This window comes from Saccostrea cucullata, unplaced genomic scaffold (assembly GCF_032062105.1).
Source record: "Saccostrea cucullata isolate Sc308-1 unplaced genomic scaffold, CSIRO_AGI_Scuc_v1 ctg1883, whole genome shotgun sequence".
Lineage (NCBI taxonomy): Eukaryota > Metazoa > Mollusca > Bivalvia > Ostreida > Ostreidae > Saccostrea > Saccostrea cuccullata.
In genome coordinates, this window is record NW_026920232.1 from 23,013 (window position 1) to 167,191 (window position 144,179).

General features: G+C 33.2%; 8 protein-coding genes and 2 long non-coding RNA genes across 11 annotated transcripts in view; 7 read left to right on the forward strand and 3 right to left on the reverse strand.

Annotated features, from left to right (window-relative positions):
• The first annotated feature begins 2,118 nt into the window (after positions 1-2,118).
• On the forward strand, positions 2,119-18,814 carry LOC134245498 (glutathione hydrolase 1 proenzyme-like). The gene is made up of 13 exons (XM_062727782.1): positions 2,119-2,242; positions 6,939-7,017; positions 8,565-8,849; positions 9,187-9,312; positions 9,550-9,647; positions 11,014-11,206; positions 11,924-12,084; positions 12,309-12,458; positions 12,606-12,760; positions 12,985-13,172; positions 16,156-16,396; positions 16,872-16,985; positions 18,319-18,814. Exons 2-13 carry the CDS (start codon positions 7,013-7,015, stop codon positions 18,466-18,468), a joined length of 1,866 nt encoding a protein of 621 aa, XP_062583766.1. The 5' UTR covers positions 2,119-2,242; positions 6,939-7,012; the 3' UTR covers positions 18,469-18,814.
• A 10,763-nt stretch (positions 18,815-29,577) lies between these two features.
• Positions 29,578-37,022, forward strand: LOC134245425 (ficolin-2-like). The gene is made up of 5 exons (XM_062727708.1): positions 29,578-30,181; positions 31,056-31,189; positions 31,651-31,747; positions 35,754-35,918; positions 36,785-37,022. The coding sequence occupies exons 1-5, from the start codon at positions 29,683-29,685 to the stop codon at positions 37,012-37,014; spliced, it is 1,125 nt and encodes a 374-aa protein (XP_062583692.1). The 5' UTR covers positions 29,578-29,682; the 3' UTR covers positions 37,015-37,022.
• Positions 37,023-43,708: 6,686 nt separating this feature from the next.
• Positions 43,709-45,439, reverse strand: LOC134245437 (uncharacterized). The gene is made up of 2 exons (XM_062727718.1): positions 45,408-45,439; positions 43,709-44,762 (listed from the first exon to the last, which is right to left on the reverse strand). Exons 1-2 carry the CDS (start codon positions 45,437-45,439, stop codon positions 43,709-43,711), a joined length of 1,086 nt encoding a protein of 361 aa, XP_062583702.1.
• Positions 45,440-47,969: 2,530 nt separating this feature from the next.
• LOC134245447 (uncharacterized) lies at positions 47,970-72,798 on the forward strand. Its single transcript, XM_062727728.1, has 7 exons — positions 47,970-48,574; positions 49,295-49,432; positions 49,722-49,856; positions 55,084-55,217; positions 55,688-55,784; positions 69,053-69,217; positions 72,569-72,798. The coding sequence occupies exons 1-7, from the start codon at positions 47,995-47,997 to the stop codon at positions 72,796-72,798; spliced, it is 1,479 nt and encodes a 492-aa protein (XP_062583712.1). The 5' UTR covers positions 47,970-47,994.
• A 2,918-nt stretch (positions 72,799-75,716) lies between these two features.
• Positions 75,717-81,370, reverse strand: LOC134245487 (uncharacterized). Its single transcript, XR_009987443.1, has 6 exons — positions 81,231-81,370; positions 80,940-81,044; positions 80,584-80,711; positions 79,802-79,907; positions 79,447-79,574; positions 75,717-78,689 (listed from the first exon to the last, which is right to left on the reverse strand). It is a non-coding gene; the product is annotated as an uncharacterized LOC134245487 (long non-coding RNA).
• A 291-nt stretch (positions 81,371-81,661) lies between these two features.
• On the forward strand, positions 81,662-85,102 carry LOC134245492 (uncharacterized). 2 transcript variants are annotated; one of them, XR_009987446.1, is made up of 4 exons: positions 81,662-81,741; positions 82,170-82,264; positions 82,409-82,812; positions 84,386-85,102. It is a non-coding gene; the product is annotated as an uncharacterized LOC134245492 (long non-coding RNA). The 2 variants fall into 2 exon arrangements; XR_009987445.1 differs by lacking the exon at positions 81,662-81,741 and having other exon boundaries at positions 82,019-82,264.
• Positions 85,103-91,579: 6,477 nt separating this feature from the next.
• Positions 91,580-93,066, forward strand: LOC134245406 (THAP domain-containing protein 5-like). Its single transcript, XM_062727699.1, has 2 exons — positions 91,580-91,868; positions 92,515-93,066. Exons 1-2 carry the CDS (start codon positions 91,611-91,613, stop codon positions 93,064-93,066), a joined length of 810 nt encoding a protein of 269 aa, XP_062583683.1. The 5' UTR covers positions 91,580-91,610.
• A 1,753-nt stretch (positions 93,067-94,819) lies between these two features.
• Positions 94,820-96,958, reverse strand: LOC134245504 (uncharacterized). The gene is made up of 2 exons (XM_062727791.1): positions 96,381-96,958; positions 94,820-95,992 (listed from the first exon to the last, which is right to left on the reverse strand). Exons 1-2 carry the CDS (start codon positions 96,938-96,940, stop codon positions 94,825-94,827), a joined length of 1,728 nt encoding a protein of 575 aa, XP_062583775.1. The 5' UTR covers positions 96,941-96,958; the 3' UTR covers positions 94,820-94,824.
• A 10,458-nt stretch (positions 96,959-107,416) lies between these two features.
• Positions 107,417-115,729, forward strand: LOC134245458 (prostate stem cell antigen-like). Its single transcript, XM_062727739.1, has 8 exons — positions 107,417-107,489; positions 107,838-107,882; positions 108,687-108,766; positions 109,268-109,339; positions 109,527-109,653; positions 111,169-111,263; positions 111,640-111,738; positions 115,634-115,729. Exons 1-8 carry the CDS (start codon positions 107,471-107,473, stop codon positions 115,727-115,729), a joined length of 633 nt encoding a protein of 210 aa, XP_062583723.1. The 5' UTR covers positions 107,417-107,470.
• A 12,371-nt stretch (positions 115,730-128,100) lies between these two features.
• Positions 128,101-144,179, forward strand: part of LOC134245476 (scavenger receptor class F member 1-like) — a gene marked incomplete at its 3' end in the record, with an annotated part of 18,446 nt that continues 2,367 nt past the window's right edge. The window contains exons 1-3 of the mRNA XM_062727755.1: positions 128,101-128,182; positions 129,266-129,400; positions 142,312-142,449. Of these exons, the coding sequence (XP_062583739.1) occupies positions 128,146-128,182; positions 129,266-129,400; positions 142,312-142,449 (310 nt within the window). The remainder of the gene's footprint in view (positions 128,183-129,265; positions 129,401-142,311; positions 142,450-144,179) is intronic.

Genomic DNA, 144,179 nt, shown 5'->3' on the forward strand with positions numbered 1-144,179 from the left:
GAAGTTGGGGGAGCTTATGTAATACCCTCGGCGTCGGTGTCGGCGTCGGCGTCGCAGGTTAAGGTTAAGTTTTTGGAGCAGTTTTTTTTAAGTACTTCTATGTCCTATATTGATTAAGCATGCAAGGAAGATGCTTCTAGTGTGTTTCATTGTACCAGTCAAAGTTTCAGTTGCTGCAATTTCAGCAAAGGAATGACCAGGTTAATGTTTTTAGAGCAGGTTAACATTTTTGGAGCAGTTTTTGATGTAGGTCTCATTTCCAAGAAACTAAAAGCCCTATGTTGACCAAACTTGCATGGATGATACATCTAAGAATGCATACTACCAGACGTGCTTCGGATGCTGAATCTGATCTACATTTTCTGGTTGAGTTAACAGGTTAAAGTTTTTGGTGCAGGTTTCATTTCCAAGGAACTATAAGCCCTATGTTGACCAAACTTGCATGGATGATACATCTAAGGATGCCTACTACTAGGCTTGCTTCGGATGCTGAATCTGACCTAATTTTCCGGTTGAGTGAACAGGTTAAAGTTTTTGGTGCAGGTTTCATTACCAAGTAACCATAAGCCCTATGTTGACCAAACTTGCATGGATGATGCATACGTATAAGGATGCATACTACCGGGCTTGCTTCGGATGCTGAATCTAACCTACATTTTCTGGTTGAGTGAACAGGCTAAAGTTTTTGGTGCAGGTTTCATTTCCAAGGAACTATAAGCCGTATGTTGACCAAACTTGCATGGATGATACATCTAAGGATGCATACTACCAGGCTTGCTTCGGATGCTGAATCTGGACTACATTTTGTGGATGAGTGAAAATATTAATTTTTGATGCAGGTTTCATTTCCAATTAACTATGAGCCCTATAATGAGCAATCTTGCATGGATGATACATCATAGGATGCACACAAGTGGACTTGCTTCGGATGCCGAATTCGACATACATTTTTCAGATAATGGACCAGATGAAAGTTATTGCTGCAGGTCTATTACCATAAAACTATAAGGCTTATATAGCATTGTATTAGCCAAACATGCCCAAATGATGCATCAAGGGATGAAAACTCTCAAATTTGCGTCCGATGCTGGATTTTAATTACATTTTCATGAAGAACTGATTGACAAAGAAAAATTTCATACATAATAGTTTTAAAATGTGTCTATTTTTGTTTATCTTTATATGGAGCTCTTCTTCTAAATGAGATTGAAATAGTCTAAAAATGGCCACGACCACCAAACCCCTTTACGTAACCAAACTAAGCAATTGCTAAGTTCATAGTTATGATTAGCAATGTTGCCACCCTTTTTCTAAATTGTTAATTCCATAGCATCTACCTTAAAACATGAAAGAAATTCTATCATTGAAAAATGTTGCATGATTCTCAGGTGACCTACAAGGGCAACACCTTTCCTGTTTAATTTTAGAATAATCCATGTAAGCTTGGGTTATTTTCTAGATAGGTAATTTAGAGGAAAATAATGACATACTAAAAAATTTGAGACACCTTTACATTCATATTTCTATTTATGAACCACGAAAAGTTCTTAACTATAATTCCGTATTCTTTCTATAAAAAAAAAAATTAGATTTTAACAGCCTTGTTAATGGACGAGCACGCTACCTCCCTCTTCTTGTTGTTTAAGGTGTAACTTGACATAGACAATCACATTTCTTACGTACAGGTGCATCCGGTATATTCCTGACTTAAAAAGATTTCACCTGTCTATTACAATTTTTGGCTACGTCAGAATTTTTTTTAGCTTTTACTTATGGTCATAAAAAATGTAAATACTGCCTTTTTTTCTGACGAGGCAATTGTTGAAAGGGGATTTTTCTATAATATATTTAAAAGGATTTTTTTCAAATGGCTTTGTGCTTGCGATGGCAATCGCAACTTCTCGGGCCTTTCCGACTATAGCGGAAAAACGACCTCGAATGTATATGGTAGATGCCATGACAACCCTCCCTTTTCACGATGTTTGAAATAAATGCATGGGGACCTTTTATCTGTGGAATATGAAGTTTAACTTTATTAAATGTAATGATATTACCTAAAATATACTATAGAAGGGACTTCTAACTCCTTCTATTCTATATTTGACTACACTGGAAATGTATAAATTTTTAACATCCGGTGATGTTAATACATTCGAGGTTGTTTTTCCGACCTCTGACGGAAAGACCCGAGATGATGCGATTGCTTGCGCTGGATAACAGTGAGTTAAGGAAGAAGGTAAAGGTAAGTTATTTTTCCTCCATTTTCCCATCTTTTTTATACTGCGTGTTTATAATAAGTTGTTAAAAAGGTGCATTTAAACGAGTCCCTCGTCCCCATCAAGCAGCGTTTAGTATACCTATATTACAAGTACATGTCGATCATGGCAAGCCTCATCTGTTCCCTCAGAGGGTTTTGAAAAGGTATATTATAAGATTCTCACGAATATCAAAAATGGCACTACTTCATGCAGAAAGTCGTGCGTTTCTATTTTCTATTACAAAGTCCTTAAAGGGATCTATTACCATTTTTCTTGTGTTCTGTTTAAAACGGCGTTTTCAACGATACTGCGTCTATAGATTTGAGAGTAGGCTCTGATCCTCATTATAATAATTATACAAGTATATAATACTTAATAGGAAATTCATTTAATTCGGATGCTTGAATGAAATATCCCTGTCTTAGCTTAATTACAAGTAGTGTGAAATATTAAATAGCGTCCGTGCCTACACGGTACTTGAGGTGCATTCTAGTCATAATATTTCGGTTCTAAAAAAAAAAAATCTTAAGGAAAATCTTCACAGCTCTTTCAACTTGACAATAAAGAAGGTAACATATAGGATCTGCGGCTTATTCATTCCTGATCAACCTTACTCCTCTCTAGTGTTACGTTTTAAAATCTCGTCCATTCAATTTATTTTGGGTCAGGAAATTTGATATGTCTGAATACACAATACAATTTTGATAATACTCCAGATTATGTGAAGCAGCATTTTTTAAAGGTATAAAAATGGGACAAAACTTGCATCTAGAAACCTTAAATTTTAAGAGGAAATTGTTCCTGAAGAAAGACAGATAAAACATTTTTTTCTAATTTATACATGAAAAACCTAGTTAAATCTAAGAATATATGAAAACAAGAGGCCCATGGGCCTTATAGGTCACCTAAGTATCATGTAACAACTTTCCAACAATTGAATTTGGTTCATGTTTTAAACAGGAGGCCATGAAATTCACAATCTTGAAAGAGGCACCATTGCTAATCATGATTTTAAACTTGGCATGCTTACTCTTTTTGCTTAATACGTAGAGGTAGATCAGAGTAACAAAGAGAAAATGCACTTCCACTTTTAATTATAACCAGTTGTGCACCTCACCCCAAAGGAACCCTGACCCTGGAGCCACATATATCAAAATTTTGGAAATTTTATCATAAATTTTATTTCATCATAAATGATGGATTAATACCAAAGCGCAGATTTCAAAGCGTTTATTTTTTTTTCAGACTATGTAATCCACCCCCCCCCCCTCCTTCCGATACCTCTGATCCAGGGGGCATGAAATTTTGCTAGATGCACCTTTCTTCATCATAAATATATATACTTGGATCATTAGCATAATACACAGGAGCAAGGGAAAAGATTTTCAAAGGATTGATGTATTTTCACTATATAATCAAAAGACCCCTCCCCCATACACCAAATGGCAAAACCTCTGACACAGGGGCCATGAAATTCACAAATTTGGTTGAGGCATTATAACTTTATACTAAATTAGTTGATTTATTACCCAGGAGCAGAGAAAAAGATTTTGAAAGAATTAATGTATTTTCACTATGTAATCAATAGAGCCCCGCCCTAACACCAGAACCCCTGACCCATGGGCCATAAAATTCACAATTGTGGAAGAAGCACTCTTGCTCATCATAACTATGTACATACTTAGTTTATTTAATACCCAGGGGCAGAGGAGAAGATATTTGAAAAATTAATGCATTTTCACTATATAATCAACAGAGCCCTGCCCTAACACCAGAACCCCTGACCCAGGGGCCATAGAATTCACAATTTTGGAAAAGGCACTCTTACTCAACATATTTATGTACTTAAATAGTTAATTTGATACCCAAGAGCAGAGGAGAAGATTTTGAAAGAATTAATGTATTTTCACTATGTAATCAATAGAGTCCCGCCCTAACACCAGAACCCCTGACCCTGGGGCCATAAAATTCACAATTGTGAAAGAGGCACTCTTGCTCATCATAACTATGCATGTACTTAATTAGTTTATTTAATACCCAGGAGCAGAGAATAAGATTTTAAAAGAAATACATTGTAATGCATTTTCACTATGTAATTAATAGAGCCCCGCCCTAACACCAGAACCCCTGACCTTGGGGCCATAAAATTCACAATTGTGAAAGAGGCACTCTTGCTCATCATAACTATGTACTTAGTTAGTTTATTTAATACCCAGGAGCAGAGAAGGAGATTTTCAAAGAAATAATGCAGTTTCACTATATAATCTATATAGCCCCACCCTAGCACTAGAACCCCTGACCCTAGGGCCATGATTTTCATGATTTTGGTAGAGGACTCAATGCTCATCACATTTATGCTAACAGTTTGCCTGCTTGATGTCCAGGAGTAAAGAAGAATATTTTTAAAGATTTCTTTAATTTTAGTGGTTTTGGCCCCACCCCTCAGGCCTAGGGGGGCAGGGACCATGAAAATCGCAATTTTTGTTCCCCTTCACCCATAGATGCTGTATACAAAATTTGGTTGAAATTGGTTCAGTGATTTCAGAGAAGAAGCTGAAAATGTTAAAATGTTAACACACGAAACACGACGGACGACGGACGCCGACGGACGAAAACGGATAGCAGTAGGTCACCTGAGTGACTCAGGTGACCTAAAAAGCATCAAATGAATGATAAACGTGTAAATATCGTGTTTTAGCTCTACTGGTCGAAGACCAGAAGAGTTTATGCGAGGTATGTAAGGTGTCCATCGTACGTCCTTCTGTCTGTCCGTCAGTCTGTAATCAATATTTCAAAATGCTACTCCTCCTAAAGTTTTGGTCTGATTTCAATATTACTTGGCACACAACTAGACTACACTTAGATATGTATACTCTTTGGATCGGTTTTTGATTTCGATGAACGGTGTTGTCGCGATTACTAAAAACAGAAATTTCTTTGAAATATTTTGAAATGCTAGTCCTCCTGCAGTTTTGGTCTGATTTCAATATAACTTGGCACAAAAGTAGACTACACTAAGATACATAACTCTTTTTATCGGTTTTTGATTTCGATGAACGGTGTTACCGTGATAAGTAAAAATAGAATTTTCTTTGAAATACTTTCAAAATGCTACTCCTCCTACAGTTTTTGTTTGATTTCAACATAACTTGGCTCGCAAGTAGAATACACTAAGTTACATTATTCTTTTTATTGGTTTTTGATTTCGATGAACGGTGTTGCCATGGTTGCTAAAGATAGAATTTTTTGAAAAATACTTTCGAAATGCTTCTCCTCCTGCAGTTTTGGTCTGATTTCATTGATACTTGGCACACATGTAGACAACACTAAGATGCATTATTCTGTACATCGGTTTTTTATTTCAATGATTGATGTTGCCATGATTACAAAAAATAGAATTTTTTTGAAATGTTACTCCTCCTACAGGTTTGGTTTGATTTCAGTATAACTAGACTCACAAGTAGAATACACTAAGATACATAATTCTGTATATTGGTTTTTTATTTCGATGAACGATATTGCCGTGGTTACTAAAAATAGAAATTTCTTTGAAATACTTTCAAAATGCTTCTCCTCATACAGTTTTGGTCTGATTATAGTATAATGTGGATTGCAAGTAGACTACACAGATATACATAAATGTTTTCATTTTTTATTTTGATGAATGATGTTGCCATGGTAACTAAAATGGAAAATTCTGTAAAATTTTATTAAAAGCTACTCCTACCGTTGTAGTCTTATTGCAATATTGCCACAAAAAGAGACTAAATCAAGGATCATAATTCTATTTATTTCTGTTTTAAAGTTTCAAGTCCCAACGGCTACTTTTCTCTTCTTTTGTTATACATGTAAGTACAAACCAGTAGAGCTACAGTCTACAGTCTCGACAGAGACTTCTGGTTAATAATGAAAACTTATTACATAATTACATAACTTCAGTGTGAATTAACACCGTGTGCAAAGTCTTGATTATAAAATGTACCGGGATACTCAATTAGTCAATGAATTTTGAGTTCTAGAAATTTGCATTCATGAACTATGATTTGATTGACTATATCAATTTTTCAGACTATTATATGAATAGTTTGCTATGAAATTTGGAGATTTGGTCTCTCTCTCTTTCGGTAGGGATGTTTTCTTCAAATCTATGCATGTTATAAACATTTTATAAACATAAAATGATAAATCATTTTCTTCGTCGAGACTGTTTCTTATCTTGATTTATGTAACTTCGAGGAACAGTCACAATTTAATATTCAATAAATTCTGCATGTAATAAGCTAGGTTGAGATTAACATTGAAAATTTTCGTCCCAAGAAAATCATTGTCAACCGAAGCGCAGCTTCAATAAAAATTTAATCATATAATTATTTGTTTTGTAAAACTTAGAGATCCTTATTCACTTCATACATATATAAAATACAATTCTCTCTCTCTCTCTCTCTCTCTCTCTCTCTCTCTCTCTCTCTCTCTCTCTCTCTCTGGGACACTTGTCTAGAAAATTTTGCAAGGATCTCTTTTCATGCAATATTTACGTAATATGATATTTAAAAACTTGATTCAAAGATTAGGATTTCCATTATATACTAATCAAAAAAGCTTTTAAATTGCGGCTGATATAATTATCTAGAGCGCCGTTTAGATATTTTTTTTCTCACTTATTCTAAATTTTTATTACAGAGTCCAGTGTAATAAAAGCAAAATTTCATCCAGAGTCATAGGACATTATATGACTTCCGGAGCAACGATACATTATGGGGTGAGTTAATTTTTTCCCCTGCTTCATGAAAGGACAAAAAGTCTAAGACCCCTTTTTGACCCCTGATTTGGGGTGTATTTAAGCATGATGCAACAATGTTATGCAAATTTTCATCGATTGTACAGCACAATTTTGTTTTGGATATAGAGAGCTCATGCTTGCCTATAGCTACATGTATCTACCAATATTTACATTTCATACGCTAAAATTCTCAGATAGGCAAGCTTGAGCTCTATGATTCCCGAAGAGAAACGTATCTCAAATCTGATGAAATTCCATTTCCATTTCCGGAATTTAAAAAATCGGAAAAATATCGCACTCCTCTACTGTGATCGCACTCTGCTGTGGCCTCCGTATAAGCTTTAAATCAAAATGAGTGCTGGTTTTGAAACAAGCATCATTTTAAGTTTTTATCTTCAAACTCTCACACTTTTAACAGTGTTCTGATTTTTACATCAAATAAGGGACCAGATTCTGTTGTCATCATACCTTGTTCTTTATGGAAATAACGAACAGTTTTAAGCTCACGAAATGGTCCAGAACATTAAACTGTACAAATTTTGAAGCAGAGGAAAAACAGAGTTCTTAATCATCAGAGGTGGGATCAGGTGTCATGAAGGAATGAGCACTCCCTGCCGACCGGTCACACCCGCCGTGTGCTCCTTGTCATGATCGGGAAATAACGGAATGATTTTGATTGCTATTTACCAAAATCTATCATATTATATCATATATTGTGGGACAAACATTTCTTGGATCTAATATTGGAAGACCATAGGTAAAAATGCACTTTTCTCCTATACTTTTCATGACAGCACCACAACGCGATTACTTTATTACCCGTCAACGCACTGGCACCTGACGTTACATATTTTCCTCTTTATAAAAAATATACCCATACCAATTTATAAACCCTTGTTTTTTAATAGGTATGGGTATTTTTTTATAAAAAGAAAAATAAGTTACGTCAGGTGACCGTGATTTAACGTTCCGTCACCCCCGTTTGTGCTAGAATTACAGTAAGGATTTAGTACATTTAGTCCAAGAAAATTAACTTTGATTTCTTATAACCAAATTCTAAGTGGTTATACATGTATTTTAAAACTTGCGTTAATTATCTGCTTCCACTCAATAAAATTTAATGTGCTAAAGAGCAAATCTTTTCGGCACACGATTTGAAAGTTAAAAGGAGCCAACTGGAGTTTTATTTTGTGAAAAAAAAGCAACAGAGACACTCTTTTACTTTTTTGACATATATGTAACCTACATTGACTTCAATGTATATGCCAAGTTTAGGCAAAATCTAAAGTCCAGGTACTTTTAAAGAACCATCTCAAAATACAGGTTTATTTACTATAGGATTAAATAGGAAATTGCCAGGTTTTTTTCCACTTTAGAGCACATACATGCAATACAAATACATGTATATATAACAGATAAGCGCCGTTCAGAGAAATCGTAATTATCTCCTCACAGGGGAAATAAAAAATAAAAGATGAATGAATGAATCTCGAGTAGGTAATAAAGCTTTTCTGTTTATTTAATAGGTCCAAAGAAATGTCTCAAGGGCGACTAATAATCATCGCCACTTTTCTCATCATCGCCTGTATTATTGCCCTCGGACTTGGTCTCGGGTTTGTGCTAACTAGAGACAAGGATTCCAACCAAACGCCCTGTGGAGAACAAGGGACGGAATCTGGAACCTCCTCCACAGGGTCGCCACCCACCACCACCACCACCAAACCTGCTCCAGAGGAATCCCCATCAATCGAGGGTCATTATCGATACGCCGCCATTGCATCTGATACCGGAACCTGCGCAAAAATCGGCATGTATGTTTTTCTTATATTTAACTTCCAGGATCCTTAAGAGTGTTTTTGGGAATTATTTCTTTACACTCTTACAGGCATACCTGTGTATATTTTCAAAAATTTACATGTATAGCTAAAACAAAAAGCTATAGCAGTATAGAAATGTATAAAAACAACTAACTGAATTCAAAGAACATTTAAGTTAAAGAAAAATATCAAGTACTCGGTACACGCATCTTAATCTTAAGAGTAAGGCAATTGTTGAGCATTTAGAAATATAGGAAAGAATAATAAAAATAATACTTAATAAACCCTTAAAACAAATATTAATACCATTTTGAACTGTGTTGGATTTCAGAGATATCATGGGGCGGCGACAAGGGTCCGTGGTAGATGCTGCTATCGCCACCATTCTTTGTCAGTGTGTAGATAACAGTCACAGCTGTGGTATTGGAGGAGGGCATTTCATAACTGTATACAATAAGTATGTGCTAGTCGTGTAAAAGAAAAAAATTAAAAAAAAAAAAAAAAGACTTAATATTTGATTTCACTATACTAAAATGTACAGGATATTTCATGACTACAATAAGTATGTCCTAGTCGTGTAAAACAAAAAAAATAAAAAAGGCTTATCTGATTTCAGAATGCTAAAAATTTACACTGTATGTACACATTACAAATAACATCCTTTAACGGTCATTCAACGTTTTTAATATTAAAGGGCAAATAACACAGCTTACACAATTATAGCCCGCGAGATGGCGCCAGGGGCAGCTACAGAAGAAATGTATGTGCCAGAGAATAAATCTTCTACGGAAGGTAAAGAATGAATAACCATAATGAATTTATTAACATGGAACAGCTATATAACAACTAGACGGATTTATCCTTAAATTGATAAAATTTCTTGAATACTCGTACTATAGTTTGTTTCTGTAACCAATATGAAGTCTTTAAAACAAATCTTTTTCGGAAGTATTGAAACAAAAACTTGTAATGGTGTGAACAGTACAGCTAGGAATCATAATCCATAAAAACAAATTGAAATTCATAACCTTTTTCTCTATTATTATGAATCCTTGTAAAATCACTTAAAGCAATATGAGCTGCATTTTTGAAAATTTTATTTTGGTGTTACAATGTACATGTGTTATTATGACAAATTTGTAACTTGAACCTTTATGATCGATTGGACTAAAATTAAACAGAAGAAAGACTTTTATATACAATTCAAAATACAGTTTTATGTAAGAAATCATTATACCTTATAGCGGGTAATTTTAGCGGGGTGCTAATTTTGGCTTATTTTGGCGTTTTGAAAGTAGCCCGCTAAAATTTTAATCGCTAAAATATTCAGTAGTCTTTATATTGTTCATCTGCGAAGAGCTGAAACTTCGTGTCCGCTAATATAAATTATAAAGTTATTAGCACACCTTTGAGCAGGCAAAACGCCAAATTTTACACCCGCCAAGAAAACGCGCTATGCGGTATTGTACAGGACGACAATAATGTCATTTTGATTCAATCGAAGCTTATGAATAGTTCTTCCATTGCAAATATGAGCAACAAAACTTTAATGAAGCTAATTTTTTCAGTCATTGAAATAGTGATTTACAATATTGCAACAAAAATTCTGACATCAAAGTTGCAGCTCATATTGCTTTAAACTATTTATTTTAGAAATATAAATACAGAGCATATGTAATTATGTCTCATATTTAGGTTACCTGAGTCACTCAGGTAACAAACGACTGCATGAATGTACTGATTATATTTACTTGATGTATTTGTTTGTTTTCAAAAGTAATTTAACATCAAAACGATGGAGAGCTAGTGGACATCGCTTCATCGTCATCGTACCATCGCGCTATCGTCATTTCACCAAATAGTCATTGCTATCGCACCAACGCGTAATCGTGCTTTCGCTTCATCGTGCTATCGCTTCAACATCGTCGTCGCGCTATCGCACCATCGTCATCTCATCTTCATCTTCATCGTCATCTCACCATCGCTTCATCGTAAATGTATTATCACGTCACTGCACTATCGAATAGAACCTTGATGACGCGATAGTGAACTACGTAGACCTCTCCCGATTCCATAGTTTTAATTTTTCTTTGCATATTTTTCGGAAATTTTATGGCAGAATTTCTATTATTAGTTTTCTTTCCATTCGTTTTGCTAGGTGGTTTAGCCATAGGAGTACCAGGGGAAATCAAAGGATTGTATGAAGCTTGGAAAATGGGCGGCAAATTGCCATGGAAAGATTTGTTTCAGCCAACCATAAAGAAGCTTAGAGAGGGTTGGAGGGTTAGCCAGCCTCTGGCATACGCTATTTCTCGACAAACGACAGTGTTACTTAGACAACAAAACTTGAGGTATAATTAAAATGTTTATTTATAATTCAAATAACGATTCCAGAATCATTATAAACAATATTTTTATGCCCTGTTCACACGGAGTGTTTAATTCGAATTAAACGTAAAGTTACTGCGAATTAGCTTCGCTTAGCGTTCACACGGAGAATTTAATGCGAATTAGTTTAATTCGAATTAGTTTACTGCGCATTAAATTACTTCGCATTAGCTCCATGTGAACGCTAAGCGAAGCTAATTCGAATTAAATTTTTAGGCATGCGTAATGGCAAAATTAGGTCAAATGCCACATGTCCGTGGTCAGCTTGAAGTATTTGTGCTACTTTTGAGTGAAAAACTAAGGAAAATTGTGTTAATCACTTAAATGTGTGTACAGACACTTTGCCATTATGTCAAATGCATCAGCTCCTGCATAAGGTGACGTGATTTGCAAATGACTTCATAATAGCCTTACTGACGCCTGGCCGTAGAAGTAGAATTTTAATTCGCATTAGTTTACTTCGCATTAGCTGCCGTGTGAACGCAATTTAATTCGCATTATTTTTATTCGCATTAGTTTACTTCGCATTAATTTACTGCGAATTAAACTCGTCGTGTGAACAGGGTATTAGTACAATGTTTGATGAGAAAATGTACAATGTTTGATGAGAAAATATTCTCAATTATTAAAGGTATCGCTTTCATTTTAAGGTTTTTGTATTCAATTGATTCTCTTTACAGAGATGTCCTCACAAACCCAGAAACTGGACGACCGTACAACGAAGGAGAAATCATCAAAATGCCCAAACTGGCCAACACGTTTGAAGCCATTGCCATCGACCCACACGCAATGTACAACGGTTCGCTGGTCGATGACATCGTGGAGGATATTCGGGAAGCAGGTATTGCAATTTTGACAGTTGATGTTCTTAAACTCCCAGATAAGAAAGCACTCTTTTTTCAAGTTATTAATGGTTAAAGTACTAAATTTTTCTTAAAATTATAAGCAGAGGTTATAATTTGATTTTCCTCTGACGTATTAATTATTAATTTCACTCGTTTCGAAATGTGTCTATTTTTGGTCAACAATGCAGAACAGAGGAATACCGGTATAATTGTTTTATAGGTGGGATTATAACAAAGGAAGACCTTAAGAACTACGTAGCAGTTGTCAAGGAGCCACTAGTTGTGAAACTGAAGGACAATTCCACCATCTTTACACCACAACCGCCATCTAGCGGAGCAGTGTACGCCATGATTCTCCAGATCGCAGATGGTATGTTGATACAGGAAGTTGAAATATACTTTAAGATAAAACGTTCTATAATCTAAAGACCGTGAAAATTATAGAAAATATGTGTTGATAGCTATGAAGTTTTCTTAAAACAAGAAAAAAAAAATTAAATGCATTGACATTCTGCAGGATACGGGTTTAATCCTGATAGTGTCTCAACCACGGAAAAATCGACATTAACCTGGCATAGAATCGTAGAAGCCATGAAATTCGCTTTTGCAAAGAGAAGTAGTCTTGGGGACCCAGACAAGGAAAGCCAAAATTTTAAGGATAATATTGATTCGGTAAGAAGATTCTTACAAATTTTCTTACAAATCAAAATATAATTTGAAGAGAAACACGGGGCGTTTTCCGCTCATGGTAACGAACTTTGGGTACTCGGGGATAATAATAATAATATGACTTCATCAACCTATGCAGAATATGTTCTTAGTCTGTTTTCCTGGCCTTCCCATAATGCTGCACAAAAGGCCGGGGAAACAGGCTAAATATGTTCTTTCTTTTTCAGTTGATTAATAATATGACGTCATCAACCTATGCCGAATATGTTCGATCTATGATATCTGATACTTCTACACACGACACCATGTACTACGGGCCGACATTTTACGACCAGCCAAAAACAGGGACGTCACATTTGGCAGTTCTGGCGCCAAATGGTGATGCTGTCTCACTTACCAGTACAATAAACCTTTAGTAAGTAAACAAATCTGCAATACTTTGAGAAGAATTACCCAAAAGCACCCATATATTTGCTTTCATCTTTCATTCTCAAAACGCATTTCAGAGAATTCCCAACAAAACACCCATATATTATCTTCCATCTTTTATCAGTTTATTCTTATAACGAATTTCGGAGAATTGATAAAAAAACACCCATATATTTGTATCCATCTTTCATTTTCATAAAGCATTCAGACATATGAAACGTTTTGTAGCTCACCTTAGTCGAAGGCTCAAGTGAGCTTTTCTGATCAAATTTTGTCCGTCGTCCGTCCGTCGGTCTGTCCGTCTGTAAACTTTTCCCATTTTCGTCTTCTTATCAAGAACCAATGGGCCAATTTAAACCAAACTTGGTACAAAGCATCCTTTGGTAAAGAGGAGTTTAAATTCTTAAAATGAAGGGCCAAGTCCCCTTACAAGGGGAGATAATCAAGAAAAGTCAAAAATAGGGTGGGGTCATTAAAAAATCTTCTCTCAAGAACCACTGGGCCAGGAAAGCTGACACTTATATGGAAGCATCCCTTGGTAGTGTAAATATCAAATTGTTAAAATCATGACCCCTGGGATAGGGCGGGACCACAATAAGGAATCCAAATTTTACATGGAAATAAATAGAACAAATATTTAAAAATTTTCTTCTCAAGAACTGCTGGACCAGGATAGCTGAAACTTATCTGGAAGCATCCTTGGGTAGTTTAGATATTAAATTGTTAAAATCATGACCCCCGGGGGTAGGGCGGGGCCACAATAGGGAATCCAAGTTTTACATAGAAATATATAGAACAAATCTTTAAGAATCTTCTTCTCAAGAACCAGTGGGCCGGGAAAGCGGAACTTATGTGGAAGCATTCTTGGGTAGTGTAGATATTAATTTGTTAAAATTATGACCCCCGGGGGTAGGTCGGGGCCACTAAAGGGAATTCCAAGTTTTACATAGAAATATATAGAACAAATCTTTAAAAAATCTTCATCTCCAAGACCCACTGGGTCAGGAAAGCTGAAACTTCTGTGGAAGCATCCTTGGGTAGTGTAGATATTAAATTGTTAAAATCATGACCCCCGGGGGTAGGGCGGGGCCACAATAGGGAATCCAAATTTAACATAGATATACACTGTATTTAAGAAAAATCTTTTAAGAATCTTCTTCTCAAGAATCACTGGGCCAGGAAAGCTGAAACTTATGTTGAAGCATCCTGGGGTAGTGTAGATTCTAAAGTATTAAAATCATAAAAGGGAAGGGGGTAGTGGGGCACGATTGATATATAGCAAGAGGGGAAATCTGGTAAAGAACTGCATCACCCGAGTTAATCAGGTGAGCGATGTGGCCCATGGGCCTCTTGTTTGAAATGTCTCCTGTAATTGAAGAGTTCAAATAAGACAGAGCTTGAACAATCGGTAATCCTCGGCTGTATCTGCTACGTTCAATTTAAACCTCGAATGTGATAGGTTGAATGATCGAGGCATTGCATCAAGTTGGATACATAGCTCCGTCGGAAACAATCTTGTCACTCATTTCATATTTCGCTCTGCATAAAGTTCTTCAAAAAGGTTTTTTAAAAGGGTCCTCCACACCATGTGACTTGTGACGTATATAGAGAAAAAATTTTTTACTTCCGGTTTTATCGAGTTTATGGATGGACGATTTGGCCTAGCACCGTTTGTAAACAAAGAACACGTGACATGGCTGGCATGATCACGGAGTGACGGATGGAAAAAAAGATGTGCATTTTTTTTTTAATGAAAGAACAACAGACGTCTTGGATTATGTTACATAATAATTCGTAAACAACAGGTACCGGGTATGACGAGAAACGTTCAGGTTATTTATACTTTCAGGCTAATCAACCGAGGTTGTTTTGATAGTTGAAATTTCGGCACACTAATTTGTGCGTTTCAATAATACATTATCTCATTGTGTATTTATGAATATTGATAAAATAGTGTTTGTTCCTAGTTTTCCTCTTTTATATCTGTCCACTTCAGTGGCAAGTAATTACTAAATATAGTATGGTGACGTATGCGGAGACTTGCCAAAGTTTTTGAGTCCCGGGCAACAGGAAAGATAACTCCAAAAAGGAACTTTGATACCAAAGATTTTGAAAATGTTTTTTCTACATCAGTGCTTTTAATTTTAGTTCAATTTTTTGATGTAATCTAATTCATTGCTGTTTTTTTTATACAAAACATTTCTTCATTGATTTTTCTCTGGATGTATTTTAGAGAAAATGAGTTTTATGTACTTTTTATGAATAAAATAAATTTCTGTAAAAGATATGTTGATCGATAAAATTAAGTTTTTATGGTTATTCTGTGAGCTTAAAAATATACAAAAGGGTAAGACAAAATTTGTTGTGCTAGGTACGAAAACGCCTTGCGAAAAATTTCTTGAAACTTGTGAAATAATTATTTTAAAAAATCAATATAGATTACATTTTAATCCCTGGACAGTGTTTAAAGGTTGATATGCTTGTTAAAAGTAATACTCAATAAAATGAAAACATAAGCTGTGGGTGTGTGGAGGACCCTTAACTTGTCTTATTCTTCATTGTAATTGATTTTAGAATACAAACTTATTAATATACTAGTAGGCTTTGAAAGCAAAAACAAAGTGTTCAGTGTGCCACAAAGTATTAAACACAAATTTCAAATGTATAACAAATGAATAAATTCAAATAAGATCACGAGACTCAATCAGCAAGACAGTAGACCACCGCTGACGTCCGAGGTTAGTGTGCGAGGTAAGCGCCATCCGAGGAGTTCCAAGTGGAACGTAAACACGTCATATGCAAATCCATTCTTTTAAAAAATAATTCATGTTAAATCTATTCAATACGTTTGATGATTTTTTTCTGCAAGAACATCCATTAATACTTTGATCCTAAGAACTGATTACATTGAAAAATTATATTTTAATAAGGTACGTTTTGCACCATATCACACTTCTTTGCTTAAATAGTTTTGGTTCAAAAGTGGTCGGAAGCAGAACAGGGATAATTTTTAATAATGAAATGGATGACTTCTCTACACCGAACACAATAAACTCATTTGGTGTTCCGGCCTCAGCCGCGAATTTTATCAAGCCGGGTAAGAGACCACTGTCTTCCATGTGCCCCAGCATAGTGGTGGATTCAGATGGTCACGTGAAGCTAGTGGTAGGAGCTTCCGGTGGAACTAGAATTACAACATCCATGGCTTTGGTACGTTTATGGTAGTAGTTTAAATTATGAAATAAAAATCTTATGTCAAAATGGCTGAAATTTTCATATATTTTATGAGTAAGAGACGGAATGAATCTACCCCCCCCCCCCCCAACCCCCAACAGAAACATGATAAAGGTCATTCTGTTTGCGTGTAAAACTTTAATTTCCGATTAATATTTCAAGAGGATTTTGTAATAAACATTACGTAGCTCTCTATGGCACCGCCCGCCTCTCTTATAGTATCCCCTCCTCTCCCCATCCCTATACCCCTCCCAGATCAACGCAGCCTCTTCTTTATTTTCATAGCGGGGGACACAGATTCTCTGAATTAGCTTGGTTCCTCGTCTTGGTAGTCAATTAATCCATAATAGACAATTCTGTTAGTGGTTTGTTACTTTGTTATTGTCTTGGCTTTCAATTTATTACAAGTTCAAATTTGAGATTTCATTTTTAATAATTGAATTCGTTTTAGGTTAGCATTGAAACTTTGTGGTTCAAGTATGGAATTAAGAAATCAATAGATTACAAACGACTGCATCATCAGCTTTTGCCAGCATACGTCACAGTGGAAAACGGATTTAACCAGGTTGGTTTTTATATTCTTTTAGATAATAAAAAAAAATTTTAATAGGATTCATGAGAACAAATATTAAACTTCATTTATCTTGTTTTAAATTTAACACTCGGATGTTGACTACTTCTATAACCAGAAGTCTCTGTCGAGACTGAGGCTCTACTGGTTTGTACTTATAGCAAAGGAAGAGAAAAGTACTTAAGCAGTTGGAAATTGAAACTTTTCAACAGCAATAAATAGAATAATGATCCTTGATTAAGTCTCTTTATGTTCTTAGTGCAGTCTACTTGCATGCCATATTTATATTATAATCAGACTAAAATTGTATTTGGAGTAGCATTTTGAAAGAATTCCACAGAAATGTCTATTTTTAGTAACCACGGCAACACCATTCATCGAAATCAAAAACAGATACAGGGAATTATGTATCTTATTGTAGTCTACTTGTGTGCCAAGTTATATTGAAATCAGACTAAAACTGTAGAAGGAGTAATATTTTGAAAGAATTAAACAGAAATTTCTATTTTCAGTAACCACGGCAACACCGTTCATCGAAATCAAAAACTGATACAAAGAATTATGTATCTTACTGTAGTCTACTTGTGTGCCAAGTTATATTGAAATCAGACTAAAACTGTAGAAGGAGTAGCATTTTGAAAGAATTTCACAGAAATTTCTATTTTTAGTAACCACGGCAACACCGTTCATCGAAATCAAAAACCGATACACAGAATTGTGTATCTTAGTGTAGTCTACTTGTGTGCCAAGTTATATTGAAATCAGACTAAAACTGTAGGAGGAGTAGCATTTTGAAAGAATTTCACAGAAATTTCTATTTTTAGTAACCACGGCAACACCTTTCATCGAAATCCAAAACCGATACACAGAATTATGTATCTTAGTGTAGTCTACTTGTGTGCCAAGTTATATTGAAATCAGACTAAAACTGTAGGAGGAGTAGCATTTTGAAAGAATTTCACAGAAATTTCTATTTTTAGTAACCACGGCAACATCTTTCATCGAAATTCAAAACCGATACACAGAATTATGTATCTTAGTGTAGTCTACTTGTGTGCCAAGTTATATTGAAATCAGACCAAAACTGTAGGAGGAGTAGCATTTTGAAAAATTGTTTACAGACAGACGGACGGACAACGGACGCATTACTGTCGCATAAGCTCTTCTGGTCTCTGACCAGTAGAGCTAAAAACGGAAGGAAAATTTACTCTTTCTGCCCTCATGGGTCTCTGGGCGATCCAATCGGAACTCCTCGGATGTTTTGCGAACTCAACTTATTGTTCCGATTGCTGGGCGATCTGTAAACTTTGTTTACTTTCTTTTTCAGCAAGTTTTAAATGGGTTGAAGAATATTGGTCACAACATTAGTATTTCGGACTCTGCCGGTTCAGTAGTACAGGGCATTTTACAGTTAGAGGAAGGAAAGATAAGCGCCAATGCCGACTATAGAAAGCGAGGGGCTCCGGATGGCTATTAATGCACCAGTCTGGTACCCTTCCCACTATTTCGTTTGCGTACTCTCTATGTAGAGAGTAGAGAGTGTTATGATTGAAATAAAATCAGGTTAAATATTATACAAAATTTTATAATGAAATCAAACAGCAAACTTGGGAATCTACATTTCGCCTTAAGGCCTTCATGATAACAATTCCAGGAAAAATAGTTTCTTTGTCAGTGATATGAAGAAAAAAAATCTTCTCATGATAAATGACTCAAAAATTTTATAAAAAGTCGTTTCAACTTGGTAAAAAAGAATATTATTTATGGACATTTATATCCTTGATAGTAACTTTTCTTATCAGAGGATCACTGATGGGGGGTGGGGGTGGGGGGTTGGGCAGGAATTTTTCGTCGAAAGGCGCGGGGATCTAGCATACAAAATACCAAACGGGAAAACTATTTTTGTAACTCTTTGTGAAGACAGGGTGCTCATTCATAAGCTTTCTTTTTTCTGATATTAATAATAAATACGTTTTTCAAAAAGGGGATGGGGTGGCGTAAACCATTTCAGTCGGTTTTAAATTATTTGAAGTTTTGTAGCTGTTTCATATAAATCAATAATTACTGCCAGAGGAAATCCTATTAAAAATTAAAGGTGCCATAAAACTGCAATCCTTGGAAATAATCAGTTTATAATTCTTTCTTTCTTTATTCTTTAAGCCAAAGGCTCATCAGATTTACATGTACAACATATAAACACAATAAAGAAAACAGAATAAATATTATATATACAAAAATACACAAAGGATATAGATATCAATAGTAGTTACAAATTCGACTTTCGTAGAGCAGTAGCTTTATATAAAAATTTCCCCAAATTAGACAATTCTTTAACATTTTCGCTACTCGTTAAACATACAACTTTAAAAACACTTGGTTTGACATTATAATATTTCTTAATGTACATACTTCTCAAATTTTCATAAAATGGACATTTTAATATGAAATGAAATTCATCTTCAATATCATTACAGGCGCAAAGTGTGCAAATTCTTTGAGATCTAAGTGTATTATTATATCTACCAGTTTCATTTTTTAATTGGTGGTTTGATAATCTAATCTTGGTAAGCATTCTCCTATATCTATCATCAATAGGTTTTGTTAAATATCTTTGCAATCCAAATATGAATATGTTAGAAAGGGGACAATCTATCTAAAATTAGATATTTGATTTCGTCCAACTAGATCGCTACACATTTTGAAAATACAAAGAAATAAAACGAGACGCGTCACTCTTTTTATGTGCTTTACATAGATTTTATTTAATAAGTGGGGTTGTAGCTCTCTGCTGGAACATCCAAATTTATTTTCAGGTCTGCATGTTAAAAGATTTACATGTTAACGATTTTTAAAAATGTATATTACCTATTATATTTAGCTCAAAAAATCTACAGACATTTTTAAAAATTTTTTTACACATTATATTTTCTAAGTATAAGGAGTCTATATTTTTTAGTTAGAATACCATTTTATTAGAATGCAATATCTGCATACATGTATGTACGTGTTATATGTATGTATGGACTTTTGAATTTTTAAATAGTTTATTAATATAAATATTAAATAAATATATAATAAGATTTAAAGTTTATTTACATGTTTACATAAATATGGAATGAACGTGTTAACTAAGGCCGGAATTAAAAATATCTTTGTTTCCCCTAACCCGACCCTAAATTCTCAAGTTGGGTCGGTAGGTAGGTAAACAATTTTATTTTCTGACAGCAGCTTTGAAAATACATTCTAAAATTTAATGAAAAATTACATTTATAAATAAGAAAAGTACAAAAGAAAGTGATTTGTGAACAAAATGAAGTTTAACCCGTAAATAAAGGCATGAAAAAGTACAACTGAATAATATTTATCAGGATGAATATGCAGACATATTTACAACAACTCGTATGATTCCATAATGGCATATAGTAAACATAGGAACATAGATGAATTGTTTATTAGATCAAAACTCAAATTAAATAAAATGCAATGAAATTGAATGATGTGCATGTTCACTAGGTGGGCCCCTAATCTGCTCATGAGGCTGGCCTTTCCATGTATTACGTGCCTGAACAGACAGATCTGTTTGTTTGTTGTTTACCGCCCCTTTCGAAAATTGATTCAACTCGCATGGAGCCGCCAAGACACCTCCGAAACACTCTTAATTAGTCATGGTGAATTTTATTATCAAATTTCAAGAGTGAAGAATTCTAATTAGCTAAAGGCATAATATTGAGACATCGCCGTTGTTTTATGAAGAACTACTTCTCTGTAATCACATCTGGGCGCTATTTTGTTTCCATCAAATGCTTGAAAATAACAGTAGAACAACGTCGGCCGTTCTGATAAAAACTGATTTTGATGAAATTGTATTTTATAAATCTTGGCTGACAATTAAAAAAATTTGGAATCATCTCATTTAAAAAATCTTTTCAGTCGGCACTATTTCATTGGGTCGGTCGCGTTAGGGAAAAAAAAAAGGTATTTTTTATTTTGGCCTAATATTTTTTTATCGAAAAATATATTTCTTTTTTTAAGTATTTTTTTCTTTCTTGATTTTCAATATATTGACTTGTATGTATTTAGCCATTTATCCAGTATAAACAAGCGATAAACGTTATACAATGTCATTCTTTTTTTCATTCCACGTATTTGCAATCTGTCCATGTTTAAATGAGTATTCCTTTTATGTGTCAGTGTACATGTACTTAAAATCCACATACAGAGTATCATCTTTGTACTTTTAATGTTTCATTTGAAATGAAATTCTTGAATTACACATTCTAAAAATAAAATGTTATTATTGATATTACTAGGCTTATTAAGAAGTTATTATATATTATACTTATTGCATCAACTTTTATCCCTAGCATGATGAACAGTTATAGACCCTCTAATTACACTTAAGAGGTTTCGCTACACTTCGAGTTCACTCAAGGCCCCACATAAGGCATTAGAGTTCAAAAACAATTTTGAAAGCGGATCTTTTCTGGTCTAGAAGAATGGGTTATCTTTCTTTTACCTATTTTTACTGTTAGAGTATCTATTATGGTAGGGTTGTAACAAAATGATAAAATTGTTTTTATGCCCCCCGAAACGAAGTTTCGTGGGGTATATCGTTTTTGTTGTTTTTATGCCCCCGTAAACGAAATTTCGGAGGTATATAGATTTCGTCGTGTCCGTCCGTCTGTCTGTTTGTTTGTCCGCAAAATCTTTAACCTTGCCCATAACATTTGATGTAGGGGAGCTATTACTTTCATATTTCACATGTGTATTCCTTGTGATATGACCTTTCTTTTGGTACCACTAAATTTGACCTTTACCTCGGAGTTTGACCCACTTTTACACAAAAAATTCCAACTTTTACTTTGGCCATATCTTTTGATCAGTAGATACCAGGACTTAACTACTTAAATATACATATTTTTTTGTAGAAAGACTTTTCAAAGAGTGCCAACAACTTTGACCTTGACCTTGGAGTTTTATGCATATATAAAAAAAACTTTAACCTTGTCTATAACTTTTACACGGCAAGGGCTAGGGCTTTCATACTTCACATATGTAACCCTTATGAGAAGATCTTTCATTGGATATCAAAAACCTTGACCTTATAACCTTGGAGTTTGACTTACTTTTTACAAACTTTAACTTTGGCCATAACTTTTGTACAGTAAGGGCTAGAGCTTTCATACTTCACATATGTAATCCTTGTGACAAGTCCTTTCATTGGATGTCAAGAACCTTGACCTTTGACCTTGACCTTGGAGTTTGACCTACTTTTTACAAACTTTAACTTTGGCCATAACTTTTGAACGGTAAGGACCAGTGCCTTCATAATTCCCATAGGTAATCTTTGAGACGAGGCCTTTCTTTAGAAACCAACAAACTTGACCCTTTGACATTGAACTCGGAGTTTTTCCTACCTTTGAAAACGTTATTCTTGGTCATAACCTTTGAACTGGTGGTGCTACGGTTTTATTTTTCACATTTGTATTTCTTGCGAAAAGGCCTTGCATTAGATACCAACATATTTGATCTGCATTTGAGAAAGCTTAACCTTCGCTATGTTGCAATACGGGGGCATCAGTGTTTCACAAACACATCTTGTTTTTTTAAAGATGACAATAATGGTTATGAAAGACTTTCCCGTTTTGCATTTTTGTCAAATATATTTTTCCATAAGAGTTGAAATTTGTAACTTAACTTATTCATGATGAAAAAAGAAGGACATGAAAAATGATGATCTGACAGTCCAAAAATGATTTCCTTTAATCCGAAAATGCATGTTTTTTTTCTTCAAAATTTGATGTTTGCAATGATGGTACATTTTTACTCTGACATAATCATATTGAATTAACGTTGCAGCTTTTAAACCGTATTACAATAATGATATATGCACTGTATAGTTGATATGCACCAAGATTAAATGTAAAAGTGGTAAAATATTTACAAGTATTCCATTAGGTTAGGCATCTGATTACATTCAATAATCAAGTCATAAAAAGTTTCAACAAGAGGCCCAGGGGACCGTAACGCTCACCTGAGCAATGGCTAAGAAAAAAACCCTAAAAAATCAATGTAGTTTTAAAAAGTGGTCCGGTAAAAGAGAGGGGGGTATGGTTTGAACAAAATTGAATCTACACAAACTAAGCATGCAAACTTTTTTTTTTTACCAACTGATTTTTCCTACGGGTATGAATTCCATTGTGGCCCTTCTTTACCCCCCCCCCCCCCACCCCCCAACCGGGTCATGATTTGAATAAACTTATATCTGCACTACCACATGAAGATGCTTCCATATAAAAAAGACCAATCATTAATGTTCTTTGAATTTTTTTTTCCGATATACTCCTATGTAAAACTTTGACTGATCATTGTGGCCCAACCCTACCCCAGGGGGTCATGATTTGAACAATCTACTTCACATGATGATGCTTCCATATATGACTAGTCATGGCTTTGCTGTTCTTGAGAAGAATTTTTTAAATTTCCTTTACATTATTATGTAAAACTTTGATCGTCCACTGTGACCCTACCCTACCCCCGGGGGTCACGATTTGAACAGACTTGAATATATACCACCTGCAGATGCTTCCATATAAATATGACTAATCATGGCTTTGCTGTTCTTCAGAAGATTTTTGAAGATTTTCCCTAAAAATTCCTATGTTAAACTTTTATGGACCATTGTTGCCCCACCCTACCTCGGGGGTGATGATTTAAACAAATTTGAATCTACATCCCCTGAAGATGCTTTCACATAAATATGACCAATCATGGCTTTGCTGTTCTTGAGAAGAAGATTTTCAAAGTTTTTCCCTTTACATTCTTATGTAATAGTTTGACCTTCCATTGTGACCCCACCCTACATTGTACCCCCGGGGGTCATGTTTAAACAAATTTGAATCTACACTACCTAAGGATGTTTCCACCTGAGTTTCATCTTTCCTGGCCCAGTGGTTCTTGAGAAGAAGATTTCTTTTAAATGCCATTAATTTTTCAATAATTATAATTATCTCCAATTGCAAGAGGGTATTGTTCTTCATTTGGAAAAAAAATTGAATCCCTTTAACTCAAGGAAACTTCGTGGCAAGTTTGGTTAAAATTGGGCCAGTGGTTCTTGAGAAGAAGATGAAAATGTAAAAAGTTCACGACAACGCCAACGACGACGACAGACAACGGACAAAGCGGCTCAGGTGAGCTAAAACATTTTTTGTTAAGGTTATTCTTGAATTGATCACATTCAGTAAAATTATATCGGACGTAAAAAAAGTTTTCAGATTTCATATAACCTAAATAATTGTCTCAAAAATATATGTACTATTTCTGGTTGCTGATACTTTTAGGGTACGGATAGATTCTTAAAAAACGGATCCGGACTGACTTTAGAGCACTAAGATGAGCTGTATATTTTGTCCTTGGAAATCACTCTACACATTTCTTAATGGTGGTATTGTTTTTTGGAATAACGTACCCGAGAGAATTTATAAACTGATTATTAGAAGAAATGAATTCCCATCATTAAAAAAAAATCCTTCCGATTTTCAAGAAGATGGGGTGCGTTTTTTAAAATATCTTTTTGCTTTTTGATGTTAACTTTGCTAAAAACTTTTTAAACGTGGAAAAGATACGATCCCAAGACACAATTTTCATTACTTTTTTGTGAAATTAACTCGCTTTTTATGTGATTTGACAACGTCAGCCTAGAAGAATATTAGCAGCGTATGTCAATTAAAATTAGCAGCGTACGTCAAAATTAACCCTCCATAGACCGAGTAAGACACTCGTTTTATACCACCGTCATAGCTACCTAGGACTACAGCGATCCGCCATCTTGAATATGAGTGCCATTAAAGGACACGTGGAGAAAATTGTAAAATGTTCATAAATCCGCGGCATCTTTCATGTGTCCTGGGGATTTTAATGTAGCCTAACTTATTAGACGTCCATAGCTGCTTATACTCCCAAGATCACTGAGTGCTTCCAACTGCGACTTTTTTCATAAGAAACGAAAATATTTTTCTGTCACACTCGGAATCATCTAGGGTGATAATTTCCGCTCCGTATGGTCATAAATGTCGTAAATGTCACAAAGGAAACTTAAAGCTCGGGATCATAAGAAAAGATGAAATCATTTGCTTTGTGGTATATCTTCTCTGATCGATTTAGACATACTGTAGCTTATTTTGGGGGAACATATTTTGATTGCATTTGAATCAAATCATATGTACAGTCATGTGTAACTATATACATTAAATTTTCACTTTAGAACAAAAGCTTACAAACATAATTACTCGTACTAATGCTTGGACATGCATTTCTGGTTTAAAATTACTGTAAATCACGTTTTATTCGCGAGAAACTTAATTTTCGCGTAATTACACGAGACAATGAGCTCGCGAAAATTTCATTCTCGCGTTTAAAAGTATTCCTTACGATTATATAGAGGAAAAACAACAATTCGTGAAAATTATGTCTCGCTTATGTAGATTCAATGACTATCTCGCCAAAATAAGATGTCGCGAAAATTTAGTGATCTACAGTATTCTTTTCTTTGGTCTGCTTTCGAAAACTGGGTAAAACACATATATTTCTCATGAAAATAACCCTTGTAGTGATTTGATAATGAAGCAAAATTATCATCATATGTTTGAAGTTGAATATTTGTGTTTGACGTCAGTTGGCGAGGACTTCTGAAATTTGCATGGGAGTCCTCGTGTGATTTAAATCTATGTCTACATTTTTGAAGTCAAATCTACAATTTTATTTCACAATGAAATGGAAATATAAGGAATCACTGTCTCGTTAGTATAGTATGCAGGGGACATCAACGGGAGTGGGAAACATGGGGTAATTTATGAATAACGGGCTTCGCCCGTTATGCACATTATCCCATGTTTCCCGTTATCGTTGATGCCCTGGAATTCCAAACTAACTAGACAGTGATTCCTTAAATATACCCCTTTTGTTTCCCAGAGTAAATTATATATAAAAAGAGAGAACTTGCATCTTCCTTTACTTAAATATGAATATAACCAGAAGCCTCTGTCGAGACTGAAGCTCTACTGGTTTGTACTTATAGCAAAGGAAGAGAGTTGGGAATTGAAACTTTACAACAGCAATAAATAGAATAATGATTCTTAATTCATAAAGTCTCTTTATGTTCTTAGTGTAGTCTACTTGCATGCCACATTATGTTATAATCAGACTAAAACTGTATTTGGAGTAGCATTTTGAGAGTGGTCATAAATGTCGTAAATGTTACAAGGGGAATTTAAAGCTCGTTTAAAATCAGTGACGTCATCCATAATCGATCAGAACAGCGAGATCAGGTACACGTTGATTAAATGGTCAGCTTAATTTTATGAAATAGGTAATGTTTACTCGAAAATTTTTTAGGGATTCGGTGAAATAGGAAACACAATAAGTTTTGCATTGATTATGGAATACTTTATCTATTTATTTATTAATTTATTTAAGGTTCAAAGGCTTTTGCGTAACGTCATATATTAAAGTTGTTTCCCCGTACTTGAAAATGTAAACACACAGCGCTTTTATCACGCTTATGTCTTGTTTGTTGATACCTTGTGAGTAGTGGATAAGGCTTCGACTTTCGATGTTTCATCATTTTATTTAAGAAATGAAAGACATTGAGTCAGTTGTAAATTTAAAATATATACAAAACCCGCGTAAGCGTAACGTTAATTCCCGGACTAACAAACAAAGAAAGCATTTAATTGTTTATATTTACATCTGTATTTAAAAATCATTAAAAGTAGAATCGAATGTGTTAAAGTATATTTAAGATCAATACATGTATGTCATTGTACATGTATGCATAGGTGATGGAACTACCATTGTTCATTAAGAAATCCACGCACGTGGGCTAGCTAAGTGTTGTTCATGCACTGATTAATGGCAATGGTCTTCATAAGAAATAAAGGAATAATATTCATCGGATGTAAATATATAATAATAACTACATCTCTGCTTTACAATACATGTCCGTGTACATGTACCTGTTTTGTGTTAAGATGAACGTGTGGTGGGTCAGTAAATTCTGTGCGAAAAGGAAGTGACATATTACAATCATGTATATGCATCGGGATCGTATTCTTTAAATCAAGTAAGCATTCTACAACTTCGATCCCGATGCATATATTATTATGCTCTTTGCCAGGGGATGGTTTGCCTTGCGTTAGATTTTCTTAAAGCAAAACTTAACACTTATTATATTTGATACGAAGCAGAACTTTAGATCGTGTTCAATGTTGTTGCAATTTAATTGTATGTCAAGTAGATGTCTTAAAATGAGGTTAAGTAATTAACAGCATTATCAAAGCATTCTCCATAATGCATTTAAAAAAATAAAGCCAAATACCATTAATTTGGAAATTTATGCTGTAGATAAATTTTTAGGAAATTTGCGAGTTCATTGCATTCGCAAAAATATTTTTCTTAAAAATAAATTACCATTAAGAAAATTTAAACAAAGCAGTGGTCATTCGCAAAATTTTGAAACATAAGAATTAATCAACAGCATTTTGACCCGAATTCGCAAAATAAAATCAACGTAAAGACTTCCAGATTTACGGTATATATAATTATGTATATATAGAAAGAAAAAAGCTTAAGATACGTGGTACATGTACTTCTAGAAACAGTCAAATGTATCTTACTAATTATAATGGAGAGAAAGAAGGAGAGACTTGAATAATTACTTATTATACTGTATGCAAGACTTTACATGTTCAAGTGGACGCATCAATAATAACACAATGAAGAAATTGATCATCAGTTTTTATAGTCTGCAGACATCTTAGAAAACCAGGGCATTCAGTTACATAATTGATTACTTTGTCTACTATTAGGAACAGGTAATAATTTATTTCCTGATATAATATGGATTAGAATCTTGTTATAATAATATACGTACACATTTTTTGTCGTATATTTCGAAATGACAACCGTTGAAACGATTTCGAAATGAAAATCATTTCAATGATTTCGAAATGACGGTAATAAGAAATAACGTCTGTTGAAAATAATTTCAGAGAAATAAATAGAACACCGAAAGCTATCAGAGCTGTTTTCTACAAAGTGGAATGCAAATATAAATTTTCAAGATAGAACTGTTTACGGACGCCAATATGTTTCTGCGTGTGTGGTATGACATCTTTATTTTTGAAATATCTGGATAATGATTAAAATGCTTTAAGACAAAGTCATATATCAGTAAAAAACAATTTATTACCTTCCCGTTTTAAATGGATCCAGTTTCTGATATAAATACAAACGTTTGCATAGGGCTTCTTAATTAGCTCAACATTTAAAAGTAAGTTTGAAACATTAATTAAAAAATAGTATAGGTAAACTGAAAAGTGCATATTTATGAATGATTTCCGTCTTACGATGGAGGAAACATACTCACTTTTTTTAACAAAGTATATATTTTCAGTTGAGATTTATATCATGGTATTATGCCATAATCTTAAACAGAAAATTTTTATTTGGTACATTTATTTTAAATGATCATACAGAGATACTGTCAATCGAACATGTTGGGAACACTAGTGCCTCCAAGATGAGTTAAATGAATCTCAAAAGAATTTCAGTATTCTAATTTAACAAAATACGATGATTATAAACCGTATACTAAAAAAGAACCATGAAAGACACTGATATGAATAGAATTAGAAATATATGATATTATAATTGTACAAAAAGATAGTCCTTTGTTTTTCATAAAAAGTAGTGATAGAGCAACCGAAATTAACTTCCAAGACCAGCTTTAATCTCACATTTAACTAAAAAAAGCATCATCTGCAATAATCCAAGGTTGCCAAATCACGAAAAACAAAATCTTCAACTTAGAACTATTAATTAGTAGATCTACAGTGACTGATTTTAGTAGTTTAAGAAAGGTAAGAATTGTAAGAAACATTCCATATTGACATGCTAGAACATGAAATTTTGCATTTATATTGAAAGATAAACTATAGATAAATAATTCCGGGATAGTTTTTATCTTGCGTCAAAAAAATTACAATTCTTCCCCTAATTCATAATAGTTTCACAAATCTGTGATGAAACCCTTTCTAACAAGTATAATTTGTGATCTTCTTCAGTGCTGAAAATGAATTAACGATACATGACCGGCATGCTAAAAAAAATGAAGGTTGTTCTTCATTGCAGTGACCATGATGTAGGAAACAGACTATGCTGGTACAGTTTTAGACTTAAAATGATGGGGAAAATTGTTTAATACTTATAGCATTATGTTACATTAAGAAATGGTCAAGGCTCATATTTACACCGAACTCCGATGAAAATAAATTCTTAAAACCTTAACCTTAATTCGAAAATATGTCTTTTAGAATAAAAGATTGTATTATATAAAAGAAAAAATTCATTTTACTAAATTGCAGTTATACTTAAAAAACAAAGCCAGTTGATACATTGTTCTTACACCTCATCCCCCTTTGTTTATTTTTATATGTAAATTCTAAGAAATCATTGTAAATTTAAGGGATAATAGTTAATTTTGTTTGCGTGGGTGGCAAATTTCACAAAACATCCCAGGAATGTGTATGAGACGCACGGGAAAAACCGGTATTTTTTTTGTTTTATAAGTAAACTATTGTGCAACTAAAAACGAAAGTTTATCTTGAGCTAGAGGATGGATTTTTAAGCAACCATGGGGCTAAGAAAAATAATATATTTACTATTGTTTGTTACGTTTGGTAATTCATCTGAATCAGATAAAAGCGCCATGGAGAATAAGACGGCCTCGGGAAATCCATCAAGCGTTTTACTGGAAATATTAAATCAAGAAAGTCTTGTACGGTTTTCTATGGTGCAGAAAATTCAAAAACTGGTCATGGATGTCATTGACAATAGAAGAATGACTCAAAATGTTAAGAAAAGACTTCAAAAGGTGATAGAGGATATAAAGACATTGGAAAACAGAGAACAAAACTTGGAGATCGAAAACTCTCATCTCCGTCAGAAGTTAGATGTTCTAAATGAGACTGTACAAATACACAAGAGGATGTCAAAAGAAGGGACAACAAATATACATGTGATGATTGCGGAATTAAAGTTGAAATTGGATGACGTTAATATACGATTACAAAGGCTGGAAAGCATCAATGAGGGGCCATCTGTGTCAGTCAACGAAACACTGGGGGATACTGGTAAGAATGATAAAGCTTACAATATAAAATTCAGAAAATATTTTCACAACTTCAGACTTTTGATTTCCTCACTTATTTCAATTTATAATTAAGCAAACTCTCCTTATTTCAAAGTAAAGATTAAGCAAACTCTCAATATGAATCTAATCTTATAATTATTAAATTAATATTATATACGTGTTACTTTTGTATCGGTTCTGTGACGTTTATGTCATGCTTTCAAATTTAATCTAAGGTTTGAAATACGGATGCAGTTCTCCATCAGCTTGTGGATTTGGTTGTATTGAAATAAAATCAAAAATCTTCTTTTTTTTCATTCTAATGGCTTCAGTCTTACTCTTTATGCGGATTGCTTTACGCTGAAAAATGTAGAAAACTCTAAATAATGTCAAAACTATTTTTAAAAACCGATTGAAATAGAGGGGTAATCATATTCTTAAACACTAGTTTTCCTTTCGAATTGCTGAAATAAAAAAAATGAAAAATTTTAAACTAATATATTACTTCTCCATGGCCAGTAGTGCATTTTGATACATCATTTGCCTCGGGGTCGGTTTAATGTACTAAGAAAATAAAAATAAAAACTACAGCGTATTAATAGAAAATACGAACATAAATTTACAAAAACGTAAATAAAGAAACCTATATCTACATTAAAATTATTTTTAAATACATTTGAACATTTCTAACTATCAGATACTGTTTTGCATATAGAGAAAAGTGTTCTTTTCATATATGATCAAGTAAATGAAATAGATACATTTATCTACAAATTTAAGTAACTGAACATATTTCAAATGTTTTATTTGTGTTTTAATTAGTATGGTGTTTTTATTAGTACATGTAAGTATTTGGTCTTTGATAAATTCTATAGTATATCCTATGGACTGCCTTGAGGTTATGGACCAGGGACAGAGACCCTCGGGTATCTATAGGATCTATCCGTGGAACAACTCTACATATAAAGAAGTACTGTGTGATATGAAGACCATGGGAGGAGGATGGACGGTATGTAAAAAAGATACCATTTTTCCATGAATTATTGTGTCTCTGCTGTATTGATTTTACCTAAGTATACAGAGTTGTGTGTCTTCAAATCATAAAATGCTACATATATGTAAATGTTTCTATTTATATATTGATATGTTTGATTTAATTACTGCAACAGTTTTGCTGTTATTTTGCAATTCCAATAAAATTAAATGCGATTTACGCAAATATATGATCATTAAGCACCCTGGATAACATCAGTGGAAAAAAAATTATAATTAAAAGAGATCTAAATATCTTTTCTGCAACACATTTATTATGAAAAGTTTTTCAAAATTGTTTACTTGACGCCAGATATAACTTTAAGTAGGTTGATGCATGTAACTTTAACAGAATAATTATAAATCTTTTATCGAGAAAAAATAAAAAGCAATAAAAAATCTCGTCGTAAATTTTTTTTTAAAATAATTTTTGTGCAGGTTTTTCAAAAGCGGCTTGATGGATCTGTGTCTTTCTCTAGGAACTGGACTGAATATCAGAATGGTTTTGGGAATGAATCAACTGAATATTGGTTAGGTATGGAAGCCTATTTAGGACCTATCGAAAAATATTTTTGAATCAGATATAACGAATTCTCGAATTTGTTATAACGAATTTAATTCGTTAAAACAATTTATTTGAATTCGTTATAATGAATTTAATCTGTTATAACAAATCTGTTGATTTCGTTATAACGAATTCAAAAATTTGTTAATACGAATTAAATTCGTTTTAACAGATTCTAAAATTTGTTATAACGAATTGAATTCGTTTAAACGAATTTCACTTTTTTTTAATAACGAATTAAATTCGTTAAAACGAATTCGACAAATCGTTATATCGAATTCATATATATATTTCTATAGGCCCTGATTATTGAATTTGATTAAACAAATTTAATTTGTTATAACAAACTTTAGAATTTGTTTAAGGTAAGGTTTGCGTCTCCCTCCAACTAATACTTTTTTTAATATGCACACATGCTATATATCAATTTATTCAGGGAGATTAGCTTCATCATTTAATATGATTTTCAAAGATATTGCCCGTCCCATTTTTTAAGTAAAAGACGCCAAATTTAACGTATTTCATATTTCACCTCGAATATTATTTTCATTGAAAAAATTGATTTATTTCATAAATTATCAAACTTTTATAATTAAAATGACCTGAATTAGAATAATTCATGCTTCTATTATTTAAACTTTTAATTTTCCGTTATCAAAAATGTGAAAATTTGGGTTAAAAAGAAGATTTTTCAATTTTCCTTGAAAAAGTGAAACCGTTGCCATGGCAACGAAAATATAAAAATCAACGTTTTACATATCTACCGATTCCATCAAAATCCATTAAGTTATTAGTTTGATCATTTTCATTAATTTGAACTAAAAAAATATGTATGTCCCCAATATTATTTTCATGGAAACAGGGGCTATATTATGGGTTCGGAACATAAAAGTCAGGCTTTTTCTACACTTTTAAGACAACATTGATATCACCTTGTCATGGTGAATGTTAAAGACTAAATGTTATTTTTTATATTGTTTTTAGGCATAAATTGGCCAAAAATATTCAAAATAAAACTCCTCCTGTGCTACATGATGGTCTAAAAATTTATTCCATGGAAGAACTCTAGTATTTATTGCAATGACTTTACATCTGAATATTCTGATGAAATTGTCCATGAATTATACTGCAACACCTTTAGAAGTACATGTATATGTATATAAACATACTTCAGAACATGTTGCAACTAAACCAATTAAAAGCCTATGAATTTGACCTCATGCTGATTTACATGTAGTTATTCCAATTTGTAGTAACTTCTAGACATCTTTGTAGCAAAATATCTTTATTCAGTTATGGCTGGTGACTGTCATTATACATGTATGCCATTTTTTGAGTGAAATGTTGTAAGCATTGCATCCACGAAGCTGCTGTTTTTATAATTAAATGATTTCTTTACTTCGAAGAGTAGAAATGCTATCTTTAAAGTAATGCTGGTTTGCCCTCTCTTGACTCAGGGTAAAATTATTGAGTTGGTAGGTGAGAAAATCTTCAACATTTTTTTAAGGGGGATAAGAGGAATAAAAAGAAAAAAAATACTGCACTGCATTGAAAAAAAGTTTTCAGTCTGGTCATTTTAGTCAGTCGGTCTGGAGAGGCCCACAACCAAACATTTTTTAAAACTTCATGGACATTAGCTCAATCATTGGATTAGGTAGTCTGAGAATCTAAATTGAAATATCAGACAGAACAAAATAAAGATGAATTCTAAGTGACATCAATTCATACTTTAATGAGTACTTCTGATTTCAGAGAAAAGGCAAATTCTGCAAAATGACATAACATTGTCATAAATATTTGTCAAGAACAGGGAAAAAGAAACAATGCTACAGTGATGGATATATCTCCTTGATATCCATGAAATAATAATTTAAATATAACAAAATTTTCTCCTTTTTAAAATCAAAATGCAGAAAAAAATTAAAAGATTATAAATGTAAAGTATTTTAAAATAAACTACATGTACATGTATTTGTGAAAGATTTTAATTTTAGTAGATTACTAAACTGGTCTTATCATTCCTACTAAATTAACAACCTTACAATTTCCAAGTGTCATGTTTTTAGCTGTTACAGTAGATATAATTATACATGTTCACTGCAGCTTTATGTACAAATCTCATCAGTTTTCAGAAATACTTATTTGAGCATATTAGGTCCTGGTAAGAACAAAATTTAATGAATAAAAATATTAATCTTAATTGTTCATGTATTAATTTCCTTGCAATTTTACAAACCCTTTTAAGAAACTTGTTAAATGTAAGTATAGACAAAAGCAACCTTCAATTAATACATATGATGTATACATTTATTTTACTGAAAACAAATTAAAGATGGACAAACAGAGCGTGCACTGCAATCATCACATACACATATTTTCTAAATATATGGAAAACAGCATGTACCGGGTATATACTAGATAGGATGTCGTTAAACATTAAATTTTCTTCTATAATCTATAGACATATAAAAATATGCATTGGGTATAACAAGTCAGAAGTTCTTCTCCAAATCTCCATTGATTTTGCCATGTCTGGTTCAACATCTTAGCTTGATCCATCCAACTTTCTTTAATATTCTTGAGCTGATATGGGATGACCTCTACTTTGATTGATGGCACAAATCTTTTAAGGAAACACTGAAGTACTTTTTTTTTGGTTCTTATCTATTCCAATTAATGACCCATGATCTGAAATCATATGTGTTCATTTTTACAATAACATTTAAGGAATTGCATTTTTGGAATTGCATAAGGAATTGCACTGAGTTTCATCCCCTCAATGAAATGAATAAATTTCCAATATAATCAATGAAGAATCAATATGAAATTATTGTAAAATTTACAGATTGAATTAGTGAAATGCAAATGCTTGATCAAGAAAATTAATGTTCTTGTCATGCACAATCTGTATCTCTGTTTTATTTATTAGAAAATGAGATATTAATTAAAAACAAACCTCATTAAAAAGGTAACTTGAACAATTGAAGACCTGTTCCAGTAATGTTACAAATATTAGGCCTAAAAAGCAAGGATTTTATTTTTTATAATTTCTTGAATGAATGCATTTTTATTTTTTGGCAATGTTGGTATATTAGTCACATTCTGACATCCTTGTACCGTTTATTCATCGTTTTTAAATCCGTAGTCAGTAGATCATTCATAACTTTCAGTAAAATGAATAATTAAATAATTACCTGATGAAAATACTATCAATAATCAAACTGTCAACATCATCATTGGACATGGTCAAATGCACGCGGCCGTGACTTTTCTTCCCTGTTCGGACTGCATATAGCATAATACTTTACAGGATACTCTCAGGTCTTTTCTTTTTTCTTTCCCATTCTCACTTAAAATTTTAGTGTAGTGGTGAAGCGAGAAACACAATAGCACAATGCGTCAATGACTTTCTTCTGATCGGAATGGCCGTGCAACTTGCCACGTTCCGTATCGAAAATAAACAAGTCCTCCTTTATTGGTTCATCCACATGCATCACGCTAATCTCAAAGGTTTCTAAGATTCCTATGCTTTGATTTGTTATAAGACTTTCTCCTGAAAACGTCCTTTGTTTTTAGTCTTAACAACATCAAGTATGACAGAGGAAATTCGTTACCGAGATGCTTAGCAGCGCTGGTTTAAATTTGCCTGTTTCAAACGCTTTGGTGATTCGCAAGAGTTATCTCCCTGTAAACGCAAACCTTACCTTAAACGAGTTTAATTTGTTGTAACAATTGACCATTATTCACTCTCTCTCTCTCTCTCTCTTTCTCTCTCTCTCTCTCTCTCTCTCTCTCTCTCTCTCTCTCTCTCTCTCTCTCTCTCTCTCTCTCTCTCTCTCTCTCTCTCTCTCTCTCTCTCTCTCTCTCTCTCTCTCTCTCTCTCTCTCTCTCTCTCTCTCTCTCTCTCTCTCTCTCTCTCTCTCTCTCTCTCTCTCTGGTAAATCTTATACTTTTATACATACATTTTTTCTTGTAGGAAATGATGCATTACACGCTCTAACTCTAAAATCCTCTTCCTTGTACGTCAAGTTACAACATACAAATGGAAGCCATTACTTCCAGTATTACTCTGACTTCCGGGTCAGTGGCGCTGATGATGACTATAGATTACATTTGGGATCTTACTCTAACGGAACAGCAGGTGATGTGTGATATCGTCAAATTGTCTGTGATCTTTTACTTTATCTTTCCACATCGTTATGTTCATCTGCAAGCGTGTTCCTCCCAGAAAATTTGAATTTAAAATTAAATGACATAATTTATCATGTACTTTCTATACTTTCTATTAAGTGTTTTATCGTTTTTATTAGTAAAATACAATTTTCTTATGAAAATATTTATTTCATCGACATAACATCCTATCACCCATATTTGCTATGAATATGGTTATGCTAGATGGATCATTTATTTTTTTTTTCGCTGCCGTCGATGAAGCACTAACTGCCCAAACCCAGGTTATATAGTATAACTTAAGTAGCCATTGAATTCTATCCCTGAAAATCTCCTGGTAATGATTTTAAAAGATTGAATAGAAAATGTCAGTCAAACCTCTTGTGGTCTCCTTCACACTTCTCTGATTTCACACTTTCAAAATATGTCAACAGACAATTTAACAACACAGTTATCACACTGTGCGTGAGGGAAACATCACAAATTGTCTCCCATACGTGACCTGCTATAAACCAATCAGATTGACTGTATGATTCTGAAGAATAGTATAAATAAGTTCAATTTTTATGACAAGTTGACATTATATAGAACACTTACGTTGTCATATTTATTTTTTGTGCTTTCTGTCTATAAAACTTATCAATTACATGTGTACATTATGATATTGCATTTCAAGTTTTTTTATTTTATAATTAAATTGTTTTTAATTGTTAACTTTTCTTGTAGTGAAGTACAATGGTATCTGTCTTTTTTTCTGTTTACCAAAAGATTTTGAAATAAAAATGAAGTAGTTGTTAATTTCGATTTTTATTTCATTCTATCTTTATCTTTTTACAGGAGACAGATTGAGGTATAACAATGACCAAACTTTTAAGACCCCGGATCACTCTCTAACAACCGGATGTTTCATTTCTTACACGGAAGGGGGGTGGTGGTTCCGGAACTGTCACGCGGCCTATTTAAATGGAGTGTATGGGTCCGGAAAATGGGTCAATCCCTGGGACGGAACAATAGAATATGGTGAAGATTTTCGTTCATCCCAAATGATGGCTAGAAGACACAACTAGTTCATATTTTTAAGATTTTAATGCCAAAATATAGTATCTCACAAAATAAATACTTTTGTATAAAATTTTCAATTGGAAATAAAAAGTATTTAACATTTTAGGTTAATAATTTTCCTTGTTTTAGAAACTTTTCATCCATAGAACGTGCTCTTGCATACCGAATCAACTGAGATATATAAACTCCGTATGCAGGTGAAGGAATATTGATGCATTAGTCAGGGAAGCTGGCGAAAGAAAAATTAAAGTCATTACGTTTATCATAGAGCTTGGTTGTTACATTATTATGACTGTCTTTGTAAAGTTGAATATCCAAGTATAAAACAGATTTGTCAGCCTTTGCGGTTCGTTTTACCTCAAGCTCACCAGGATATATCGAACAGCTTATGCATGTGTATGTCTTGTAAAACTGCTTCTTCCTTGGTATTGTTCATCTTGACCTTGTGATTTTTCAAAGAGAAACAACCTAGGGTATAATATTTGAATGCTTGGTCAATGGGTTTTCAATATTACACAAGAGTCATTAAGTCACTTCCTTTCTTTGAGTTAGAACATTTTTAAGTTGTTGACTTTGCCCGGAGTATTATTTGTCTCTGAGAATTTTTCTTTTCGCCAGCAAGATCATTTTCCAAATGTGGTTATCATTGTTTTTCAAACAGATTTTTTTTTTGAAAATATATCAAACGAACATCAGACAGTGATGCCATTACATACCTGAGGCACACTAGAGAGATTAGGCTCAAAATCCTTACTCCCTTCCCCTTCCTCCTTACTAAACGATTGAAGAAGATACAAACTGCGAGATTCTGTGTTATGTAAAATATAAGCGCTACATTCCTGACTTCAGCTTCTGTCTGACAAATTTAATATTTCATGTACATTTTTGCTAATTTGTTGAAAACGAATTTTGCTTCATATAACTTTTATGCTAAACAAAAAAGGTTTCTTTATATTCTATATGTAACAAAATTCAAAGACTAAGAACAATCTTGTGAAATGGCAAAATCCTATCGCAAAAAAAGAAACTAACATGAGAGATGGGGCACGTTTCAGCTATAACAATATCCATTAGATGAGAGAGAGAGAGAGAGAGAGAGAGAGAGCAATTGACTCACGTTTCTAAACAGTAAAACATCACCCGTCATAAAATGTATTATTCAATTTATCATAAAATGTACCTATCTGTCCTCTACAAAAATTTGAATTTTTCAATTAAAATTTGTATATGACAATTAAATTAGCACATCTTTAATGATTACACCAACCCGATCAACACTCGGGCCGTGCTAAAATAAGACCCCACTGGAAAACGTGAACGGCTTATTGCTCACTTGAAGAACTTCTCTTGGAGTTCCCTGACGATCCGGCATGCCCAGAGATTCCGTCAGCTAATTTCCTGACGATCCGGCCCAAAGATTCTGTCAGCCACGATTTGCGTTCCTTTGCCAGTTATGACTCTTATTAAACAGATTCAAGACAAACTCCGACCAGCGTTTTAACTTTTAATATGGAACTGACAAATTTTGATACAGGTCGGTGTGCTCGGGACGGCTGTCCGATTCCGACTGATTATTCAAATCAAAATCAACAGTATATATAACAATTAGAATGTGACATGTGTAAAAATGACATTTGGAGATAAATAGATAAAAAGTCTTGACACTTGAGTAAAACCTTAAAATAATTAAGAGCCGGATTATCGCCCTTTTGATGTTATTTTGCCTAAAGATAAGTTTAGCAATATCAAACGATGACAGGCGTTAAAAACCAATTAGCTTGGATTACCTGAAATCTCTGGTGATATAATTCAATCAAGAGACGTAAATTAAACAGAGAAAATAATTTGAAAAGCTCTAAAATTTAGAAATAATTGTTTTAAAAACATGAAACAAAAGCTTAATTTCAGAAACTAGATAAATCTTTTGGAACAATAAAATTTCATCGTGATAACCTGTCCTCTACAAAAATTTGAATTTTTCAATTAAAATTTGTATATGACAATTCTCCCATTGCCACAAAAAGTTTGTCCTCAAACTTTAAAAAATCACACGTGTATAACAGTACAAAATTAAACATATAGTTAAGTCAAAAAGATTCAAAATTTAGTGTTCAGAATTTTTTTTGTATATTTCAGAATTTTTAAACTGTCTATACTCCTCTCGGGCAAGTTTACTGTTTTTAGCATCTCGGTTACACACACAGTTCTTCTTGATGGAACGCAGTACGATATTTTCCATTTCATAATTTTCAAGAAGCCAGTTGAAATGGGAAACACGTCCAGAAAGTTTCTTTAGGTCCGACATGGCATAATTTAAGTATTTTGTATACAGTTTTATCTGATGGTCTTTTTCATCGATGGCCTTTGACTTCTCCTGTAATTTCCATTCCAGAAGTCCGATGTCCATTTTCATTAATGCTTTAGAATACTTGAGATCTTGTATCACGCACTGAACTTCTGTTGTGAACACTGATTTTAAATTAACACACTCTTTAAATTTTGAATCACTTAAACTTGCAAACGGAAGTACCCGGACCAAACTTTTCCTGCTGATGTAGTCTTGCAATCGTTCGGTATCTCTTTTCCTCTTTGCATCTGATTTTACCGCGCGGGATGAACGTTCTCCGCACACTCTGCTGAAATGTCCCTCTTGTCCACATTTATGGCAGTGTTTCTCCAAGGCGTTGCAGATGGAGTAATGCCGTCTGTTACATCTGCTGCAAAGCGGCGCTGAAACTTGCCATTGTGGTCGGAACTGCATGTCAGTCCAATGTTAAAGCTGGTACTACTAGGAAACTTCGAGATTTGGGGAATACTCGCTCAGCTTCATGAGAGGTGGTGTTGTACCCGGATATCTGCACCAATTAGCACATCTTTAATGATTACACCAACCCGATCAACACTCGGGCCGTGCTAAAATAAGACCCCACTGGAAAACGTGAACGGCTTATTGCTCACTTGAAGAACTTCTCTTGGAGTTCCCTGACGATCCGGCATGCCCAGAGATTCCGTCAGCTAATTTCCTGACGATCCGGCCCAAAGATTCTGTCAGCCACGATTTGCGTTCCTTTGCCAGTTATGACTCTTATTAAACAGATTCAAGACAAACTCCGACCAGCGTTTTAACTTTTAATATGGAACTGACAAATTTTGATACAGGTCGGTGTGCTCGGGACGGCTGTCCGATTCCGACTGATTATTCAAATCAAAATCAACAGTATATATAACAATTAGAATGTGACATGTGTAAAAATGACATTTGGAGATAAATAGATAAAAAGTCTTGACACTTGAGTAAAACCTTAAAATAATTGAGAGCCGGATTATCGCCCTTTTGATGTTATTTTGCCTAAAGATAAGTTTAGCAATATCAAACGATGACAGGCGTTAAAAACCAATTAGCTTGGATTACCTGAAATCTCTGGTGATATAATTCAATCAAGAGACGTAAATTAAACAGAGAAAATAATTTGAAAAGCTCTAAAATTTAGAAATAATTGTTTTAAAAACATGAAACAAAAGCTTAATTTCAGAAACTAGATAAATCTTTTGGAACAATAAAATTTCATCGTGATAACCTATAAGCGACGATTACATTCATTTTAATATAAATGATTATCCTTCTTTTTTGGAGTAACCTTTAGTAATTAATCACTTGAGTGACACAATCATCAAGATATCAAGATTTCATGGTTAGCTATTAACCCTCTTCCTATCAGAAATCTTGTAATGATGTCTGTTTCCAACGATAACGTCAGTTCAGAATTAATTTGTAAGGATAAAAAACGCTGATAGCTTTTTAATGTTGCCAGTAATCTAGTGGTAGTATACAGATATAAATGATTTTACCAAATGTTATATCTGTCTATGTGTGTGGTATACTCCTTTCTTAATGAGATTTTATGAATATGCATATCGAACTCAAAACGAGGCTAAGGTCGTATCGAGTACAAACAAAGATGGAGGCGAAAAAAGCGTCTGCAACGCGAGACTTGACAAAAGTACCAAATATTACCTTTGGATTTGTCGAGAGCTACATAAAGAAAGGAAGTCAGAGTCTCGGAGAAAAAGAAATATCTAAAGGATATAAATATTTCGCCGAGAGATATGTAACAAACATCACAAGTACGTATAAATATCTCCGTTTGAACTTTCACTTTGCTTACGTTACGATCATGATATGTACGATGGTCAAGTGTAAAAATCTATACACACAATCAAGGGAAAAACAGATGCGTTTAAATTATATTTATGAATAATAATCTTCATAAACTAATAAGTCAACAAAGTTATTCATTTTCCTAAATTAATTTAGTTCACAGTGCAGTAAACGGTTGTGTAGTTAAAGGAAAATGCCACAGGTCACAGCGCAGGAATGAATCCCCTCATGATATTGAGGTAAGAAAAAAAAATTAATTTTGATCAGTAAGATGTTTAATCACATGTATAATTAGTAATTTTAATTTAAAAAAAATGATATCAAGATTTGTAAATTTAGTGACAGACAACAATGCTTTGCATCTACTTTAATTTTCTATGCACGAGTTATCAGTTTTGTTCAACAAGCTGTGGTACATTTTATAGATTTTTCTGCTGGATGATCCCATTCTTGACAGCAGCTCTTGTTCGTGTACAATTGGACAGTCAGGACACTGTGGGCATGTGACTGGGCTGTTATTTTGTCTTGCGCACATGAAATCAGTTAACATGACATTCATACCATCTGATGTTTTGAAGACTTCTCTGCCTCAGACCTGGCATCTCCCACGAGGAGAGAAGATCTCTGGAAGCACTGCGGACAACGTGGTTGTACATGGTTACGATTCCAAATTACCTCAAGAACAACCCCGTGGATTACGATCAACTTTGTACAATCCAATCAATTCTGATATCTCCCGATCTCTGACCTTTGTTCCAGAGTTTCAGCAGTTGACAAGACTTCTTTATTACTTACTGTTGTGAATTTGGATGACAAAGTGGACTTGAAATATACAGAAACAAAGTTCGGTAAATTTCCAAAAGGATCTCCACTTGCTGTGCAACAAAAACTGTCATCCCATTATGTATTAAATATTTTAGATGCTGGTGAATTTCCACTTCTTCCTGTTGAAAATGTTATGCAACAACAACTGCATGACATGTGATTCTTGATGAAAAGAAAAGTGGTAGTTTGTCTGCTATATATGTCACAGAAGAGGAGTGCCATCAAATTGAGGAAATGACAAGGTTGCAAGGAGAAAGTCCCAAGTGGCATGCCATTCGCAAGGAGAGGATAACTGCATCTGTCTGTGGTGATATTGTGAAGCGTAGAGCAGGTAAGGTGTTACCTTACAAAATCTTATCATGGTTTATGCAGACATTACCTCATTCAAAACCATTTTCAATATTTGATATATATATTTGCATCAATTTAAATTTACATAAACGTGTATTTCCAACATATTTTATATGAAAATGAATTTTCTTTGCACAGATATAAATTTTAATTTGTATGCTGAAATTATTGTATATACTCTGTTTATAGATTTTGGACCTTTGATTAAAAGATTGAAGACAACAAGAAAAGTCGTCACAGAGAGTATGCGACATGGATTGTCGTTCGAGGCAGTTGCTGCTGAAGCCTTTGAACAAGTAAGTAATGTTAATCTATCTATCAAAGATGTAACATAATACAATCACTAGTATACATGTTCACAAGATTCTGGACATGTAACACAATTTATGCATGACTGATGTTAGATTCATGTATGATGTATTTTGTTTATATCATATCTTTAAAATCTTATTAATTTTTTCTTAAATTGCAGTTGCAAAACAACAATGTCAACATATACCCTTGTGGAATCATTGTCAGTCCTTATGCTTCCTGGCTTGCTGCTAGCCCAGACAGGAAGGTATACAACCCAACTATGAACCCCCCTTATGGTTTGCTGGAGATAAAGTGCCCTGTAAAACCCTTAACAGAGTGTATTTATTTGAAGAAGGATGGGGATGTATGGAGACTGAAGGAAAACCATAACTACTACCACCAAGTTATGATGCAGCTTGCCGTGACAGGTCTTACCTGTTATTTTGTTATTTTTTTGTGTGGCACTGTGATGAGAGCCATTTGGAGGTGATTACCTTTGATAATGAAGAGTGGCAGGAAATGAAAAACAAGATTGATTCATTCTATTTTAACTACTTCCTTGAATAAAAACAATCTTTGAAACTTATTTTTAAAATACTTTTTATCATGCACAGTAAAACAAACTTATAGCAAATACACTTTTAATGAAATGATGACTAATGAATTCACACATACAGCAAATTGATTTCTTTTCCCTTTGGTTTTGAAACATAGTTTACATACTGACAAATATTATAAATTTGAAACAAATTTGTCCCTGGAATTTTGTTATAAGTATGTTTTACTGTACAGCTATATTAAAAACAGAGGGCTAATATAGCTTACTGAATAAAAGCTGAATAGAGGATATGTTATGTATATATAAAACCCTCCCTTATCACAAGAAGTAAAAAATTATCTTGAGGAAAATAACCAATCTACAGTGTTCAGCCGAAATCAGATTAATCAACAATAAAAACAGTCATTGTAAGAATTTAATTACTAGTTGACATCATAAATATCATAGCAGCTTACACCCTGAACTCAAAATTGAGTAAATATATGTCCTGTATTCACATTAATAAAATTTTTCATTTACACCAATCTTTGACAAGAGGACCTCTGAACAGAGTCAGCATATTAGCAACAGTCCAGATCTGATTTATAGTACCAGTCATACTCAATGGGATGACGCCATCAAAGAGATGGTATTCTTTGACCCTACGAATATGTCGTTCAATGTGTATTCTTAGCTTTGCAATAATTTGTGTTTGTTCTACTTCCTGCTTTGAAAACTGACCTTGGCTAAGAAGAAACGGAGGGGTGTTGACAGAAATGCCTGTACCTTCTAATACCTTGTTCAGCACAAACCCTTTGTCAGCCATAATTGAGTCACCTTCTTCCATAAGATCAAGTAGGCCAGATAATTTTGTTATTTCGACGTCTGACATGCACCCTGTGTATAATGAGGACACAAAAGTGAGAGCTCCATGAGGAGCGATTCCTACAAGCCCTTTCCATGTGTGTGAACTCTTATATGTTGAATAACATTTTGACCCAAGTGCTAAGGATGATGGACGCTCAGTTTTAATCTCTGTGCAGTCAATTATGACTCTAGTTGAGGGGTAAAACAACTTGAAGGACTGGGGCATTTTTTCATAAATGTGTTCCTTACTAGGCCAGATATTTATGCTGCCTAAAATAAAATAAAGAAAGTTTGCCCATGTTATGATCTTTCGACTAACAGTAGAAACATGACAATTGAATCTGACTCCTAAATCTTGTGCCATTAGACCACACTTCAACCTGCATAAGAACATGAACAACTCGTCAATTAACAACATGCTTCTTTGTTTGCCTACATTTACCTGCTGGTTAGGTTTATCACAAGATTTATAATAATAGCTTTTCATACACGTTGCAGTAGGTTTGATGTATTCAAAAAAAGCTAAAAACATAGCCATTGTAGTAAATCCTGTGTAAAATTGAATCATTGAATCGTCATTTGAAAACCGCTGAATTCCAAATCGTTCAACCTCAATCTTCTGTTGTAGAGTCTTGATTTCCTCATCCCTCTTCTGCAACAAATTTTCTAATTCTTGGATTCTCTTATTCTTCTCATGTATTTCATCAGGAGGAGGAGAACTAAAATCATGAGATTTTTTTTTAAAGAGACTCTGCAAAAAGTACATGAAAAAAAATCATACCTTACTGACATGATGACCAGCATTCTACTGTCCAGCAGCAGTTGAAAGTTAAATCATTCAAAAAAGTTGATTACAATTGCAAACTGAATATATCAAGTAATCAGTTTGACAAAAGAATAACTTTTCTGAGAATGATTCATGTAAAATTTGACTTTATGATACATCTCCTGAAAAATTCAAACTTCTGATTGTAAGTCTATATTCCATCAGTATGCATATTTTTAAAAAAATGTAGTCACCTTATGCTTTAAAATGTAAGAGTTAGACAATATTAATTACAGTAAACCATCTTGTTGTACACAAATAAATATTATAACAACATGGTATAAACTAACCATTATAAATTTCAATAAAATGTATTAATATTGTGTTTTACCAGTAGTATTGTACATGTAATGGTGTTTTGTTCTGTTGACCTGTAGTACGTACATAACAAAAAATCTGACCAAAATTAGAAATGTACTTTTTACATAATTAATATATATACATTTTTCATAAATCTATGTTTATTTTACTATACAACAGATTAACATGAATCAAAAGTCTTTTTTTAGCTACTCTTGAAAAATTCTGTGAAAATTACCCATCCTCAATTAACAATGGAGTAGAATCCATTTCCTCAGGTCTCACACTTGAATCCTCAAATTCCTGCTTAGGTCTTTTCTCTGGAAGGGTGTGTTTAACTATTGGGCGTCGACTGTTGGTATCCGCCTTCCAGGAGAAAACTGAGGGTACCGACCCAGGTTTCAACGTTGTCCTCACTGGAGTCCATTTAATATCTTCCTTTTTAAAATGGCGAGAGCAGACAACTGTTTCATCACTTATCTGAATAATTATAATGAAATGAATTTTACACTGAAATATTACTTACATGACATAAAATAGAAGCAGTAAGCATTTTGGAGCATATTACATAACTTTAAGCAATATAAATTAAAAGATGCATCTAGAGATATCAGATGGTGAACTGGTTAATGATACTTGCTAACAGTAAGATACTGTAAATACAAGTAACCTAATCGTAGAGCTATGTGATTTCTTTTTAAGTTAAGAAACTAGGGTACCAATCTTCACATGTAAAACACTTTCATTATTTAATATTTATCTACTAACGAATTTTCATACTAGATTTAACATTTTTATTATGATTACAGAAAGTTATGCGAAAAAGGTTTAGCTGACATTGAGTTCAACATGAATAAACAGCTGACTGACTTGCATCTGCATCAGATGACATTTCTGTTCATTGCATAGTATGTCATTCCACATATATTCTGACAAATATATGAAAATATACTCTTAACCAAGGGATAATACATATCTGTTTATATGAGTGCGGATCACTGATCAGTTTGCATCGATATTGTTTACGTGTTCTTGAAACACGTATCGGAAGGTCACTCACGGTAAACAGAGGACCAGGGTCTCTCCTAATCGCTTGAATCCACTCCTTTCTTTTTTCTGGAGCCTTTGGTATCCGGTGAAAGGATAAATCTGGGTTAAGCCTGCCATTTCCATTACAGAATGGCACACAGCAGTGCTTGTCGTGACCCTTCCCTTCCTCTTCAGCCGCCGACATTTTGTTTACAATTTTACCGACCTTAGCCTCGTTTTCGATTTCTGAGCGCGACTTATGAATATTCTTTGAAAATGGAGTATGGTGGATTTATTTGTAAAATATCCGATGATTTATATTAGTCAATGCAATGTTACCATATATCACGAATTACAACAAGAACAATATACATGTATATTCATTTCCAACTCTCTAAAAAGAATCCACTTCTTTAATTAATTTATGCACAAATTTTCAGATTAACTTGTAATTACCTTTAAAATAAATTTACAAAAATAGACTCAGTTAGTAGTGTATAGCTAAAATTAAAAAGTATTCACCGGCGATTGATTTCTCGCCAACAATACTGGAAACATAAATCAATTCTTAAACAAAATTGAAATTTTCGGGAATTAGATAACGTTATGACGTTTGTCTTTTAACAAGAATGATATTTTGTTCGTTCGTCACATCACGTTAATGTACATAAAAACAATACGCTTCTTTAATACCTTTGGAAAGTAGTATATTCTTGAATCTTTTTATTGCCTTAGCATTGAATTGAATGCATCTAAATACACTTCTGTATTCTTCCTGCTTCACAGAACAGGTGTCGATAAAGCAAATGCTTAGTTTATTATTTGTAAGGAATTTATTAAGGACAGATGATACAAACAAAAAAGGAATGCCTGGATTGGCCATTTATTTCTCGGCCTAATGTGCTGCAAAAGATTCAATTAAAAAATTTTCAAAATATTAAGAAATTGTAAACCTTTTTTGATGTTCAAAATTCTACTTTTCTACAGAAAGTCTTCTTAACCTATACAGATGTCTTTCACTTCAAATTCTATCTTTATTAAAATTTACATGGATTGATTGATTGATTGATTGTATATTGTTTAACGTCTTTCTCGAGAATTTTTCACTCATATGGAGACGCCACCATTTGCTGGTGGAGAGCTGCAAATTTTGTACTATATTCGGCACACCTGCCGTATGCTCCTTGTCATGATTGGGAAATTTAACATTACAATACAATTGTATGGAGAAAAAAACCTTGAAAATTTTTATCACAATGAAGTAAGGAACAGCTAGTCTACTCGCTGTACTGATGAATATGTAGACTCAGATAAAGTATTTGAAAAAAAAAGCTATGCGAAAGTTACACGGTGATTTGCAGCCTTAAACATTTGATCAAACTAATTTGTATTATATTTTGATATAAAATACATCGCAATGAAAATCAGAGGCAAGCCCTAAATTTGCAAAAATGTGCGTTGTTTCTAGATAAAATAGACTCTTCAATAAATGCAAATTGTCGGCTGTAAAAGGACAAAGGCAAGCAAAGGCAATTGTCATCGTTGTAGACAAAACCATTTTTGTATTCTATTTCTTTCCTCATTACTTTGAAATGCAGATTTAAAACACAAATTTTAGACCAGAACCGAGATTTAAGAATGTTGTTTATTTCTGTTTGATTGGCATGACGTTTTCATATGTACTGCATCACGTTACTCATGAACAAAAAAGATATTTTTATCATTATATAAGCAGGTGACTTTGCTAGTCGGAGAAAAAGTTTAACTTGAACTTGAAGATAGGCCTTCCAACAGTCATGGAGCTCAGAAAATTAATATATTTAATATCGTTTGCCTATGGAGCGTTGGGTATTCCAAATGATTTAGATAAAAGTGTCGTGGAGAAAAAAGATCTGATGCCTAGTACGACTTCTGGGAAAACGTCCAGTGTTTTAAGGGAAATATTAAATCAGGAAAGTCTTGTACGGTTTTCAATGGTGCAAAAAATTCAAAAGCTTGTAATGGATGTCATAGACAACACGGACAATGTTCAAATTGTTAAGAAAAGACTACAAGAGGTGATAAAGAATTTACAGAGTTTGGAAAGCAAAGAGCAGGGCTTGGAGATCGAAAACTACAACTTTAGTCAGAAGTTAATTGCTTTAAATGAGGCTATGACAATAAACAAAAATATGTCAATAGGAGAGACACAAAATATTACTCAGCTTATTGCAGAACTTAAGTCCAAAACGGATGACTTTGATCAACGTTTACAAAATCTGGAAAGCAATTCTGGGAGCTTTTTTGTTTCAGTCAATGAAACACTGGAGGATATGCGTAGGAATCAGAAAACTAACAACATGCAATTATTAAAAATCTTTTCACAACTCCCGAAAGGTAACTTCCAATCTTATTTTTAATTAGAATGTAGCGAACTCTCAATAATAGTCTGATATGACTTAACCTTTCATGTTGATCTTTGGTCAATGACGATGGCAAACAATGAAGTGAAATGCTTAGAGTGCGATGAATAAAAAGTAAACAAAAAATACTAATAAGACAATTCTTTAATTTTGTTCTCTATCTTCAAATCTTTTAATTTACGTTTAAATATTCAATTTGATAATTAAAGTATACATTTGATAAATTCTCGACAATTTGCAGCAATCTCACAAATACTTAAAGTATTCAGTAATGAAATATCATACCGGTGCCTACAACAAATAGGGTCAGTTTCTTTGTTTTAAGACACTCGTATTTTTTAAAAGTGGCATGGGTCTTTACTTCACCTCTGAAAGGTTATTCAATGATACTTTGTATCGATACAATTTCCTGCTTTATATCAATTGTTTGTCATTAGATCACCTGTTTATAAAAATGTTTTGAACGTGAAGTGTTCCCTTAAAGAATACCCTCGGAGAAATAATCAATCCCATCTAGTCATGGGTCATATCAAAAACATGATTTGAATGCCACAATACCACATTGCAAAAAAGGAGATAAACTTTCAGTATAGTGGCCATCAGCTGCAACTCCATTATTTAGCCGTGTATACAATGTAAATATTCCTCGTTCTTGATAATTATAAAGTATTACTGTATTTAATTAATTTTGTAGAGTGTACACCTGGAAAATTTGGAGCAAACTGCAACCGAGACTGTGGACACTGCAACGATGCTGCTCCATGTGATTTCGTCTACGGTACATGTTCACGTGGCTGTTCTAAAGGCTGGACTGGCATTATATGTACTGAACGTAAGATTATTTTCAATTCACTAAAAGCTGAACTCAAATGACCTTTTCTGATCAAAATGTGTCAAGCGTCCGTCTATTTATCTGTCTGCTTGTCAACTGTTGTGAGTTGTCGGTAAAGTTTTCATATTTTTAACGTCTTCTCAAGAACCACTTTGCCAGTTTCAACCAATCTATTTAAAACAGGGCTCACTAATGTATGAAATATATAATTGATATATTCATGATACATTACATGAAGCATCATGTTAACCTGAAATACTTATTTTAAGTATCTTGTTATGTTTAAAAGAATGTCCTTCTGGGAAGTACGGTGACCGATGCAGTGAGACCTGTGGACATTGCAGTGGTGATGTAGCATGTGATTTTATTAATGGCACCTGCCCAGAAGGATGCTTACCGGGATGGGGTGGATACCTTTGCAAAGGCAAGATGCGAAAAGCTTCACTGTCTCTGTAATTATAGTTACTATCATAGTTTGTACGTTATGTAACCCTAATGAATAACTCGGAACAAATTTAGTTATCAAGCAATTTGAAACATGATTCATACAAAAAATAAATCTAGTATAATATCACATATAATATCACATAAGGTAAATCCTTCATACGTTATCTGTTGAGGGTTTTAATTTATAAACATTTTTTTTTCAAAATGCGTTTCGAATCCCACTGCAGGACGTGGAGACTGGTCCTTCGGATGAGACCGTATAAACCGAGGCCCCGTGTCGCAGTAGGTGCTGGCACGAAAAAGATCCCTCCCTGCTCAATGGCCCTGAGTGCCGAGTACACGGTGTAGTACCTAAACGGCTGCTATCGGAACAAAACCGCGTTCAGTGCTGCTATTCGAAAATTTTACGGCTGCTAGCAGAAATGAATATGTTGAAAACTCTTACAACAAGTTGTAAAACAGTGAAATCATGACCCCAAATCAAGATAGTCTCTGAAAAGTCCGGGTGCACGGAACAAGTAAGGTATTTCTATAGATGTTGTCATGTGTAATTTGCAGAATAGCCCTCTAATAATTTAGAATTAGTAAAATTTCCGAAGCCTGTACCAAATCTTCAGTCTATAAATACCCAGTTTTCATGCTTTTTTACATCATCTATTATTCAGATTGTGGGTATTTTGGTATTTGAAGATGCGTCAATCAATAATAATTGTTAGAAATAATTCTTTAAAATTGACAAGTGTATTTTAAAAGAGATTTTTGGACAAAACACGATTTTTTAAAGTTACGGTTGCCATCAGAGTCTCAGCATATATTGCACCGGTTAATAACTGAAAACATCGCAGCGGCTGCTATTTGAAAATGTTCCTTATTAACAGAGATGTGAAACAAACTTATGGCAGCAAATGTCTAAAATATACATTTTAAAATATCTAAAATTGCATGTGAAATAAGATGTCTATATATGCTGTTGACTTTTACAAACTTAACTCAGGGGTGTAACTTCGATTTTGAAAAGGGGGGGGGGGGGGGCAGAAAAATTCAAATCTATTTTTTAAAAAGCAGACATGCTCACGCGCTACTGCCTACCCTTCTTTGACTATACTGCAATAAAAAAGGGGGCCTTCAATGAAAATTTTCAATATATTAAATGTTATGCTTGGAAGAAAGCCAGCAGACCTTTCAATAAACATTTTAGAAAGTAAAGGTTATGCTTGAAACAAATTGTGGAGGGGGGGGGGGTCTGTAACTCGAATGTATCGTATTTTTAAAAGTAGAGCTAATATTCGAAAAGCATTGCTACACAAATCAAAAAGAAAGCTTTACGAAAGGACCCGTAAATCAATTTGAAATAGCATATAATATATTTTTACAATCATTTACAATCATTAATTTTCTTTAAAACCTTTCTTAAGTTAGAGTCTTTGGGGATTTTTGTAGGCTACATGTACACTTAAACATGTATAATATCTAGAAAAGTTTAAGTGTAAGCTTTGTCAAATATTTCTAATTCCATATTTCTTTTTCGAAGTACGGTGATGCATTTGTTCGTTGTATGACTAACATGCAATATTCAAAACATCGACCCCCTTCCCCCATTAGGCTTTTAAGAGTTCTTTAAATTATATAGGCAAGAAAAGACAAGCCCCCCCCCCCCCCTCCACGAAAGAAAGCGTGGTTTTTATATTGATGTTTTCCACTTCTTTTTACTGTCATTTTTCTTGTAAATTGACTTAATATATTTCATTAAAATAATTGTTGGACTCTAGGAGTCTTTGACACTACTACAGCAAAGATTCTTTTAAAAAATATCAAAAAATTCTCTTAACAAAAAGGGAGGAAGAGGAGCAGACACCCCCCTTTTTACCTTCAACGTGCTTTACCCGATGCACATGTACAGTATTTGAACGTCCTATATACATGTATACGTATACAAATCGTAATAAATGTAAGCTCCTATGTACATACGTTATTGTCCACGTTTTACTCTTATGTACATTGTGTACTTTACATGTACTTGAGAAATTATCAACGTTGGACAGCAAAACTTTATAACTTTATATGAGCTTTATTCATTTTTCAATTCATATTTTTTTTTAAATCAGATATAGAGGTTGTTAATTTGTAGGTTTATGCTTGGATTCATAGAGGTGGGTTGCGTGAATGTTTGAGACAAATAAGATCTCGTCGTTTGTGAATCGATAATTATATATGATTTTTTAAATTCCAAATCGTAAATTTAATCAATCAGGCATAATGACATACCTGAAATATAATAAATTGAATGGTCACATGATTAAATGACCAACACAAAACTTTAACAGTTGTGTGTGTGTGCGCACATGTGCCATAGGCGTCGGAAGCAAATTGAAAGTGGGGGAGGGGGGTACACCAATAAAAAAAAGATTTGCCAAAGTTTAATCATTAAGAAAGTATATAGTTTTCTTAACTATAATTGCATAACATATGTAAATTAAGGATGTGATTTCATGAAATTTAAAAACTTAAACCTTTTCCAATAGTAACCGGTGCTGTTGTCTAATAGTAGCCGTAACACAAGATCCTCCTTATAAAAACGCTTTTAAGAAACCCATCAAAGTGGACAATGATATAAAATAACCAATACTATTTACTAATACACAACGAACTGTCGATTCATTTTTATCAAATATCTAAAACATCTGACGCAATTTTAAAATATTTCTTACGTGCATGTAAATGTGTCCAACGCTTTCGACAGTTTTCGTCTCATATATCAGCAATTCTTTAATTCATTAAAATTCTAAATATACATGTTAGTTTCAAAATATAATTAACGTTCCGTAAGGGTGGAATACCAAGCATCTAAACTTTAATAATTGAATTATTGACCATTTTGTTGAGCCAACGAAGAAAAATACTTACAATTTCCATTTTTTTCCACTAGCAACCGCTCAATTTTCAGATAGCAGTGATGAACGCGCAATTTTTTCTGATAGCAACCGTTTAGGTACTACACCGTGGAGTATAGGACAAAATTTGCAGCTCTCCACCGGCAAATGGTGGCGTCTCCATATGAGTGAAAAATTCTCGAGAGAGACGTTAAACAATATACAATCAATCAATTAATCAATCAAAATGCGTTTCCTGTAGACTTAAATAAATGTTTCAGTACTTTTTTGTTAGCTCACCTCAACGAAGTTGGGGGGGGCTTATGTAATACCTTAGGCGTCGGTGTCGGCATCGGCGTCCCAGGTTAAGGTATTTTTTTTTTGGAGCAGTTTTCTTTTTAAGTACTTCTATGTCCTATATTGATTAGACATGCATGGAAAATGCTTCTAATGCGTTTCATTGTATCAGTCAAAGTTTCAGATGCTGCAATTTCAGTAAAGGAATGACCAGGTTAATGTTTTGGAGCAGGTTAACATTTTTGATGCAGTTTTTGGTGTGGGTCTTATTTCCAAGGAACTATAAGCCCTATGTCGACCAAATTTGCATGGATGAAACATATAAGGATGCAACGTCTCCATTTGAGTGAAAAATTTTTGAGAGGGACGTAAAATAACATAAAATCAATCAATCTAAGAATGCACACTACCAGGCTTGCTTCGGATGCCGAATCTGACCTATATTTTCCGCATGAGTGAACAGGTTAATGTTTTTGGTGCAAGTTTCATTTCCAAGTGATCATAAGCCTTATGTTGACAGAATCTGAATCTTACCTACATTTTCCGGTTGAGTGAACAGGTTAAAGTTTTCGGTGCAGGTTTCATTTCCAAGTAACTATGAGCCCTATAATGACCAAACTTGCATGGATGATAATCTTAAAATGCATACTTTCAGACTTGCTTCGGATGCTGAATCTGACCTTCATTTTCCTGATGAGTGAACAGGTTGCAGTTTTTGGTGCAGGTTTCATTTCCAAGTAACTATGAGCTCTTTGATGACCAAACTTGCATGGATGATACATCTAAGGATGCTTACTACCAGACTTGCTTCTGATGCTGAATCTGACATCAATTTTTTTCTGGATGAGTGAAGAGGTAAAATTTTTATAAAGGTTTCATTTCTAAGTAACTATTGGCCCTATGTTGTGCAAACTCACACGGATGATGCATCTTAGGATGCACACTAATGGACTTGCTCCGGATGCTGAATTCGAAATACATTTTCCAGATAATGGACCAGGTAAAGGTTATGGATGCAGATCTATTTCCAAGAAACTATTAGGTTTATATAAACCAAACTTGCCAAAATGATGCATCAAGGGATGAAAAATCTCAAACTTGCTCCAGATGCTGGATTTTAATCACATTTTTGTGACGAAAAACTAGTATGAAGTTTTTATATAGGTCTATTCCAAAGTATCAGAACAAAATTGTATAAATTTTGTATTTTTGGATGCACACTTTTTGTTGGATAATTGTGTGACTTTGACTTAATTAAACAACATTCGTTGAGATGAGCTCTGTAATCTCTGATTACCTAATATGCTTTTGATTTTTTGTCTATTTTAAAACTAGATAAATCTAAAACAACAATTCTATATTAAACAGCGTCTATTCCTAGCCGATTAACACACAAAATAGAATCAAACGTAATTAAAAACAGCTAATGTAGATGTTCAACTATTCCAAATTTGTTTAATGATATTTTTTTCTTACCAAAAAATGTCAATTATATTTGCCAAATGAAGGGTAGCATAACCCCCATACTTATTTTCAGTGTTAACGTTGTGAGAATGTCCTCTTAGATTAGAATATTAAAAGAGTGCACGGATAACGATAAAGAAAAATACTCATTCATTTGTCAATTATTAATCATACTTCTCGTGCACTTTTGTAATTGTTTTTCACCTTGCTATTGAAACATAAGGAGATAATGAACAGTATTCAAGATCAAAAGTCCATAAAACAATATACAACAGGAGCAGAGAGAACGCGGTCCACAAAAACAAGAGGTGGGATCAGGTGCCATAGAAGAGTGAACATCCCCTACCGACCGGTCACACCTTCCAAGTACTCCTTAACATGATGAGCAGAAACGGAAAATCCGTCTTCAGTTCAATGTATTAATACTGGACTAACAATACGTATGAAAAAAAACGTCATTCAGCATTTGACTCAATGTTATATTGTATTTGCTGACAAGATCATTGTCACGGAATGCTGTTTTTATCTCCATATATTCATTAGTAATTATTTGACATCTGATCATTGTTAAAGCATATCCTACGGACTGCCTTGATATTATGGACAAAGGACAAAGACTATCTGGTATCTATAGGATCCATCCGTTGAACAACTCCATATATAAAGAAGTTCTCTGTGATATGCATACCATGGGAGGCGGATGGACGGTTTGTTGCTGTTTCCATTTTCCAGGATTATTATTTTGTCTCTGCAGTAATTGTTTTACCAGTATAATTGCATTTCAATAAAAAAAAAACAAAACCTCGAAATTACGAATATATTTATATATATATTTATGGATTTCATGAAGAGATTAACTATTATTTTGGTACTAAGAAATATGCGAATATGCAACATCAATTGAAATATCAGCCTTAAGCCTTCAAGAAATTTTGGTAATTCGTAGATTTCAAAACAATTTTGATGCAACAAATATTATAAATGGTATTTAAACTTTGATATGTCATCTTTGGTAGTTTGATTGTCCCTCAGATAATTGTGCTCTTTGATTACTGACATGCATAACAGTATTAAGAATTTAACAACAAACAAATTAATATTTTTCAAAAGAACGAATTTTTATAATTTCACATAAGTATTCACAATGTTTATGTATCAATGTTTCTGTTCTTTGCAGGTTTTTCAAAAGCGGCTTGATGGATCTGTGTCTTTCTCCAGGGATTGGACGGAATATCAACGTGGTTTTGGGAACGTGTCTACTGAATATTGGTTAGGTATAAATTTCCCTAAGAAAGTGGGCGCTTTAAATGAGGATTCGGCAGGAATAGTGGCTCATAAAAAGAATAAAAAATTATCATTGATTTATACATTTTTTTCAAAACCTAGCCAATGACTGTGTCGTAGGTGAATGTAAAATGGGCAAATTTTCAGTTAAATATGTTTGGTTCTTTTTGAATATGCCCCTGAATATAACCATACGAGTCAAATGATGCACAACTTGACTCTTTTATAACCGTTTTTCATTTATTTTGTTGTTTCTGGGTCTTCTCTCCATGAATTTTAAATGCGTTATCAGTGTATTTTTTAACCGTAAAATTTATTCCAGTTGTTTAAAAAATGGAGAGATGACCCAGAAATACCAAAATCTAAAGTTTTTCTATTCATTTTCTGGCAGAAAATTGACTAAGTTCAATTATATAGGGCTTTGGCTTTAAATAATGATTTAAATACGATGTATTGATAGTGTCCCGCGGTAGCTACATTGGTTTGTCGCTGGATTCCAGCAAGATAGACGCAGCATTTTGGGTTCGAATACAGTGTTTTTTATTTTATTTTATTTTTTTTTTTTTTTTTTTTTTTGCTTAAAATTCTTTAATTGGTAGTAAAAAAGTACTCCTTGAAAAAAGTTTCAAAATTATGTTTTATAAATTATTTTACATTAATTGTTTTTTATTTCAATGCGTTCACAGTTTGTCATAGTGCTAACGTTCCCAGACAGAAATAAACACTGAGAACTTGTAACTACAAAGTTACACCTGATGAAAAAATATTGAATATATTTAAAAAAACTAGCAACTTCGATCGTTCTATTACATTCATTATTTTCAGTGCATTTGAAAAATGAGCACAAAAATTATTTAGTGGTAGACTTCTATTATACATGTATTCTATTAAATGTATCCAGCATAGATAATTTATCTTTCATGACACCTTTTAATTGAAAAAAAAATATTTACAAATAAACAAACATAAGACAGAAATCCATTCCCATGAAGTTTCTAGGTTCATTGTATAAGATATGTATTAAAACTACTTGGTTCTTGGACATTTAAACGTGTCAATAATTCCTGCCGACTGCCCATCTAATGCGCCCACTTTCTTTAAATACATTAATTTGATGTTTTGGATAAGATAATCGCATTGAACAAAAGCTTTCATTCGAAGAGCTTATTTAGATGGATAGGGCAGTAAATTCACTCGTAAATCTTGTCTGCAGCGGGGAAATAATTAAAGAATTGAAAAACTCTGATGGTGCAATTATAGCTGGTCCTTCTATGTTAACACTTCTACATTGACTTTACCTTGACATTCACTGAATATATTTAAATGCGATATTAGCCCGTGAACAATACTGTATTTATATAACACTGAAACAGTTTGGAAGGAGTATTGAGCAATTAAAATTGATGAATTTGTTAATGGGATGGAGATCACGTGACTCGACCAGTATGGCGGTGTTTTAAATCTGCTCTCGAAAAATCTGTGAATTCTGTGTGTAAATGTGTCTTTAGTGGTCCTTGAGGCTGAAAATCTACGGGTACGAGTTCTTTAGAAATATAAAAAGAGATTAACTGGAATATTTGGATTCGCTAGGTGAGTTTTGATATGGGCTGTGTGTTTCATAAACACTAGAATCACTGAATAGTGTTCAGTGATCATTCTTGAATGTGCATGTCCACAAGGAACTACAGAGTGTACAGGGTCTATAAAGTAACTGATCAGATAGAAAAACTTTGCATATGAAATCATGTCTGAAACATCGATGGCAGATACGGCAAATATTCTATCTCAAAGTCATTCTGTTATGTACCCAGCTTATAGTAATGACGAATCTCAAAAGGTACAAAAAGAAATTTCCCTTGGGACACTACATGAACTTCTTTTGCAAATAAATTCAAGACTTGCAGTCATTGAGAGCAATAACACAACACTTGACAAAAGGCTGTGTGAGATTGAAAATAAAATGACACATTTCCAGTCAATAACCGACTCCATATCTACACTAAATGATAGGGTAAACAGATTTGAGAGTGAGGTCAAGAATGTGAAACAGACCGTGTCGTCCATTGAAGCAAGTGCTCAGTCTATGAGTGATATGTTTGAGAATGTTAAATCACATGCAGATCAAGACCTGAAAGCTATTCGAATTGATACAGCCAATTTAGACAAGAAATTATCTGATGATATTACAGACTTAACCAACGGTCAGCGTGAATTACATAAATCAGTGATCGATCTAAAAAGCAGGTCAATGAGGGATAATTTAGTATTCACCGGCATACCTGAAAACAGAGATGAAAACTGTGAAGAAGTTCTGCGAGATTTCCTGAAAACCAAGCTAAAAATCCATGATGAAATTCCCTTAGAGAGAGTGCATCGTTTAGGAAAACCCGATGAGTACAGAACCAAGCCAAGGAACATTGTGGCAAAGTTTAGCTTTTATAAAGATCGTGAATTTGTTCGCAAACGTGCCCCTCTCAAACTTAAGGGATCTAACATTTGGGTGAATGAACAATTTCCACCGGAGGTAGAGGAGAAACGGCGCAAGTTGTATCCAGTTATGCGCAAGGCGATGAAAAACAATAAACGTGTGAAACTTGTTGTGGACAAATTGTACATTGATGGTGAGATGTATGAACCAAGTGATACAGAGGAACACGTCAACTCCCTGAACTACCCCACTCAAAGGATGTCCCAGAGTTCCAGGAACACACCGTGGACGTCCGGAGCGCGCCGCGAGCCTGCCAATAATGACAATCCTACACCACCCCCACGAGGAAACAAACGCTTTAGGAAATCTTCGACACCGACGAAATAGGCGAGCGCGGAGGGTCAGAAGTCAGCAAACAACTCTATCAAACTTCTAAGTTTAAATGTTTGTGGAATCAAAAATAAACTCAATTACAGTGAATTTTTAGATCACATCTCCAATTTTGATATTATCGGCTTTACTGAAACAAAAACTGATGACGCTGATTTAATTCAGATTCCAGGTTTTACATTATTTATGAAAAATAGACAAAAATTGTCAAAAACTCGGTCAGGAGGAATTATTTTAGCTGTAAGAGATAGTTTGGTTAAATATGTGAAAATATTGAACACTACTTGTAAATATGTTCTTTGATTTAAGATAAGCAAATGTATTTTTAATACTGATGAAGATGTAATATTTGGTGTCGTGTACCTGCCCCCGGAAGGCAGTAAATATGCTTCTACAGATTGTTTTTTAGACATTGAGAGTGAACTTATTTCTATATCTAAAGATAGCAAATATACGTGTTTAATGGGTGATTTTAACTCAAGAGTTGGCAATTTGAATGACTGGTTTGAAGCTGATGATTTTCAGTTACAATTACAAAAATGTGAGGAATTTTTTAAGACAGCCATAGAGACTAGAACCATTATTTTTGATAACTTTAAGATTCCTCTCCGTAGGGTAGTACAAGATGTCCATGTTAATAACTTTGGATACAAAATGATTGATTTTTGTAAAAACAATGACATTTATATTGTAAATGGCCGTGCTGGCAGTGATAAATACGTGGGAGGTTTAACTTGTAAGGGTAGTAGCACAGTGGATTATGTGGTTGCCACAGCACCTATGTTTAAATTTATTAAAGATTTTGATATCTCTGACTTCTGTAACTTGTATTCGGACGTGCACAATCCAGTTTCATTTTCTATTTTACCAGCGCTTTCCACAGAACACAGGTGTGAAGATATTGTTGAAAACCAGTCACGTGTAAAACTATGGTCACAAGACCAAGCAAAACATTTCCCAGAGAATGTGGATATATCTAAGGTCAAGGACATAGAGAATGAGTTAGATATTTTGACTAGTAGTACAGAAACAAGTAACATTAGTAAAGACACTTTAAACGATGTTACTAATAAGTTATGTGGTATATTTTTAAACACAGCTAAATCAACATTTGGGGTTAGTCGTAATTTTAAGAAAGATAATTGTGAAAACAAACGCAATAAACCCTGGTTCAATAAAGAGTGTAAAACGGCGAGAAAGAAATATCATTTGGCAAAGCGATTAAATAGTAAAAATCCTTGTTTAGAAAATAAAGCTAATCTTCAATTAGAAAGCAAAAACTATAAAAAGATTATGGATTCATGTATAAAAGATTATAGGAAAGGCATAACAAAAAACTTGAAATCATTACGATCAACAAATACTAGAGAATACTGGAAAATTTTAAATGGTCCTAATGCGTTAAATAAATGTGCTGTAGATATTAATGCTATGTTTGATTTTCTGAAGGGCATCAATGAAGGTCATGACAATGACATAGAAGATGTTGATACTCTAAGTTTTCCAACAGATAGCCGTGTATGTGATGATTTTTTGAATTTTGAGATTAGTGAGGAAGAAATTTTATGTGCAGTTAAAAAATTGAAAAATAATAAGGCCGCAGGCTATGACCAGTTGTTAAACGAACATATTTCATTAACAATAGCTACTTTTTTGCCTGTATATAAAAAAATGTTTAACTTGATTTTTGATAGTGGAATAATTCCAGACGAATGGCTCACGGGTATTGTCAAACCGATTTTTAAAAATAAAGGTGACCCAACAAATCCAGAAAATTATCGTCCAATAACACTTTTAAGTTGCCTTGGTAAGCTTTTTACCTCCATTTTATGTAAACGCTTGGAATGTTATGTAGAGAGCTTAAATCTTATAAGCGAAAGCCAAACTGGCTTTCGGAAAGGTTATTCTACCTTGGATAATATACTTAGTTTAAATTTTCTTACAAACATGGTGATGTCTCTCAAAAAGAAACTTTTTTGTGCTTTTATTGACTTCAAACAGGCATTCGACACAGTGTGGAGAAATGGGCTTTGGTACAAACTGTTGAATAATGGCATTACCGGAAAATGTTTTACTTTTATAAAAAATATGTATAATGGAGTCAAGTCTCTTGTGACTATGAATGGTCTTTCATCTGAATTTTACAATTGTAACATTGGTGTCCGCCAAGGAGAAAATTTATCACCTCTCCTGTTTTCTATGTATATTAATGATCTAGAAGAGTTTCTGGCCAGCAAAAATGTACATGGGTTATCTTTTAATAATGTAAGCAGTTCAAACTCTGTAGAAAATGAAATTTTGATGTATTTTAAATTATTTATTTTGTTCTATGCTGACGATACAGTTATAATGTCTGAGTCTGCAGAGGGTTTACAACATGCTCTAAATGAGTTTCATTCATATTGTGTACAATGGAAACTGACTGTCAATGTAGACAAAACAAAAATTATGATTTTTTCGAAAGGTCCATCTGTTAAAAATGTATTTTACTACAATAATTCTGTTATTGAAATTGTGAACGAATTTAAATACCTAGGTATACTGTTTTCTCGATCAGGTTCATTCTGTAAAACTAAAAAACATTTATGTGAGCAAGCTCAAAAAGCCATGTATGGAATTATACGAAAAATTCGACAATTTATTTTACCAGTAGATTGCCAGCTTGATTTGTTCGATAAAGTTGTCACTCCAGTACTTTTGTATGGATGTGAGATATGGGGTTTTGAGAACATTGATACAATTGAACGTGTTCATCTTAAATTTTTGAAACATATTTTTAATCTAAAAAGTAGTACTCCTAGTTATATGGTTTATGGCGAAACAGGCCGCTTTCCTTTGTATATAACAGTGTATTCGAGAATGATATCCTATTGGGCAAAATTATTGGTAAGCCCTGAAAATAAGATTGTTTATGTCACATATAGACATTTATTTGAACAGTTCAGTACAGGAAGTCATAAGAACCCTTGGATTTTATGTATTAAGAATATACTTGATGGTTGTGGCTTCTCAAATGTGTGGAATGAACAGACCTTTATAAATATTAAATGGCTAAAGGCTATAGTTGATCAACGTCTTAAAGATCAGTACATACAGAAGTGGCAAAGTAATATGCGCGATTCATCTAAAGGTCTCTTTTATAGTATCTTCAAAACAGAATTTGGATTTGAAAAATATTTAGCCTTACTACCAAAAAAATTTAGAACAATATTAATTAAACTAAGAACAACAAATCATCGTCTTCCAGTTGAGACTGGGAGATGGTTTGGGATTCCCAAAAATGATAGACAATGTAATCTTTGTAATAATGGACAAATAGCTGATGAGTATCACTACATTTTAGAATGCAAATATTTTTCCGAATGTAGAAAAAAATATTCCCAGTAAATATTGTAATAGACCAAATTTTTTCAAATTATCAGAATTGTTGTCATCTGCTGACTCCAAACTATTGATTAAACTATGTTGTTACATAAATAGAGTATATGAAAAAGTCTGTCCTCCATAGTTATCTTTGTTACTTTATATGAATATTTCCGCCATTTCACGTGTATCTTGTATATTATTCTTTGTATATATTGTACATATTGTTGAACCTCATGTACCATTGATATGGTCTGAGTGAATAAATTGAACTTGAACTTGACCCTCTAAATCTGTTATAATGATTTGATAATTTATTGGGAAATTGACCCATAGTATATTTGTAATATTATTTCAGATTCCCTATAAATCAAACAAACAATATGGATGTTATTTTGCCTGTTTAATATGGCGCTTTTGGCCGCGGGGATCAATTTGCTGGGGTTACTACAGGGCTGCCCCACAATCAAAAATCAATACAACAAATGTGACGTCCCAAATTGGGCGGATCATGCACTGGGTAGGTCACAAGTGCATGAACCTCACCAATTCAATAATCGATCAAATTCATTCAATCAATTATTAATCAATCAGTCAATCAATAAAATCAAATATCAATTAAGTCAATTACACTGTACTTGTCAATCAATCAATCATAAATCAATCAATAGATTAAAATATCAATCAAGTCACTAAACACTAGAATGAGCATAAGAATATGTGTTGCACTCGTCCAATAGCGTTGAGGTGCGACGGAATATGCCACTTGCAAGGGCCATGACTACTCATGTCCACTACGTGTAATCATGGAACTGCAACCGCCACCAATGGGATGCCAAGAACCATGGTGACGGCAGCAGTGCCTCAACGCAAATGGTCACCGTCGATCAGGGCCTGCTCATTCACCAATACAAATTTACAGAATAAGTGATTACAGACATTTTACAAATGAAGTCAAGGACTTGTAAGTATAAAACAACTTCTATTTACTCTAACATTGTTGATACTTACCGACACTATTTTTTTTACCATTGATTACTTGTATAAATTACCTAAAAGGCTGTTACTCCTTTTATGGCTATTAAATCATTATAACACCTCTTACTTAGTTCCATTGCATGACAAAGTAATTAAGCACATAGAAAAAAATAAATATCTTTGCGAGTGTTGCTTCTTTTTGTCTTAAAGGGCTTTGTACTGAAACAAACCCAAATGGCATTCCGAAATTATTATCATTATTATTATTATTATTTATACACAATTTATAAAGCGCTAAATATAATATAAAACTACTTTAAAGCGCTGTACATTAAAATACATAAGCATAGATATATAAGCATAAAAACATAAAAATTACAAGAACTCTATGACTAAAAATACATGTCAAAGCCATAGGAATATTCATTAATAAACTTTTAAAAAGTCTACAGATTAAAGCTATAAGAATATACATAAATAAACTTTTAACAAGACAAGAAATATTTATACATGTAAATTGCTGTTATGTCCCATATCATAAGATAATTTAAATTTAAAAATTAGAAATAAAGAAGCTTCTTAAGAATAATCTGGGTATGCAGTGGTAAATAAATAAGTTTTTATATTTTTTAAAACGAATAAAATTTCTTTCCAGTTTCAAAGTTTGAGGAAAACTGTTCCATAATGTTGCACTAGCCACGTCGAATCGCCTGTCGACGAATGATTTAGTCCGTGCGCGCTACTGAACAAGGAACATGGAGTTCTTTGAGCGTAGAGATCTACGAGGCGTGTATACCTGAACCAGTTCTTGTAAGTGGCGATGTTCCGTTTAAAGCTTGAAAAGTCTGTAGAAGCAGCTTGTACTGGATTCGATGATCTATAGGGAGCCAATGTAGTTTTACTAACACAGGTGTTATATGGTCATTTTTCTTTGTACGAGTAATTATCCTAGCGGCCGTATTTTGAATCCGTTAAAGTTTTGCTAAGGAACTGGCGCATATATCGTATAGTAAGGCATTACCATAATCTAGACGACAGGCTACAAGTGAGGATACCAGGGTTTTACAAGCACTCTCTGATATTAAAGGTCGAATGCGTCCAATATTTCGCAGTTGACGGTAAAATGACTTGGTAATGTTTCGAATTTGGTGATCTATGTTCAGCCCAGAGTCAAAGAAAACACCTAAATGTTTCACAATTGATGAGACTTTAATTTCATTTCCGTCAAAATTGAAGCTAACTTCATTAAAATTATGAATTCTGTGTTTTGGGGCCAAGATAATAAGCTCAGTTTTTTGATTTATCTTAAGAACGTTAGAGCGCATCCAAGAACTTATATCGGAAAGGCAAACTTGCAAACGAGATGCTACGTCTATCCAGTTGCTAGTAGGTGTTATTTACCATATATAGCTGAGTATCATCTGCATAACACTGGATACTCATGTTGTGTTTTCGGCACATATCACAAATTGGCTTAGCAAAGAAACTGTAAAGCTTTGGTCCAAGAACCGATTCCTGGGGAACACCAAATCGTAGATGATAGTCTCTAGACTCAGATAAACCTATAGCAATGCGTTGGTGTCGATCGCTTAGGTATGATCGTATCCATGACAAGGCCGCACCGGTTATGCCAAACGAAAATTCTAGGCGATTGATAAGAATATTTTGATCAATCACATCGAAGGCTGCAAATAAGTCCAGCAATAACAGAACAACACATGTCTAGTGCTGATGTTATGTCATGGTTGACTCTCATGAGAGCGGTCTCCGTTGAGTGATGAACACGGTATGCTGACTGTTGTCTATCATGCAGGTGGTTTGACTGTAAATGATCTTCAAGCCTAGAATTTACAACCTTTTCCAGGATTTTAGAAATAAATGGAAGGTTCGAGACAGGGCGATAGTTCTTGAACACTTCTTTGTCTAATCCCTGTTTTTTCAAGAGAGGTCGAACAACAGCATTTTTCAGTGATGTTGGAACAGCTGATTCTGATAATGATTTATTTATAATGTTTGTGATTGTTGGAAGAAGACTGTATACACAAGATTTCAAGATGGAAGTTGGTATTGGATCTCACTCACATATTTAGATGGAGAAGCCATAATGATCTTTCGAACCTCTGCCTCTGATGCTTGTTTGAAGCAATCAAGCTAATTGCCTTCAAATCGTTTGTCCGCTCGTAGAACATCCATTGAGGTCTGAAAGATGATCTCTTAAAATGTTGATTTTATCCAGAAAAAAAGTGCCAAAAGCATTTGGAAGGTCCTGTTCACAACCATTAGAAGGAAACATAGGTTTTATTTGCATACCTATAAGTGAGTTTGTAAGTTTATATAATTTTTTTTCTGGTCGTTTCCTACCTCGTCGATTTTATTTGAAAAGTATATTTTTTTCTTTGTTTCAAGTATTAGCCTTGTTGCTTGAATGGATGTGTCTCTGAACATCTGTCTATGAACAGTGAGGGTTGTTTTCCTCATCTGTCTTTCAACCCGACGTTTTTCTCTTTTTGCCGTCCTTAGATCCTCCGTGTACCATGGTGTATTAGGACGAAGGGTGATTGTTCTTGTCTCCTCTGGGACATGTTTGTTTGGGACGGCGCTTAGTTCGTGGTCATAGCCAGTGATGAGATTCTCCAATGAGTCGATTTTATCCCTAAGACCTGGCGAAGAGTCTAGGTCAGTCCTGAACTTTTCGATATCTAGTTGTTTCATCCTACGAAAAATTACTGTCTTAAATTTCGTTCTTTGGGAGGCTTATAAGCTTGGATGGCTAAATGATCACCTGCAGCGTTGCCGTTGTTGTCGCATAACACAGGATCTTGTATGGTAGGTAGACCTCTTAAGAAAATGAAACGATACTGTCACCTCTTAGATTAAGGTACTAAGCTACTTTAAACAATACCAATAAGTTTCCCAATACACCCCAACCCCCCAAACCGATCCCTTTATATACTGTTAATTAAGACCCTTCTTTAGTACTTCAAAATTATGAACTAATTATCCGTTAGTAATAGAGAAAAAATAGAATACTAGTAAAGAATGTAATGATATGTAAACACATGTAAATAACTTTATTAATGTATAAACGATATGCTTTTAAAAGGAAGCAATTCTCAAATATAATTACCTCATCCTCCCCTGTTGCATTCTGATGGGAAATGTAGTTGCTTCCCAAAATAAAGTGAGCATGATTAAATATTTTATCCTACAAAAATGACAAATATATATTATAAATCATCCAATACTGTCAACCTGTCCGCAATTTCCGTTAAAAAAGGGGTTGAACTAAACAGTCCATTCAATCTCTCATAAAAATCTATGATTTGAGGTACGTTATACTTTAGATTTATATTGCATCTTGTTAAAAGGGCAATTTAACACAGTTAAAATAAAAAAGAGAATTACGAGTATTCGATATAAAAAATTGCCTCGAAGATACTAGTTTTATCTCAGAAAAATGCAGAAAAATGGTATTAGTAATTCATCAAGCTTAGACCCTAAACATTAAACCTATATTTGGAAACTAAGGAAGGTCCCAACTTAAACGGATCTGGTTTAAATTACTACATACCTCTTTTTATATTTACTTTAGATTGTTGATCATATGGAATTTGATATACTGGTGTATATTAATGCAGAAATTAATATTTTGCCATCTGCAGCTCTGATTAACTCAATTTTGGTCATTGTATGTTACAACACAGACACACAATTCTTAGTTGCCTTCATGCTAACAAGGAATTGTATTTATTTTCATACAAATTTACTTAGCTTGAGATATATAATTCATTTTAAGAGTGTATCATTCTTTTTATATTTTTCAAAATATGCCAAAAAATTTCGTTAAACTTGATACTACTAACTTATCTGATCAATCATGATAAAACATGTTCCGTATCAATTATGTAACCTTAGATAAAATCCTATCCAAATAAAAAGGCATCATATAAACATTTGATAGTTTTTATGATTATGAAAAATTAAGGTGATGCAGAATCATCATCGATCTTTTGATTTATGTGTTTTGGTGTAAATACTCTACGTTAAATTTTGGCTGTTGAATTCTGAGGGGTATGTACTCTGAAATAGGTTGTAGTGTATGACAATAAGCAAGCAAAGGCATTTCTTTTATGGGCTTTTTAGTTGTTTAATTAGTTACTTGAAAACAACCTTAAACAATGCTTCTTCTACGATCAGCCGCATCTGCATACTAGTTCAGATAAGTTGGTGGGCAATGGACATCATTGTGTGTAACTGACAATAGATTGGTCAATGAACATCAACTTTACATAATGAAATTAGTAAAAGCTGTTAAATATCTAAGAATATAGAGATTGGAGTATGTTGTAGGTTTGTGAAATTGAATACATTAAAGATGTGTCACTGTTGAATACTCAATTTATTTCGACATTATTCCCATTTATTAGTATTAGCATGTAAGAGAGGAATGTTACCTAATTTATTACCTTAAATTTTCATAAGAGTAATTTCCATTTATTTGAAATTATTTTTAAAAATAAAATATCTGGTAGTATTTTTAATTGTCATTCTATTTCTAAAGTTTTCATACATCTTTCCACCACAGTATTTAATGATATCATAATATTTCTTTTTAAATGCTTATTTACATGCTTTATTTTGCATCCCAGTCATTCCTATCAAAAGTTATCAAAAACTCAATCTGAGCAGGTTGATTTGTTTTCTTATCAATTTATGAATTTTAATTTCCTTTTAAAAGGACCAATATGAAGATTCAGACATCAATCCTGAAATGGTAGTTAAACCTTCTTACCCTAGTGTGACTCTTACCCTAGTGCGACTTTTACCCCAATGCGACTCTTACACCTTGTACTAACATAATTTGTTCCTTGCTTGTGACTGAACCCAGCTACTCCAAGACATATGCGTGATTGATTATTGCTCTTTTACTCTAATGTTAATGAAGCCAAATTTCTACAGCTTGTTGTGCTTCGAGCATTTGATGGCCCTGAGACAAAATGCTCACTCTAAAAATCAAATCAGGAATTTCCGACATTAAAATTGTTGTTTTTTAAGTCATTGACCAAGTGGACAACAACAGTTCCCATGGTTTCACAGTTGAGAATCATCATTTAGAGTCCCCTATCCCCCTTTTATTAGAGGAAAAATCAGTTCATATAAACCTAAGACCCTTTATTTTTTGGTAAAATACTCTCTGTGTATGCCTTTATGCATTTTATTAGAAATTTTCAATAGACTAGCAAACAAATGAAACGATACCGAACTGTAAATGACTCATAAAAATGATGAAATTAACCATCCATTCAGTACATTCAGTGCTTTGATTACTGCAGAAGGGAAAATGACGCAGTTCTCGTGAATGTTCAATAGTCAATGCCATTTAACATATTTAAAGATTATGATTTTTTGTACCTTCTTCAGGCTTCTTTACATTTTTGGAAAACAAAACTGAAAACGGATAGTATGCCTGACTTATTATTTCTGCTCTTGACCCCCCCCCCCTTTAGCGAATCGGGGACTGTTTACGTTTTACTAAGAATAATTACTTACATTAAGAACCCTCTCTTCACTGCACGCTAAAGAGTTCTGATTCTAAGGTATTTTTCTGCAGTTAGAGTGATCGGCCCTTAGATCTTAATTATAAAAAATACAAAGAACTTTACAATATATTGCTCAATTTGTAACCAATTAAAGTATTCTTAACATTTTAAAAGGCCAAGACAAATTAATTGGACGTGTTATTTAGATGTATTTTTTCAGCTGAAGTAATAAACAGTGATTTCAATTCACTGATACTGTGTTGTCTTTGAACATTTTTCCTGGGGGTTAAATGCCACGCATCATACAGTGAAATTCCAGAATGATAGGTTGTGACTACGGGTGAATATAATTATATATCTGAAAGGACTTCTGATATCCGGAATGGAGGGTTACTGAAATAAACTCACTTATCCGAGACAAGGCTCGTATAATTGTTGATATTACTTGCGTTCAGATATCCGGAATGAAGGGTTACTGAAATAAACTCACTTATCCGAGACAAGGCTCGTATAATTGTTGATATCACTTGCGTTTTGCACTCTTCTTTTTTTCTTTTAGGCAATGATGCAATGCATGCATTAACTGTCAACTTATCTTCCCTTTATGTAAAATTACGACATACAAATGGAAGCCATTACTTCCAGTATTACTCTGACTTCCGGATCAGTGGCGCTGATGATGACTATAGATTACATCTGGGATCTTACTCCAACGGGACAGCAGGTGACAAGATATATTTAAAATAATAATCGGTCAATGTGATATGGGGTAATAAAGAATAATTTGAAATTTAAATTTTTTTGTTCAAGAAATTCTATAGTTTTCATAAAATTAGATAGATGAAAAAAATAAATACATTTCAATATTTTTTATGTATTATTTAAACGTCCTAGTAAAAATAATTTTTCATTTCAACTTTTAATTCCAATTCGTTTTCTCTCTTCTCCTTTAAGAAGGATATGGAGATAACGAAAAGTATTCAATATCAAAGTCCTTAAAACAATACAAAACAGGAGCAGAGCAAACACGGACCTCCGAAACATCAGAGGTGGGATCAGGTGCGATGGATGAGTGAGCATCCCTTGCTGACTGATCACTCCCGCCGTGTGCTCCTTGTCATGATCGGGAAATAACGATAAAATCCGTCGTCAATTCAATGTATAAATAATGGGCTAACAATTAGTAAGAAAAACGTCAGTCAGCATTTGACTCAATGCTAAATTGTATTTGCTGACAAGGTCATTGTATCGACCATAGACCTTAAGAAATGATGATGACTTATCAATAATTGACCTCGTTTTAGAAATTGTTCATACGTAGTGCATAATCTTGCGTATCGAATCAACTGAGATATATAAACTCCGTATGCATGTGATAAAGGTGAATTGCTGCATAAGTAAGGAAAGTTGGCGATAGAAGAGTAAAACTCATCACGTTTATCATATAGCTTGGTTGTTAGATTACCATTGACGTCCTTTTTAAGTCCAATGTCCCAGTTTGAAATAGATGTTTAAGACTCTATGGTATCTTTTATCCCAAGCTCACCAGGATATATCGTATCAACGTAGGACTTGAAATTACCATTGTTAATTGACAACGTGTCGTTATATCTAAATGTCGAGTTGAAGGCCACATCAAGTGTTTTCTTCTTTTCACGCATAAGATTTTTCAAAAATTTTTTATGAATATAAAAATAGGTCCTCTTATAACAGAGCGCAATTGGTACCCATATGCATGTGAATTCAAATGGATTGTTGGAAAACCTGGTCTCCAAAAACCACATAGATATTGTCAATCAGAAACTCAAGCACTTTTTTGATGTCAGCTTCAGAGTACTTGTGTGTGCAATCAGAATGTACTTTATCAAAATAATTTTAAACATGACAAATTACCAGGTAAGTAAATTTACTAGTTTCATTTTTATTGAAAAAACAGCTATCAATGATATCAAAAAGCATGGACTCTAATTTATCGTTGGGAATGGTTGTGTATGAAGTGGAAAAGGCGTTAGTTCTTCAGCTGTTAGTTTTGGTAAAAAGTGATTTCAAATTGTCCAAAAGTTCTTCGGAATTTTTGAGTATCCACATCTGATTCACAGCACTTCTTGAACATATTGTTGCACAGTTCTCTCGAATTTTTTCCTTCACTAATGTCAATATCTTAGTGAGGAGTAACGAACGAAGCTTAGTTGAACAGCTACTCATGATCTTATTAATAATTTTGTTGTTTTCTCTTCTAAATTCTTTTTCAATAAATTAAATTCTTTCTCTAAAAAAAGGCAAAACTGCATGCTGATAGAACTTCTTATGTTCATCAGACGAGTTATTTCTTAGACGGTTAATAACTCCAAAATTTAACAGTTAAAATATGTCTGATCACAACATGAATTAATTATTTGACAATACATGTAAAAAGGTCTACATCTTTGGCACGACATCGATAGCTGTACAGCTGTCTTGCAATTTGTTGTGTATAACTAGTAACAAATGATCTTTTGATACACCGAAGTGTAAAATCTAGTGGAGTGCCGAAAGAGTATTCCATGCATTGGTAGCGAAACAGGTGCAAATGACCTGCCGCTTCACTTAATTCAGCAGTAATAAAACCAGACTTATAAAATAGTTAGAAACAACAACCTTTCTGAGTGGTGATAGTCTGTAGATTTTTTGTAATAGGTAAAAATTGAAATTCTGTGTTTAGAAATAAGATTAAAATTAGCCTGACCACCTGCTATACTCTCTTTTTTCCATTGAAACCCTCTTCTTCTTACATTTTGTATTACAAAATACAATGTAATTTGAGAAACACGCAATATTTAAGAAAATTAAAGTAGATTTAATTCTTTAGAGGGCAGTCAGCAGACAACAAGAAGTATACAGAATAATCATAATGGGAGCAGGGTTCTCCAGATTTGAAAAATTTGACCATGGAGGAAGCTGCGCGACGGCAAAATGAGACCGAAAATATTAATATCATCAATGATTTCCAAACCCTTATTCATCATTGATTGATTTCACTATTTTAACAAAACTTTGATAAACCACTGCAACTCAAAATAACAACTACTTTTTAAAGCTTAGAATATAAATAAAAATTAAAATAAAAATTAAGTATCTTACTTTACAATTGTTTTAAGAACATTTTGAAGGAATTTCCCCAAAAAATTGATAGAGTAACCATGACAACATTTGATATTCAAAAACGTATATAATAATACAGAATTGAAGTTTCTTGTTTTATGAAACGTTTTATTTAAATTTTACTCTTTTTAAAAATTACGAATCGGTGGTATTTTTTAACAAGAGGCCCAAGGGCCACATCGCTCACCTGATCATAGTTAGTTTCCGGAGGATATCCATGAAAACTTTTTTTCATTAGAAAGTATCTGGGATATTGTCTTTAAAGGAAACAGAAAATTATACTTTAATCTTGTCAGCAAATACAATATATCATTGAATGAAATGCTGACTGACGTTTTTCATACCAATTGTTAGTCTATTATTTATAAAATGAATGGACGACGGATTTTTCCTTCATTTCCTGATCATGGAAGGAGCACACGGCGAATGTGATCGATAGACAGGGGATGCTTAATCCTTCATGCCACCTGATCCCACCTCTCACCGATGTTTTGGAGGTCCATGTTTGCTCTGCTCCTATTTTGTAGTGTTTTTGGACTTTTGATCTTGAACACTGTTCGTTATGTTTTTATGTTTCATATGGTATATTTATCCAGCATTTTAGACTAATGCATCATAAATAAACTCTTTTTCTTAAGACACTATATAAAAAAAATATGAATGAAATATTACAAATTCAATACCTTATTTAACTGTATTCACCTTTTCTTGGCATATTTATTTTTGGCTATAAGAAACTATTATCATATAAATATATCTCATGCAATTTTATGAATTAATCATATTGTACTTAAAAGTTATGATTATGAATCTTTGCAATACATAACAAACAAATCTACACCTTATTTCTCTCGAAAGTTTTCTTCTAAAAATAAATTGTGCAATTATCGTTGCCTTTGTTTTTTCAATCACAAATAATTTTATCTGTTAAAAGGAGAGCAGTTAAGCTATAACAATGACCAAACATTCAAGACCCCGGATCACTCTCCCCCAATACGATGTTTCCGTTCCTATACAGACGGTGGATGGTGGTTCGATGACTGTCATTGGGCCTATTTAAATGGAGTTTATGGGTCTGGAAAATGGGTCAATCCTTGGGACGGAACAATTAAATCTGGAACAAGCTTTGGCTCTTCACAAATGATGACTAGAAGACAAAGATAGTTATCAAAAAATAATTAAATGACAAGAAATAGTGTCATTTTTACATGTGTATATCATGTATTACTTTTTTGAAAATTTACGCCCTCTACAAACGAATAAGATAACAAAAATATTGTTTATTAATAATTATATTATATAATGATTTGTCAATGTACAGTTTCATAAAAGAAGAAAATGCATATACAATAACATTTTGTATGTCATCGACTCTTTTGATAGGAACGGAAGGAGATTTACTGTTACAAATTGCATTTAAGGGGAGAGTTGGTTCAGCCAGGATTTATAACTATAGTCAGAAAATTGGAGTTTTATGAAGAAACTTACTTTTACAATGAACGACTGACTTCTGCAATTTAAGAGGAAATATCCCTCTGCTTCACATTTCATTAATTTATTTTATTCCAAACATTTATTTTCATCAACATCAATAAGATTAAATTCAAATGGGAAATAGTTTGCAGAATGAATCATTGCTTACCTTTTTAGAAATGAATATTAAGTCTAAATATGATGAGAAGAAAATTTGATATGGTCAATATTATATAATTTTTATCTCACATTAAAATTATAAATATGAGGTATATATCAAAACAATATTTATCATTAAACCAATCTAATTTTCACTAGAAAACATAATTTAATGAAGCATTGCTTTTAGAATCAGAATTTCAATTTATTTTCTGTGGTTGTCAAATAAAATGCATCCATCAGCAAGAGTTCTCTTTTCATTATCGTCCTTTAATATATTTATAGTGAAACAAAATATTAAATGTTTATAAACAATAATTATTTTGCATCTGAAATTTCTGTAACAATTAAAAGACTGATATGTTAAGAGATAGAAATATCTCAATTTACATAGTTTAAAGGAACTAAATATAAATATTTAGGTAAACTATTAAAAATAATCAATGAAAATACTGGCAATAGAAACTAGAAATTGACAACTGCACTATAGAAGAAAATCGATTAAGTTGACTACATAATGGTCTTCTTTGATGACTTCTGTACAATCTGACAACATGATTCATGGAATCTCAATGTAAATAGTCTTCAGAAAGTTATATCTTTTATCAGACGGATAAAACACCTTACACAAAGACCAACTGTAAAAGTCAGCTGTCGAAAGTAAAAATGTCTCTCCTTAAAACTCCTCTTGCAATTAAAGTAATATCTTTTTATTTAAAATAAAAAAAAAAATATTTAATACAGTTTTTGATGATCATTTCAACTTGTGTATGACAGAGAATTGAATTTGTATATGTTTCATATTAGACAGCTGTCAGCTGCTCAGTCTCTACCCTTACCTTATTTTTCTTGTAGACTTTTAATAAAATCCTGATCGTAAACTCTGAAATCTATTCTGAAATTGTTTTCCAGTATATTTTACTCACAATAAAGAAGAAGGTATGGTTTCCATACAAATTTTGCCCTGTGATTGTCTAAAAATGAAACTGGTGTAAAAGTTGAAAACTCATGCTTTTTAAATAATTGAAATTCAGTGCAGAAAAATTATACAAGTCATTTTTCTCACATGTGTTTTTAAATGCTAATTATGACGTCATAAACATGTGCCTTTTCCCGTATTTTCTTAAAAAGTTGCAGAAGACACCAATTTTCAATGGAATTTTCTTTCAGATAACATTGTCCACAGGCATCGCCCACAAAGATCTTGAGATATGTGATTTGTTATTGAATTTTGCACAAAATATAAAAAAATTAACGTGGGCGACGGCTGTGGACACTGTTTCCTAAAGGAAAATCACCCTTGAAATGTGCCATTTTGAGGCTTTTTCTGTTGAAAATAGAGAAATGCTTCACATTAATGACGTCATATTTGCAGAATGGTAAACCTTCATGCCATATTCTTTACTGATTTATCAGAGTCATTTATTTAACTAATATTTAAGTCAGTTTCAAAACTTTTTGATGTCATTACATTTTTTGGGCGCAATAAAGCTAAAGCCATACCTTCTTCTTTGTTAATCATTTGCAAAATATTGATTTAATGTATCGCGCCACAAACAGCTGATAAACACTTTTAAAGGTAACAAATACCAAAAATTCCCTACATCAACCTTATAACTATTACTGATCACAAAAACCCTTTCACAACATGTTCCCTTAACACAATGAATTCGATTTTACACCTTGCGAACATATTAACTTCATGTTGTTTCCTATCTTGCTAAGGAACAACAATTTAAAGTGGTTTTTTTCACCGAATCATACATTGTACATAAAATAGGAAAAGTTGATGATTTCATTTTGAAAAGTGAAATTATAAGTGCTGATCATGATATGTACTCAGCTACAGAAAAAAAAATCAAAAGGAATCAGCGACTGGTATGTGCAATATTTATATTCATATATATTCACTTACCCGTCTCAAATATAAGTAATAAACTAAAGGTATTGTGAGCAATGAGTTCAATAAATGATACCCCTGGATCCCATATGAATATAATGGCAGTGTCCATGTTTTGCCCTAGGAAGCCCAAAATAAAGGTCGAATCAAAAAGTAAAGTAGAAGGTGAACGATGACATTATGAAATAAAGATTCTCTGAAAGTTTCATTAAGTTTTATTCAGTGGTATAAGCGGAGTTGCGGATAAGAGAAGCGCACCCCAAAACGTAACATACGGATGAACGGACAGACGTACAGACGGACGGACGGACATTTCGATTACTGTATATCCTCCCGCTTTTCAAGCGGGAGGGGGGGTATAGAAACAGGTTTAAAAACGACTCAATAATTGAAGTGGGTCGGTGCGTGATCGTACTTTCGGCATTAAGAGTATTTGATCACATGAGCGACATGCTAAAATTCAAATTCAAGTTTTTAAGCTTTCTATTTATGTCTTAAATAAAGTCACACCACACATCCCACTTTTGACTTCATACTTAACACCTTCACTGCTTGAAAAAACACCTTTACAAAACTTTACTTGCAAAGTAAATTTCATTAAAGGTGCTCCAAAAAGCAAGGTCATCTTTGTATTAACTTTACAAAAAGTAAAGGTGAAAAGGTAACCTTTACTTACAGGAAAAGATAATTAAATATAACCTTTCACCTTTAATGCCATATTAAAGTTCATTAAATATACATATTTTATAAAAGTCTTATTTAAATGCTGACTATTGTTTAATACACTTATCCTTGGATTTTCACAGTTAGTTAAGAATCTAATCTAGTGAGGACCCAGAATTTTAAGACAAATGTCAAAGATATTTTTTTATTATCTTGTATCCATTTCCAGTTGAAATTAGTATTAGAAATGGTCATCTACAGAATCAAACACTCGACTCATCATTATTTGACAGACTACACCTCAAATAATACAACAACTATGCTGTAAGCCAGGTTAGCTTAATTGGAGCAGCTGGCGTTTATTTTGATACAAATCTAACATACATTACATTGAATGTGAAACAATAAAGCACTGGAATGCATTTGTAAAATATTTTACCTGTAATAAATTATACCCCTATCACAGACATTAAAAACCGCCCAGGCAAAAACCATAGATGGTTAACTATGGAAAACCTGTGTCCGTCGCTATGTAAATAATGTCTCAAGAGAGAATGCCGGACGTGCATTCAGTGCAATAGTTAAAAATGCACGAACACCCTATAATATTTGCATGTATGTAAAAATCCAAATTAAAATTAAAGGTATATTATTACAGTTTTGTTATTTCCATTACCAGTATATTCATACAAATATGATATATATTATATATAAAGCAAAAAATGTGTGTGTATTGAAGAGCACTGGCTTAGAATGATTTGAACACCTTACTGAATACTCATTTCTCATTGGCCTTCCTTTGGCAACACCCACATATACATCAAAACCCATTAATATACGTTCCTCTAATACAATGTGTTCCCGCTCTACTACGAAACACGGGAAAAAAATATTATCTGCACCAGGATTGCCTACAACTCACTGAATTGGATGGCGTAGATTTTTCATATGTACATTGATATTAATGATATATTAATTAATAATATAACAATGGGAAAAATTGGCATATTGATAATTTTCATTTTCCAAGCAAAAATGATCTAAAATATTCTGTATTTTGGCTTCTCATCATATGATGAGTCAGATTACAGCACAAACAATATCCAGTTATAACCTTGAATATAAACATTATATTGAGCTATCTTTGACTTTTGTTTTCCTTTACACATTCAGATACATGTGAGACAAAATAAAAAAAAAATACAGATGATAAGTATAAATTTCACATTTCTGCTTATGAAATGGAGGTCCCATTTCACTTTAAAATATAATACCGGTACAATATTATTTATTCTTTATGGTGCATGTACATATATGAAATAAACTTTGCAGTTTAAATTGAATTTAAAATGTGAAAAAATTACATAAAAGGCTATTTAATTTGCGCTTACATACAGGCTAATAACATCTTCAACTTGTAATGCAAAATGACGCATTTTACATATTCACAAACACAAAAAATGGTGAAAAATCTATTAGAATATATGTGAGGATGCAGTTTGCAAAATGCATGAGATCATGTATGAATCCAGCTTCACCCAGTGAGCCTGTCTGTGCTTGACTTAGTTTAGATTATGTTTTTATGTCTGTGGTATGTATATGTTAGTGTGTTTGCATATGTGTCCAGCTTCACACATTTTCATGTATGTGCTCGACTTCACACGCCTTGGAAAATATGTAATAGGGTTGTGGCAGATGCATGTGTATTTGTGTATGTGTCCAGCTTCACACACTTTCATGTATGTGCTCGACTTCACACACCTTGGAAAATATTTAATAGGTTATGGTAGATGCATGTTTGCATGTATCCAGATATACGCATTTTCATGTGTGTGCTCGATTTACATGTCATCAAAGTAAAATATGTAAACATGGTGGTGTAAAACATTTACAAGTGTATGATGCACACAGAGAAAAAAAAAGTTCTGTGTGTTTTGTTCTGCAAGACTGATCGTATAAATAAACTACAATTATGTTCTGTTGAGAAATTGACAATCATAATAAGTAACATATTCATTTTATATAACTGTACTGAAAATTACACATCCAGTTTAAATTACTGTACTGAAAATTAAATTTGTGCAAAAAACTCTCTGGCTGAATAACATTCAAAATCATGAATGCTTGCATGTTCATCTATAAATCTCCAAGATATTTCCTAGTTAGTTTGTAGCGCCGCACCGAGCTGTCTTACAACACATTTCATAATGTCAGTTTGCATGAATAAATTAATTTATCCTTGTTCCTCATATCTTGAAAATAGATGCCGAAATTCTAGTCTACAGTTTACTTACACAGCACATCATAAATAGAAACATTCAGGAAAAATAATTCACAAAAAATAAATTCAAGTAAAACAATCACATGTACATATAAATCCAAGAAATATTATGTAATAGTCCAAGTAAGTGAGTAACTTTATCTATCTCTAACTAGAGTTCTATCTACTAAGTCTTCTATATTTCCATCTTCCTATCTTATTCTAAAATTCTGTTGCACTATATATATACTCAAGATCCATTCCTGACAATCAGGAGCACATTACAAGATCTTTAAAATCAGGAGTCAATACACAGGTCATTACGATCAGACAGCAGGGGAGTTAGATAAGAGGGGGTGATTAATATACAGATAAGATTTATAGCATAAGTGTAGATGATAATGTGTGAACAATTAAATAATGAAGAGTGATTTACAGATAAGATATTTTAAATCGTTACAAGTTTACATATTCTTGATCATATCATTGTTAAGAGTATATATTCTTGATCATGGCATCTGTATTGGATTCCCCTCTCTGACATCTTTTCTTCACCAATTAGTTCAACAGTCATCTAGGTACTCAGGTGTTGTACAAGTCCTAATAATAATCATTATAAAAATTATAAAAAAAAACAATACAATTTTTAAAGAGGTTTTCATTACTTCTATTGAAATAAAAGCACAAGCTTTTGAAGACATACTTAAGTAACTTAAACATGTATAACTAAACATAATGGAAATTTAGACATTGCGACTCAATGTCAAACATATGATAGTGATACATCTGTAATATCCATGAAACTCACTGAGATACTTAAAATGTTTGTGGCGTGCTTTTACTAAGCTATGCAATAAATAAACATTTCTTGATTACATGTTGAAGTCCAAGGCTTAAAAAAAATAAGTTTGTTTCCTGTAACATTCCCAAAATATCAACATGATCAAGGGTCAGTAGGTCGGATTTTTTTTTTTTTTTTTTTTTTTTTTTTTTGCTTATGGATGGTGAAACATCCCCAGACTGAAAATACCAGGTGTTATATTTACAGTGGACACCCAACAGGGCATCCAAAATGGCTGCCTAGCAGCAGAAAACAAACTTCAGAAAGTTGTAGGGGGAAACTGTTGTTACAATAATGATTACTCTTTATATTTAAGGTAAATGTAAACTAGGTTGACATATTTTATGTCTCAAATTAAACTACAAGCTATTGTTTTAATTTAATAAATGGAATCAGCTGATTGATCAAACAAAGTTTTGCCATTTGTCAGGGAAAAAAAATCCACCCAGGGATAATTTGAATGGGTCGGTCGGGTTACAGGAAACAAACATAATTTTTTTTAGGCCCAATCCTCACCTAACTTGCACATTCATATGGATTGGTTCTACGCTGATAATCCCTTTCAACAATCTTCATCACAACATCTGAAAGTCACCCATCTTCAAAATTAAATCTGCCGCTCACCTCATATGTATATAGACTCCCTGTACAAATGCATGGAAAATAAAATTTTGAATAAAAAATGAATTATCTCTTTACCATACCCAGCCTCTTTAAAAAATGTGAGAAAATAATTTAAATACTTTTCTTTAGATAAAATCATGTAGTGAGTATCCAGCAATGTGAAAAAAAGTTATCTCTAGAATTTTACATTTATATTGAATGAAAAATGCATTGTTCCCTCTACTTAAAAAAACTCAAAAGACATTACCTAAAATGGAAATAAGGTACACCTGTGACTGGTGTCTCAGGCACAACCAATAAACACAAGACCTTGCCATCCTTAGCAGCATGCATTAGCTCCATATTCCTTTTTTCTACAAAAAATATACAATGAAAATTAAAAAAAAAAAAGTGAAGAGTGTTACATGTACTTGGGGGAGCAAAGGAAGGAATTTTGAAGTCAGATTAATTATAGCTTGCGCAGCGAGCATCGTGAAGTGACGCTCGTAACTGTGAGCTCTAACGACAACGCCTGGGCGAAGAGAAAATTCGTACTACTGCACATTCATTCTTTAGAATTTTTTGCTGCAGTAATTTTGACCCACAATGCATCACTTAGCAAAGTTGCGTTCTCGCGAGATTGACGGCAAATGTTCAACAAAAAGTTTACTCGCCTTGATTAAATGGATACATATTGAAGATAAATTGTAAACGTAACTTTTTTCATTAACTTTCAGCACTGTTCAGTTTCTCTTGGTATTTGTAACTTAAATACGACATCATCTGACGTCAGAGTTCTAGACACACCAAATGTCACGCGCGGTTTGACGAGCCCGATCTAAATTAAAACAATAGAAGAGTTTGCGCTCGCTCTAACGGTCGCACCGTCAACATATTATTTCTGCCAGTGTTGGGACGGATAAATTTCCATAATAAAATGAAACGAATTATTCGCAACAAATAAGACACATGTATTACCTTGCAGTCAACATTGCACATAATCATTATGTATAAACATTTCTTGATTACACGTTGAAGTCCAATCCTCACCTGACTTGCACATTCATATGGATTGGTTCTACGTTGATAATCCCTTTCAACAATCTTCATCACAACATCTGAAAGTCACCCATCTTCAAAATTAAATCTGCCGCTCACCTCATATGTATATAGACTCCCTGTACAAATGCATGAAAAATAAAATTTTGAATAAAAAATGAATTATCTCTATACCATACCCGGCCTCTTTAAAAAATGTGAGAAAATAATTTAAATACTTTTCTTTAGATAAAATCATGTAGTGAGTATCCAGCAATATTGAAAAAAAATTATCTCTAGAATTTTACATTTATATTGAATGAAAAATGCATTGTTCCCTCTACTTAAAAAAACTCAAAAGACATTACCTAAAATGGAAATAAGGTACACCTGTGACTGGTGTCTCAGGCACAACCAATAACACAAGACCTTTCCATCCTTAGCAGCATGCATTAGCTCCACATTCCTTTTTTCTACAAAAAATATACAATGAAAATTAAAAAAAAAAAAAATGAGAGCGAAGAGTGTTACATGTACTTGGGGAACAGAGGAAGGAATTTTGAAGTCAGATTAATTATATTTCTGCCAGTGTTGGGACGGATAAATTTCCATAATAAAATGAAACGAATTATTCGCGACAAATAAGACACATGTATTACCTTGCAGTCACCGTCGCACATAATGTATACATACAACTGACAACATCCCAAATCCCTTTCTTTGTTGTTTATTTGGCGGAATTTTCTTTGCCTTCTAGACTGGTTCCCTGTTCTGGTTCCTATACGTTGCCGTGAATAAGTCCTACGTTTATTGGTTTTGTTTACAAGCTTCAATATCTATAAAATCTCCCTCACATTTACAGTCTGTATTGTAAACTACTAAAACATACTTTACACACAATTTTCAGCTCAGTATTATGTTATCCTCTTCATTCAAATAATATGTAAACTCTTCTCGAATGTAAAACGAACGATCTACTCTGATAAGTAACCCAAATATGGCACTGTGTATTCGGCTGAATAGCCAATCATTTCAAATCAAGTGGAGCGGGTCTGCATCGCTATTTTGACGAAGTTTGCAACCTGTGGTAATTTTTTGAAACCTCATCTAGATTTAAGGAGATTCTTTTCTTGACAACTGCTCGAACTCCCGGATTGGCATGCACTGCAGGTTTGTTTACGATTTCCAACCGTTTTCACTTTCAGCATAGATCAGTAGGCTACATTGTGCATAAATGTAGTGAAACAAAACTTCGCTGCCAGAATGTTAGATTAGTATTTTGATAATTTGGGGATTAAATGTTTATGGGTTTCAGTTTATTCTGTAAAGGTGTATGTCTCTGGAATACTAAACAAGACAAAGAAAAACAATTCTGGAGTGGGACTAAAATGAGTAGTTAAAACCCAGCCGGGCCGGGAATTTGAAACTGAAACCGGGTTTTTGCTAATTACTGAGAATGTACACAATCAGTTGTCATAAAACTTAGTTACAGATGTATTTATGCCTTGGTTGAGAGTTTCAACTCCGAAATTGACAAATTAGTTTATTTTATTTATAACATTTTGTATTTTAATTGTGTCCATTTTGTTAAAATACAGTTTGAGTGAAATCAGTATGCAGATTGTTGAAGGGAAAACATTGAGACGGGGCGAGGAAGATGACAAAACATGATTGAGGATCCCAAAGTTCTTTGGTACAAGCACGTTTTTAAAAAATCAAATAACAAGTATCGTGAAATGTTACTTGAACAAACATTTACATTATTTAGTGCTTGACTTGCTCGGGAGTCATTATTGTCAAATGTATTCGTATAAAATGTTCAATTTCTTTTGTATAGGCTCAAGCTACTCAGCCTACCATGAGAAAATTAAAAGATCTGCCATGAAGAAGAGGAGCGTTCTCAAGTTTCATATTATAGATGGCAAGTATTGTTTAGATTTAATTTTAAAGTATTCTTGATAAAGAAAGGGTGTTTGGCAGTTCATAGCTATTAACTGTGATTGCATTGTGTATGAATTTTCAAAATCAATTCATTCTTTGGTGACCGTGTGCTTCAAACTCATAATTTTTAATAAAAATATTTACTATATATTTGTCCAGGTGTATAAAATGTTAATCACTGTATGAATTCTATTTCAGCATGATTGTCATCTTCAATTTGAGGGACTCTCACCCAAAGTCCTTTTACTGTTCCATATCAGGAAAAAGTTCATGAGCAGAATAACGCTATTTGGGAAAAAGGTACATATATCCTAAACCGTAACTTGAGTATGATTCTGTACACATGTACAGCTAAGCTAAATATGTAGCACTATTTTGTTCTTTTTGTAAACTGACTACTGAGTAGTCAGGAAAACCTATCATTTCTTTATGTATCAGGGATTTATTGATTGTGATAAGCACCCTTAAAAAGTACATAATTCTCTAATTGTAATTTTAGGGATTAGGCTTTTTGTGATAAGGGATACATGACTAACCCATTGATTCTTCATATAATATGTCAATAATAAGAGGTCCACTCATCTTATTAAATTAATACAATTTTTAGCTCACCTGTCAAGTGAGCTTTTCTGATCACATTTTGTCCGTCGTCCGTCCGTCTGTAAACTTTTCACATTTTCGACTTCTTCTCAAGAACCAATGGGCCAATTTTAACCAAACTTGGTACAAAGCATCCTTGGGTGAGGGGGAGTTTAAATTGTAAAAATGAAGGGCCAAGTCCCCTTACAAGGGGAGATAATCAAGAAAAGACAAAAATAGGGTGGGGTCATTTAAAAATCTTCTTCCCAAGAACCACTGGGCCAGAAAAGCTGAAACTTATGTGGAAGCATCCTGGGGTAGTGTAAATATTAAATTGTTAAAAAGATGACCCCGGGGGGTAGGGCGGGGCCACAATAGGGTATCCAAATTTTACATAGAAATATATAGAACAAATATTTAAAAATCTTCTTCTCAAGAACCACTGGGCTAGGAAAGCTGAAACTTATGTGGAAGCATCCTTGGGTAGTGTAGATATTAAATTTTTAAAATCATGACCCCCGGGGGTAGGGCGAGCCACAATAGGGAATCCAAGTTTTACATAGAAATATATAAAACAAATATTTAAATATCTTCTTCTCAAGAACCACTGGGCCAGGAAAGCTGAAACTTACGTGGAAGCATCCTTGGGTAGTGTAGATATTAAATTGATAAAATCTTGACACCCGGGGGTAGGGCGGGGCCACAATAGGGAATCCAAGTTTTACATAGAAATATATAGAACAAATCTTTTTAGAATCTTCTTCTCAAGAACCATTGGGCTAGGAAAGCTGAAACTTATGTGGAAGCATCCTTGGGTAGTGTAGATATTAAATTCTTAAAATCTTGACCCCTGGGGGTAGGGCGGGGCCACAATAGGGAATCAAAGTTTTACATAGAAATATATAGAACAAATCTTTTTAGAATCTTCTTCTCGAGAACAACTGGGCCAGAAAAGCTGAAACTTGTGTTGAAGCATCTTCGGGTAGTTTAGATTCTAAAGTATTAAAATCATAAAAAGGAAGAGGGTAGTGGGGTACGATAGGTATAGTAAGAGGGGAAATCTGGTAAAGAACTGCATCACCCAAGTTACTCAGGTGAGCGATGTGGCCTATGGGCCTCTTGTTATTTTTAAGGTTAAAGGTCATGTATGAACTTTTTATTTATTAATTAGGTTGTGCATTGTTTTTAGTTTTATTAATCATGGTATTGTGAATTCTGATAACAGATGCCTTTGAAAATATTCATACTTATGCATAGCACTGAAAATATACTTATAGATTTTTTTTTCTTTTAGGAAAAGCATTAGAAGAATTCCTGCATGGGAAGAAAAGTTTTGGACTCTGAAAAGGGAAATGTGACAAATACATTTTGAAAGTTATTGATTTCCACTGAAACCAATATCCACAAGAAAGAGGAACATAGTAGTTTTATGTTGATTCACAACTTTAAATTCAAGAATGTACAGTTGGTTTTATTATAAAACATGTCACGTACGAAAAACATTTTCGTGAAATGTACTTTGTCTTCGATACTTATTTATGTGTATGTGATTTGCAGGATAGGATGTGGGCAACATATACTGTCAAGAATCTTGATGTTTTTGATCTTATGTTTGTAAAAAAAAATAGTAATAAACAAAGTTAAAGTCAACTTTTTGTTACTTTGTATATATTAATTATGATGTCCAGACTTCCGCAGTATCGACTTGGAAGAAAAATCTTATTTATAAATTGCATAAGGCTTTATTCACTAGAATGGAAAACAGAAATTATTAACTTTTGTGGTATTTAAAGATGGTATTTAATTAAATTTAAGATCTGTAATTATCAGATTTAATATATCCTAAATATGGTGTTTAATGGTTGTAAATATTAACTTTACTTTTTTGTAAAGTCAAGACAATGTGGGACATTACATCATATTTAAGTGCATGTAAAGTTAATGTAAAGGTTACCTTTTCCAACTTTGACTTTTTTCAGAAAAGCCAATTAAAGGCATTGTAAATAATAAATTTACATTATCTTTACTTGTTTTGTAAAGCCGAATTTTCATGCAGTGCTTATTTTTAGGACATCCATAATACTATATAAAAACATTTCATAGATTTTTCAGAATGAGTCAAAATTGCAACGTATACATGTACGAAACAATTGTTTCTTAGTGAGTTATTAATGGTTTTTTTCTTATGACAAATGCTCATATCAAAATATTTTTTTCACAGTTACACTGAGGTATATAATACTGAAGACGTATAAAATTTGGCTGTGTATTCTTTTTAACGGCTTTGGCAGACCGCAACAACTGCTTAAAAAAGTCAGTCAGCATTTGCCTCCCCTTACCAAAAATATTGCCTTTCTGCAAATATTTGCTGCAAGTCTGCAGCAAACATTGTCCCAAACTTGCATCAGACATTGCTGCAAGCTTGCGGCAATGTAGCTAAAGAAAGCATGATAGCTAATTAAGTTTGTAAGTCTGTTAGTTTGCGGCAAATATAGAGGAAGCTTGCAGTAAACATTTTACCACGCAAAATGAGGTTTGCTGCAAGTCTGCAAATTTAGAAACCTTGCTGCACGCTTTCGGCAAATATTGCTGCAAACATTGTTGTAAGCTTTCAGCAAACAATTTCCTTTTTTTCCTGGTTTTTGGCCGATCCTGTTCAAATTCACAGAAAGCTTGTGTGCTAACCTTAATATGTTTTTTATAAAGAAAATCCACCACATATATCTGAAATAATGAAAGTTTCTGAAGTGTTGACGAATCTCTTTATGTTCCTAGACAATGTTTCCATACTCTTCTTAATCAAAGTACATTATAACTTTTTTTCTTTATAAATTATATGTACAGAAAACTAATAACTTTACACATAATTTCATAATTAATTACATGTATTACAGCTGCTTATTTATTTGAAAAATATACTAAAAGCATAACTATAAAAATTGATTTGGGACCTTTAATACATTAAAGAAGCATACACATGTGATATTAAGGTGGCTCATTACATCCACAGTTTATTCTAGATTTCAATACAGCACCACTTATAATGTAGATGTCAAATATCCAGATGGGGTATTGATATCATAAATATTTTTTACAGAATTTTTTAGTTTTTGTCTAATCTTAGTGAAATGATTTATTTCAAGTTTATTATTAATCGAATTTAAGAACTTTCAGTCTCAAATGATGGGCATTTTCTTAAGACAAGTACACACAGTGAAAATACCTCATAATACCTAATAATTTATTAGAAAAAAAAATTTTCTCCTAAAAAACAATTAATGTCATCATCTTTTTAATCCATGCATAAAACATTAAGAAATGAGTTCTGAAGAGACAAGGAATGTATTTCAGTGGATTACATGTGTCAAATTAAATGAAGAATGTTTAAACGAAATGAAAATTCGAATTCAAAAAATATTTGGTATAAAAAGTCCACTTTCAAGAGTTATCTTTCCTAATTACCCAAGACTCAAAGCACTAAGGAACATTTGAACATTACATCTAAAATTCAGAACAAAGCTTTTAATTGCCTGAGAATATATTAAAATCGATAAAGCAAATATATAAATTAACACCAACACAGTAAATAGTGCAAGTAAATAACTTTTTTAATTTCAACAAGGTTGTAGATTTTAACTCCAAATACCTCCATAAAAACATGTTATAGATTGATAGAGCTTACTGCATGCATCGCTATGAAATTGACATTACTTGTTTGGCGAAGATTTGTCTTTTGTTTTCTTTTGGTTCTGCTTAAAAACAATTCTTCTTGGTTTATCCATAACGAATCCGTTACTTCGTTTTCACTTTTGATAACACCGTATGTTTCATCTCTTTTTAAAGCGCTTTAAAGGTTAGGGTCCTATTGTAGAGGTACCTGTACAATTCGTCCCAAGAGGAAACCGGTCGACACAATGGAGGTTTATTTTTTTGTGTAGTACGTCATCAGAAAGTGGTGTAATGAGCCTCCTTAAGATAAGGACTAGATAAATAGATTTAGATTTGACCAAGCAGTCACACCAGTTACTCAAATATGCTTTTCAGAAATATTTTTGTTCATATAAAATTAAAACAAAATCAAAACTTTCCACTGAGATATTATGGATGCCAATGTACACCTACATTCAGAGTTTCGTGTTTTCCTTCAAAACATTATATATTCCAAATATTTACATTTGCAAATATCTTTCCTAGAGAACTTATTGAAGAGTAAATATGTTCAATTCTGTGTGAATTTTATTTGAGGGTCAGAGGTCATAAGCGGCCAAATCGCTCGGCGAGGTAATATCTTGTCTACATATATTTCTGTCTGTTCTCGGAACTACCCAAGTAAAAGCGATGAAAAAGGTAAATTAACTGACACATATAGATATATTCATTCAACAGATGTTCCATAGATCTTCCTTTGGAAAGATTTATTGATTTTATATTGTTTAACGCCCCTCTCGAGAATTTTTTACTCATATGGAGACACCACCACTTGCCGTTGGAGAGCTACAAATTTTGTCCAATACTCGCACTCAGGGCCATTGAGCAGTGAGGGATATTTTCCGTGTCAGCACCTGCTTCGACACTGGACCTCGGTTTAAACGGTCTTATCCGAAGGACCGGACTCCACGTCCCACAGTGGGATTCGAACCCGCGACGTCAGGATTAACTCTTTACTTCGCGACTCTAGACCAGACGCTCTAACCACTGTGCAAAGAGGGCGATCATTTGGTATGAAGAATGTTTTAAATACTATAATCACAGCCTAAAACGGACGTACCTTTATAACCCGAAATTCATATCAAGGTATCTTAACTAAAACAGGGATATCACCTCTTTTTTTCTTTATATATATTAAAAACCTATTAAAAAGTAAGATTTTCAGTAAGGATCATTGTTTTTTCATTGTAAACACAGAATTTGTGAACTGGACTTCTGAACATCATTGTAAATATTAAAACGTTGGAGCGACACGAACTTTCAAACCAATCAACTTCTTGACACCCTAGGTCATTGCGCGTAACAACATTGCAATACGTCGGCCCGTTAATGTAATAAATGCAATTTTACCCGGAATTTATAAGTATTCGTCTCAGATGTTAATATAAGTAAAAACAACGATGTTGAAAGTTCACTGGGTAATGAACTTTTAGTTGGTACTTGATCAAGTCTACTGAGAAACCATTTGGGCTTCACAGGATTTGATCACGTTACCAACTAAAAGATCATTTCAGAGAGAACTTTTTAACATTGTTGTTTATTTCTGAAACAAAATACTGAAACATGTACAATCTCAATTGAAACATATTAAAATTGTGAATTCTGTGTTGGCCCCATAATAATGCATTTCAGCGGAGCCAGGTGACTTGTTTACTGTTCTTGCGAATTTCCTGCGAACATTCAAATTATTAAATGTTCCCTGGACCTTGCTGCAAACGTTAGATTGGCGTGTGTGTTTCTTGCAATGTTCATGGAAACATGTTTGGTTCCTGCGAGTTTGCTGCAAGCTTGCCAATTGCTGCAATGTTTGCCGCAAGATCGCAGCTAGCGGCAATCAACTGCGAATAAGAACTTTTCTTTCCAGCGAAAAATTTTCTTTGCTGCAAGCTTGCAGCAGACTTCCTGCAGGCCTGCAGCAAGCATATCAGTTTGGAAAGGGTCAATGATAAATTGTATTTGTTGACAAGGTCATTGTATCTACCACAGAACTTACGAAATGATGACTTTAATAGAGACTACTGATATTTTAGCTTCATAAACTTGTTTGTCAATTAGGCCCCTATTTCCCTCGTTTAAGAAATTGTACATAAATGAAACAACAATTCATTACATTATCTAGACATCTTTTATGTTTAAGAATGAAAATTCTGATTCAATACGTAGAGGTGCCCAAGATGTTTTTATAAACACAATATGCACTAAACTTTAACAGTTTTCTTCCAAATACTATATACAGGGAAATTCCCCCCTTTTATTTTCGCCCCATTCGCCCTTATTACATGTTGGCGAATTTTAAACGGGGCGATCTCAATTTACACCGTACAATTTCGTTAACAAAATTGTTAATGAGCGAATTCAAAATGGGGCAATTTTGTTTGCAAGTGCAAAAAGGCGAAAATAAACCTGTATACAGTATGCCTCAATATCCCCTTCTCATTCTCTTTCGAGGTTTTAGAATTGCTTCTCTCGACCTAGTGTGATGATACATGTATGTGTTACACATATGATAAGAAACGTGTGATAAAGATTAACGGCCTGCTGATTGTAGCGGAATAAACATATGCTGATTTACTAAAATTCCCTTTCATTTCTTGGGATTATGAAGGCTTTAGACCGGTTCTTTAAAGGTATTTGCTTTTTATTACAATGTGTGTTAACAATCAGTGATAACGAGGAATTCATTAATGGACTTTGTTTATCAAAGCAACTGAGTCCTTTTTTATTTAATTTTCAGTTTTCCTTATTAAAATTTGCCTTCAGTGGCAAACTGCGATTTAAGATTTAATTTAAAAAAAACATTTGGTGAAAATTTCAGCTTAATGTGCACATTTTTTGAGAAAAACTCTTTGTCCACGATTTTACCGGACAACCCCCGTTTTTATATATGTAAGTTATAATATATATAAGTTACTCCGCCTATATTTTACTCTCGTATAGCACATTAAAATTGAAGTATTTGAAAAAGGAACACTGATCGACCGTAGTAAACAAGGGCAAAAAGCATTGACCCTGTGAACACTACATGTGGGATCAGGTACCTAGGAGGAGAAAGCATCCCTTTAACTATCCTCTCTGCCATCACTGGGAAATACAGGTGGCGTCCTATATAAACATGGTCTTGTTTGATTATTGCGTTTGAATAGTTATTTAAAAAATATGCTCATATAAAAATACAGTAGGTTGTACTTTAGGGCCAGTGAGAAGAAAATGTCAAAACAGAAGAAAGGAGCTTTTCCAACGATTTTAAAATATTCACGCTCATTAACTTTTCTTTGCGCTTGAGTGGCTGTATATTATTTCAAAATTATTTCATGTTGTAGAATCCTTACACTGTTTGTCCTGTACGGATACTGTATCACCTCTCCACTGTCATCTCATCAGAAAATGTCCTACTGGTGACGTAAGCATTTGAGCTTATTTAAAAAAAACACGATGTAATACAAATCGAATTTGAAGGGAAACTAGTAAAAGAAAAATAAATGTCATTTCCTTCTAGCAAAGGTTAACGCCACAATAAAAGAGGGAAAAAATTATACATTAATGTTTAACAAATAATTGAGTTTTATCTTCAAAATAAAAGTCATGTAAAAAAAATTACAGATACATATAGTCTCTTTTAACATAATGGTTTTAGTAATGGCTTAGTATGAAAGTTGTTCATACATTTATGTAGAAACCATATATTTTCTTATAAACAAAATACTAAAGGATGGCACAAGGTCGCAGTATTGTAAAACAAAAATGTACAAAATAATATACATATTGTGAAAAATCATTCTAATTAAACTACTTATATTTCTTCAAAGTCAGGAGTCAATTTCTTCAAATAATCATCCCTTGGATAATGTGGGCAAAAAGTTGTTTGTAGATAATCCAGTGTGTAAATAATGACCTAACAATTAGTATGAAAAACATAGTCAGCATTTAACTTAATGAGGAATTGTATTTTCTAAAAACGCCGTTGTATCAAGCATAAAACTTGCGAAAAGACTTTTACAAAATATCCTTGTTTCATCATCTAGTTTTTCAATAGTTTGCCTCATTTTAGAAATTTTGTCCTTGGAGCATTTTCTTAAGTATCAAATTAACTGAGACATATTATTGTTAGAGAAGGGCAATGATTTTGAGAGAAATAAAGAAAAATCAAACTCCAAATAAGCATTGCCATAATGATATGGGTTAAGAAGTGTAATGTTGAAGTATTTTAGTTGAAATCATGTCCTGGTTAGCAGAGTCATAAGTCACATAGTCAAGCTCTCGTCAGAAAGTATAAGAAAATTGTAATGCCAGATAGTTCGAACAAGCAAAGAAAGAGGTAAAGTTTCTACTATATCTTCTATAAAATTCTTTGTGTGAAATATTTCATTTACCAATTCCGTTGTCACATAATAATTTTTTATTTAGGAATAGGTAGGTAATAAATATAATGTTGTACTTTGTAAAAAATTTTATGCATGCCCTAAAATAGGTATGTTTCGTGGAACAATTTACGACCATTAATGGCGAACAACTCTACAACATGGGATGCTACACAGAAAGGGTAAAAAAAATTTACAATAATGATAATTATAAATAATAATTATTAAGAATTGAGTTTGCGTTTCTAAAGCAGTTATATTTCGCATTTTAAAAATTTTCATATTTAAAAAGAGTCTACTATGTATAGCGTCTTTCTATAACTAGGTTATCTTTCTTGAAAATCGGAACTCTTTTATGCAAGAATTTTTTCTATTTGTACTTCCGGTAGGTAAAAAAAAAAAGAGATCGTCTTTGTAAACAAGTAATAAATTCGGTCATTTGTGATCCTGGTGATGGGGAAATTATACTGCTGTGCCACGAACTGTCACAATTATAGTGGCAAAAATATTAAGGATAGAAAAGTGACATTACATCGATTCCCAGTTAATAAAAAACATAAAATGATATGGAAAAACCGTGTCAGCCGCAAGAATTGGAAGCCAACAAGTTGCTCTAGACTATGTTCCGAGCATTTCATCTCGCTGTCTGGTCCGACGAAGGAGCATCCATTACCATCTATTTTTCATCACAAAACATTTAAGACTACAAACGTATGTATTTTTTTTTATGTATCAGAATTGGGTAAATAAAATCAAGGACGTTTTTACCAGTTTCAAATCAAGGTGTAATGACTCGATTATAGCATGAAAAGCAGCGTACCATGATGTATAGTGATACAATGAGGTTGTATCATGATAAGCCTATGTATTGTGATATTAATTTTATGTTCCCTGTGGTATTTAGTATAAACTGAATTTCTCTGTTTATTATTTATATCAGATTATCATGATTATTATGTGGAAGGGTGGGGATTGTAGATTTTTTTCATAAACTTGATAAAGTTTACAGTATATATTTATGTATCATTGAATTGAATAAGTTCGGAATACAGTAAATAAATATCAGAAGTAAATAAAGATCATCAGTTTTATTAGGTTAAAGTAAAAGAACTTCATTATTTACCTAATGCGTCATTTATCGTGATACACAGGTGTACAATTTTGTACATGTACAATGATACGGTGCAATGTTTCGTGTATCACCACAAACTGGTATATAATTTTATTGTTACACCCGTAGTATAGACATATTTCCTTGAGGCTGAGAAAAAATCATTATAACTAATTAGTTTATTGAATGATGTACACCATATTTGTATGGATACTTATACTACACATATAAGACCTTTATTTTCAGTTTGACCAAACAACGGAGGTTTTAAAAGAAATAAATGACAATCAACAAGAAAATACAGTGAGATCAGATTCAGAGACCTCAGAGTCCGATTCTGCTGAAAACCCTAGTTTTACAGTTGATGCAAACAAATCTGTATTGGACACATCCGTATTAATGCACGATTACTGTGGATTGATAGAAACATCAACCTTATCTCATCAGAAAAATCAACTGACACAAACTGATGTTCAACAGAATGACAGTGTTTGTATTCAGACAATTGAAAGTTACCTTGATACATGTGGGAGTAATATGGTCTCTTCAAAAAAATTATGTGACAAAAGTACTGGTACAACCTTACCGTTTTTAACAGTTGAAGACTTGAAACAGGATATTTCATTTTATACTGGTCTGCCAAACAAGGAGACTTTTTATTTATTATTCCAACATCTGTCAGACTTTCATAAATGTACAGTTCCTGATACTGGAGGAAGACCCAAAAAAATGAGAGATATTGATGAGTTTTTAATGGTATTAATGCGTTTAAGGTTAGGACTCTTAATTCAAGATTAAGCTAAAAGATTTAATATATCTGTGTCAACCTGCAGTAAAATTTTTAATGAATGGTTAGATTTGATGTATGAGCATCTAGACTTTTTAGTAGCTTGGCCAGAACGGAATGTTATCAAAGAAAACATGCCTGACAGTTTTAAACGAAGGTACCCAAATTGTCGTCTTATTATTGACTGCACTGAGATCTATACAGAAACACCTCAGTCACTCTCCAACAAAGGAAGGATGTATTCAGACTACAAGTCACACATGACATGGAAAGTGCTCATTGGAATTAGCCCTAGTGGAGTGATTACACATGTCTCCGATTTATGGACTGGAAGTACATCAGACAAACAAATCACAAAGTTGTCAAAATTAATTGAAAAATGTGAACCTGGGGATGCAATAATGGGTGACAAAGGGTTCCTCATTGCTGACCTATGCACTCCAAATGGAATTCATCTCATTATCCCCCCTTTAAAGAAACATGGTAGGCTAACTAAATCTGAAGTGGAAAAAACCAGAAGGATTGCAAATTTAAGAATCCATGTGGAACGAGCAATGTAGCGAATAAAAAACTTCAAAATTATTCAAGGTGTGGTTCCAATATCACTTCACGACAAAGTGTCCAAAACAGTGTTTGTTGTGTGTGCTCTCTGTAATCTCATGCCCCCACTTATTCAGTCATAGTATAATCTACTATGTAAATCATAAAAATAATGTATCTCTCAGAATAACTATAAGCATTAAGTACTTCATTGTGCAACATACTGCATATGTAGAGGAAAACTTGTTATTAAGTAGTTATACCATTTAATAAATAGCAAAAATCTACTTACGTTTTACATTATTTTTATTAGGTATGTCGATCATGAGCAAGTAAGAAATCAAGTGTTCCAAAGATCATAGCAATGATGAGCCAGAATGACTTCATTCATTTGCACTGCCATTTCTTATGCCAGAAAATCTAAAAATTCTACATTTAAAAAGATTCAGAAATATATCAATTCAGTTGACTGTTATTAAAGTAACTGTATGAATCAAGTTTTTAAAATAAATGCATCATGTACTTGTATCATTGCAATGATCTTTGGTCTTGTGTAAAATTTATTACTATATTATCATGATTATGAGGTACCGTAATGTATGTACCTACATTTAGAAAATTAACATAAAGTACTCTGTTATAAATTTATTGATCAGATACTCACAAGTATTACAAAATATGTTGATTATGATACCAAAGTACATGTACACATACCCTAAATGCACAGTTAAGTTATGTAATACCTGGTCATGCTTATTAAGCCATAATAAATAAATTGCTAGATTCTCATCCGAATTTATTTAAAAATGGAGGCCATAGGCAGCTTTTATTTTAATTTTTTTTTCAGCAGATTTTATATTGACCAGGTCAATCGGTGTAATTTTATCTACAGTACCCGAATAAAAGTCATAGTAAAGGTTCAATTAATATCTCTTACTTCACATCATCACCAATCTTTTTCAACCAATGACCTTTGTTTAAAATATTATATGCATGTACCATATTACAGGAATTACCATCTTTTCAGCTGTCAAAATCATGTAGACTTTTGCAGGATTTAAAACAAAAGTAGAATGGTAGATAAATACTGATCCCTAGAGAATTAAGACAAAGAAAAACAGAAATTAAAAAAATCGAGGCGGAGGTATAAAATCTGGGCGGGCGGGAATGAGAATCTAGGGATATTTTTATTATGGCCTTTGAGACTTTTAGTGACATGTCAGTACTCATCAAAATTTTAATTTAAGACCTCTTTTAACTCTGTCTGAAAAAAGCTCAGGTAATACTGCAGAACAATAAAAAGAATTAAGTTTTGGAAGAATTTCATTTTCCCAAAGTTCCTCATCATATAAAATTTTTTCAAATTCAAGACCTTTATTGGTCCATATAATAAAGTGACACCACTTTCTTTCACTGATGGCCATTACCCCTTGAACCTGATAATAATATGCATGATTTCTCTTCAACTGTAAATTTCCATTTTCATCTAAGATACAAAAAAAATTGTTACTTAAGGCCGCTTCTTTGGGATGCACATCTTTAAAGCTGTACGGACACTTTACTTCAATAACACCATGGTAAGGCTTGCAGTGAGGACAGTACACTAGTCCATCGGGGCTGGCACCTAAATGAGGTAGCGATTCCCTGACAACTAGTCCAGTCTCCTGGAATGTAAGTGGTGGATGTATCTCCCTCACCTTGAGCAGGTAGCAGTCAATGGCAACTTTTTCATGCTCTCTCCCCCATTCCATTGCTTTGTTTGAAAAAGATGGACAGTATCCAAGAATATACTTAAGTAAATTGTCAGGTAAAGTCTCTGGTTTTCTCCGTACAATTTTACCAAAGTCTGAGGCAGTTAGTCTCCCATGCCTAGCTTCTCTCCACGTTGGGTTTATGTGTTGACCTTTGGTCATTTTATTAATAATTTCACACTCTTTTGCTGACACTTGAAGTGAACCAAAATACTGCATAAATTGTTGTTTACATTCATCCGAAAAAAGATCAACATTGTCCATGTAAGAGAAGGTTATATGGTGAAGTTCAGGTATTGATTTTGCAGTGGGGGGTAATGTTTCAATACATGTAGTTGAAAAGTTTTTTAGCCAACCTGCCATTGGATTTATTTTCGTCAGATTTTCTTTAAAAACTTGAACAGATGGTAAGGTTAGGTCTGGATTTTTCTCACTGACACTATATGAACATGATTTGTTTTTCCCCTTCGTCTTTGTTTTGCTGAAATCCATGTCCTGCGCTTTTTTTGGTGAAAGATTTCTGCTACGTGGTTTGATCCACTCGCATGCTTTTGAAGTTGGGGCAATTTTACCAGTGTGTTTTTTTACTGTTATGTCAACAATTCCATACAACAATGCTGCGATATGGTTGCAAGCACCCCCTTCTCTAGAAGTGAAAAAAAAAGAAATTATTATTATTTTTTTTATATTTATAATCATTAAAACAACAAAGTGCTAGTACAGGTAGTATGTTGAATTTTATAACTGATGCAAAATGCAAGGAAAAAGACACCTGGTACCAGTACTTTTTTCAAACAGTTCTCATTTAATGTACAAAAACATTTCATGCACATGTAGGCCTACCTGTACTGAACACATTTTTACCTGTCAGGCATACTTTAATATTATGCATTAGAAAATGTTACAAAGAGCAGTTTAAAAAAAATCAAAGGGCTAGGTTTGGTTTTTCAGTATATCACAGTGGCTCTAGCTTATTACATTAATATCAAGAATTTACATGTAATTTTCATGATTATATTATAAAACTTACTTACCCTGCAACACAGTTACATTCTGCTGTGTGGACTCTACCAGTGACTTTAGACAAGCACACCCAAGACCTGTACGCAGGTTTTTTACTTTTGTCTTTGGTTGGAATTGATGGTAAGCAGTCACATTTTATAATACAATGTGAAGAGTCTTTTGTAACTAGATTAATTTCAATATTCTGTACATGACCTTCATCATAAAATATTTTGGCTTTAAGTTGTCGCCTTGCAGATTGTTGGTTTAAATCAAAGGTACGTTTACTTAATACCAGGTAATTGTAAATTTCGTTTTCCGTAATGTCTGGAAAATACTCGCAGTTAGTCACCCAGCCTTCCGTTAGCTTTGACGGTACTGGTATTCCTTCCCCAAGCGGTGTGATTATTTTGTCCTGTGGCTGTGCATGCTGATCTCCCGAATCGACGTCGTCATGGTCTACATCTAATCCTAAGTCCTTTGCACCTTTAGCTCTCTGTATAAGTTCAGGTTTGTTTCCAAAAGTTGGTTGTTTACACTTTTTAATAAAATCAATTAGTTGTTTCTTTGTCATTTTATCAAAGGCCTCCATTTTTAAACGATTTAGCAACGTCCTTGGCCCCTACATCAGCAACTTTTACCTACCGGAAGTTATAAACCTCCAATACTAGAGAGTGCCTATGGGGAGGTAACTAGGTTATCGAAAGAGGCTATACAGTTTTTTTTATTATCAATAATTTTTTTCTTATATATTATGCAAATTGTATCATATATCAACTTTTAAGAAAATGGCTCAGTGCCCCTGAGTTTAAGCTTTGATATCCAGATTGCCATCAAAGTTTTTGTTCAGCAATCTAAATGTCTACATGTATATTTTGCAATTAAAAAAAACAAAATAATTTAATTCACAATGTGAAGATTTTTATCGATATTGTACTTGTACTGTGATTGTTTGTGTATATGTACAGATTTGTCATGGCCGCCAAGTTGCAGCTAGAAGACGACAATTGTCTAATTTGACCGGAAATGACAATCCACAATGTGTACACTGCTGCAAATCTGATGCTTGTAATTTCCAGGGTTGTGGTTCTACGGGTAAAATTATATCATGTTAAAATATGTTTTGGGGTATATTCCTCTACGCAAGTGAGTTAAGGCTACATATGGAGGTTTCTATGCAAAATATCTAATTAAATTCAATAATTTCTCTACCTTCACCACAGAAAATATTAAGACTTGTTTTATTATACATTCTTGATACCCATGACATGCGACAGCCAGTACACATTATGACGTCATATTATGACGCCATCGACCTCTACTACACAAATTTATAACAAACGTAAACAAAATCGCTTCGGTGCAAGGGCATACCTTACTTTGTTAAACAGAAACAAGGTATAAAAAAATCGTGGAAAAAGGTGCGTTAACGCAGGATATCCAAAGGATTCAAGATATTGCTGCACAAATGTCAGCGCTGCAATTGTTTAGTTACTATTTGTGAAGTTTTTAGTTTAAACAGGGTAAAAATTAACAGCCCAGTGTAAGTTTCCCAACATTTTTATCGATTGTGAAAGTGCATAGGATTCGTGAAGCAATTTTATTAATTTTAAGAATATTTTCCTTAATATTTTACGTTGTTTTTTTAAATTAGATAGGATTTGCCCTTGCGCCGACGTGATTTTGTTGATGTGATTTATTACCTTGAATGAAAGAGAACAATGACGTCATGATATGACGTCATATTGTGCACTTGCATTAATAAACTGTGGGTACTAAGTATTTATAAGAAAATCAATTTGAACTCTCTCTGTACACAAAATATACAATTTATGATTTTTTATCAGCTCATTTGCATAGAAATATCAGTATTAAGTCTTAACCCACTTGCGTATCTTTTCTTGCAATAATCTTTAAAATTTACTTGAATATACATGCGTAATATATACATGAAATTAAATATATATATTATGATATATATATTTCATAAGTGCATCAAACAGATAAAAGGTAAAGAGCATGTACCTCGTTGAACATTTTTTAATATTAGTATTCTATCTGATTTCTCTTGATATCAATTCTATAGGAAATGATTCATAAATTCAATAGGCAAATGAAAAGTAAAATGATTATGTTTCTTTAATAAAAATATTGTTTCAAGGGTTTCCTAGTCAACGTGGACCTCTGTGTTTTAACTGCCAACAAAGCACCAACCCAGAACTTTGTCGATACGTCAATGTTTGCGAGTCTGACCAGGTACATGTATATACATACCTAACTGTAAGATAATTTTACTTTCCTCATGAGACAAGTAAATGACTCCTCGACCAAACTCTCTCATCTTGTAGGAAAATTATAATAATTTGATAGTCGTCAAGGATTATGTTTGCAAAGCAGATATTGTTCATAATGCCAACTTACACTTTTTTCAGCTTGAATGAATTTTGAGACATTGCTTATTTGCTTTTAATAATTACAAAAGCCCTACCTTGTCCAAAACTAAAATTTTGAATGAACAGTGTCTTTTGCGTAATGGATCTTTATTGAAAGAAATTATAATTATGAATGTATGTTGCAGTAAGGTCTGTCATCTACACGAGGAGGAGGAGTTCGGGGACAAGTTATATGTGTCATCATGTTTACTTCAGAATGTAAGTTAATTGATTGATTAATTGTTAATTGTTTAACATCCCTCTCGAAAATTTTTTACTTATATGGAGACGCCACCACTTGCCAATGGAGAGCTACAAATTTTGTCCTATACTCGGCACTCAGGGCCATTAATCAGTAAGGCAAAAGCATCTGAACCAGGGGGACTATGTGGGGCTTAGCCCCCCTCCCCCACTTTACTTTCAAACATTGATATAATGTAGGCATTGAAAATCGGGCGTAGGGTTTGCCCCCCCCCCCTTTCAGTAAGGTTGTTGGGGGGTCAAAAAAGTATAAGTAGTAGTGTTTGGAAAAATTTGTGTACTGAGAAATGTTCGACCCTTCCCCCTATGTATTAATTTACCATAAGAGGTACATGTAGTTTAAATATACAAACAATCTGGTCTGTACTCGCATCTTTTTTAAGTTATTACATTTTAACCTTATCGCTTGATTCTTTATTGATAGGATCTAATCAAAGAATATTTTAATAACACTATTTTTATAACCTTTTTTAATTATATAGGAATGCCAAGCAGGAGTTACAACTACTGATGTCTTTGGAAAGAGGACTATCAATCAGAAATCTTCCATGTGTTGTAGTTCTGATTTATGTAATATAGGGCTAGGTTAGTTTTCATTTCATTTTATAGGGCTAATTTAAAAGAAAAAAAGAAATGGGGGTGATAATTTTGTACATTTATGTAATAACTTCTTTCTGTTTTTTTTTTTTTGAAAAAATAATTATTGAAATCTTATTGAAAAATACATTGTTGCATTACAATATACATGAACCCCTATATTGAGAAAAAAATCAAAAACAATGTACATTATGTATTATACTCATACAGAAAGATATCTTTCTTTCTTGGTTATTTTTGTATCATTTAGTCACGGTTCAAATATATGATGTTAAATTTTATTTGCTACTCATTTCCTACTTTTCACCATAATATTTCTTTTCATAAGTGGATTTCATAAATACATGAAGTTAAAATAAATGTATATGTAATTCAAATATAGGTAAAGCTCTAAAGTAGTTAGTTATCTTTATTTTCTTGTTATTATGTTTTTTCACCACAAAAAACGATTAGTGATGTTTTTTTTGTTGTTGTTGCTTTTAATATTTGATAAATTTGTTGGTATAACTTAATAATGAAAATTTTAAGTTAATACTTGTAGCAATAAAAAAGAAAGCTCACGAAATGAAAAATAAATCTATGCTCATTTACAGCTTGTCCTGCTGGTAAATATGGCAGAACCTGTATGTTCAACTGTGGACATTGTATAAATAGAACTTGTGATAGTGTGAGTGGCCCAAACGGATGTTCTGCAGGATGGACAGGAAGCAACTGTACCCAACGTAAGACTTCTTATCAGCTTATTACCCAACAATGAACAAGTACATGTTTTTTTCTCATTTTTACTTTCCGAAAGTTACAGACTTTATGATTCCCTATCATACATGTATACATTGTATGTAAAATGAGTGCTTGTTTAAATTTCATCTTTCTTACGTTAATCCAAAAACGTTTGCCTGTTTGTCGTTTAATTTATTTTTCCCTTAACTCAATAATGAACAAATTTATTATTATCTTTCTTACGTTCTCCCAAAAACGTTTGCCTGTTTTTTGTATAATTTATGTATCCCTAAATTCAATAATGAACAAAATTATGTAGGGTTTACGTTGACGAACGTTTGTGGACAATTTCAAAGGTAAGCATATAAAGTCTGCTTAAAATACGCATAAATATGCAGACTTTTCATGCTTATATTAATATTGCCTATTGATATACATGTAAGAGCGATAGTGTGCGGACATCCTGCTTAATGCTTAGTGACACTATCTTGACATTTTTACTGTATAAATAATTTGTTTGTCATTGCGGAAGGAAAAGTAGGTAGCTTTTATTTGCTTCTTATCTCGTCGCAAGGGATCTGGAAGGGACATAGTGTGTTCATTTGTTTTTGGATGGGTGAGTTATTCCTGTGCGAAAGGGAGGAGACGTAATTTGCATCGGGATCGGTGTAAAACCAGCCTTGATTTACAGATATGCTCTTTTCGAGACGATACCCGTTTTTGCGATGCCCTTGCTTTTTTAAGAATTTAATTGGTAAAGCTTTCCTGCCGGCGTCCTTGCTTGCTGCAACTAAAAGGCGAAAAAATATTGCAAATCTTGCTTTGGTAACTTTTTTCCTTCATATTTATAATGCGCACAGTAAACAGATTCAGGCGACACTTCATTATTGTAGCATCTGCAACCTATGTACTTCGATTTGGGGTAGAGATAATAAGGCGTTCACAAATAATTTTATTTTTGCACGTTTTACAATGAAAATATTTGTCCTTCCGTTCATTATTTTTCTACATGTTTGGCTTATCAACCCTTAAAATTCTATTATCCACTAACGATGAAGCAATTTTTCGTTAAATGAATCAAATTTACGTGTAACTGACCATTCAACAGCTAATAATTCGAATAAAACACATATTTTATCCTAAAATATAAATGCATTTTTATTATTTTTTATCAAATGTTTATTATACATGTATAGAAAATGCCTCCCAAAAACTCTACCTTTTCAATCATTGATTTACTTCGACAATTTTTTTTATCTTTTTAAGCGTGTTCAGCAGGTACATTTGGAGACAAATGTAGTCTTCTATGCGGTCATTGCAGTGGCGGTGGAGCCTGTGATATTGTTAACGGTTCATGTCCAAACGGTTGCTCTGCCGGATGGACTGGGGCTTTTTGCAAACAAGGTATGCTAAAAAAAAACGTGGTGATTTTATAAACTGGGTATGTCCTCATGGATGTTCACCTGGTTGGACTGGGGCTACATGCAGTTCACGTACGAATTTTAATATTTTGTGTTTAATGAGGGGATTCTGAATTTCGATATTTCCAGTAGAAATTTTCATTAAATAAATGAGGCGAATTATGATACAAATTATGCAAAAAATTATGTATATTGGAGAAAGCAACATTGTGAGAATGCCAAAATTATTGCAAAATTGGGTCAACCTGTGACCCAGTAACTGGATTATGTTCGAGTGGCTGTTCTGAGAACTGGACTGGAAAATATTGTAATAAGAGTAAGTAAGTTGATACAGTTGATAAGTTGTATGTATAATTCTCTCCTTGCAAGGGACTTGGAAGGTATATAGTTGCGCGTTTGCGTGCGCATGTGTTTAGGTTCCTCTTGTGAGAAACGGGAGTGATGTAATTTGCATGAGAATGGGTGTTGAATGTTGCCTTCATTTTTTTAAGATTTATTTTCTCTTTGCGAAGAAATGATATCCTTTGCTGTGCCCTTGTTTGCTAATATTTTGTATTATATTTTTCATTATATTTTTGATTAAATCCTTTTGCTATAACTGAAAATCCAAGTTCAAAATATTGTCCGATAGACATTGTGCAGCTATCTTAAAAGCTTCAAAATGAGGTTATCCAAAAATTGGTTTCTTTGAAAGAGTTTTTCTTATAGAAGTTGAATACATGCTTGATGAAATTTTTAAAATAAGAGACATCAATGTCAATAAGCTAAAATTTCAATTAGACAATTTTCATCTTTACTGTTTAAAGCCTTTGCAATGGACTGTCTTGATATTTTCAACACTGGAATCAAAAGAACGGGTATTTACCAAATACATCCGTGGAGAAACTCCACATATAAAGAAGTACTCTGTGGTATGGACATCATGGGAGGTGGGTGGACGGTGTGTAAAACTCTTTTTAAATTTTTTTAATGGAGTTAGTCCGCAATATCGTAATATTAAAATGAGTGCTGGACATTTATAAGATGTTTGAAACATATATCACTACCTTAATTGCATAAGGAAAATATACGCTGTAAGTAGTATTAATAGTTTCACCATAAAGTTTAGGGCTAAAAAAGAAATACTAGTACACTAGTACCTGTTTTCTCATGTCGACATCAATATGATAGATTAATTTTTTTTATTTACAGACTCTATCTCATTCGTATACTACTATAAGTGGATCTTGTGCATTTATGATGAGCTACCATGCAATTTTTTTTTTGGCTTGAAATATTGTATATAGCTAACTACTCTTAGATTTAGTTACATCTTTAAAGAAGCTAAAAGCAGGCAGCACATGCCTTCCTTGTTTATACACATGAAATACCATAAATCTGGAAATTCTTGCTGTAGATAAAATTTTAGCAAATTTGCGAGTTCATTGCATTCGCAAAAATATTTTTCTTAAAAATAATTCAACAATAAGAAAATGTAAACAAAGTAGTGGTCATTCGCAAAATTTTGAAACGCAAAAATTAATCAATAGCATTTTGACCCAGATTCGCAAAATAAAATCGACGTAAAAATTTCAAGATTTACGGTAGTTCAAAATGGGTGATACAGTTTATTCGACCTTCTACGGAAAAAGAAAACGTTTCTGTTCTTTTTCAAAAGCGAATAGATGGATCTGTGTCTTTTGCAAGGAATTGGACAGAATATCAAAATGGTTTTGGGAACGTGTCTCCTGAATATTGGTTAGGTAAAATTCAGATTTGATTCTCTCTCAATATCTCCTTTTTCTAATGATTTCATTTTTTCTTTCATATTTTCCTAAACCTTTTTTTCAGGAAATGATGCAATACATGAACTAACTCGCAATTCTTCCTCTCTTTATGTTAAAATAAAAAAACACAAATGGACACCGGTACTTCCGATATTACTCGGACTTCCGGATCAGTGGTGCTGACGATGACTTTAAATTACATCTGGGAACTTACTCCAATGGAACAGCAAGTGAAAAGATACCAAGATGCTCTTTATATTTTGTATATAAATCTTTTCGTGTCATGGGAGTCTTATGATATCAGAGGCAAAAAATGTTAGCAGTATAAAGTTAAAACTTTTAATCTGCAGCATGGAAACTGTCTCTAAGCCAAATCTACATGTTAGACTTTCAAAAAAACTGCCATTCATTTAATTTTTTGTAAAATGACAGCTTTCCAATTAATGGTCAAATAAATGTTCATCATGTTTTTTGATATTAGTTGCCGAAAGTACCCTGGTACCCAACGCCCTAACAATACGTACTGTTCTAATAGTTTAATTTGAACTACTGTTCTTTCCTTCTTGCTTTGGTTCTGTTAATAATTACATATCATTTTTTATCTTTCAAATATTATGATAAAGCAGTATTAGATATGTTTGTTTTGAAAACTTCGCCACAGAAACCGTTGCTCTTCGTTATAATGAAAAATATATATGAAGCAATGTATAGTCAATTTTACTATATGATATTATCAAAGTTAAGAAAGGATGTCAGGTTTAAGTATAAAATGAAAACGATTCCTTCACTTTACTACATTTATTATTTCCTGAAAACATATCTACGTTGATAAAAATATGAAAATTAGACATGACATGTGATTCCCACGAATTTATATTTTTACTTTTATAATTTACCTTACTATTAAAAAATTTCAATATCCTTTTCAACACCCTTTACAATAAAATGATTCACTGTTTCCACTTTCATTTTCAATTTTTTTTAGAAAGTCTCGTCCTCGATGGCGTGTTTTGGCTACACTAAGGGTGGCTGGTGGTTCGGATATTGTCATTCCGCCTACCTAAATGGAGTAATCCCTGGTCAATGGAAATACGAACTGGACCTGAATTCCGATCATCCCAAATGATGACAAGAAGACATAAGTAGTTCAATGTATATTATACAGAAAATAAATTTTTTTCTGTTATGTAATTTTGATATTTGTTGGATGGGTCTAGAGTGAAAAAAGTTTTCATGTTTTTTATAAACTTGGCTTAATTTATGAGTTAAACTTAATTGATCCCATTGAAATGAAATTCTCCCCTAGTCGGATAATCATGGACTGTCTTACTAAGTAAATACTGTATGTTTCTCCTCGTATTGTCTTTCAAAAAATGTATCAATTTGTGAGAAAAGGGCTATTATTTCAGGCAAATCCAACATTGTAATATTATAACTGCACGTACTTTGATGCAGCTATTTTAGAACCAAATAATTTGAAGGTAACGTATACAGCTGGATGAATAGAAAATAGAAAGTCAAACAGCTTTCAAGGGTTGAGCCCAAAATGTCTTTGATGAAAGAAAAGTGTTGTATGGAATTGGCGTTATAGATTAATGAACCTTTTTACAGATCACAAAAAACATGTATGAATCATTTTAAATATTAAAGACCTTTTTTACAATGTCATGTCTAATTTGGCGGAGAAATATTAAATTATAGATCTTGTGTAAAAGAATATTCCACAAAAAAGAGCTATGTTCACTTTATGCATAAAATGGCCCTGAACTTATATCAGTTAATTAACTATCACACTCTTTCCCATTCCATATATCAAAATAAAGTAGACACTTGATGCTTCCATTTCCTATGATAAAACTTCTTTTTGCGAATCCAGATATTGGAATACAGGCTTTGAGAAATTGCAGTGTTCTTGAGCTTTACAGACAACATGCCTATTTGACAACTTTCAGCAAAGAATTAAAATATGATCGCAGCCCACGATCCAAAAAATAAAACATGTTTTTGATCTTCAGAAACAGGTCTTTCATTATGTATTTGCATAGTTTGGATCAGAGACTGTGCTCTACACAGGGAAAAGTGGTTTGTGTGATATTCATGTAATCATCTCTTTATTTGAAAATTATGTGAAAATCTTATAAAAATTATATAAATATATTTTCATATGAATATCATGTGAATATAAGTTTATATGAAATTCACAAAAATCTTTTTTTTATTAACTTTCATGTAAAGTTTTCTTTGCAAGTTATTTATGCGATATGCTCTTCATGTAAAATTCATATGAAATTTATGTCAAAATCACATAGGTTTTCACATGAATTTCACATGTCTTGTTTTTTTTTGTGTTTTTTTTTTCATGTGAAGAATTCACATGAAATTTATGTGAGCCACTTTTGCCTGTGTATATGAAATATTGATAAAATACTTCACCTTTAGACCATTTTCAAAGGAATTTACAGGATATGAGGAAAATGACGCATTAAATTACGTCATAATGCAATGACTAAAAGGAAAATTACGGCATGATTAATAGATACGTGGTCACTAACCCTTAAAGTGATAAATACTGCATTTCCAACCTAAACAGAGCGGTTTTGATTTTTTCAAAAAATTTCAGGGCCAAATAAGGCACAACGTGGCTCTTGCTCTTTAGGAAATAGAACTTGATTATTTTATTATGATAAACTAAAATTCCTCAATCTACTTGTATGTTCTTCATTAAAATAATGTTTTCCATACATTCTCCTCTTTGGCTACTGATCCCACCTCTAATAATTTAGAGGTCCGTGTTTGCTATGCTCCTGATTTGTTTTGCTTGACTGTATATTGGACATTTGAGTTGTTGGTTATCTTGGTTATCTCTGTGTATGTCGTCGTTTTGGACACATGATTTGCTCACAATAATTTGCAACAGCACCGTTACGAAATGTTCAAAAACTGAACTTTTTTATCTAGTCTATACATGTACATGTATATGACTGTTAAATTAATATTTCGACTGTTCTTTATTCTGGCACCGAAGATTGCTCATGGTAGCAGCGTGTATTGATTTTAAAAATTCATGTTAAAATTTTGTAATTAATTAAAACAACAACACACCTTCAAAAAAATATTTCTAAAGATACATGTATATGTTATTTTTTCTGAAAGATCTGGGCTCGGTCTACAAAATTGAAGTACACCATCCTATGCCTATCGATACTTAGAGAAAGAAAAGGTACGGTTTGATCTTTATTGATCCCTATACATTTAATGTTCTGAAAAAGATGTGAAATTTGCTGGATTTTGAGTTGAGAAGATGAATACAATAAATCATTAGAGAATATGGCATGAAAGATGACTACAGTGTATTCGGGAAATTTGACGTCATTAATTTGTAACATCTCATGCAAAACAGCCTAAAAAATCTCCTACTTATGTGGTTATTTCCTTTGGAAAAAAGTATCCACAGCAATTACCCACTTCAATATATTAGGATATATTGTGTAAAACGGTTATGTAAATAAATATCTCAAATCTTTTTGGTCGAAGCATACTGAAAATTGGTGTCTTCTGCAATTTTTTAATAGAAAGTACGGGAAATGCACAAGTTCATGACATTACAATTACATACCATTTGTGAGGTCATATCGGAAAATGATTGGTATGATTTTATTGCATGGTATTTCAATAAATCAGAAAGGATTATTTTTAATTGTAACATTAGTTCAATATTTTAGAAAAATACAAGGCCAGCTTTGTATTGAAACCGTACCTTGTTCTTACATTACATCGTTGGAGGAGTGCCCATTCAAACTAATGACCTCAAATAGTGATTGTGCAGTAGTCGGCTGACAAAAATGATAAGGAACATATAAAAGATAAACGGCCTGTTGACTGTGAGGTGAATGTACGATTTTAACTACTTTGGATAGCCAAGACAATGGACCATTTCTTCAAAGGTATATGCTGAATATAATTATATACATTAATCATTTATTACTTTTATAATGACACATTTACTTTCTAACTTAAATGAATTATATATAACTATTTTGGACTAAAATATTTCCCATACTTAATTCTGGAGATTCTCTTGAAATGCATCTAAGAATAACATAGTTAAATATATTTTAGGTCAATTAAACTTTCTTTGTGCATACTGACCAATATTTTTCGTTGAAAATTGCTGTAAATTTATATGTAGTGGTTAGAAATATTTTTTTTGTATATGAAAATAATTTATGTAGTATGAATAATAAATATTACATAAAAATTATAGCACATAACCTTTTTCGTTTAATTTTCAGCGTCAATCGTCCTTATTTACATTTACATTCAACGGTGTACTGCAGGTAACACATATTTTTTTACATCTTACAGTACATTATAATATGATGTCTTTTTCAAAAAATTGTTTGATTGTGAATGGTTTGTTGAATGACTTACTATTATAAAAGAGTTTATATGCCACACCACCAACTCAAAAGCGGCAGGATTTCAGTTGAATTCCATGTACACATGTACGTGTTCAATCTCACAATCGCTGAACTATGACGCCCCAATTATGACGTCAAAGCCTATGATTTTGTAATACAAAAGGATATCTTTACTTTTTGCAAAAAATTGCAAGCATATGTCGCGTTTCTTATTCTATTTGATGAGGTCAATTCAAGGCAATCATATATATGATTGTTTTATTTTCACAGAATGTCATGGTTTGGTTAATCACACTTCCCTAACCATTTCTTCTTCAAAGACAATTATAATTCAAGGTTTTGGGGTTTCCAACTTTTGTTGAAATCAATTCTAAGAAAACTAATCGCCTGAACATCCAATTAGACCACATTACATATTTACATAGCCATTGCGTCAAAGCTATAGAAATGATAAGAGGCCACAACATATTATATTCGAATTTATCTACTCCTTGTCGTTTTGGCTTTTAATAAATGCATAAATGTAACCTTCTAAAAATGTATATAAGCTATATTCTTAAAATAGATAATTATAAGGTATTTGATGTCTTAAAGTATTCTCATGACAAAAGATAGGATATTTCTTTTCTTTTTTCTTTGGAAGTGTATGTCTCTTTTTAAAAAAAAAATATTATAAGTATATATTACTGTATATAATTCGTAACATGGTTTTAGTTTTAGAATCCTTACACTGTTTGTCTTGTACGGATACTGTATCCCCCCTCCACTGTCATCTCATCAGAAAATGTCCTGCTGGTGATGTAAGCATTTAAAAGTACTATGTAAAATAAAGTTACATCGTCACTTTTCCTTCAGATAAAGATAAAACTAAAAGAATTAAACCCCTTATTGTGTTGACGAAGTTGAAGTCCGTGATAACAATATTACTTACTAGCTAGATCTGAAAATGGTATATTCAGATAGGATTTAAACCATGCAGATATTAAAGCCAATTATTTTTCGCCTGTTTATGACTTTACTCATCTTTTAAGATGTATTAATAGATTGTGTTTGTTAACTTTTCCAATTTTTAAACTATTTTACGAAACAATTCGGAATGGATAGATTTTCTTTTGGACTTATAAATTTAACCTTCTCCAATGAATACATAATGATGAATAAACAATTTAATGTTTGGGTAACTAGAAAATGTCTTTAAGTTAAAAGTTTAAATTATATAGATCACAATGTTTTTTTGATAAAAGAAAAATGAACGACTTTTCAAGCAATTATGGTGGTTTATAGCTGTTTCTAATTAAAAGGTATGCTACATAGAACAATTTAGGACAATCAATGGAGAAAACCTTTACAATATGGGGTGCTACACAGAAAGGGTGAGTAGATCCATTTCTTAGTATTCCTGAGTAATTTACTCACAAATAAAATGTTTTGGACTTGAAATGTATAGGATTAACATATTACTTTGTTTCAAAATGAAATGACCTAATAATGGAGATATTTATGACAACAAATTCATGTAGACATTTCAAACATGTATGTTATTTTGTTGGTTAAATAAAGATTTGCCATGACCGTCAAATGAAAGCTAGAAAACGACAATCGTCACATGTGACCGGAAGTGAAAATCCACAGTGTGTACACTGCTGCAAATCTGATGCCTGTAATGTACAAGGTTGTCACTCTACAGGTAAATTGGTAAAAATAGTCATAAAAAGTAACTAAATGAGTTAAAGTTTATTTACCCTTAGAAAACCTTTCATTCGTACACAGTTATAGAACATGCATATACTACATTTAGCTAATAAAAAAGACAACGCCATTTCAGATAAATTCTTGAATGAAATTCGTTGTTTAAATATAATGTAGAACTTTTTTCTAAGGTAAATAGTAGGGATGTCAAAATTGTCAATAATTGATATTCGAATATTCGATAGTAGTATTCGAATATATTCGAATATTCGATAAAATAAATACATCTTGCATTATAATATGTCTATATCTTCACTCTTTTGTCAAGCAATATACGTTTTATGTCATTACTTTGGAATAAAATTTCATGTAGAGTTTTGTAAATGCACTTTAATTACATGTATATTCTTAAAATATTTTACAGAATATATGAAGAATTTACGTCCAAATTATAATAAAAAAAATCCCCCCGAAAATTCAAAAGATTCTTTTAATAAGTTCCAGATTAATTAATCATCTTACCAAAGTGTACACTGATAACCCTACAGATTTATACCACACAGAACAATTATCTAATGGAGAAACATTAAAGCAATTACTTTTAGCTAATTAATTTCCTGATAATGATTTTAAATGATGTATACGTAAACAAGGGATCCATGTGTGTTACTTAAAAATGTGTCCTTTCAATAATACAAATTAATTCTAAGTACCGGACACTGTTATACCTCTAATTAAATGATCAAATGAATAATTTTTAGCATTTTAAGAGATACTGTTATGGGTCAGAATTACCCTTAAATGCCAGCAAAGATCAATCACACAATTGAAACTTAACAATAATTTATTAACATCAATATATACAAATCATAAAGTACAAACTTAGCAAGAATCTAAAAATACATACATCAGAGTGTCCGTTGCTGCACACAATGTCCTAAGTATATCCCAGTCTCTTTATACACCTGTACATCAATGTTACTTATACGACAAATTATTTATGCATCGAATTGACAGGGTATTTATACAGTATCATAAATCTAGAATATTCTAGAAATTATTAAAACATGATATTACTGGAACAATCTGGACATACACAAAATTTAAGAATGTTCTAGATCAAATGACCGAACATGTTGACCACTCTGGAATGTTCAAGAAACTTAATGTTACTAATTATATACATAATGAAACAATACACATATCACAACAATACACTCTTTACACCTTTAAGGTAATCCAAGAGTGTCTTTTAATTTTGTTAAAATAAAATCTTATTGTTGTTCAACGATAAGAATTTGATTCAATTTCTGATAAAACTTCAGTTTTTGCCACATTTTTTTTTCCTTTTTGATGCTTGTATACTTAAAATCCGAATATTCGAATCATAAATTTATATTCGAATATCAACTCATCGAATGAATATTCGAATATTCGTTGACATCCCTAGTAAATAGACAACAAACAAAAACATTTAAACGAATACCGACATCAATTTGAATTTTGTTTTAAGGGTTTCCTCTTCAACGTGGACCTTTGTGTTTTAACTGCAAACAGAGCAGCAACCCGGAACTCTGTCGTTACGTCAAGGTTTGCGAGTTTGATCAGGTACCTATAACTTAATTATGTTTGATCACTTTGTAGAGTCATTTGTAAAGGGACAATAGAAGAAATGTTTTCATTGTCCAAATGCAGGCTTTCATTACTATTTAAATTTAGTAAATGCGTTACTTTTAATAAACACTGATTTTCTTCTGCCCTTATCAACTAAGACATAATTATAAGCTTACGACGAACTGTTTTAGTTTTTGAACTTTTGATTAAATCTATTTAATGATAAACATAATTGAACATATTTGAAATAGAGTTTTATAACTAAGTTTGATTGATAAATACAATCCCATTGAACCTTTAATGAAACTGTTTGACGTTCTCTGATATATATATTATGAAACGCCTTTTCATAAATATCTCTTTGTGATAGGTTTGTCATCTGCATGAAGAGGAGGAATTTGGAGACAAATTTTATGCATCGTCATGTTTACTTCAGAATGTAAGTGGATCTGATAAACACAACTTAAACGTTTGTCCGATAAACTCAAAAAGATGCTTCTTATACATAAATTTCATCAAATTGGAGTGAAAAATAAAAGATGTATTAAATTAAGTACGCTGTACTAATAGGTAAAAAAAGATAAAGGTAAAAGAAAGGATAAATGTTTGTTATAAAACAATGATATTTATGGAATAACAAGAAATCTACTTTTGTACCTCGAGTGTTTATTATTTATTCGAGTAATACACAGACTTTAGGCCAAGCCTGCAAATTAATATATTTTTATTTATTTTGTGTCCTTTTTTATGGTTTTTGTTTTGTTTTGGGGGTTATTTTTGTTGTCCAATGTTGAAAAAATTCTGCTTTCTTCTTGAAACTGAGCTGATTATGCAGTTTTCATGATCAATTAGGTCGAATTGGACATTCATTTTGGTTTAACAAAAAAAAAAAATCAAGAACCGCCATGTTCCCTGAAAGAAAGTTTGTTGGAAGTGAACCTTCCTTGGAATAGTTTATACATTGCTATGTCTCAGTCTCAGGGAGGCATAAGTTATTCCATATTTTATATTAAAGGTTAATTTAACATTCTTGCCCTTTTTCTTGATTGGATATTTTCCCACAACTTCTAGGGTAGATTAAACCAATAAAATTATATAAACACCCTCTGTGGCAACGCACTTTGAAAAAATTTACGCAGTTTGAAATTTTTTTTTCAAAGTGCATTATAATTGGGAAAAAATCAAGACACTTTGAAAAAAATTCAAAGTGCGTTAAATTTTTGACACATTCAACGCACTTTAAAAAAAATTCAAAGTGCGTTAAGAGTGTACATCAACATTCTTTAACATGTGGACATTTAACGCACTTTGAAAAAAAAATATGTATGAAACAAAAATTCTAGACTTGGAATTTAGTAATAGAGAGAATCAAAAAACGTTTTAATGTACATGTATTGATTTACCTTCATTGAAAACAAGGAGAAGATGAGTATATAGAAGGTCGCTCAGTCCAACTCTTTTTTTACTTATACATAGCCGTCAGTAGCAAATTGAAACTGGACCCCCCAAGGTACATGTAAGTCTCAATTTTTGATGCCTGTATTATGAATATCTTTGCAAAACATTTGGTTGACTAACCCCCCCCCCCCCACCACCAACCCCCCGCGGGCTCCGATGTCTATGTTTCACCCAAATATTTGTATTTACATAACTGGTGTGACGTTGAAAACTTTCAATAAATTTTAGTTTACATTAAATGCATGCAAGTGGAAAAAAAAATAAAGTACATTAAAACATTTAAGAGCGAAAGGATTTTCAAAGTATTAAAAAATCAAAATCACTCGCTTTCACATCCTGAAGTGAACTTATTACCAAAAAGTTATCCAACAGGTTCAATTATTTTCATACCTAAGATTTTCAAGTATATTGACCAAGCCATACATATTTTTTTCAAAGTGGGTTAATATGGTCGATATCAGCTCACTTTGAAAAGAAATTTCATTTTTTTCAAAGTGCGTTGATTTGGTCCCAAATTTAACGCACTTTGAAAATATTTTTCAAAGTGCGTAATTTTTCAAAGTGCTTTGTAACAACCCTCTTTTTTAATATTAAAAGAATAACATTTTCACTTTGTCCGTCTTACTGATAGTTTTTTTTCTTCTTTTAATTTGACTTTATCCTTTACATCTTAAGGCTTAGACCCATGAAGCCGTATCAAAAGATTCCTTTTTGAAAAGAAAACGAAATGATAATTATATCTTATTTTTAATAAAAATATATTTTAGAAATTCTATTTTGTTAAAGTATAAATACAATTTTATGTCTCATAAAATGATTTATATACAATCTTTTTTACATTGTTTTTGACAAATTTAGATTAAAATTTTTTGATTTTTAATGTAAAAAATTTAGATTAAAATTTGGATCGGGTTGTTATTGATTTTTAATTTGATTTTACGCAAACATGAGGTTAATTCGAGATTCCTCTGACTCTAACCCGCGCTTTTATATTATGACTTGTGCGGGGGAGAGTCAGAGCGGACTCCATATTGAAAACTGGGAATTTGGCGAAACTAACTGGTGTCGCGACTCTGCCTACCTTTTACAACTTTATTTCGCGGAGCTAACTCCCGAGACGCGAGAAATCAGTAAAATGATTATTATTCTACTTGTTAATCGTCATTACAATGATGCTACCGCCGTTTAAACGGTCCTATCACCGACAAATGAAGCTTATCACGTGAAAATATCATGTTTGGTGTTAATGCTGTTTTTAACCTAATTTTAGTATAGAAGTCGTTTTTGACAGTTGCTTTCATTATAAATAAATAAATGAAACATCATTATATTGTTTTATGTATTTTTTCACAACACTTTCACATTTTTCCGAAAGGTCCACACGTGTTTTGAGCACGTGTTACTTTGGAATTTTGTGTATTTGTGTGCTGACGTCATGCGCAAAAGAAGTCGAATGGCGAGGAGGCGACCTAATTCAAGTGATGCTTCATTTGTCGGTGATAGGACCGTTTAAACGGCGGTAGCATCATTGTAATGACGATTAACAAGTAGAATAATAATCCTTTTACTGATTTCTCGCGTCCCGGGAGTTAGCTCCGCGAAATAAAGTTATAAAAGGTAGGCAGAGTCGCGACACCAGTTAGTTTCGCCAAATTCACAGTTTTCAATATGGAGTCCGCTCTGACTCTCCCCCGCACAAGTCATAATATAAAAGCGGGGGTTAGAGTCAGAGGAATCTCGGATTAACATGAGGTTGGAATCAATTTAGAGAGATATTCAAATTTCTCTGATTTAAAGCTATATTTTCTACTCCTGTGACATCACCTCAGATGCGTTATCAGTTTGAACAGTTTGATGGATTGTGCAATTGTCTTAATCGATTTCGGATTATTACGCATGGAGGTAAAAACCTGATATCCCAAACCGCGCACTGTAGTGCAGATAGGTCAATCCTTCCTTGAAGAGTTGCTTTGTGTTTTTAACTGAATGAACCAGATTTCGATAATTCACGGCTACAGAAACATACATTTAAAATGTTAATATGAGCCAGGGGCGGTCTCAAGACCCGCGAGCTAGCCAGCTCAAGAGAATATTACTCGACTTTCAAGTTGGTCAGCAGACATCCATCCAAGTAGGCGACAGTGATTGACAATAATAAACTTTTACACCATTAATATCACCAGTTCACCAGCAATAATTAAATTTGGCACCACTGCAGTTTCTGGAACCCAGACATGAAATACTTGGCAAGTGATGGGGTTCACCTGAAGACAGCAGCTGCGACCACCGGTTCATGAAGAAGTACCTTCAGATCATAAAAAGTGCTGCCCTCCATGCCTCCCATCTGATTGGATGGGAAAATAATGATAAGTAGTACATTGAACATATGATGATTGTTATGCATCAGTGTTTTCCATTTATTTCAAAGTAAAGGATTAGAGATCACAAAATCTCTGTGGATCTTACAACAAATTGTTATTCTAAAGCGACAATTTTGTCATTTAAAGCGGTCAATTTACCTGATTGCCGGCTCTTAGGGAAAACACTGAATGCATGTGATAAAGATTCTGGCTAATGCCGCAATATGTCATGTCACATGTGATAAAGATTCTGGCTAATGCCGCAATATGTTATGTCACATGTTACACAAAAATATGACATTATATTAGTGCTTATTTAATTTCAACGTAAACCTCGACATGTCTCTGCACATTACGTTTCATGAATTAATAATTTGCTGTCAATGTCAGCACTTGTCAAAATTTTGGGAATCGCCAATGGATTCCATCATATTATGTGAAGGCTCCAATTTGTTTTTCTTAATCTTCCCAATATCCAATGAAGGTTGGGACGATTTGTTTATTTATTAAAAAATGGTTGCCTATCAATGTTTTTTGTATGTGAAGGCTCCAGCTGTTTTTGTCAGTGTCAGTACTGGTCAGTATGGGAATCGTCAATTGATTCCAATTGATGTTGGGAATCGTGAATTGATTCCAGTATGATTATGGGAATCGTCAATTGATTCCATCATATTATGTGTAGGCTACCGTTTGTTTTTCTTAATCGCCCAATATCTGATGAAGGTTGGGACGATCTGTTTCTTTATTTCAAAAAAGGAATTTGTTTTTCTTAATCTTCCCAATATCTAATGAAGGTTGGGAGGATCTGTTTATTTATTTATAAGTGGTTTGCCTATCAATGTCTTTTTGCATGTGACTATGTGAAGGCTCCAGTTTGTTTTTCTTAATCTTCCATGTATCTAATGAAGGTTGGAAGATCTTTTTATTTATTTATAAAAAAAAATGGGTTGCCTATCACTTTTATGTCACGGTTGTTGAATTTTATGATGACCATGATGAACTGACCTATTTTAAGCTGAGCCGACACTTGTATATGATAATAGATTGGCAACATGCATTGTGAAGAGTTCAATAACAAATGATAAAGATGAAAAATGTAAGCATGTTTGCTCCTATCTACCATGTGTTTATAGCTTGGTGGCAAAGAAAATTATTAATTCTATTATATTATCACCTATGGCAATTACAACTGCTTAGACTTATTGTAGAATAAAATGCCACCAAAAAAGAGGAAAATGTGATGGGTCCGAAGCCTCCCAAAAAGGTGAAGTTACGCAGTCAACCGGCTCAATTGCTCTCTGTGGATTCAGTTTGGGCAATTCGGTGGATTCCAGTTGATCATCGACTCAAGTGGCTGCTCCAAAAAATCAGCTGGCAGCAGCAAATCTTAGACAACAGCAACAGCCTTGACTCACAGCAATGCTTCTACAAACAAGATCGCTTCAGAGGCTGCACCACTGCACCGCAGACTTCTATTACATCTTCTACTGATTTGAATAGTTCCTATTTGGTAAACACCCTTATAACAGTTGCATTGCTTTTCCTTATAACAGTTGCATTGTTTTTCAGGTTTTCGGTGGCAGATACATTTAACAGTAACAACTAGATTCTGTCCCATTATCAGTAGACAAATAAAAAAATAAAAAACAAATAAATAAATAAATAAATAAAATCTTTAATGATCATTTCATTGACCTCAAAAGTTTACTTCTAAATTTAAAATAGAAAAATATTTCAATTCAGATAGAAAATAATGTTAATCATTAAATCCTCAGTCAACTAGTTTTAATTGTAATGGGAACCATTTCAGATGTTCGCTAAATGCTCCCCCAAGTTCCTTATGTCCTTCCTGGTGTCTTATTCCCGGCATGCTTCATAAAATAAGGCAATCTAGTATTTTAGTCATTTTAGGGTTTACACACACGCAAATACATGCACATACATAATGACCATATCAAAATGTTTACACTTTTAATGCATCCATTTTAAAAGCAATTCATCATAAATAATTGAAAATTGGCTATATTAAATATATTTGTCATTTTACTCATTTCGTGTTCTTGCAAGTGCATGTATGTGCAGATTTACCATGTCATTTGGTGAACACTATTAAAAGTGCTATTATATTCTGATTTTTAAATCATTTCATTCTCAAAACATACATATACATATAAATATATATAGATAATTTGGCGATATAATGTATTATCAGTAAATGAAGACATTTTGTGAAAAATAAGTTGTGCAATGTGACATTAATGAAAATGTATTACAGATTATATCTGAGAGGCACTTATGGCTAAGCTAGACATAGGAGATGATTTTAGAAATATCCCAAAGCACCTTCAGACTATCATTTAACAATCAATATTATTTGATAAATGTTAACCAATGGGTGCTAGTTCATCTTGTCAGTTTTGTTTAAGTTTTAAACAGGTCCTTGTAATGGTTTATGTTGGAATAAAAATCAGGCCAATATCTCAAAATGTCTCTCTGATGTTAGAAACTTCAAACGTTTACATTTGAGAGTATATTTTCCTCTAAAGAAACAAAAACTGTCTTCTCAATAACTTGTTTGACTATATATGGAATTGAGGTAGATTCTATTCCTATAGGAAGTAGATTATCTAAGACATGAGAACAAACTCATTAATATTAGACAAATGTTGAGAGGGATAGTCCAGGATAAATGTTCAAAATTTGCCTGTCAAGTGGTCACACCTGGTCGTGCATTGTTTGAGACTCTTTATAGATTTGACTCCTGAGTTCAATTGCAAACCAAACCATTACATAGAAAATCAACTGCTAAGGAACATGTTGAATTAAGGCAATGTAGCCTTTTAATATGGATCATTTTTGTGGCAAGTCAATATTGCATCTGACAGTATTAGTGATGTTCTTTACAGAAGCTACATTTATAAGTAGATAGATGCATCTGGTGCTTTGGGTTAAGAAACTGTATAAAGTTTAAAATGGTCTGCTAAATCTTAGTTACATATTCATATAGATTGTCAAATTTATCTTAAAGTTCTTCCAATCATTTTGCTAGTAGACATTTGGGTCCCATATTTCAACTATCAAAATTTGCCTTTTAGCTGATAATACAGCAGTTATACCTTCAAAACTCATAGTTTACTGTTTTATCTTCCATCTACAGAAAGAATTATTTGCAATTTTTAATTTTGTGAACCAAATACTCCTCTATGGTAGGAAAGTTGTCAAAAGAGCCCAGAGCTTCCAATCACAAAACCCATCTTAATGAATTAGTATCTGACTTATTTCACACTTTTCAAGAAGCAGATACAAGAACCAACTATCAGCAGTCTTCCTTTTGCCTTGAACATTTTTATGCACTTAGGCAAACTCGTTCCTATAAACAACACATACAACTCAAAAGTAATTCAAAGACAAGCCATAATATTTCTTTGATGATAATTCACTTTAGGTAACAAAGATATATTCCAAACTATGAATGATAGGCATCCAGTGATACTTACTTTAACAGCCAATGACTTAAAATGTCAATTTGTCCAGTTCATGCCTTAAAGGTATACATTACTTAACATAAACACACATCTAGTCCTTTATTCACCTTCAAGTCTGATGAACCAGTTAAGTACAGTTTTGTGGGATTCCAATCAAAACATGCAACATAAGTTTTCAACTGATTGCTTTACTTTGGTCATAGGTTTTGTGTTTGTACTGCTAGTGGCAGCTTAGAATGGTTTATCTGAAATTGTAATCCAACAACTCGGTCGTTGGCACTCAAAAGACGTTACATTAAAATAAATGCAGTCAGGTTTTAAATTCCACAATTGATGTTAAGAATTCTAAACTAAATGTTTCCCTTATACATGTACTGTCATTGACTATTGAAAGAGAGAAGTGAGCATATGGTTGTTTCTCTCCAGAATTTAATTAGGATCTGATAAACTTTTTACATCCAATTTCAGTGATTTAACATATAAATAAGTTCCAAACTAAATGTTCCCCTTAAACATGTACTGCCATCGACTATTGAAAGAGAGAAGTCAGCATATGGTTGTTTTTCTTCAGAATTGAAATAGGATCTAATAAACTTTTTACATCCATTTCAGTGATTAAATGTATAAATCAATTCCAAACTAAATGTTTCCCCTTATACATGTACTGCCATCGACTATCCAAAGAGAGAAGTCAGCATATGGTTGTTTTTGTTTTTTTTCTTCCAGAATTTAATTAGAATCTGATAAACTTTTTACATCCATTTCAGTAATTAAACATGTAAATCAAGTCTATTAGGCCAGCTAATGGTTGCTGTGATAAATTGTAAAATTTTAAAGCATCCTATAAAAAAAAAAAAAAACAAATTTAAACCTTCCGAGGTCAGCATTTATAATTAGCTGCTTAAATAAAATAGTACTTTGGTCAGTGATCTTGCAAAGTGTTTGCTTTGAAAATTACGTGCTAGTTAGATGCACATTTTTTACTCTTCATATTGGCCTTAAATTTGTGAGCTAATATACTTGAGGACAGCACCCAGCTGCTCATAAAATTTATGTATGTTAGTTGGAATTCAGCTTTAATTTTGGTCTTGAGAATTGTGTATCAGGTCAGCATATGTCTGTTTACAAAATTGTATCATGTCATGAGCTTAGAAGTTCAAAAATTTGTGTATCAGGTCAGCGAACAGCTGCTTATAAAAACTGTATGTTAGTTGGAACTCAGCAGGATTTTGTTCTAAATTTTGTGCATAAGTTCAGCATATGGATGTTCATAAAATATTAATTGTAAAAATGAGCTCATGTTGTTTATGAGGTAGCATATGGTCTCTTTTTTAGTCTCGTTAACCTTATGTTATTCACAAGTTTAGTAACCTTTGTCCTTTATATTTTGTTACTTATTCAGATATAACGTTGTGCTTATGTGGGTTATTAATGTTTATGCTTATTTAGTCCATACGGTTACATGATATTCAGTTCACAAAGTTATTATCTGTTAAAGAACACATGTTTGCTACAATTAATATTGAGCAGTATATAATTTATGAAATGCCTTTCCTTGGGTGGCGCTGCATGCTTCATGCAAGCATTTTGCATGCTGTGTGGCCTCTTTGTTTACGCCACCTTCTTGTTACACAAACTTGGTAATCATTATATAACAATAGCTGGGATAAGCACTAAGTCGCAATATATCATATCTAAGTTGAAACTAATCATTATTTGGCCTTATCCCAGCTATAATTTACATGATTGTATGTAATATTGTATATTTATGTGTTTTTGTTCACTTTCGTCATTTATCTGGTCAATAAATGACATTTTCACTCAACTCAAGTTCTCTTGTCTTCACTAGTTTTCAAGTAACAAGAACAAGCTACGGAAAGGCTTTTCATATTGTGAAAGTTACTTTTATTAGTGGAAAAGTTGTGGATATAAATACAATTTTATGTCTCATAAAATGATTTATATACAATCTTTTTTACATTGTTTTTGACAAATTTAGATTAAAATTGCAGTTGTTATTGATTTTTAATGTAAAAAGAGTGGGATCGACTGGATCGGGATCGAACTCATGTTTGGATCGGGTTCGGCTTGATCGGAATCGAGTGCTCAATTAATTTGATTTTACGCAAACATGAGGTTGGAATCAATTTACCGCCACCTCCCCATCCTCCTCCCATGTAATACCAATATTTGAATTTTTGTTGTATGGAATTTTTTCCTCATTGTATAACATCAAGCATTTACCATGCCGTGTTGCCTCTTTGTTTACGCCACCTTCTTGTTACACAAACTTGGTAATCATTATATAACAATAGCTGGGATAAGCACTAAGTCGCAATATATCATATCTAAGTTGAAACTAATCATTATTTGGCCTTATCCCAGCTATAATTTACATGATTGTATGTAATATTGTATATTTATGTGTTTTTGTTCGTCGTTTTTGTTTCGTCATTTATCTGGTCAATAAATGACATTTACACTCAACTCAAGTTCTCTTGTCTTCACTAGTTTTCAAGTAACAAGAACAAGCTACGGAAAGGCTTTTCATATTGTGAAAGTTACTTTTATTAGTGGAAAAGTTGTGGATATAAACATATCTTGCAAACTGTGATACTTATACCTCTTTCCAGTTGAAATATGTTAAATTGGACTTAAATCTGTTGCGACGTTAACATAAGCTTTAATGACCTTATCGTGAAATTTAAAGGTATGAATTACATGTATAAACTAGATTCTGGATCATATCCTGAACATTGTGAATCATCCACTTTAGAAAGTACATGTAGATACATTTTGGTTGAAATATGGTCTACGACTGAACTGAAGACAAAATGACTTTATTTCAAATTTCTACATCCTACATGTAACCATCAAACATGTAAAACCATATCTTTATAGTGGGATGGAATAATGTTACTTTTATTGTCAAGTCAATTAAGTGGACCACAAGCCAAGAAAATATGAATGGATTTCTAAAATTAAACAAAATTTAAATAAGATTTGGACGAATCTTCTGCATTGGTATATACGAGGGCTGTTCGAAAATATATTGAGACATTGTGTATATTTTGCTTTCAAATGAACGTCTTTCGGTGCGTAATTGCATATACGTTTGACATACACTAAGAATTAATAAAAGCAAAATATATTTTACAAATATAAAATATTTTCTGTACAATGGTATATAAATGTGTCATCAGTAGGGGTACCCGGAGCAGTCTCGAAATCAGATATTGAAAATGTGTAACACCAACGTTCTAACTCTTCGTGGACCCATAATAAGAGCGAAAATGACTCTTCTTATGCGTATGATTTTTCAGCTTTCATTCAAATTCATTTTGTGCAACTTTGTTAGAATTTTGATCAGGAATACGGAGATCATAAAAAAAATTAAGCGCGGTAGAGAAATCTGCTAAGAACGAAAAAATGGATTTTGACGTCAAGGGCGGAGCAGCGAACATACCTAAAATTTTCCGTATCGCAATGCAGACCTCTTTTCCAGACTCAACGACCTGCTTAAACAATAACAATGAGAAAAAAATATGTGTTAGGGTTTGATATTTCATTGGTATACATTTTTTTTTATAATTAAATCAACCAGAGTAAAATCAAAAGCTCCGGACGACCATCAGTTATTACGTACGTTACTAATATCGTTTACGTATTAATATCGTTGACCCGCGTTGCATAAATCGGCACTGCATGATTTTAAGTCATCTTTTCCCACAAATGAAAATTTTACACTCGGGTAGCAACAGCATACATTTTTAAGGAATAGTTTAAGAAAAGAGACTGTTTGATTTTTGTACCGTTACATGTAAATTCAAAGAAGGAAAAGTATTAAACGCTTCCCGATCATTTTACATGCGGAACCATCTACGGCTGACGTGACGTGAAATGGCGTACTGATGCTGCTCCGAGTCTATAGATATATGCATGTTTATCATTTCATCAAAGCTTTTCTTATTACCATAGGAGTTAGAAATTTTGCATACGTGTTTTATTCATTCTATATAAAATGTCGATGAATTTTCATGAAATTATCTCCGTCCTTCATGAAGTAAATGTAATTTTCTCAATAATTTCCGAACAGCCCTCGTAAATGGAATAGTCTGTAAACCATCTTATTCATATTCTTGATATACAAAGTGTTACACCGAAACTTTCTGTTTTTAAATAAAAACGCCCAAAGTTTCCAACAAAGTTTATTTTGTATTCCCGTGTAACACTTTACACACAGGACCCGACTGAGTAACTAATTGAACACACAAATTCAACGCTAAATATTAAGAACTGCCCAACCTACAGACTGCCAATCACTTCTAAATTAACCCGTTAATTGTGAACACTATGAATTCTGCATTTTCTCATGGCCAGCACTTCGGACATTCAATCCCCCTGAGACTCGGGTGATAAAAGTCAGCAATGCTGATACAAGAGCTAAATTTCCCAGCCAAATCTTAATGAGCGGTCAAGACCTTATCACATAAACAGATCACTGCAGTCTGTAGCTTAGAGCAATTACTACAAATCAACAAGATTAAGATAACATAAATCAAGCATTAATTATACAAACAATTTCACACAAAATTTCACTTTAACACCTCCCTTCCAAAGATAAAAATTTAACTGTCAATAGTTGAATTTTTTCCAAGTCCATAATTCTGTATATAGCAACATTAAATTTAACCAGTCACTAAATTCACTTTAGCCAGTCCAAATAAGTATTAAACAGTTAATAGCAATTAATCATCAAAAGAATAATATAAATCCAAAATGAATTTCACTGTAAATCCAAACTGAATGCATTTGAATTTTATGAATATAAAATTTTCACAAAAATTGCCCATAATTCACAAACACATTTCACTTTTCAGATTCTTGATAATCCGTCTGCATTTGTGTTTTTGCTTCCTCTCTTATATCTAACTTCAAAGGTGTACGATTGTAGTGCGAGGGCCCAACGCAACAGTCTCTGATTTTTATTCTTCAAGCGATGCAACCATGTTAGTGGATTGTGATCTGTTTCTACGTAAAACTTCCTCCCCTCTAGGTAATACGAAAACGATCCAATGGCCCAAACGATAGCTAATAATTCCTTCTCTATCGTTGAATAGTTCTTTTCCCTTGGGAGTAACTTCTTACTAAGGTAAGCAACTGGGTGATCACCATCTGACAACTGTTGGCTCAGGACAGCCCCAATTGCATTATTACTCGCATCTGTTTGTAGTACAAACGGTAAATTGAAGTTCGGATTGACCAAAACAGGAGCTGTCATCAGGGCCTCCTTCAGTTTCTTGAATGACTGCACTTCCTTTCCGTCCATTTTAATTCTGCGGGTTGACTTTTTCTCAGTAGATCAGTCAGTGGTACAGTTATGTCCGCATAATTTCCTATATACTGGCGATAGTATCCAGTTAGCCCCAAGAATGATCTTAATTCCTTCTTTGTCAAGGGAAGCGGAAAATCCTCCATAGCCTTCAATTTCCGAGGGTCTGGTCGAATTGATCCCCCTCCAACTATATGTCCCAAACAGATGATTTCTGTTGCTCCCAACTTACATTTTGATGGTCTGATGGTAAGATTGGCCTCATGAATACGCTGAAGTAGCTCTGTTACATGTTTGATATGGGCTTCCCACGTCTGACTGTAGACAATTATGTCATCAAAGTACGCAACAGTATTTTGAGTTCCATCTAAAATACGATCCATAAGTCTTATGAATGATGCTGGAGACGTCTTCATACCAAACGGCATCACTGTAAACTCGAAAAGGCCAAATGGGGTGATGAAGGCGGATTTCTCACGTGTTTCCTTTGCCAGAGGAACTTGCCAGTAGCCTTTTGTAAGATCAAATCTACACAAATATTTTGCACTTCCAATTTTCTCAAATATTTCACTCATGCGTGGAATGGGATAAGGATCCGTGAGAGTTATTTCGTTCAATTTTCTGTAATCAACACATATTCTAATTGTCCCATCAGGCTTGTTGACAAGGACAATTGGTGAGGCCCACGGACTTTTGGATGGTGTAATAAGTCCTTGTTCTAACATTTCATTCAAAGACTCCTTCACTTCCTGTTTCTTAGCTTCCGGTATCCTGTAAGGTCTCTGAGTAATTGGATTCTCAGACGTTGTTCTGATTGTATGTGAGATAACATCACACTTTCCCGGCTTTGATGTGAAAATTCTTGAAAATTTCTGACAAACATCCCTTAAACTCTGTCTCTGCACTTGTGTCAGCCCATGTCCAAAGACAAGATCTGAAATGGTTTCTGTGGTGTCGTTAGGAAATTGCTGTTCAATTCCAATTTCATTTTCTGTTGCTGCCAGTAATGTAGCCCGGTTATAAGGACGAAGTAAATTGATATGGTAAGTAACAAGTCCACGTCGTCCTCCAACATTGATTTTATAGTTAACATCATTTACCTTGTTAACCACACGAAACGGTCCTTTCCACTAAGCGGACATCTTGCCGGGTTCGGTCGGGAGTAAAACGAGTACTTTATCACCAGGACGCAAAGTCCTTTTGGATGCTGAGCGATCATACCAGTCTTTGATTTTCGACTGCATCATTTCCAAGTTGTTTTGCACGAGTTGTGTCACATCAGCCAGTTTGTTTCGGATGTTGACGACATGATCTATCTCTGATGTTTTTATTTCCTCCTCACCAGTCAAGAAGCTCTTTAAAACACTAAGAGGACCATGTACTGGCCATCCGTACAACAGGTCAAATGGTGAAAAACCAGTCTCCTCATGTGGGACTTCTCTGTATGCAAAAAGTACATATTGAAGTAGTACATCCCAATCTTCGCCATTCTCCATACACAACTTTTTCAACATTGATTTTAACGTTCCATTAAATCTTTCAACTTTGCCATTTGCCTGCGGGTGATAAGGTGTTGTAGTTATTCCCTTGATTTTGATTTTCTCATATAAATCTTTCAGGAGCGCACTCGTGAAATTTGATCCTTGGTCAGTTAGAATGGTTTTAGGAATTCCAACTCGACTAAATAATGTAATGAGTGTGTCGGCTATTCGTTCAGCTTCACAACTTGGTAAAGCAAAAGCTTCTGGGTATCTCGTAGCTTCATCAATGACAGTCAGAATGTATTTGTTACCTTGAGTTGTCCTATTGAGTGGGCCAACGATGTCAATTGCGATCTTTGAAAACGGATCAGTTATGATAGGTGTGTTGACCATAGGAGCTCTTTCCGCACTTCTTTTTGCCACTTTTTGACAGGTGTCACATTCTGCGCAGTAGTCCGACACATCTTGGAACAATCCAGGCCAATAAAATGACGCAAGAATACGTTGTTTGGTCTTCTCAGTTCCTAAATATCCAGCTATTGGCTGATCATGTGCCAGCTTCATCACTGCTTTTCTTAGCGATACTTGAAGTACCACTTGTGTTCCCGACAGATTCTTTTTCTTGGAAGTCCATTTTCGTTTCAATATGTCATTCTCCCAGTAAAACGCTTTATGTTCTGTCTCAGTTTGTGATACATTTTTGAATGCTTTATCCCTACAATTTTTGAGTGTTGGGTCTTGTTTCTGAAGATTCGATAGTTTATTTCCATTCACCACGCTCAACTTTTCCAATGAAATTTCTGGTAGATCAAGGTTCACTTCACCAGCATCATCGTTAGTTACCACGACGTTTAAGTCCCTTGGTACGACATCACATTTATTCCTGCGATTTTTGGCACTTAATTCATTTTGTTCTTGTTCTTTTGCTTTGGCTCTCGTAACCACAGCTGCAACTTTGTTCCTCTCCAGAACATCTATTCCCAATAAACCATCTGCAACCAGATCAGGTACTAAACCTACCTGACCATGTCCCTTAAACATTTGTGTTTCCAGGTTAACCACTGCTAACTTAGCCTCGAATGGCTGTCCAATAGCTGTAACCAAGGAAGTAGTTTGTCCATGTAGAACACATTTTGGATCAACAAGATCCTCCCGCAATAGCGTCATAGATGCTCCAGTGTCCTTGACCATTGACACTTCCACATCATCCACTTTCCCCGGAACATAATGTAAACACCATAATGCTCCTTTCACGAAACACGACGCTAGATTACCTTTCTTTGGGCATTTGTTTGCATAATGTCCAAAGTTCCCACAGCTAAATATTTCACTTTTTCCAAACTTTTCTGTTTTCCGGAGTTCCCCTGTTCCTGGCTCTTCTTCTCACCTAACACTTTAGTATTTTGAAGTTTTCTGTCCTCGGCTGATTTTGTTGGTAGAATGTAATCCTCAGCAGCTTCAACTAACTCAATACTTCCCTTATTCCGTCTAATCCACTGGGCTTGTTGAGGAGATAACGCCTTTAAGAAATACTCTTCTCGGAACTTTTGTACGGGATCTTTCTCATCAATGAAACGACTCAAATACAGATCTATTCTCGACATTAATCCTCTGTAAGTTTCTCCTGGTCTACGTTTAATTTCCTCCAGGAACTGAAAGTAGTCTGCCGGGCGCTTGCCGAATCGATTCAAAAGAGCCTTATACAGATCTCTGTATCCCGAAGTCACTTGCTGCGACACTTCTCGAGCTTCTCCGGTTAAAAGTGACCTAAGCTGTAAAGTCTTTGAGTTCTCAGTCCAACCTGCATGCTCAGCTACCGCATCAAATTCAGAGAGATAGCATAAAATGTCATCCTTTTCCTGATTAAATGGTTGAAGTTTAATTTTTGGCATTCCTGTCGAATGTGCTCCTGGTGTTGAATTGGCCTTCTCTAGCTGAACACGTAATTCCAAAATTTCTTTTTCATGTTCCAATTCAAGTGTTTTTAAACGCAATTCATGTTCCTGTTTTTGTTTAGAAAGTTGTAATTCCAATTCTAAGTCCTGTTTCCTAGGCATTTTATTTCCACTTGTTAAATCCAAATATATATAAAATTTCAAACAATATTTCACATTTAATTAGGATCCTTTACCGCTGCCACCACTTAAAATGTTACACCGAAACTTTCTGTTTTTAAATAAAAACGCCCAAAGTTTCCAACAAAGTTTATTTTGTATTCCCGTGTAACACTTTACACACAGGACCCGACTGAGTAACTAATTGAACACACAAATTCTACGCTAAATATTAAGAACTGCCCAACCTACAGACTGCCAATCACTGCTAAATTAACCCAATAATTGTGAACACTATGAATTCTGCATTTTCTCATGGCCAGCACTTCGGACATTCAATCCCCCTGAGACTCGGGTGATAAAAGTCAGCAATGCTGATACAAGAGCTAAATTTCACAGCCAAATCTTAATGAGCGGTCAAGCCCTTATCACATAAACAGATCACTGCAGTCTGTAGCTTAGAGCAATTACTACAAATCAACAAGATTAAGATAACATAAATCAAGCATTAATTATACAAACAATCTCACACAAAATTTCACTTTAACACAAAGAGGCCTTGAAATTCAATGAAACTGTCTTTTTAAATTTCTATTTATAAGGTAAAATGTTAACCTGATGGGTTTTTTTTATTATCTAGGAATGTGAAATAAGAGTGACAGTAACTGATGCCTTCGGGAAAAGGACAATCAATCAGAAATCTTCCATGTGTTGTAATTCAGATTTATGTAACATAGGACTTGGTAAGTAGTTTTAACCAGCTTTTATTTATAATCTCTAAAGCTTTTTAAAAAATATTGGAATCATATTTTGATTAAACTTTGTCCTTTATTATACAATTTGACACCAAACCCTTGTCTCTAATAAACACAAGTGTTGATATCTTTGTATCTTTCATTTATTTTTCAATAACACGTTTCGTTGTTAAAGAGTAGAACATGCTCTTATGTAATGAATCAACATATACGAGTGATAAAGGTATTATATAATGGTTATGCAAAATGATGAAATATTTGAACTTTATGACTTGATAATTTCCAATTTTAGAGTTAGAAATTTTTTAAATCATCTTATCAGAAATGATTAATTAGTAATGAAAAACAGTCTTTATCCATGATGTTTTCCATAGTAATTTCTAAGTTCTCATGTATCTTGCTCTTAACAATAGAGAAGACTGCTTTAGAACTCAACTGTATCTATCTCTGCCAACATTGACAACTTTGAAAAATTATGTCTTTGTACTGGAAGTTCCAAAAATATGAAATACAAGTACCATTTCATGATTATGTAAAACACTGCTTATTCCCACAATTCAATGACTTGAGAATCAAATAAGTTCACTTTGAAAAAAATAAGTAGTCCTCTTAAATGACGTCCTATTGCGAATGAGCAGGTCTAGACTTTTCACAAAATGACGGCAGTGCATGTGGTAGTAATATTGTAGATTTTCAATGGAAGTATATACATATAAGATATGTAAAGGACATTTTTATATTAATATCAAGGAATTAATGATACCAATACATTAAATTACAACTTATACCATTTTCTTAAAAAAACTAAGAATTTTAAATTTTCAGAAAATGGAATGCTTTTAAAGACTTATTTATCTATTTTGGGTATCGAATATATACAGGTTATTTTGTCTCATCGGAACTCAAATGCTTTAAAAGAATTTTGCCGGATAAAAACTTCCCAGAATAGACAGCACTCTAAACAAATAAATTTGCTGAAAGAGGAAATTCACAACATCCAGATTAAAAAGTTTGACTGTATTTAAACCTTTGTTTATGCATCTAATTAATTAACAATTTTATTCCTTCCAGCTTGTCCTGCAGGCAAATATGGCAGAACCTGTATGTCTAACTGTGGACATTGTATAAATAGAACTTGTGATGGTATGAGTGGCGCATGTGTAAATGGGTGCACTTCAGGATGGACAGGAAGCAACTGTACCCAACGTAAGACTTCTAAACTAAATTCTATTCTCGAGAGAGACTTTTTTCAATTGCATTAATGTATCATATGCTTATTTTATATATTATAACAATATAACAAAAAGAGATGAATATGACAAACTTTAAGCTTACATGTGATACACTGTATTAAATGTCAAAATGAAAAGTATGCCTCCTTTTGTAAGCAATGTCATATTGCTATAATTAAGGTCTTCCGTCTTCACGGAAGACCTTATAGTGATTCTATTGTTTCTTAAAATTATTATTAAGGTCTTCCGTGTTCACGGAAGACCTTTTAGTGATTCTACTGTTTCTTATTATTATTAAGGTCTTTCGTCTTCACGGAAGACCTTATAGTGATTCTATTGTTTCTTATTATTATTATTCTTATTTTTTTGACTTTCTAATTTTGTGCATGCGATTTCTCAAAGACTACTGGGTGAAATTACATGAAATTTTCAGGACAGAGGTGTTGTTACATGAATTTATTATATCCGAGAGAAAATTTAGAAACCCACTTCCGGTGCCAAGTTACGGACAATTTTCTGAAATTAAAATGACATTTTGTCCACGATTAAACTCAAAAACGGTAAAAGATATCAACATGAAACTTTCAGGGATTATAGATCGTGATATATACTATCCAGGACGCGACTCTTTGTTCGTCGTTGGTACTTCTTGTCGTTAGAAGAAGCGAATTTAAAAAATCGTTTTTTCTAACTTTTTGGTTTTTCAATATTTTTTATTTATTTTTGGAATGGTAATAGAGACCCTTTGATTGATGATTACTATATAAATTGTTTGAATATTGGTTAGTCTGAACTCTAAATAGTAACATTTGAAAATCTGAAGCGGGTCCAAGATGGCGTCTGCCTCTGTCAACTCCGCCATTTCGCAAGTAGGGGTTTATGGAGGCAGCTGAGCGTTTGATTAAACCATTCTGACATAAGGATACATGAAATGTAAAAAAAAAAACTACTTGGACTTTCACGTAGTAGTATTGTAATTCAGTGTCAATCTTAAAACTTAATTTCCGTTTCACTGCTTTAGTTTAACTGGGCTAGATACGATATGTAATGTGTACAATGTGTTAAATATACCTTCTTAACGTCGAAATAAAATAAAGGCGATAAGAACGTTTTATTTATTTAATTTCATTGAAGTTATCACACCTATTTAATAGATCAGTCCAAAGAAAAGGCGCGAATATTTATTCGTGGCGTTTGGCGCGAAATTATCAATAGTGGCCCGCCTTTTATAATTCTTAGACAGGTGTACTGTTGCAAATGTATACACAAGTATATTTAGAGCAGTTCTCCCAAAAGCTTAATGTTTGAGCGTTAATAGATCACGTAGTAATTACGTTACAATTCTGTGTCAAACTAAAGATTTATTCCAGGGTCTTCTCAAACGTCTTCTGTAACTGGTTTTGGTTGGTTCTCAAAGTAGAAAAAGAAAAGACTAAATGTGCAAATGAGAGATACCTATTATCATTTGTTTTGCAAGACGGAAAAACAGATCTTAAATCATAGTTATAAGTTATAGTTTTTCAAGATACAATATTGATGCATGTATATAGTAAGAATAAAACGTATAACCACTGTTTTTCCCATGCACACTTGTGTGATATTAAACGAATAGAAAAGACAAAAATAAGAAAACCATTTTAATAAGATCCTCTAATGGAGTTTATATTAACATTCTTATCTCAAAGATCTGAATCAAGTTATTGAACATAAATGGTATCTGATTCCTTGACTGGCGTAGAGCGAGGCATGTTTTTCGGCGAAACATTTCAACCTTTTTATGAAAATGTAACTAATCGGCATAGTTCACTTCTGAGACGGGAAATAAAAAAAATTAAATTATAGTCATTTCACTGCTTTTGTGTTACTTTTCTATAGAATGTGTACAATGTTTTAAATATATTTTCTAAACCTCGAAATGTAGGCTATGAGAACGTTCTTTTTTCTTAATTTCATTCAAGCTATCACACCTATTTAATCAGTCTAAAGAAAAGGCGCGAAGATTTAACGTGGCGTTGGGCGCGAAATTATAAATAATGGCCCGTCTTTTATAATTCTTAGACAGGTGTACTGTAGCAAAAGTATACACAAGTACATTTAGAGCAGTACTCCCAATAGCGTAATGGTTAGCGCGTTGGGGATAAAAGGGGAAAAAAGCGGATTGGATTTTCACGCTGGCGACCTGGATTCAATTTGTGACCAAAATTTTTAATAAATTCTCAGCTCGACATTACGAGTTTTTTTTTCCAGAATCGGACGGAAGACCTCTCGTTGCTCGCAACGAGTATCGTTCTAGTTATTAAGGTCTTCCGTTTCAGACAGAAGACCTTATAGTGATTCTACTGTTTCTTATCATTAAGGTCTTCCGTCTTCACGGAAGACCTTATAGTTATTCTATTGTTTCTTATTATTATTATTATTAAGTCTTCCGTTCACAACGGAAGACTTATAGTGTTTGTATTGTTTGTATTTTTATTATTATTATTATTATTATTATTATTAATATTCCTCCCAAATTTTGTGAGCGCGATTACTCATGTAAGTAGGTTGATATATGAAGTTTTTATAAAATTCCGTTTTTTTTTAAAAATTCACTTCCCGTCCGAAGTTATGGCCGATTTTGGAATTTTAAAATGGAATTTTGTCCGGCAGTTTTCTCAGAAACGGTTTGAGGCAAAGATATGAAATTTACAGGAGTATTAGATCATGATTTTCTATTTTTTTTTGAAGTTGTTTTCGTGTGTTTCCAGTACTTCCTGTCCGAACCGGAAGTGAATTTGTTTTTGGTCAATTTTTGATTTTTTTTTTGTTTTTAGATATTTTTTCAAGATATTCTTATGTAAAACAGACATTTTTCTACAAATACTAAATATATAATTTGTTTTTAAATCAGATTCCGCATTTTGTATATTTTCGGTACCGAAATTTTCTCTATTTACGTAGTATGTTTAAGGTGGGCAAAGAAAGATAACTCTGACCTGTGAATGAGAATAGAACTTTCGAGATAAAGGCGGAAATAGTATTGATGACGTTAGAGACATATATACGCTCTCCAGATCAACATATTTACACATTCAATATTCTCTCTTTTGCATGTTACTTAATTCACTATATGCATATTAGTTTAAATTTGGCTGTGTAGTGTTAGTCTGTATATTGAAAGTTTTTGATTTACAAATTTATATCTAAAAAAAAAATCCGTTCTGTGTCAACTAAGCACTTTGAAGAAAATAATATTGTACGCAGTATACATTACAGCGATGTATATACAAATTATTCTACAAAAATACTAAACATATTATTTATTCAATCGGATTCTGCATTTTGGAGATTTAAGGTTCCGTCAATAAATTCATTTTCTCTATTTACGTAGTGACAATGTGCAAAGATAGATAACCACACTTTTCACATAAAAAAAAATAATAAGACTTTGAGTTTCCATATCCACTTCTGCATGAAAGATTACGTTGGTTACTGCTTTCAGTATATGCATAATTTAAAGTTGACAGCGTAGTGTAAATCTGTAATGTCTGTTATGATTATATTTAAAAAAAATATTCTTAATTCATTCTCTAATTTGAATGCAAAATTATCCCGGAATCCGAATTTTATTTTCGATTCTAAAATATTATATGTACTCGAAAGGGAACTGAGAGATAGAAGAGTAGGTGTAAAGTCTTTAGAAATAAATTGATATCTGCAACTTAAAAGAAAGAAAATCAATCTATAGATTGGATTTGGTTTTAACACGTACATGTATATTTCATTGATTAAAAGTCTTATGGTGTTATTTATTATACATGATCTATACTTTTATATACCCGAGAAGTTATTAAAGATGAGTAAAAGCGATTCTTGGATTTTTGTGAAATACTAGTACTCAAAGGGTTAACATTATGTGAAAGTTATGCGTTTCTGTGTGAAATAATGCTACGCTAAAAACATGATACAAAAACATCTGCAAAGGTCTGTTGATATGTTAGATAAAGTATACGAATGAACACAAATTTATGCAATGCTATATAATCATATGTATGTACATGCAACCTTAAGTATTTTCCTTTTAATTCATAAAACATAAAATTACCGAGTATGTAATTCTTTTGAAGCCCCCCCCCCCTCTTGATTTTATTCGGGGACATTATTGCAACTATAGGCCTTTGAATTATAAATTCGTTATACAATTAAATCTGGAACATTTGGTTATAACTACCATTAACATGTATACAGAATTCATATTCTATAATAGTAGATTTTTCATTACGCAAGATACTGAAATTTACATGTCCGAGAGAGAGAGAGAGAGATATTCCCTTTTAATCCTGATTATCCTATCCATTTACATAGACAAAAAATCAGTTCTATATCAGTTGTACCCATTCTTTATTAAATATCTTCTGATTTCATAGACCGTCATAGTCACTCTCTGTATATTTTTTCTGCTTAACTCTTTACAACTTACAGAATTGCTACGCAACATACATTGAATCCTCGCGTCATAGAAATATTACTTTACCATTTCCCCGCAAGCACTTTATTGCGGGGTACAAATTTCTCTAAAGTTTAGCGTAAATAATATTCTGAAATAATATTTAAATTAGAAAATAACTTTTATTTTATGAGGATCAAGCAAGTATAAAATAGTTGGAATTTGGCTATAAATTGAAGCTTAAATGAACTTTTTAAAGTGCGTGAATATGCGTGATTGCGGGGAAAAGGTAAATGCGTGATTTTGCGTTAGAAATAGGAAATGGTATATGCGTTAAAATGCGTGACTGCGGGGAAGGGTGTTAATTAAGAAGTATTACACTAAGTGCACATGTATTGACCTGTCAATCAAAATCGCCGGACGCTGTATGCATTGCAATAAAGTTGTTCGAAATGATTTTTAAGTATGATCTTTAAGAAAATCTGATGCAACAAATTTGAGAAATGAAAAATAAAATAAAAACATGGCTAGAGCATCATATATCTGTATTATGGACTTCGGATGTGGGACGTGGAGACCAGTCCGTCAGATGAGATCGTTTAAATCGAGGTCCCGTATGTCAGATGGTACTGACTCAAAAAGATTCCTCACTGCTCAATGGCGATTAGAGCCAAATTATAGGACAACATTTTGCAGTCTCCACCGGCGAATGGAGGCTTCTCCATGTGAAAAATTCTGAAGAGGGACATTAAACAACATATAATCAATTAATCGATTGCTGAATAATTCCTGTAGCTGAATAATCTTTCTGCTGACAAATCTCGATAGTATTACTGTAAAAATCAACGACTTTACGTTTAATGTGGTACTAACTTAGTTCATGACATTTTTATAACACCATCACAATTGTGCCAGAACATAAACACAGTGAAGTTTATGAGAGTATGGTGTTCGTTCGTCCGTTGGTTTGTCTATGGTACATGTGTATCTCTTATAAGTGCCAAAATGCATAAGAACAAGATTGGCCATGAAAATCAAAGTACCTTAAGTACTGAAAGAAAAGTACCTTAAGTACTGAAAGACCTTTTTGCAGTTTTTTTTCTTTCAGAGTACATATGATATCTATGTTTTTTGCAGAGAAAAAAGCAAATTCTTACAGATTTAGAAGAACGGAAGAATTATTTGTTGCCATGGCAACAAGATTCTAGTTAAGGTCTTCCGTCTTCACGGAAGACATTATAGTTATTCTACTGTTTCTTACTATTATTATTATTAAGGTCTTCCGTCTTCACGGAAGACCTTATAGTGATTCTACTGTTTCTTATTATTCTTTTTATTATTTTTTTGACTTTCTAATTTTGTGCAGGCGATTTCTCGAAGACTACTGGATGAAATGACGTGAAATTTTCAGAACGGATGTGTCGTTACACGAATTTTATATATCCGGGAGAATTTTTGGAAATTCGCTTCCGGTGCCAAGTTATGGACAATTTTCTGAAATTAAAATGACATTTTGTCCACGATTAAATTCAAAAACGGTAAAAGATATCAACATGAAACTTTCAGGGATTATAGATCGTGATATTTACCATCCAGGACGCGACCTTTCGTTCGTCGTCAGTACTTCCTGTCGTTAGGAGAAGCGAGTTGAAAAAATCGTATTTTCTCACTTTTTTGTTTTTCAATATTTTTTATTTATTTTTGGAATATTAATAGAGACCCTTCTATTGATGCTTACTATAGAAGTTGTTTGAATATTGGTTAATCTGAACTCTAGATATTAATATTTGAAAATCTGAAGCGGGTCGAAGATTGCGTCTGCCTCTGTCAACTCCGCCATTTCGCGAGTAGGGGTTCATGGAGGCAGCTGAGCGTTTGATTAAACCATTCTTACATAAGGATACATGAAATGTAGAAAACTACTTGGACTTTCACGTAGTAGTACGTTGTAATTACGTGTCAATCTTAAAACTTAATTTCCGTTTCACTGCTTTAGTTTAACTGGGCTAGATACGATATGTAATGTGTACAATGTGTTAAATATACCTTCTTAACGTCGAAATAAAATAAAGGCGATAAGAACGTTTTATTTATTTAATTTCATTGAAGCTATCACAGCTATTTAATAGTTCAGTCCAAAGAAAAGACGCCAATATTTACTCTTGGCGACCTGGATTCAATTTGTGACCAAAATTTTTAATCACTTCTCAGCTCGACTTTACGAGTTGTTTTTTTTTCCAGAATCGGACGGAAGACCTCTCGTTGCTCGCAACGAGATCGTTTCTAGTTATTATTAAGGTCTTCCGTCTTCACGGAAGACCTTATAGTGATTCTATTGTTTCTTATTATTAAGGTCTTCCGTCTTCACGGAAGACCTTATAGTTATTCTATTGTTTCTTATTATTAAGGTCTTCCGTCTTAACGGAAGACCTCATAGTGATTCTATTGTTTCTTATTATTATTATTATTATTATTTTTCTGACGCAATTTCTCAAAGACTACTGGATGGAATTACATGAGATTTTCAGGACAGATGTGTTGTTAAATGGATTTGATACATCTGAGAGATTTTTTGGCACATCGCTTCCGGTGCCAAGTTACAGACCTTTTTCTGATTTTTAAAATGACATTTTGTCCACAGATTTTCTCAAAAACAGTAAAAGATATCAAGATGAAACTTTCAGAGATTATAAACGATAATAAATACCATACGAGAAGCCACTTGTCGTCCGTCGTCCTTACTTCCGGTCGCTACCGGAAGCCAATTTGAAAAGTCCAATTTTTCAACTTTTTTTGTTTTTCAATATTTATTTTAGTTTTCGTATGCTAATAGAAACCTTTTTTTATAATGCTAACTATAAAATTTGTTTGAATATTGATAAAGCTTAACTGTAGATATTAGTATTTTAAAATCTGATGCGGATCCAAAATGGCCGCTCTCTCTGTCAACTCCGACATTTAGCAATAGGGGTTTACTGAGGCAGCCGAGCGTTTGCCTGAACGAAAGTAACATAAGGACAAATGAAATGTAAAGGAATACTTGATTGTCACGTCGTAGTTACGTTGCAAATCTGTGTCAAACGAAGTTCTTCCTAAACGTATTCTATAATTGGTTTTTGCTGGTTCTCAAAGTAGAAAAAGAAAAGACTAAATGTGCAAATGAAATTCGATACCTAATATCTTCTAATTTGCACCACGGAAAAACAGATTTTTAGCTCACCTGAGCCGAAGGCTCAAGTGAGCTTTTCTGATCACATTTTGTCCGGCGTCCGTCTGTCTGTCTGTCCGTCTGTCCGTCTGTCCGTCTGTCCGTCTGTCCGTCTGTCTTTTCACATTTTCGACTTCTTTTCAAGAACCGCTGGGCCAATTTCAACCAAACTTGCCACAAAGTATCTTTGGGTGAAGGGGATTCAAGTTTGTTCAAATGAAGGGCCACGCCCTCATTCAAGGGGAGATAATTGGGAATTAATGAAAATTTGGTAACATGTTTTAAAAATCTTCTTCTCAAGAACCACTGTGCCAGGAAAGATGAAACTTATGGGGAAACATCCTCAGGTAGTGTAGATTCAAATTTGTTCAAATCATGACCCCCAGGGGTAGGGCGGGGCCAAAATGGCCGACCAAAGTTTTACATAGAAATATATAGGAAATTTCTTTAAAAATCTTCTCCTCAAGAACAACAAAGCCATAATTGATCATATTTATACGGAAGCATCCTCAGGTAGTGTAAATTCAAGTTTGTTCAAAACATGACCCCCAGGTGTAGGGCGGGGCCAAAAATGGCCGACCAAAGTTTTACACAGAAATATATATAGGAAAATTCTTTAAAAATCTTCTTCTCAAGAATAGCAAAGCCATAATTGATCATATTTATATGGAAGCATGCTTAGGTAGTGTAGATTCAAATTTGTTCAAATCATGACCCACAGGGGTAGGGCGGGGCCAAAATGGCCGACCAAAGTTTTACATAGAAATATATAGGAAAATTCTTTAAAAATCTTATCCTCAAGAATAGCAAAGCCATAATTGATTATATTTATATGGAAGCATGCTCAGGCAGTGTAGATTCAAGTTTATTCAAATCATGACCCCCGGGGGTAGGGCGGGGCCAAAATGGCCGACCAAAGTTTTACATAGAAATATATAGGAAAATTCTTTAAAAATCTTCTTCTCAATAATAGCAAAGCCATAATTGATCATATTTATATGGAAGCATCCTCAGGTAGTGTAGATTCAAATTTGTTAAAATCATGACCCCCAGGGGTAGGGCGGGGCCAAAATGGCCGACCAAAGTTTTACATAGAAATATATAGGAAAATTCTTTAAAATCTTCTCAATAATAGCAAAGCCATAATTGATCATATTTATATGGAAGCATCCTCAGGTAGTGTAGATTCAATTTTGTTCAAATCATGACTCCCAGGGGTAGGGCGGGGCCAAAATTGCCGATCAAAGTTTTGCAAAGAAATATATAGGAAAATTCTTTTAAAATCTTCTCCTCAAGAATAACAAAGCCATAATTGATCATATTTATATGGAAGCATCCTCAGGTAGTGTAGATTCAAGTTTGTTCAAATCATGACCCCCAGGGGTAGGGCGGGGCCAAAATGGCCGACCAAAGTTTTACATAGAAATGTATAGGAAAATTCTTTAAAAATCTTCTCAAGAATAGCAAAGCCATGATTGCACAAATGGTATCCAATTCCTTAGGGGAGCCATTTTTTTTCGGCGATACATTTTAAACTCATTATGAATGTTTAACTAATCAGGATAGTTTACTTTGGCGATAAACAGGAAATTTTAAAAAAAAAAAAGATAAAATTCATAGCCGTTTCACTGCTTTAGTGTTACTAGCTTACATACTATAATGCATTGTAAAATGTGTTAAATATACTTTCTAATCGTCGAAGTTTAGGCTATACGAATGTTTTTTTATTTCATTGAAGCTATCACAGCTATTAAGTAGAACTTTCCAAAAACAAGGCGCGAAGTTTAATTCGTGGCGTTTGGCGCGAAATTATGAATAGTGACTAGCCTTTCATAATTCTAAGACAAAAGCACTGATATACAGAGGTTTATACAAGAAGATTAAGAAGAGCAGAGGTCCGAATAGCGTAATATTTAGCAAATTGGATTTTCATGCTCGCGACTTGGATTCAATCCCCCTTGTGTGCAATATTTTTTTCACTTTTACAGCTCGAATTTTCGGGGTTTTTTCGGAATTGGACGGAAGACCTCTCGTTGCTCGCAACGAGATCGTATCTAGTTATTATTATTATTCTTATTTTTCTGACTTTCTAATTTTGTGCACGCGATTTCTCGAAAACTACCGGATGAAATTACATGAAATTTTCAGGACAGATGTGTCGTAACATGAATTTATAATATCTGAGAGAAAATTTGGAAACCCACTTCCGGTGCCAAGTTACGGACAATTTTCTGAAATTAAAATGACATTTTGTCCACGATTAAACTCAAAAACGGTAAAAAATATCAACGTGAAACTTTCAGTGATTATAGATCGTGATATATACTATCCTGGACGCGACTCTTTGTTCGTCGTCGGTACTTCCTGTCGTTAGGAGAAGCGAGTTGAAAAAATCGTATTTTCTAACTTTTTTGTTTTTCAATATTTTTTATTTATTTTTGGAATGGTAATAGAGACCCTTTGATTGATGATTACTATATAAGTTGTTTGAATATTAATTAACCTGAACTCTAGATATTAATATTTGAAAATCTGAAGCGGGACCAAAATGGCGGCTGTCTCTGTCAACTCCGCCATTTCACAATTCGGGGTTTATGGAGGCAGCCGAGCGTTTGCTGAAATGATTCTAACATAAGGATAAATAAAATGTAAAAGACTACTTGGATTGTCACGTAGTAGTTACGTTGCAATGCTGTGTCAAACTAAAACTTAAGTGTTGTTTCACTGCTTTAGTGTTACTGGGCTAGATACAATATGCAATCTGTACAATTTATTAAATATTCTTTCTAAACCTCAAAATAAAATATAGGCGATAAGAACGTTCTGTTTTTTTTTTAATTTCATTAAAGTTATCACGTCTATTTAATTGAACACTCCAAAGAAAAGACACGAATATTTACTCATGGCGCTTGGTGCAAAATTATGAATAGTGACACGCCGTTCAAAATTCCAAGACAGATATACTGTTGTAGAAGTATAAACAAGTAAAGTTAGAGCAGAGCTCCAAGTAGCGTAATGGATAGTTTATTGAATTTTCACCTGGTCAACCAGGTTCAATCAGGCTCGGGGATACGGGGATATTTTCCTGAATCGGACGGAAGACCTCTCGTAGCTCGCAACGAGATCGTATCTAGTTAAGGTATTCCGTTTCCAACGGAAGACCTTTGTGTTATTCTTAGGTTTCTTTTCCACAGTTTTTCTTTTTTTTCTTACCGATTTTGTGCATGCGAGTTCTCGGAAACGGCTTGCTCGATTTTCATGAAACTTTCAGGGCTGATGGAACATGAAAAAATCTAGACATATATTTTATTTTGATGACGTCACTTCCGGTTCCGAGATTTTTGCATTTTATTGAATTTAAGAGGGTTAGTTTGTCCGCGAGTTTTCTCAAAAACGGCTTAAGATAGAAACTTGAGATTTTCAGTAATAATAGAGCAATAAATGTAGTTGTGCGGAACGCATTTCATATTCACCTAAATTGCTGTGTACGGAAGTTCGTTAATGCCCTTAAATAGTCCTTTCGTGAATTTCAAAAATTTTCACACCTTTTCAACGATAACTTTTTACCAAGAAATATTTTGTAAAAACATGTATAACAAAAGAAATGTAGAATTCCAAGATCTTTCAAATGATATCTCGAAAAAAGGGCTGGCCCCTAAAATTAAGGGCCTAGCGGGGTCAAAATTTTTTCTTTAATATCTCAAAAAGTATTGAGATTTTGCAATACGTCAAAGAAGCAAAGTTGTTCAAAATATCAAGCTTTATCTATTGGAGTCGTCAAATTACGATGGACGACGTCACTTCCGGCCAAACCGGAAGTCGTCAGAAAACCTTTATTCTTTACAAGATTTTGGGTAACATCGGTCACTGGGATCATAAAAATTAATTTTCCGTCCGTCGTCATCACTTCCGGTCAAACCGGAAGTAGCAAAAACTGGCTTATTTTTGCATAAATTAACATTGATTCAGAGGATTTAAACCATTTTTCGGCATTATCACTCATTTTTGTAAAAAAAAAAATAAAAGTAACTTTCGGTCAAACACGACGGAAGACCTACTCGTTGCTTTGCAACGAGCTTTGCTGTAGTTATTATTCTTATTTTTTTGACTTTCTAATTTTGTGCACGCGATTTCTCGAAGACTACTGGATGAAATTACATGTACATGAAATTTTCAGAACAGCTGTGTTATAACATGAATTTATTATCCGGTGCCAAGTTAAGGACAATTTTCCGAAATTAAAATGACATTTTGTCCACGATTAAATTCAATAACGGTAAAAGATTTCAACATGAAACTTTCAGGGATTATAGATCGTGATATATATTATCCAGGACGCGACCTATTGTTCGTCGTCAGTACTTCCTGTCGTTAGGAGAAGCGAGTTGAAAAAATTGTATTTTCTAACTTTTTTATTTATTTTTTGAAATATTAATAGAAACTCTTCTATTGATGCTTACTATATAAGTTGTTTGAATATTGGTTTATCTGAACTCTAGATATTTATATTTGAAAATCTGAAGTGGTTCCAAGATGGCGTCTGCCTCTGTCAACTCCGCCATTTCGCGAGTAGGGGTTTATGGAGGCAGCTGAGTGTTTGATTAAACCATTCTGACATAAGGTTACATGAAATGTAAAAAACTACTTGGACTTTCACGCAGTAGTACGTTGTAATTCAGTGTCAATCTTAAAACTTTATTTCCGTTTCACTGCTTTAGTGTAACTGGGCTAGATACGATATGTAATGTGTACAATGTGTTAAATATACCTTCTGAACGTCGAAATAAAATAAAGGCGATAAGAGCGTTTTATTTATTTAATTTCATTGAAGCTATCACACCTATTTAATAGATCAGTCCAAAGAAAAGGCGCGAATATTTACTCGTGGCGTTTGGCGCCAAATTATGAAATTTGGCCCGCCTTTTATAATTCTTAGACAGATGTACTGTTGCAAAAGTATACACAAGTATATTTAGAGCAGTACTCCAAATAGCTTAATGGTTTGCGCGTTGTTGATAAAGAGAGAAAAAAAGCACAATCACGTTGGCGACCTGGGTTCAATCCTCCTTGTGAAGAAAATATTGAATCACTTTTCCACTCGATTTTACAAGGTTTTTTTTCCTGAATCGGACGAAAGACCTCTCGTTGCTCGCAACGAGATCGTATCTAGTTACAATTATAATTGTAACGCTAAAATAATAATTTTTATTGATTGTAAGCATAAAATTTCTGTATTAAATTTATTTTCAAGCATGTGCAGCAGGAACGTTTGGAAACAAATGTAGCTATAATTGCGGTCATTGCAGAAACGGGGGAACATGTAATTCTATTGACGGCACTTGTACCCATGGTTGCTCAGCAGGGTGGACAGGAAGTTTATGCAAACAAAGTACGATATATACCATTTACATATGAAAAACAATACGTTCTATAAAACTCTCAGTTAAGGCCTTAAATAGTAAGGATAAATATGAAATACATGATCACTGTCTTGAAATATAAGCGATATTTAGGCGAGGGTAAGTAAACGTGATATATATAGGGCGAGGCTTTCCCTCCTCTACGTTTTCGAACCGAGCCCAGATATCGCTTATATTTCAAGGCAGTTATCATTTATTTTGTTTATCCAGCAACATATTTTTTTTTAAATTTGAACGTCCAAAACTAGCAATTTTCGATAGATTTAGGCACATCTCTGCATTTGAAACTATGACGCCATGGCGTAAACATTGCAATATACGTGACGTCACATTGCTTTTAGAACGTCGGAATACATGCACGAGGCTTTTTTAGGGCAGTGACCGAATTAAGCTTTGGTTTATTAGGTTACCTTTATAAGGTCAATGCAAGGGGTAGTAGCAGGATAAAATTGTTTGTTGATAAGGGAATACGTCTTTTCAAGCAGAAATAACTCAAAAATAAATTACGATTCAATGTTAATCAATACCTTATGTCTTTCTTTCGTATTTTCAAACTTGGCTTTGGCTTTTACATCTGTATATCTTTTTAGACAAGCACTAAATCAGAATTAATTCAATAATGTCGTTTATATTTCCTTCTTGATTTACAATTTAAAATGTTATTTTTCAAATACCTTTTTTTTTAATATCAAACTTTTATTTTGCTCATTTTACCAAATATCTAACCGTATTTATTGCTGTTTCCATATAAATTTGCATAGATCTAAAGTCAATCAAAAAAGTTCTAAAATACTTAATTATTAATCAAAAACATCATTGAATTTTTTTAACATTAGCAATAAGGTTCCGATATTTTATTTCATCAGTAACGGTAAAAAATTTTAATGCGTACTACATATATAATATACGGCGCCGCTGGAGGGCCAGGTAAAAAAATATTTTTATTTGTTCGGACAAATTAGAAATTCGTTCGGACGAATTAGTTATTTGTTCGGACGAATTAGATATTTGTTCGGACAAATTAGAAATTCGTTCGGACAAATTAGAAATTCGTTCGGACAAATTAGAAATTCGTTCGGACAAATTAGAAATTCGTTCGGACGAATTAGATATTCGTTCGGACGAATTAGTTATTTGTTCGGACGAATTAGATATTCGTTCGGACAAATTAGAAATTCGTTCGGACAAATTAGAAATTCGTTCGGACGAATTAGATATTCGTTCGGACGAATTAGTTATTTGTTCGGACGAATTAGCTATTCGTTCGGACAAATTAGAAATTCGTTCGGACGAATTAGATATTCGTTCGGACGAATTAGAAATTCGTTCGGACGAATTAGATATTCGTTCGGACAAATTAGAAATTCGTTCGGACGAATTACAAATTCGTTCGGACGAATTACAAATTCGTTCGGACGAATTAGTTATTTGTTCGGACGAATTAGAAATTCGTTCGGACAAATTAGAAATTTGTTCAGACAAATAAGTTATTTGTTCGGACAAATTAGATATTTGTTCGGACAAATTAGAAATTCGTTTGGACAAATTAGATATTTGTTCGGGCAAATTAGATGTTTGCACAAATTATCCTGTAAAGAGAGATATACACTTTGTCTATTCAGGAGGATTCATCCTTTTTTAATACATAAATAGACCATGACATACACACGTAGCAACTAGACATGTGATATTAAAGTCG

What these genes read in the sequence shown, in the direction of transcription:
- LOC134245498 (XM_062727782.1), top strand. An exon ending in ACCTGCGCAAAAATCGGCAT is followed by an intron (nt 8,850 to 9,186) that starts GTATGTTTTTCT and finishes GTTGGATTTCAG; the next exon opens with AGATATCATGGGGCGGCGAC. An exon ending in TTCATAACTGTATACAATAA is followed by an intron (nt 9,313 to 9,549) that starts GTATGTGCTAGT and finishes TTAATATTAAAG; the next exon opens with GGCAAATAACACAGCTTACA.
- LOC134245425 (XM_062727708.1), top strand. Translation starts at nt 29,683, where the DNA reads ATGGGGCTAAGAAAAATAATATATTTACTATTGTTTGTTACGTTTGGT. An exon ending in CGAAACACTGGGGGATACTG is followed by an intron (nt 30,182 to 31,055) that starts GTAAGAATGATA and finishes TAAATTCTATAG; the next exon opens with TATATCCTATGGACTGCCTT. An exon ending in CCATGGGAGGAGGATGGACG is followed by an intron (nt 31,190 to 31,650) that starts GTATGTAAAAAA and finishes ATTTTTGTGCAG; the next exon opens with GTTTTTCAAAAGCGGCTTGA.
- LOC134245437 (XM_062727718.1), bottom strand. Translation starts at nt 45,439, where the DNA reads ATGGATTCTACTCCATTGTTAATTGAGGATGG. An exon ending in CCATTGTTAATTGAGGATGG is followed by an intron (nt 44,763 to 45,407) that starts GTAATTTTCACA and finishes TCATGATTTTAG; the next exon opens with TTCTCCTCCTCCTGATGAAA.
- LOC134245447 (XM_062727728.1), top strand. Translation starts at nt 47,995, where the DNA reads ATGGAGCTCAGAAAATTAATATATTTAATATCGTTTGCCTATGGAGCG. An exon ending in TGGCATTATATGTACTGAAC is followed by an intron (nt 49,433 to 49,721) that starts GTAAGATTATTT and finishes TATGTTTAAAAG; the next exon opens with AATGTCCTTCTGGGAAGTAC. An exon ending in GGGTGGATACCTTTGCAAAG is followed by an intron (nt 49,857 to 55,083) that starts GCAAGATGCGAA and finishes TCATTGTTAAAG; the next exon opens with CATATCCTACGGACTGCCTT.
- LOC134245406 (XM_062727699.1), top strand. Translation starts at nt 91,611, where the DNA reads ATGGGGAAATTATACTGCTGTGCCACGAACTGTCACAATTATAGTGGC. An exon ending in AAACATTTAAGACTACAAAC is followed by an intron (nt 91,869 to 92,514) that starts GTATGTATTTTT and finishes CTTTATTTTCAG; the next exon opens with TTTGACCAAACAACGGAGGT.
- LOC134245504 (XM_062727791.1), bottom strand. Translation starts at nt 96,940, where the DNA reads ATGGAGGCCTTTGATAAAATGACAAAGAAACAACTAATTGATTTTATT. An exon ending in GAATGTAACTGTGTTGCAGG is followed by an intron (nt 95,993 to 96,380) that starts GTAAGTAAGTTT and finishes TTTCACTTCTAG; the next exon opens with AGAAGGGGGTGCTTGCAACC.
- LOC134245458 (XM_062727739.1), top strand. An exon ending in ACAAGGTTGTCACTCTACAG is followed by an intron (nt 109,654 to 111,168) that starts GTAAATTGGTAA and finishes TTTTGTTTTAAG; the next exon opens with GGTTTCCTCTTCAACGTGGA. An exon ending in CTGATAAACACAACTTAAAC is followed by an intron (nt 111,739 to 115,633) that starts GTTTGTCCGATA and finishes TTGTATGTGAAG; the next exon opens with GCTCCAGCTGTTTTTGTCAG.